Source organism: Oryza glaberrima, chromosome 4 (genome assembly GCF_000147395.1).
Source record: "Oryza glaberrima chromosome 4, OglaRS2, whole genome shotgun sequence".
NCBI lineage: Eukaryota > Viridiplantae > Streptophyta > Magnoliopsida > Poales > Poaceae > Oryza > Oryza glaberrima.
Genome location: NC_068329.1, coordinates 11,526,443 through 11,660,727, shown reverse-complemented (window position 1 = coordinate 11,660,727; position 134,285 = coordinate 11,526,443). Strand labels below are relative to the sequence as shown.

The window sequence follows — 134,285 nt, the reverse complement described above, 5'->3', positions numbered from 1 at the left end:
TGAGATTATTTTCTATGCTTGAAGACTGGAACAATCATTACTCCCCGTAAGGGCTATCAACCGAATACTTGCGCCAGTCGGGATTCAATTTTTATATCTATTTTGGAGTATCCCATAAGGGATAATCACTCGGATCAGAAGCTATTCATATGAGCTACACTTGGTCTATATCACCCGGAAGATTTATTATTCGGGAGCATGTTACATGCGTCATCCTTTAAAGGGTGTCGAAGGCATATTTTTTGGCCTAGGCCTAATATGTCTGCAGCCCATATTTTCAGGTGTGGCCTGTCACGTTCTTTTAGGGACTTAGGCACTTTTTGCTTAGGCCAAAGTGCGCGTGATCAAGTGCCCAATACTTTAAAATCCTTTTTATACCGCAGTTACTCAACCTTTTAGGAGTTGGTACAATGCATCTTAAAAGGTGTCAAACAGTAAAGCTTTATATAGCTGCCCCGCTGACTTTTTTATATAAGTCAAGGTGCTGTTTGGGTTTTTAAGCAATTGATTGGATACAATATCGTTGCTTTTTGCCACGTAAGTGTGCATTTTTATTGACCAGTATTATGGCTTAGGCTGATTATATATCTTAGTCATTTTCCAGGCGGTTGGTAAATCCTTTATGAGTTTATTTACTCGGATTTTACACCACATATGCCGTATATTTTTGGGTGTGGTGAAACCATGTGTCTTTTAGGGACTTAAGCACATCTGTTAAAGCAGTGGGCACATGGCGTATGCCCAATACTTTGGAAATTTCTTTATTCACAGCATTCAAGCTTTTTTATAGCTGTTTTGCTATGTGAATTTTCAATGATGTAGTCAACTTTAGGTTGCTCGCATCAATTTTTACAAAGCAGTCGGTATATCACTTGGATCATATTATTTGGGGGATTCACACCGCATATGCTATATATTGATATCAAGTCACTTGGTTGATTACAATTATCAAAACCACTCGGTTGGTTGGATTATTTTTTCCTTGACTATATGCTTAGTTTGTTCAGCTAACCACATAGTTGGGGGCTACACCTATTAGGTGCATCTAGTCGATTCACCTGACTTTATTTTTCAGCCCTCCACAGTCTTCATATTTGGTAAAAGTACTCAGGAGACTATGGCAAAGATGATTGAAGCACTTGGCTTTGTAGTAATCTGGTTCGAGAGAAGATTATCTTTTCAACTGTGAAGGTCTCAGGGGCTACTGTGGAGATTATGGGTACCCCATACCCACACGGCATGGTTATCCGACTGGTTATAGGGGATAACTTATATTTATGGGATATGTAACGGATCATGACTTGGGTATTACGTTTCCTTTATATTATGGAACGGCCTAAAGTCCTGATTTGATAATATTGTAAATTAGATTTAGGAAATCGATACCGTATTGGTTAAGGTTTCTATCTTGTAATCCTGCCCCCATCCTATATAAGGTGGGCAGGAGGCCCTCTAGGGGCATGAGACACAACTAGATCGTCAGATCTATAATACACTCGGTGGATTCAAATCCCCAAATAGGAGTAGGGTATTACCTCTCATTGAGAGGGCCTGAACCTGTCTAAATCATTGTCTCCGCATCCATCCACTTTTAAGTCTCGTGCGCTACCCCCTTTTATTATTGCCGAATTCATGTTTCGACAAAGATGCAAACAACAAAGATGATTTGAGCTCCTTGGGTACAGAGTGGACTTTGGTAGCAGTTTTGCCTGCTATGCAACTTTGTTACTACACTCAGGTTGTGCTGTTAGAGCTCCAAGTGCCATGCAATCCTGGTATCTTTCTTCTCAACAATTCCTTGATGGCTATTTGTGGCAGAATTTGTCACATCGACTTGGGGACAAGTCGAATTTTATGGAGAGAAGAATGTCATGTATCTGGTGGGGCTGCATGGGCTGCAGGAGGAATGGGCTTGGCCTAGTTCACATGCCAAATGAGCAAGCAACCAAGCAGTACAAATACTAACATTTGCAGTCAGAGAAGGGGATCGATGAATTGAACAAACAGAAGGCTGCAGCCTCCTTCTTCCTCCTCCAACCTCTTCCTCATGCTGATTTCTTCTCTATCCAGTTCTATTCTCTAATTTCCTAGTCCCCTGTTTCTCTTCTCAATCTACTTGCTTGTTCCCCTTAATTGTATCCAATACTTGAGCTTTACTCTCTGAATTGGTCATTGGTGTTTCTCCTTTTGGTGTTGATTTGTTGAGGATGATACGAGATCGTGACATTGCCATCTCTCATATTGTGCTTGAGCTTGTTTTTACCCGATCTACTTGTATGCTTAATTAATATAGTTGTTGACCTTATATCTTGTTTAGATACCTTGTTTGTCACCTTTTGATTCATATACATTTTATTTGTTTGAGCTACAAGTTCATAGCTAGTGTTTTATTCCGTTATCCGCCGAACTTTTCGGTTGAGACCGGAACTTCCAATCCCATACCGGAAGTTTCGATTTGAACCAAAAGTTCTCATCATTCTAACATGCTATGAAGTTGTGATAATTTTTAGGAACGCCTATTCACCCCCCCCCCCCTCCTCTAGGCGACATCAAGGTCCTTTCACAGACATTATTGCAACCAGATGTAGATGCCAAACACCGCCTTGTGCTCTAGATCCGAAACACTTGAACTTGCTCAATTTGCTAAACGGATGGCTCATTATGTGGTTTGGCATGATCATGCTTTGTCTTGTGTTTAGCAGATTTTGTGGCAAGATTAAATGTGATAGTGTTACTTAATCAATAAAGCTCTCTTTCCCTTCACAAAGGAAAGGGAAAGCAATTTTTGGTGGAGATTTGGTGACCTTATCAGTGCCGAGTGAACTCCCTCCGTCGACGAGATCCCTCTAAATGCTCCCAGGGGGTGTACAACTGCCATGCTCTTTCTCTTCTAGTAGTACACTGTAACACCTTGCATCATACCACTAAGGTTTGGCTCAGGAGATTCAAAATTTTTTCAGTTTTAGAGAGATGTGCTTGTCGTGGTAATTTTGGGTTTATTGTTTGCATATCTCGTTGCCGGTGAGCTCCACGGCATTAGGCTCCTTGTGTTGTCTTACTGTAGGGTTTTAGGTTTTGGTTGGCTCGAGGATTTCTTTTTACAATCTGGCCGCTATATCCACACAGATAGAGGAGTTAATAGACTCCAAGCCTTGAAACATAAGAACAAAATAACAAGAAAGACAGCTTGAATAAAAAACAATGCTAGAAGACTAAGCTTCAATCTTCTGCTAAATTTTTCCTTTAATTTGCTCTGTTATTGTGCAACCACTATCCCTCACATCATTCATCTATCCCTGTCACCTAGAAACTGCACTGAGTCGGTCTCAAAAAATCAAAATCACAAGCAAATACTTGGCACAACCCAAAGAATAAGGCACTCTTTCTTGAGAGCACCACGCATCGGATGTCCAATAAATAGTAAAGAATTAGACGCCTGCGCTTTTAGCCATTGCTAGCTTGCTCTCACTGCTAACTTCTCGGCCAAAAGTTGCTAGTTTGCTCTGCATGCTTGTTGATGCTCCTTAATGACCAAATTTGACCGTCAATTCCTGCATAAAACTTACTAATGTCTATCACCAAATCTAGCGGTAGGGGTTTATTACTAACCATTTCCACAAGTATTGGTGAATATTCGTATGCAAGTGATTACTTGTGCAAATTAAGAGAAAGCACAACTTCAACCAATTAGAGGAGAGTACAGGGATCAAATGGTCCACACTAGCAAGAGAACCGCCTCAACTTCGTCCAAACACCCCCAAACCGATTTGAGGGCCCACTAGGCAGTGACCCAAGCGAAAGGTGGTGCGAGGGGGCTCGACCATGGTTCAACCGAACCAAGGGTGGCTCTCCTCATGCCTAGCTTCCACTTGGCGACGGTTATCACAATCCTGAAGTCGGTGGTGCAAGGCTCAAGGCAGGAAACCGCCATCAAATGATGGTTTGAGGACAAGTAGAGGATTGAGAGGAGTTGGAGAGAGAATATTCTGTTAGCATCTCCACTATCTTAAGTCACCTCCACACTATAAATAGGCTTTCAATCCTTACTCTCAAGACACACCAGGATAGAAGACATATTCTAAAGGTGAAGCTCTACTTAGCTATTGCTTAGAGTAGGGATAGAGGGGAAGTCTGGATAAGTGCCGGGGCTGTCGACACTTATCCAAGCTTGTACCTCAACGGATGTTTGCCTTAATACAAGTAAGTTGCCGGGGCTGTCGACACTCTTATCCAAGCTTGTACCTCGATGGATGTTTGCCTTAATACAAGTAAGTGTTCGTGATTTCTTTATGGTATTTATTTTTCTTATTTAAGTAAGATACATTCTCATCGTTGCAGATTCATCGCTCTGCTTAGGTAGAGTATCTTGATCTTAAGAGTGGTACCAAGATTATGATAGTAATATATAACATAGACGTGGTGTCTAAGGTAGAAGTTACCTTTGTTGGGTGCTCCACGAGTTGTAGAGGTAGGCGGGAGGTGGTGACAGCCATGTCCGTCTTTCGTAATCCTCCATGCTCGGGTACATCATAGAGCTGTAGGCTGGAGTCTCCTTGGCAATCCAAGGGTAAGCCGGTGCCCGAACCAGTTAATAGAGTTTTACCTTAATTTTAACTAAGACAAGTAACCCATAGGAATTCCTCTCTACCCTCACCTACCATTTATCTTGTGTCCTTAGGCAACCTAGCTAAAAGACTTGTTCACACACGTTCCCTACGGATATGATACCCTGAAATACTCTTGGGTAACTGCTGCAACGATATTTGTGCGCTTACAGATAATTCTGTGTTCGTACTAAATACAGACAATGCTACAAGTTGCCAGTCCAAAGTGCTCACATGGCCTTTTTTTATTCTTAACTCATAGGTTACTTCTTTTGCTGGTAACACAAACATGTTAACATAACTTAAACTGATTTTTTTCTTGTAGTTGCTTATCCAATCTAGAATCCAATCATACATTTGCATCCATTGCAACTGAATCTTTACAGTAAGATCTTACACGATTATATTTGATGTCAAAATAAATATATGTCTAAAAAAATCGAACGTTGTTTCATCACTTATATAAAATTGTTTCCTCACTTGGTAAAAATATTTAAATCCATTTTATGAAATGTTTTAGAAATATGCAACATCCAAAAATTCTGACTGCAACACTAACAATCACTACACGAAACATTGAGTTCCAACTAGCAAAGCATCAAAATATCATATGAAACATATAATATACATTACAAAATACTTAATTTTACTTAAACATTTTTATATTATGCAGGAAACATAGAGTTGTAATTGTTAAAACATAAAAGAAATATTTGCTAAAACATAGAAAAATAACACGTGCAATATTGCAATGAATCAGTTAAACATCAAAAAGTTACTTGTTGAAACATCCCAATAATGTGGTGTGTAATGCTAAAACATAAAAAAAGAAGAGATGGAATATAGTCATGTGAGATCTTGTTAGAAAGATTTAGTTGTGATGAATCTAAGGATATAATTAGTTCATAGTTCGGATAAATAGTTATAAAAGAAAATTTTATTTGAATTTTAAATATATTTGAATTGGTTTGCATACATGTACTTGCGCTCAGTTAGGGCAATAGCAATGCGATACAACAATTTACCTTGCTTCACATGCCATCTAGACCAAGCTATATACCCCACAGTGCCTCACCTTATAGTGGGTCCCACCTCTCTCTCATCTCACTTTTCATCTCGCCTCTCTCTCTCCTCTCTTCGTTTCGCCTTGGCGGAGGAAACGAAGCGGCACGGTGGCGGTGTTGAGCAGAGCTGCGGCGGCGTTGAGCGGAGCAGTGACGGCTTGACCCAAGCGTCGGCGACGAGTAGAGCAGAGTGGTGGCGGCATGGCCCAAGCGGCGCCGAGCGGAGCTGCGGTGGATCGACCTCGGCAGGCGGCCTCGACCTTGAGCTCCTCTCTATCTGCATCGCCTGCCTTTTGTAAAATCAAAGGTGTTTTTGATTATTATTCTGTGATGAACTATTGGCATTGGAGATTATTGGTTTTGATATTTTGAATTTATTCACGAAGTGGTTTTGGAGATGATTGGATTTCACAGGTGATTTATAGGTACTGTGCTGGATTGGGTCCGGTCAGACCGGGCACAGGTTGCCGGTCAGACCGGCGTGTATCGCGCAGTAAGACCGGCGCAGCCCGCGGTCTGACCGTCCGACTCTGTGTGGGTTTCGGATTCGGGTTGTTTGTTTGGATATCCGTGATTGTTTCATGATTATGGCTTCTAGATGGATACTATACGTATGTAATACTATTGTTTGCTACTAATAAGTTAAGTTGGAGATAGCTTGGTCTCAGAATATGGTTTCTTTGTTTGTTTCATGTGTAAGTGACTCGATACCTCGCGAGAGTATTTGCGGTGATGGACCAGGAGTCGGCTTGGAGATAAGACGACGTCCGTGGTGGTTAGAGATCATGCGGGATACTTATGCTAGAGTTGATGCACGTGGTTGGTGAAGATTCCATATGGCATACAATGGAGGTATTGTGTGCGTATGGGATGCGGAGTCGAATTTGGAAGGAGTCCAAATTTGGTATGATTGATTATGTAAAGTTTGTTTCTTGTACTAGAGGGTTTCCTAAGGTGTTTAGGACTCCTAGTATGAGTTTGGTTCGTGGCTTTAGGCTGCCTACCTCATGTATAAATAGAGGGGGAGCGTGAGGCTTCCCGGTACTTTTTTGAGTGGTCAAGCATTCAAAAAACTACCGGACTCTTTTTTGTCCCATCCCATCCGGATTTTGCCTCCTCGCCTTGGGAAGCTAACTCCCGAGCCAGCAGCGACGACAAGGCGAAGGGGTACGGCTGCGTGGAGGTGGCGGGGCGAGGCAGTAAGGGCACGACGACGTGCCGTCGACAGAGGGCACGCTCGTGAAGTGCCGTCGGCGGGAGAAAGGTACTGGAAACAATGGTAGGGATAGGAGGAAGCGTGGTGCTGGTTGGGAGCAGCTGGTGGCGGTGGTAGGCCGACGCAGCGGCGCTAGGAGGCACGCCCGGCGGTGACGGGGCAGTGGTGGGAGAGGTCAATGTGGGCGGGCCGACGCAAAAGGCGTTAGGAGGTTGGCGTGCGCAACTGCAGGGAGGCCAGCCCAGCCGACAGCACGGGAGGTCTACACGGTGACAACAATGAGGCCGGTGATGCTGGTGTGTGCCACAAGGCATGCCGAGGCTGACTGACCGGGGCTGGAAGGGGGGGTCGGTATAGCATTGGCCACATGCCGATGGAGGATGGCTGGTGGTGGAGCAATGGAGTGATATCCGCAGATCGACAGGAAGTGTGTGGCAGGTGTAAAACCTAGCCCCGTCTTGCCAGCCGGCTGTGATGGCGTTTCGGACGTCGTTTTCCCTGTTGGGGTGCTGTCACTTTTCTCCTTGGAGACGTCGTCTAGGAGGCCCCCCTGCTGAAACCTCTCTCTGATAGCTTGCGTGTGCTCGCTCTATATGTTTATCCTCTTGCGGGCTTGCGGCAGCACCTAGCCAATGCAAGCTGACCATGTTGGTGGGCCTTGAGGGGGAGAGTGGTTCCCTCTCCCCTCCAATCCCTTTGATACGTATAGAGTTGAGTGTGTTGTTCGCTTTTTAGGTCTTGGTTTTGGGCAGTTTGGTGGTAACTTCTTTATTAGTCTAGCGGCGGCCAGTCCGCCGCTAACCTTTTCCTGGATCCTATATAGGCATCATCGGTGCGTGGTGGTGTTGTTTTTTTTCCTAGCTACTGCTTTCCAGGGTGCTAGCTTTTTATTTTTTTTTCCTATTGTATTTAATGAATCATCGCACTTTGTGGTATTGGTCGTTAAAATAAAACAAAATGTAGGAGACGTCAATTTTGAAGAGAGGAAAATTTAACCCAGCTCGATTTAAATAGAGGGGGAAAATTTAACCCAGCTCGATTTAACAAAATTCTGAATGGTCAAGCATTCCGGGCTCTTTTTTGTATCGTCACCAGTTACGGCTATGGCCGGACGGTGTGTCGTACTCGTATACGCACCATCACCGCCCGTCGTTGTTGCTGTCGCCATGACAACGTGCCGTCTACTGAGTATTGACACCGTATCCAGCGCCTTTCTGCTGGCAAAAATACTTTTATTTGATTTAGGAATTGAGTACGATTCGAAATAGTTCTAATTTTGTGGTCTCTTTTAGAATTGCTCTCGCTTCAACTAGGAAAATGCAATATACACCATCCGTTCCAAAATAAATACATTTATAGATTTCTGTATCGAACGTTTAACGGTTCGTTTTATTTATTACTATCTTCGTCCTCAAATATAATAATTTTTAGTTATAAATCTGGATATACAGTTGTCCAAATTCATAGGTAGAAATGTTTATAATTTAGAACAGAGAGAGTATTTTTTCAATGATTAGTATTTCTATTGTTACTAGATGATAAAATATTTTTCTTAATATTTTTTACAAATTTTTAAATAAGATAGACTGTTAAACGTTGGATATAAAGACCCACAAATAAATTTATAAATTTATTTTGGGAGGAATGGTGTATCTGCTTCGACAGGGCGGCAGAGCGTGGCGACCATCTCCTCCAGCGCCTTCCACGACGACCCGCCCTCGGCGACTGCTTCTCGCGCCTTCGCCGCCAGCGCGGCGACGTTCCTCGCCGCCTCGCCGCCGCCGCCCTTCCCCTCCCCGACCATCATCATCAGCTCCCTCGCCACGCGCGCGATCACCTCGCTTCCGACCAGCCCGCCGTGCCCGCCCGTCGCCGTCGCCGGCGCCGGCGGCACCCTGACCCCGACGCGCAGCTCGTCGACGACGAGCATCGCGTTGAGCGGCTGCTCGGCGCCCATCGGCCACGCCGCCAGCGGCACGCCGGCGGCGACGCCCTCCACCGCCGAGTTCCACCCGCAGTGGCTGAGGAAGCCCCTCACGCAGCCGTGCTGCAGGATCCGCCATTGGTCCACCCACTCCCGCACCACCATGCCTCTCCCCTCCACGCGCTCCTCGAAGCCGGCGCCGAGGTCGGCGTCGCTGGGGCGCACGGCCCACAGGAAGTCGACGCCCGCGGCCGCGGCGGCTTCCAGCCCGCCGGCGACCTCCCTGAGCTGCGCGTCCGGGATGGCCATGGCGGTGCCGAGCGCGACGTACAGCACGGCTCTCCCGGCGGCCGCCTTCTCGTCCAGCCACTTCATCCATGAGGGCTCGACGGCGCCGGTGCCGGTGCCGATGCCGCCATGGGCGAGGCAGAGCGGGCCTATGGGCCACGCCCTGTGGCCGGCGCGGTGGTCACGGTTCCAGTGCTCAACGTAGCGGCCTTCCATGGCGTCGAAGGTGTTGACGATGAGGCCGTTGCTGCCGGCGATGGCCTTCCCTAGCTTGGCGTTCAGCTCCATGATCGGACCCTCCGGGGACGGGTGGTTGAAGGGGACCGGGATGTCGGCGAGCGTGAGGTGGACGTGCGGGAACTCCGGCACGGCGAACGTCGCCGCCTCGGCGCCGCCGCCGCCAGACAGCAGCGCGGCGGCCGGGTTGTCGCGGAGGATCACGTCGCGCATGATCGTCGCGAACATGTTCCCGCCGAGGAACGCCACCGTCGGGACGCCGAGCGCGGCGGCGGAGGCGTGCGCCCAGTGCAGGAACGCGTCGGCGACGAGGAGGCCGACGCGGGGCCGAGCGGCGGCGAGCGACGCCTCCAGCCCCGGCCGGAGCGCCGACACCGCCTCGACGAACGCCGGAAGGGGGAACAGGGAGTCGAGGGCCTCGACGCCCTCCGCGGCGCCGCGGGCGACGACATGGTCCGGGAAGGGAAGCTCCACGACGGCCACGTCATCGTCGAGCTGTCCCCGGACGAACGGCGCGTTGCCCGGGGTGGTGAAGAAGGTGACGGCGGCGAGGCAGCGGCGGCGGAGAAGGCAGGCGAGGTGGGTCATCGGGACGGTGTGGCCCCTGGCCATGAACGGGAAGATGGCGACGTGGGGGAGCTGCCCGTCGTGACCAGCCGCCGCCATGACCGGCCTGGAGCACTGGAACTGGTTGCTGATAGCCTCAGAGTGTTCTTCTATATATATTCTAACTACGAAATGGCTGCTGCTAATCGCTCCACATGTGGTAATTAACGCAAGTGCTACTAATATATATACCACCTCCGTGGCTCCGTCCGATATAAGTAGAGTTGTGAGTTCCATATTCAACGTTTAACTGTCCGTCTCATGAGAAAAATTATAAAAATATTAAAAGAATAGTCACATGCTCTCTTCGGGCTGATAATATTTATCATTTCAAATAAGGGTGAGGTCAAACTTTAAAATCTTTTATTATGAAACATTTTTAAAATATTTGTCTTTCAAATATGATAATTACATGTATATATTAGTCTTATAAAATACTTTAATAAAATCATATATTTGTTAACACTTTTATACATATTATAATGAAAAATAATGGTCAAATTTGTTTTTTTTGGAGAACTTGCTTTTGTCCAAAACGACAAGTATTATCAACCCGGAGGGAGTATAAAATACTATTCATGTTTTCATCTAATAACAACAAAAATACTAATCAAATTTTTTCAAACAAAACGGACCGTCAAAACATTAGACATGGAAAAACATCCCAATATAAGTACAGTTGTGGATTTCCGTGTCCAACGTTTAACCGTCCGTCTTATTTAAAAAAATTTATGAAAAAACTAAAAAAGTCACACAGAAAATACTATTCATGCTTTATCATCTAATAACAACAAAAATATTAGTCATAATTTTTTTCAAATGAAACGGAGGGTTAAATGTTGGACACGACAATCCACAACCGCATTTATACTAAGACAGATGTAGTACTTATGTATTAAAACATTTTAGAACAGTTGGAGGGAATAATTTAATTGTGATCTAAGCAGCTTAACTAACACGTTAAATACTACTTCCGTATTAAAATATAGCAATTTAGTAGCAAATAAGACGCATTCTAATCCTAAATCTGCACAATCCCTATGTACTCCATCAAAAGGAAAGCCAACTTCTCAAAATGAATATATTGAAATATTTGTTCAGGACTACAGGTTCGTTTCTAGAATTTGATTTTTTTTTCCAAACGGAGGGTGTAGATTTGTAATACTATCTAAAGTTGTATTAGAATGAGTTCCCATCCTATATTAAGTTACAAAGATAAAATCCTACAGTAGTACTTAGGGGCAGTACTTATATACATACTCCGAACTTACTACTCCCTCAACTCTAAAATATAAAATATAAAGGATTTTATATGGAAGAGACAAATAAAATTTGTACATTGGTCTATCGAAATATTAATAGATATGACGGAGAGAGTAATAAATATGGACTCTTACTCCGTACTATGGTCTGTTGTCCGTCTTAAAAGGAATTAAAAGCGCTTCATCAGCAAGAGAGTGAGGGGTACTCGGTGCCGCATCTCTGTCCGTGTCATAAAGTAGCTCCTGATTGAGTTTTCTAACACAATTTAACAGTTATTTTTTATTTACTCCCTCAGTTTCAAATATATAGCTACCATCTCAATACTATACTCACTTCATCCTAGTATAAGATATAATATAGATGTGATATATTATAGTACTACGAAATTGAACATACTTGTTCAGATTTATAATACTAGGATGTATCACATAGAAAACTAACATAGTATCAGATGTAATATAGATACGATACATTCTAGTACTACAAAATTGAACATACTTGTTCAGATTTATAATAGTAGGATGCGTTATATTCGATATTATGTTGGTTTTTTATAAGACGGAGGGAGTATATGTTTCAGTACGTCCATGGACATGTTGTTAGATTGAAGGATGAATCTTGAAAAGATGACCCAACGTCCCATGCATACTACTCCATCTATTTTAAAATATAATGATTAGATTAATTATTAGAAGAGATAAAAATTGAGAAATGATATGATATCCATTATTAAATAAGGGATGGTTTGAGACAGAAGAATTGTCCGTGGTAAGAAAGAAGAAAATTTAATAGAAAGTGATTAATAGAACAAAGTACTAGTACATGAGTACTGCAAGTGCTTATATTTTAGTATAAAGGAGCTATCTGTTGCACATTCAAATTATTTAGGAGCTCATCTCAGTCAAAAAAAAAAAAGAAGAAGAGAAAATCCACTATGTACCCTTGAGAATTCATCCAATCCCTTATATACCTCTAAATTTTGCCTCATCCCTTATATATCCCCGAGTTTTCATTTTGATCTCCTCTGTGCCTATTCCGTTAGTTGACCGTTAAATGTTTTTAAAATTGACTATATTACCCCTCTCTTATACTATGTGCTAGTTTAATGATAAAAACACAATTCTTATATAAAAAAAAGATCTATTTGTAAATAAACAAAGGGAATATAATTATTTGACAACAAATTTTAAAAATAAATCAAAAATTTTTAAATTTTAAATTAACTTTTATGATATACATATATTGTTTTCATCAAAATTTGAACCCAACAAAAAAAATAATTCTGGTTCACAATTTCTAGCTAAAACTCTTATATGGATTTTGTCAAAAAAATAAATTTGTTCAACAATTTAAATTTTCTTTTCAATAAATAATTATGTCCCATTTGATTTTTATCATGAGTTACAATTTTTCACATTGTGAATTATGAAGTAGAGTAGATAGCATGTAACTGTAAGAATGGGAAATGGGCGATATGGTCATATTTTAGAAAAAAATCATGGTCAACTAATGGAATAGGGATAGAGGAGATCAAAATGAAAACTCAAGGGCATATAGGGGATGAGGCAAAATTCAGAGGTATAGAAGAGATTGCGAAACTTTTTAGGGGTATGTAGGGAATTTTCTCAAAAAAGATCCTTCTTAAGTATGATCAATGATCAATGGATTAGGAGGGTCCTAATACATTTTCTTTTTTAGCCAATGTTTTTAATATCAGTCCCTATAATGATGTTATTTTATTATCAAATCAATTAAAATACCCTTAACCTCCTGAAAGACTCATCTGTCAGCCACCGTCTCCTTTTCTCCCTCTCCTTCCCCTCTCTTTCCCTAAAACTCTCATTTTCTTCTCGCCTATGCCTCTCCTTGCACTATCGTCACCTCCTCTTCTCCTTCTCCAGCTGCAAGCTCCCCACAGGGCACATGTGACGCCTTCTCCACCCTTCTCCGGTTGTCGGAGACCACAAGCTCCACGTCATCGAGCTGCTTGTGCTACATCAATGGAGTTAGCCGCCTTTCCCTTCAATCTCTTCACCCGCGGTCCCTCCCCATGCCATGGCCATCACCATCAAGCTCACTGGATCAAGCCATGGGAGTGATGTGTCCGGCCTCAGAGGCGACAAATCTAGCCTCCAGCAAACGGAGTAGCAAGGGTTGGAGGCCCCATTGGTGATGATTACGTGGGGATCGTCTCGAGGTGGCAATAGCCACGGCGAGAAGATGAGGCCTAATTGGCGATGACCATGCATGTTGGGAAGAGCCGCTTGGGGGTGTGGCAGAGTAGCCTGTGGTGGTAGTGTAGATCGGGTGACCAGGAGGAGCTTGGCGGTGCATCTTGGGTAGTGACGAGGACCTCCTAGTATGCCCCTCTCAATCGCCTACCCCACTCTGGTTGCCACCTCTATCCTCTTAGACCAAATCACCAAACAAATCACATGAGGAGAATATAACTAATAAATCATTCGAGGGGAATACCACCTATAAATCGTGGAAAGAGAATGTCACCAACAAATCATGCAAAGGGAGGAGGAGCATAGCCTCTCCCACAGCACGGTTGCGACTGTGCCTTCAACGCCAAGTGGCCTCAGCCCCGCCGAGACACCCGCGCCCTTTGTTGGGCACAGGGATCTTGGCTAGGGCACTCAAAGGACCGACATGGCGCAGAATCACCAACATGGAGAGTCAAGGGCACTCCGCATGTCTCCACGTTGTTTATAGTCAAATTTGCTATTTTTTTTACTTGTATAAGTTGAATTTGAATTTGCATGTTTGTGAAGTGACATATCACATATTGATCTGTCCTAATAATTTTTTTCAATTTTTTAATGACTTTTTAAGTGACATGCAAAATGAGGGAATATCCCCTTAATGGATGATTTGAGTTTTCCATGAAATAAGAACGAACTTATCACCACCTATATAGTGGATATGAACCTACTCCATCTAAGCAACCCACTGCTTCATGCCCTCAAGCGTGCGCACGTCCTTGAACTGGCACCGATGGCAGAAGAGGAAGCTCGCAATGTGCAACTCCAATGTCGCGTCCGTCATTGCAGAGGATCCGAGGAAGGTCTGGAGGTCGCTGGGACATAGGGGAGGAACCGAGGCCACCTTAGGGCAAGTACTATAATGTCCCATATACTGCCCCTAATAGTGTCACATTGGATTGAGTGATGAGGTGGAGGAGAGAAATGAGGAGAGAGATGATGAGTCACCCCTAAATCAAGAGGCAATCTCTACACAAATTTCAAAAAGAGTGTTAGAGTATTACATATATTGGTATTTGTGTACTAGAGGTGATACATTATATGGGTAGTCACATCTACCATAGCATAGCACTTGCCCTTAGCCATCTTTGGGGTAGGATCCACTCGAGCAGGCTTCAGTTTTCCCAGCAGCTTCTCTCGCATACATCGGGCAACAGATCTGGCACAAACATGAGTCCCAGCATCGGGACTAAGAAGGCGAGACGGCGGCGGCTGCATCAGCAACGGCTCCGTTGGTTGCGTCAGCAGTGGCGACGCGTCCTCAAGGTAGCACGGCCGTGGCTGCCGCCGTCATGAAGCTCGATGGAGATGCCCACAACGATTGAGGGTGTGGCGCGGGAGGCGGGTGTATGGAGGGACCACCACGCTGCTTGGATCCGCTCGCCGCCCACTTCCTTCTTGGTCACTGTCTTGGCTGCTTCCATGATTGTCGAGAGAGGAAGAGCGCTCGTCATCACTGAGGGAGATACAGGGAGCAGAGAGAAGTGGTTGAGACTGGAGAGAGAAAGAGGAGGGAGGAGAGAAAAAGGAAAGAGAGAAGGAAACTGACAAGTGGGCCTTACATAATGACTTAGCAGGTTAGACCAGATCAATGTGCTATGTCAGCGAACAAGCCCACAAAATCACCGAGGGAGTTATTTTGCAGGGTCAAAATATCTGTATTGCGGTTGAGGGATAATAAAAATTCGGTTTTGCTAGAAATTTGTCGTCAAATTTTTTTCTTAATATTTGTCGATTTTTCTAACGGTGCAGCGCGCCGTTCGTACGTGATATTCTCGTTGGTGGCAGCGGTTCGCGACATGCATGTACGTGATACATACGTACGTACAGGGAAGTAGTGCATGTATGTGACCAAGTGATGTCTTGCACGTATCTTTTTTCTGTTTTTACTATAGAACAAAAGCGATTAAATGTTAACTCTACTTAGATACGGATGAGAGAAATCCCGTGACCTCCACTAAGCACGAGAAGCGTATAGTTACGTGCAAGTTACAATGTAATTACATATAATTATACTGTACTCACATTTGAAAACTAAAATATAAAATTACAGTCCTATATAACTAAAATTACATTTGTAAGTTTAGTTGATATGACATATAAGTATACTGTAATTACATTATAGTTACACTGTAATTACACTATAGTTACAGTATAGTTACAGTGTAACTACAGTGTAATTACACTGTAACTTTTAATAGATGAGTTGGTAATATTTTTTTCGAAGTAAAGATCTAATAAATAAAATATATGCAATATATATAATTAATATATGTTGATACATGTATAGACTCTTCTAATCAAGTGAACAAATGAGCCTAATCCAACTATCTAAAATCTGGGTGATTTGGACCCAAAAATCTGTCGCGTGATGGATAGCTAGTCCCATAAAAATTAGATTGGACATCTATTGAAGGAGCCAAGGTGCACTTATTCCAATCTGCCCATGAAAAAAATCTGTGGGCTTTGTAGAGAGCGGAAGACACAGCCCAAAAAATTAAAAACACGGGACCCACTCTCAGAGAGAACCAGGCCCAGCCCAAACAAGAGAGAACGCTCAGGAAGATGGCGTCTATCACTTTCTTCCTCCTGAACACGCCATTGATAGCAATAGAGCTTCAGATCCATAAAAACACAAACCTGCAGCGAAAATTTCACAGATCAAAAACGAAGAACGGATGAGAAAGGGGAACCCTAAACCCTATGTACCCTCTCTCTTGTCCATATAGATCAGCACTAGGATCAGAAAAGAACACAGGGTATAAGAACCAGTTGGACAAGCCCACTGATTTTATTTGGATTGTTTTTATTAGACTAATGTAGCAACGATTGAAGGTTTCCAGCAAAATTTTAATGTACGGGTCTATTCTGTGCCATATACATTCATTTTTGTATAGTTACGAATCTAAACATACACTTGTTTAGATTCATAGTTAAAAATTGTTATATATATATTCTCGGATAGAGAGTGTATTCGATACCCACAATAAGTTGTGTATCTTTTCTGACGTACTGCTTCAACGCAGCTTTGGGAAAAGATTCTTTTAGTGATGTTACCTCTGATTTGTGATTTGTTGGTGTAGTCTCCAGTTATTTCTAAAGTTGCTAATTAAGCACCCATTCCAACTACGAGTCTTGTACCAAATTCATGTTAACTTTGATAGTGCGAGTTGAAATTTCATCCAAACAGATCTTTTTGTATCAGATCTAGATATCTGAACAGTAGCTAACCACAGAAAAGTATGCAAAGAAAGAACTAGATATCTGAACATGGTTTTACCTCATGTTGCAGAATTGAACCTCTCTAAACTTGATAACTCAGAAGTTCATCTGTCCTTCCAATTATATAGACGCACTGGACCTCTTCATGTAGTTTCTCCCCAAATGTGCTTAATTTAATTGTATCACTGGATGAACAACGAAAGAAGAAGAATCGATAAGAACTCATGATACATCTTCACGTAGCCAAATCAAACCAATCACACCTATTCACATCAACTCCACCCTACACGTATCCTACGTTTTGTCATAGTTTTACACTACACCAGAATCGCCCACTTGTGACGGCTCACCAGTGATGGACCAAAGTGCTCGTCAACGGATTTCCTCACCTTTGATGGGTTTATCAAGAGGCCATGACAGGTGAGGCCTCTGGCCACGGCCCGTCGTAGGTATTAGGTCACATGTGATCGATGGGTCGGAACTGGCACCCGATAATTGTGTTTTTTTATCACTTTCATCAAAGAATCACAGTTCTGATATATACAGATTTCTTGTGGAATCTATATACTTCCATTGCAATTGTGATTGAGAGAAAAATTGATAGGGTGTATTATATGGGTTTATTGCCTTCGCTCATGGTATTATACTTGTGGCTACTGCATGAGCAAAAACATATAATAAGATAAATTGCGAAGCAATGTATTTTTTATGAACCGTGAGGTAGAATATTAATGGTTGGATATGCTTACTGTGTTTTGATACACAACTTATTTCATGTTAGCTAAGTACCAATACCTATATTAATTGGACATTATGTTGACGTTCTTATTATTACTCAAAAAGGTATGGCTGCTAAAATCGTATTACGATGATCGTAAATTGTATTGCAAGTTTGTGTTAAATAAAACATGCAAACGAAAATAGCATGGACTCTTTAATTTTGATTTTCCAAAAATTAATAATTGTAGAATTCAAAATTAATACTACGATGCTGTAACTATCATCGATTTTTAATTTAGTGTTGTATTAATTTAATTTTGAAAGTAGAATTTTGCAAGTTATGATTGATTTCGACTCTACTCTCAATTAGTCTGAGCTGGTATAATTCAACTTTTTTACGTACTCAAAATTACAATAATAATATCCCGTGCAATAGATAGGTTGGGACTAGTTCCTCTAATAGGAGATCATCAAATCTTTAAGTGTCATGAGACACTCCATGTTATCTTGCAAGGTGACCTAGGTCAAGTGAGGTGAATGAAAAACTCATCGGAAAGTTTAGGAGCAGGTCCCCAGTTGGCTGCATCCTAAGATCTCAAAAGTCTTGTCATGTACTCCCTCCATCCCATAATATAAGTCCATCCCATAATATAAGATATGGTCAAACTTGGCACAGTCTTCAAAACTAATCTTTGACATATAATTTCCCATATATTATAAAGTTTATTGCAACAAAATTATAACCATCTTAAAGCAGATTTAAATGTCAATATAACGATACTAATTTTAGCAAATAAAATTTAACTTATATTATAATAATTGTTGGTCCAATATTTTTAAAATTGAATCTTGAAATGTGTGCACGCCTTATATTATAGGATAGAGGGAGTATATAACTGTCCTCCTACTGTTCTGCCTGCTAGAGGTGATCTCTTCAACTTTTTGGCAGTTCAGCCCTAATGATCTCCAATACTCCTTGATCTTGTTCACCTATCTCTGCACCATCAAGTGAGTAATACACTTGATGACTTGGATGTCACAACACCCAAAGCTAATAATATTGCATCTCTAGTTGGCCTAGTTGCCTATCTTATCAACTTTCAATGGAGAAAAGGGTTCCTCCGCGTTTATAGTTTTGTACCCGACTTCATCTAGTATCAAGAGGAAACATTCTTCATCCAGGGCTTCCTTCAATCTCCTTTTTAGGGCATTTAGACACTTAAACTGAGGGTAACTGACGGCATGATTGCCCTGTAACTTGCTCAATCATATAAGTGAAAATGGTAAAATAAATACGATACCTTGGAATACTCCCGGGTGAAATGTTACAATGGTATATCCGTGCGTTTGCGGATCATATCTGTAACCATAATATACCAAGGTTATTTCTAGTGCTATTGCTGGGAATTATATTTCCAGTACTGTTGCTAAGAAATACCAACAGGCGGCTCCCTTGTTCACAAGTTTATGAGTGATAGGGGAAATCATCCATTCTATGGTGGATATGGCCCATCCGATGGCAGCTATCGTGACAGGATAAATCCTTGGAACTCTTTGCATGTATAAAAAATCGTTTATGTAGTTGTAAATTGAATTCCTATTGCGCATATGAAAGACGATTAAATCAAACATATATGATGAACTGGGGATGAACATATCTTTGGTGTGAACTCATTATCATCTAGCGAGTAATATCTATCGGCTATTGCTAGCTCATGCCTGCAAGGAAGTTTCTAAAGACGGACACGATTAAAGGTTGACAGATATGCTCGCCAGCTGCACATTAACCTAACATTTTTATCAGGAAAGCATTAACTTCAATTGATTCATTTGATATTTTTTGATTTGCAAAATAATTTCTTTCCACAACATGGCGATTGTTGCAATATGATCCCCCACTATAAATCCACCATATTCCCCTTTCTTTGATTTCACATCAATCTAACCATCTCTCATCAATCTACAGGTGCATTCTTGCTAGAAAGTGGTGAACTGCGAAGGACATGGCTTGCAAGAAGGTGAAGCTTCAGCGGATCGTCATTGATGTGAAGCGGCGGGTGACATTGATGAAGCGTCTCAAGGGCTTGACGAAGAAGGTTAGTGAGTTCGCAACACTATTCCTCATGGTGTACGGTGAAGTTGAGGTGCAAGCAACGAAGGTTTGGCCGTCGGTGTGGGAGGCGGCCAAAGTTCTTGAGCACTTCAAGGCCATGCCGCAACTGGACAGATACAAGAAGATGAGCAACCTAGAGGGCATCCTGAACGAGCAGGTCGACAAGCTCAAAGAGCAGTTGCACAAGGTGGGACGCGATGCTGATGAAAACGAGGCCAAGCTACTCCTCATTGAAGCTCTCAATGGTCGCCGCCCGAGCCTCAAGGGGCTCACCATCGAGCAGATTACCAGCCTCGGATGGATGGCAAATGCACGCCTCAAGATTGTCAACGACCGTCTCAAGAAGCTCTGTGAACAAGGCCTCATACCAGCATCCATGTCATTGTCGAGCACGGAGGTACTGCCTTACACCATGGTGGGCTACATAGCTGTGGATGAGGCACCAATCCAGAGGGAGGGATGGCTGATGGATGTTGCAAGGGGCATTAGCTCAATGGGGTACAGTCGGTTCGGAGGTAGTAACGGAAGCGGCACAGCTGAATCCAATGGTGACATGGTTTAGCCTTTCAAAAGTTTTGCAGGATTCTCATGGGCCAATCAAGAACTTTCAGTCCCACCCAAGTAATGCAAGACTCGTTATCATTTGCTTACCTACCAAACATGGCAAAGGTGGACTTTTTCTGAGATGATATTTTGCCAGAGAAACCATGGTCAACTATCAATTTTGGAGGGTGTCAATCACTCCTTTATTTACATCCCAAAATATCATTCCTTTCAATTTTGTATCCCATCATCCCATTTCCTTTTTTAATCATAATATCCCTTATCCTTTTTTTTAGATCCCTACAAACTAGTCTTGGTTCGTATATTTGTTGCAGCTGATTACTAGCTTAATGCTTATAAACAATGAAACTCCTATCTAGAAAATGAGCTACTAGAAAAACAAGATCTGAGTGGATAAATTAATAAAGATCTATATTCAACACAAGAAAAATCTTAATTGCAAGCAAAATTATTTTTTTTCGATTCAGCCTGCAGTACCATTTGAAATAGTTGAAGCAAGAAACTTAGTAAAATTTTAATTTTCCCACAGGATCTCATGCCAGAAGATGAATCTTTTCTCATGAAATTTGTTATCCTAACGAGGCAGACACGTATTTCCTATCTTTCTTTGCATCACGCTGGTTTCAGGTGACCAACAACATGTGCGCTATATTTGGAATGCAACCACCCATAACGGACCTGATTAGAGCATTTATGTGGTACAAGTGCTTCATATTGCCGATATATTTTGTGTTTTTTATGAAAGAACATATAGTTTGTTGGGACAAAATATTATCTCAGCGAACATGGCAAGTGCTCCCTCCATGGGAGACAAGGAGAGAGCTCAACCTTGAAGAACTGTAGGGAGGAGGTGGGAGCTTGAGGAAGGAAGAGGTGGTAGTGTGGAGAAGATGAGAATGGGTCTTCCACACCTTTTGCCCATTTGGGGGTTTAGGCTTTTTTCGAGGTGGTTTGCAGCCATAGAGTTTTGGGGCATTTTTGTCATTGCACATGTACATTTGGTGTCATGTTACATAATTTATATAATTCTAAAAATATTACCTAGGAATGAAATAATCCGCCAACACACTTAATCCTTGAATTCCATGCAGCTTGGGCCACATTATATTGATTACTTCCAATTAGCATTCTCCTTTCTCTTCTCTGTTTTTTTTTAAAATAATGTATTTCATATACCAAGCATTTTTTTTATTTTACAGATGTACCATGGATAGTCAATATGCCTTTGCCTTTTTTTTTTTGTAAAATCTCATAGATTTGAACCATTGTCCTTGGCCACGGTGTTGTGCTTCCCTCTTTACTATAATAGCTTCCAAGCTGTAACTAAACCACCCATCATCATTTCAAGACATTCGGTTGTACATATACTGCAATACCACCAACATAAAAGGGTGTATTCTACATAGAATGCAAATTATTATTAATTAAAATAATATTAATTCAAAGAAATATTTTCACTTCTATTGATTTTTCTTGAATGTTATTAGCACCATGTATGATGAATGTCCTCATCATATCATTTTTTTTACTAGAACTTGGTACAGGGAGGACCCACAGCCCCCATAATCATCAAATATCCATGGCTACGCAATTAATCCAATTAAAGTTTTTACCAGAACTTGATACAAGAGTTTGTCCATGTTCCCAGGTAACTTCTAACGAGGAGGATACAAAGTAGTGCCACATCAGCACCGGGGTGGCCAGATTAGCTTTCATTTTTTTTCTCTCCCTGCCAAGAACAACTCGCCTTGCAAATACAAATTCACTGCTTAGTAGTTTTGGGGCCCATTTTATCTACGCCCTCCCCTTCTTCTTCCATGGGTGGCCAGTGCTTGCCCTCTCCTAACTACCAAGCATCAGCCAAGCTCGAGCTCCACACACCAGCTGCCAGCGAGCGTTTAGTTGATGTAGAATTGCGTCACCACACACGTTATGTGCAACCCGCGGCGTGGCACCTAGAGGCCCGCCACTATAGGGAGCAGGTATATACTGCTGAACAAACACTCGGGAGGGATCCCTTCAAAGTGAACACACACCGATTTGTCCTAGACTCGGCATGCCAGCTAGGACGTCCTCTAACACCGTATAGATGAAAGACGACAAGTAATTGGAGGATTTGAGGAGAATAGACTTGGCATAGGTAAATAGAAGGAGGGAGATGTAGGATATAGGGGGTTGGGATATCTTAACTAATGAAAAGTGAAAGTCAAAATGAAACGAGGATGAGCCATGCACATCATTCAATAAATATTAGCCGTTGGATTCACTATAAGACAAAAGAGGATAAATGAATCTTGGTCGTTGGATTAGATGGATGGTAAACATAGTAACTCGATCAAGAGGTTTCTAGAGATGAAGCTACTATAAAACAAAAGAAAGAAAGAAAGAAGGAAACGCTAAAGAATTTATGCATAGGGAGGTATAAGGTTATGCACATAATTTATGATTTCCATCTATTGTAAAAACTATTTTACAAATAAACCCTCACCATAACCAAAGATTCACGGTCAAGATTGAGCTATTTAGAGCTTATACAAAATGTATATTCATTTGATTAATTTTATTCTAACAATTAATTTTAATATATTTCAAAAACAAATGCTACAGTGACATGCACAATCATGGTCGCCCGAATATAAGTTTAATGCTTTTCGTATGAATTTAAAATTAAATAAAACTCAATCCTTAAAAACCAACAAAATATTTGTAGCTATAAAGAGCACGTGCAAAAAAAACTTATAAAACTTTGACAATATTAATCTATTTATTGTATTATCATAATATTAGTCATTATCTTTTTAGAGTAATGAGAAACCCATAAAAACCGAGCCACTCCCACATACCACATAATAGGAGGCCTAGAGTCGCGTGAATACGCGACATCATAGGGTACTTAAATTGATTTTGACAATTTATTGGTTGTTATTTCAATCGGCCTTTGCTCCCTTATATTTATAGGAGTGGTGGACTTGCTTCCCCATATCTTTTTCATGTCCAATTAGATGTAAAAACCAATTAGAAATCTAAAATCTCATGTCTTAGCAAGAAGCCCTAAGAACCAATAAATCGAACTTGGAGTCGGGCCCTGCTAGTCTGACCGATCGCATGCCGCCGGTCAGACCAGCCCGATAGCTGCGGTCAGACCGGCCTAGCGTGGCAAGTCTGGGTTCTTTTTAAATTTAACTATAGTTTTCAATTCCATACTTTAGGAGCTAAATGTGCGTATTAACATGTCCAAGTGCTACAAATCCAGCGATAGCTGCCGGAGTGGCCGCCGAGCTGTAGATGGAGCTGACGTCGGTGCCGCAGCACCTTTTTCTCCACTCAATCATGTGTCCATTGTCCAGATCCATGTTTCTCGTTTCTTTAGTTCTTCCACTCTTTTCTTTTCTTAGCATGTGTCCCAAGCGCAAGCTCCGGCAGCTCGCAAACAGCAAATGGTCGCATCCCCTACACCTCCAATGTACTATGCGCCACAGCATGCAGAGGTTGTCTGGTAATTTTGATGCAGAACAACACATGGTTGTATATTTGACAGATCCAGGTAACTGTTAATTGAACTTAGCTAGTAATGTTCTTTTAGTTAAACAATTGCATGCTAATTCCAATTTTGTCAGATGCTAGTTCTGGCCCATCACAGGTAACCTAATACCTATGATGAGTCACGATGTTTCGGCCCGTCAGAGATGTGATTCACTTATCTCAAATAGGCTTTAGCCCTAACCCGTTTGAGGTGAGTTGCGGTCTATATATACTCCCAACCATCAACTGCTTTCCATTCTAACCTAGTGCACTGTTCACATTTTGGGTGAGAGAGAAAGGGGGTGAATTTTTCCTGTAAATTGGAGGTAAAATAAACTGTGGTAATTATTATTTTCTAATGTATACTACGTATTGTGTCTTACACTTGTTATGTTATTGATTCAGATGGATCGGAGTTGGATGTACCATATTCACCGTTCTACCCCCAGAGTATAGGGAGGGGTCACTGAATTTGTAAATTTTGCGGATAATGATAGGAAAAAAGAATAAACAAATATATGTTGTGTCCATGTGCGGATTGTAAATATGAGAAAATAATGTTCGAAGAGAGTTCATGGGTGTATTGTCATATGATTCGTAGAGGATTATGGACCACTACAGATGTTGCAGCAAGCATGGAGAGCAAGAAACACCATATGTTGCAGCTGATGAAGTACCGGATGTAGTGAACGACCCAACACTTCGAGATGGCATGTTTGTCCCATCTCCATGCGGCGGAGATACCATAGATTTGGACCCTAAAATTATGTCTGAAATGTTACGTCATATTGAAGACCCAGATCACAATGATAGAGAATTTAAGAAGTTCAATAAGTTACTGGCAAATTCTGAAACGCCGTTGTATGTTGGGTGTAAGCCAAAGCACACCAAGTTATCCTCTGTCTTGCAACTCATGAAACTTAAGACGAGCAATGGTTGGTCATACAAAGAGTTTTATAGAACTTCTCGAGTTGTTGAAAGACTTGTTGTCAAAGGGGAACAAAATCTCGCGGACGACATATGTAGCAAAACAAGTCTTATATGCCTAAAATATTAAAAGGTCTAAATATGAAGTGGTAAGTTTGGACTAAAATTAAGATGATCAGCAAGTTCTATAATGCATGGGGTGTTTAAAGCCACTTATGTATTTGCAAATTTTTAATATGCATATTTCATTTAAGAGCACTGTTAAAAGAACTTGTGCTCTACATGTGAAATTCCAGTTTAACTAGATGAATACCCCACCGCATTGTTGCAGGAAATTAATTTACATAATATATACAAATATGATGCAATATGATTATTAAAACTAAAACAAATTGATAATTATGAATTTTGAGCCTATAAATAATTGAGATTGCATGGTGTTAATTATGAGAGAAAAAAGAAGTGACAATTTGAACCATAGATCTATATGATCCAATGACTAGAAATAATTGGGATGATGTAGCTTAATGAGATAAGAGAAAAATCGCAATAACTACACTTAGTGGAGATGACCTATATATGTATATATAGGATTAGCGAGAGAGACAACTCAGTCTTAGGCCATGTTTGATTCAGCTTAGGATTATTATAATCTGGATTATTAGGAATAAGCTAAAACAAACAGATAGCTTATTAATTATGATAGATTATTATAATCTATAAACCAGATTACTATAATCTAGTAATCCACTCTAAAGGTGTTTATTTTAAATTATTGGGTAGCTAACAGCTAACAAACAGCTTATAATACAGAGAAACAAACATCACACATCTTATTTTATGTCAGCTTATTATAATTCAGTTTACAGTAATCTGGCTCAATAATTTAGATTACAACAATCTTAAATTGAAACAAACATGGCCTTAATTGACTTGCCACAGCAGCCGTCCAGATGCCTTTGAACCTGCACACCTCTCCACTCAATGCCACCGGAGTACGTCTCCCATATCCCCAAGACCCCAACACCGCATGCATCCATCCACTTCGGCGTTGTCGCAGCCTTCATTGCCTCGAAATCTGCCTCCGGGAGAACGTGCTTTGGCGTTCGGTTCTTTGGTGTGCTATCGTAACCGATTTCGTAACAAGAAGGAAGGTAAGGCCCCTATATATCGCAGCCATCTTTGCAGATCCACAGTTTACGACAACATGCATGCTCTAGAGGCCGTGAGGGAGGTGTGGACGGTGGAGTGGCTCCTCTCGTTTATTATGTAGGACACATATACGAATATGTACATACTTTCTCTGTTAAAAAAAAAGAAAAATCTAGAACTGGATGCGACACATCCTAATACATTAAATATATACACAGGTATATCTAGATTCATAGGCTATGTTTAGATCCAAAGTTTGGATCCAAACTTCGGTCCTTTTCCATCACATCAACCTATCATACACACACTACTTTTCAGTCACATCATCGCCAATTTCAATCAAAATCTAAACTTTGCGCTGAACTAAACACAGCCATAGTACTATGATGTGGTACATCTAGTATCAAGTTGACTTTTTAGGGACATAGGGAGAACATTGAGAGTGCTCTCTTTGCACAGAATGTTTAAATAGAACATGACATATGACACGTAAGAGTTGAAATATATCAAGAGTACTATATGGATATCACCAAATATTTCAGTACTCACCATGTCACAGTAATAATTTCAGTGGTACATACATCATGTTTAGTATTGTACGTTTTTTTAAAATATTATATTACTAATTAAGTTTCAAAACATAATTAAGGTCCCTTGTTCCAGTAGTAGCTTTCCTTGCGTTTGTAGTAGGCGTGATGCTGCAAAAGTTACTGGCCATCATGTCTGCAAACAAACAGATTATTGCACCTTCCAATGAGGGACATATCTGTGTAACTGTAAAGTTAACCCTTTCTTTTTTAACAAGAGCACAGTAATTAAAGTAACTTGCCATGCATGCATGCAACTTCTGAACATGAAAAGTAACTCTAGGAACTTAGTGGGCATAACTTATAGTAGTAAAGATGAGTAGAAAATTAACAAGTTCCGTACAGTGCTTAATTTGAAGGGCTAGCTAGCTAGAAACCATATATAGTATTAATTAATCAGAGAAAAACAACAAAAATTGAAGGGCTAGCTAGCTTAATTTGTGGGTATTTTGTGACTTAATTTAGCTAGTTTAACACAAATTACTAGCTAGTAACACAAACAAATAGCTAATCAGAGAAAAACTGAATATCAATCTTTTCAAATAATTAGTTACTTAATTTTCGTTTTTAAGCAAAAGGTAAGGAACTCTGACAGCTTTGATTAAACATTGAAGAAATATATACTAGTTACAAGAGCGAGATTTTACCGGTTTACGTAATTAAAGATTTGAAAACTCACTGTTTTTAACACTTGATCATGTGTTATTCATCTTCAACTCCTTTTTGACTCAATTCAATGTCAATACACACACGTGACTCACGGGGCGTACTCGATTCTCCAGGATCCTTTGAGCTTCTGGTAACTTGCTCACTTGACGTGCTTTCTCCACAGTTAAGCTGAAATCAATTAATCTAGATGGTGTAAATTGTGTATTTATATATCAATAATATTCTATGACATTTTTGTATGTTTCGAGTAGATCGAATAGAAACTTACCTTCTTGTGTAATTCTATGTTGCGTTGATGAGCAATGTTGAACTTCTGGCGAAGTTCACTGTTCTCCTTTTGAACAAGAGAACCCTACAATTAGAAGTATAGAGCGATATATATTCGTGTAATTTTACCTCAATCATGAACAGTGTATAGATGTAAGAACTGATACCAATTAAATCATGAGCTATTTCATCAAGTACAACCTTTTCATTGAGTTTTAGAATCTCCTCTGCCAAAAGTTGATCCTAGTAAAGAGACAATAGATATATCACCGTTTAATTAGGAAAATATTATTTATTTATTAGTCGAGAAAAGAGTATTATCAATATTATACCTTTTTATTTCTTATGGAATGCAGGCTCATCTCAACTTGGTTCTGGAGAAGCTGCAGATCTCTAACTGTGAAGTTGGAGATTTCCTCTCCCAAAAGTTGCCTATCAGTGTACGTCATATAAGAATGTGACTAGAATTGACAGCACGTAGAATCATGCATTAAAAGGTAATTTCACCTTTTATTTGAAACATGAATTTCCACATGGACCTTAAAAAAGATATCATTTTCACCTTCATATTGGTTGATCCTAATAAGGTAGTATGCACTCTTTTCGTTTAAATAGTTTAATTTGCAGACGAGTAAAAATATTAGTTAAGATTTGGGTAACAAAACTTGAGAAGAGGAGTGTGTAATTAGCTATGGTTTTGTATGTGTAATATATCATTGACATTGGACTTGATTTTACCTGTTGTTGTGGTGTAAGTTTTGCACTTGCTGCCTCAAAGTTGTAACCTCCCGCTGCCAAAACTGCCAATACATAAGTAGAAATGTCAGGATAATTGCAAATAATGACATTGGAATATATAGGAATTTTAGTTAAGAATTGGGAAAATGGAGTTTATGACGACAAAGTGCGGCAATTTAATCAACAACTTTTGTAGCTGTATGTAAAACCAGATGACCTCAAGAAATGAAGTTTTAATTTACCTCAAATTTGCTACCATTATATTAGAATGCATACCTTTGCCTCTGACATTGGGTTCAGCAACCGACAATGCTCCTCTCCTGCCTCCTGGTACCGCTCTATTATTGATTTCATGCTAACAAAAAGGAAGACTATACCATTATGATCCAATATATAGCACATGTTTTATGCATCTAGGGGAAATTAACCTAAACTTTCAGCTAAGAAACGAAGTAAATTAATATACAAATCAAAATAAATATATATCTAGAGATAATTTGTGAGTTATTTAACTTAGAAAAATCGTATACACCATTTCTAGAAATATATTCTCACATTCTGGCAGCCCCTTGCATACCAGCTCCTACTGCGCATCTCCTTCTCTTTCAGGAATAATGCTCCAGACTAAACAGAAGAGTCAATAGAAGCATACACAATTCATCAAATTAGTAGTGCATAGAGATTATTAAGATGGGAGAACGAGTGATCTAAATGGATGCATCGATTTTCTTTATTTTTTTCTTAAAAAAACAGAAGTCTTTCACCTTAAGATCATCCAAAGAATCAAAGAAAACCCTAAGCTAGAGTAAAGCAAAAGCTAGATAGCTGGACGCATCGAGATATATAGACAGAAATTTGAAGGATTGGGATATATTTCATGACCAAGCAGGTAGCAGCTATATACATATAGAACTATAGAAGGGGATCGACGATGATAATCACCAACCTTGAGCTGGAGAAGTCGTAGAGGCGGCCGGTGCAGGAGAAGACGATGAGGCCGACGTCGGCGTCGCAGAGGATGGCCAGCTCCCGGGCCTTCTTCATCAGCCCGCCGCGCCGCTTCGAGAAGGTCACCTGCCGGTTCGTCGTGTTGTCGATCCTCTTGATGGCAATCTTCCCTCTCCCCATCTTCAATCGATCGATCGACGACTACCTCGATCTAGCTTAATTCCCTCTTCTCCTTGCTGATCTCTCTCTCTCTCCGACAAGATTTGCAGAGCAAGATTGAGAAGAAGAGGAGGAGGAAGAGGAGGAGAAAGGAAGGAGAAGACTATCTAGCTTAGCAAGCTAGGGAAGATGCGTATAGCTGGAGACTAATGGAGAGATCGAGTAGATAATTAATATATGTATGACGGATCTATTGCTCCAAAATAGATGTCTAAGGTAGCTGCTGCTGGTTTAAGCAGCCAGGGCTTCTTGTTAGAGCTTAATTAGTGAAGTATAGTTTAGTTGGTCAGAAGTCTAAATGGTAACATCGGCAAGCTATCCGTTCTTTGTTTATACCTGTCATTGTACCGTTTTCTCTCTATTTGCAAAGGTGGTGGGCTGTCCTGATGACTGATGGTGCCATGGTGTTGTCATCCCTGACAGCACACTTGATAAATTAAGTAGAGAGAGCATTACTATAATGTGAGAACCAACAGTATTATTTTCCTCGACTTCTGCAACAAGTACATTGTTTTATTAAGCTATTCTATTATCTAAAGCTATTTGGCGGTATCTCGCATATGATATGGTACGAGGAGGGCAAGTTATAGATACCTTAATTTGTGTGCTGGTGATGTCCCTCCTATTGGTTTAGGACACGTTTCGCCACCATCCCGCAAAGTGTGGCTGGTTTCCGGTTTACTACTTTCCGGATGATAAACTGTGGGCGCTCTATTATTAAATAGAGAAAAATCTTTGTCTTTCCTTTGCAGTTCTCGCTCTATCTCTTCCATACTTTTGAGTTTTGTCTTATCCCTTACATAGCCCTAAGTTTTCTTTTGAGCTTTTCTGTATATACTCATTTTGTTAGTTCATCTCAATTGAGCTTTTCTAATGATTATATTGTCTCTCACTCATAGATACGAACATAATATATCTAGAAGAAAATCTTTAGTTATAAAACTTAAAGGGAGAAAGTTGAGTGACCCCGAATTTGAACAACAAAATTTAAATTTTTTAAATGAATTGCAATAAAATTTGATGAAATTACAAAAGGGAAAATTACACATATCATCACTGTTTCTATCTTAAACTAAAATTTGTATTTTAATTTAAAATCAACTTCAAACAAATTTGAACAAATTTCTATGAAGAGATACAAGTGAAATTATCATTGAAAACTTCATCAAACATAACTAGAATTAATTTCAAATTTTGAATTTTTGTTTTCAAATTAATTTGGGTGTCAAATAATTCTATCCCTTTCGATGTTAATTTTTGAGTTGAAATTGCTTTCAACACAAGACTTAGGCTTTTTAAGTTGACTGTTATATGTAGTCTAAGGAATGGCTATAAAGGTGATTGAAAACAAAAACTAAAGGGCATGAAAGGGATGAGTAAAAACTCAGGGGCACACAATTTTCTCTTAATAATATGCTAGCTTAGTAAGCGAGAAATGTAAATACACATTTTATTTTTCTATTTGGTGGTATCTCGCATATGACATGATATGAGGAGGGCAGGTTATAGGTACCTAAATTCGTGTGCTAGCTATGTGCTTCCCGTTGGTTTCATACACATTTTGCCACCATCCCACAAAATGTGTCTGGTTTCTGGTTTACTGCTTTCTGGATGACTATCTGTGGGCGCTACAATATTAAATGCTAGCTTATTAGGAGGCGGAAAATGTAAATTGGCAACCAGTTAATTATACATGTGTTTGTTAGCTCCATGGTTTGCTCTTCAGCTTTGCTGCAACCAAAATTTAAATATTTTAAACTTAATTTTAGAATTGATTTTGATGTTTATTCAACACAGTTTATTTTCAATATTGACTTTTAAGTCGTCAAGAACACATATGTAAAAGTTTTACTATAATTTTTTTTGTTGCTAATAAGCATTATGGCTTATAATTAGTTGTAGACGAAATGATGGACTGACACAGCATTTCAGGACGCCATCCTTTTGAGAACAGAGCTAGCATAGTATATATGCATGTGATTTGAATCCATTCTATATTTCAAGGGGTATTACACTTTATTAGGAACCATGCATGTGCAGGGATATTGTGTTATATGATATATGAATCTTTATGAAAGGCGATTAGTCATATAAATAAATTTTTCGAATGTAAGGTTACCATGTTGGTTTCTCAAGCTAAACATTTCTAGTTGCTTGCCAAACATAACTTCTGTGTAGCTATTGTTTTGTTTGCCACTATATATTGTTTTAAGAGATATAATTTACATAATCTTTGTTGAATATACATTAAAGATACATGCATTTATTAATGTTGATGTATTGTTCCTTTCTTTTCTGTTTTTAGGGAAAAAAAACAATCGCCACATGTATGTTTACAGCTCTATACACAAATTAAACTGCAGATACTGTATATATGTACACATGTGTGCATGTTAAATATGTGATTCGAATTTTTGGCCTGCAATATATTCGGATAAGTTTCATAATAGAACTTGACTATTAGGATTAGTTTCCTAATATGACTCTTAAGTATTTTTCCATTAGGACTCATATATTTCTCCTTTATATATCCCTTGAAAGTCGCATGGGTAGGGTGCGACAGCCCAATGTATCTCCTGCGTTTGTATCCAACTCCTCTATACTGATCATTGTCGGTTGGTGCCCGTGGTTTTTTTCTCGCAAGGGTTTTTACGTAAAATTCGTGTCTCCGTTGTGCATCTATTTTCATTACAGCACATATATATATATATATCTTCTCCCTCCTTTGTGTTGACACACTATGTATATGTTCTTGCTGATAATGCTCCATTCCTTCTCTAGGCTAGGTACATATTGTGGCTTAATTAGCCGCTTAGCCGGCAACACCATTTATCTTCTCTTTTCCCATCCATTGTTTTTCTAAATTCCAGGATATCATATCTGTACATATATACGCCCAACATCTTATCAAGCTCACACATGCATTGCCTAGACCAAGATAATTAAACTGGTGTGTGTATATGATCGATGCATGTGGTGCTTTTGCACTGTCACTTAAAAAAATGGGTTTTATATACTTGATTTTGCAAAGCCTCAAGAGCTAATTATGCTCACATGATACACATCTCGGCGCAGATGCTACAACCTGTATAAGCATGTGCTACTCCATGTGATGAGATCAACCATGACGGCTTTCTATGATCACTAGCTAGTTGCAGTACTTCCCTTCTCTATAGTATTTATATAGATTGTCCTAAACTTGACACTCTATCTCATGTTTACATATATAATAATTTCAAAGTTAAGAGTACACATATATACATGTATGTTGTATGTCATTTAGTGCATGGGCACGTCTGACACACGCCTGATCTAGGAGGATCTTTGGTTCCTTTGATAATTTGGGCATGTTTAGTTCGTGAAAAGAAATTTTTTGGTGTCACATCGGATGTTTGATCGGATGTCGGAAGGGTTTTCGGACATGAATGAAAAAACTAAATTCATAACTCTAGAAACCGCGAGACGAATCTTTTGAGCCTAGTTAATCCGTCATTAGTACATGTCGGTTACTGTAGCACTTATGGCTAATCATGGACTAATTAGACTCAAAATATTCGTCTCGTGATTTCCCCCCTAACTATGCAATTAGTTTTTTTAAACTATATTTAATGCTCTATGCATGTGTATAAAGATTCAATGGGATGTTTTTTGGAAATAAACTAAACCAGGCCTTTGTAAGCGTGGGTACATCGAGAACATCTATATGTGTATATGTTTGCTATGCCGCGTATGATGGTTTGTGTGCCCAATTAAGGCATCATTCGTTTAATCCCAATGAGAGAGGGAATGGAGGAGATTTATTCACAACTATTATGGTGTAGAATTATTCCCCTTCAATCCCCTTCAATCATCTTCAATGCCCTCCAAACCGAACAAGGCCTAAACGCAGCATTCCCACACTAAAAAGGGCGCACATGTACAAGCTTATTTTTACTTTTATGAGTAAATTTTATAAAATCCCAGTTTTAATTAGGGTATCCGTATTGTAATCCCTGTGAATTGCCACTTTTTTTCATGTAACCCTATGTTTGGGGGTAAAACGTTTAAAGAAACTCCATATTTATGTAAAATGCATGTATTTCATCATTATATATGGGAAAAAGTACGAATTAACCCCCGAACTATCGCGGTCATCTGAATTACCCCCCTGAACCATAAAACCGGATATTTTTCACCCCGAACGATACAAACTGGATGAATTACCCCCCTCGACCCAATCCGCGATGGTTTTGGTCTACGTGGCGTACGCGTGGCAGTCCAGTCAGCATTCTATATAAAAAATGTGGGGCCTACATGTCATACGCTCTTCTCTCTCTTCTCTCTCTCACTCTCCTCACTCTTCTCACTCTTCCTCTCTCTCTCTCACGGTCAGGCAGGCGGGGGCAGCGGCTGAGGGCGGCGGCCTCGGCGCAGAGGCGGCGGCGGCGGGCGCGGCTGGCGGCGAGCGGCGGTGCGCGGGGGCAGACAGGCAGCGCGAGTGCGCGGGGGCGGACGCGGAGGCGGCGGCGGCGAGCAGCGGCTCGCGCGGCTGGCGGCAAGCGGCGATGCGCGGGGGCGGACGGTCAGTGGGCCGCGGTGGTGGAGGTGGGGATGATGGAGACGGCGGCGCCCCCGCCTCTCTCTTCCCCTCTCTCTCTCTCACGGGCGGCGGCACGAGAGACTAAATACACATAGTAGACTAAATACACATCGCTCTCATAGTAGACTAAATACACATCGCTCTCATCTACTTCTTCACATCCTCATTTCCCTATTGCAAATATATTCAATACAATACCCCACTAATAATGACACATTAACGGGTTAATATACATAGAAATGATCGAACTGTCGACAACCAACATTTATTGAAAATACAAGTAATGTGCATATGTGCTGAAAAATATCTCATGCCTTTTTTTTTTACAGTTACTATGGATAAATATATTAGCCGAAGGAACAATATAAGTTTGTACCTATGGTTTTTTGAAACATATTACTCTCCAAAACCTAGAGTTTCATGAAACAAATGCTTTTTTAAAATATTTTACTCCAAAATCTAGAGTTTCATGAAACAAATGCTTTTTTTAAACATTTTACTCCAAAACCTAGAGTTTTATGAAACAAATGGTAATACCTCGGATTTTGATTTTACTTTACCGATGCCTCAAAACTTAGGATTTATTAAATTTACTCTATCTTTTATTTGGTGTATGGTGTGCTTTCATGGACAATGTGTCAGATCAACCTCGTATTGCTCTTGCATCAAAATCGAAGAAAAGGCATATTATTCAAAAGCTAATTCAATCAATAATCCAAGTGGTGCTTGGTGTTTAATTATTAAATCCTTCTAGCTCAGGAATCCATTGAAGATTTCCAGATGTAGTTGCACTATAGATTCGCAAAACAAAAGTTTCAAGATCGATTAATATATATATACTTCCTCCATTTCATATTATAAGACTTTCTAGCACTGCCCACATTCATATATATGTTAATGAATCTATATATATGTGTGTGTCTAGATTTATTAACATTTATATGAATATGGACAATGTTAAAAAATCTTATAACCTCAAACGGAGGTAGGATAGTATCTTTTTGTGCCAATGTTATGGTGTTAGTGAGTTCGTCTTTTGTTCCAAGAGAGCAGAGATCCACACATCAATTATTTCTTGCTATATAGTGGATTATACATGCAGCAAAGTGTTATCTAGCTTTTAGATCTTTTTCGTAGCATGCACGATTGCACGGTGTCTTTTAGGAGATGAGTGGAGAAAAAGAGAGATCTCATATGACCTGGGATTATTCACGAATCATTATTTTTCTTTGCCCTTTACGAAAAGTTTGTTCTCCCCAATGTGGTTAGTATTTCACCTCCTCATTTTGGTAAAGTTTTAGGTCGGCTCATTAGGACGAATAAAACAAAAAAAACCTTAGGTTTAATTTCTTTCTGGCATGCATGTTAATTGACCCAATTGACAAAGATTAAGAGCATCTTCAACAGCATATCTAAATCGGACTCTCCAAACACCCACATAGCCAACTTTCCATCTGATTTGGCTAGTCAAACTAGTTACTCGCTCTAACAGCCTCACCATCTACCCGCCCTATTTTAACTCTACGACACTGAGGTCCCACATGTCAGTTGTTGCTTCTTCTTCGCTCCTCTCCCCTTCTTCCTCGCTCCTCTCCTCTTCTTCCTCTTTCTCCCGCAGCTATCACCGAGTTTCTCTCTGGTGATGGCAAAGGCGGAACCGTGCGCCACGAGGCGGCAATGACGGCGATGAGGGGGAAGAAACTTACGGCAGCAAATCCGTGAGATGGGCTCGTGCGCGCGAGTCGATGGCGACAGCGGGGAGACAAGAAAAGAAGCCAGGCTGCGGCTGCAGTAGTACCCGAGCGGCGACGGCGTCCCTCCCTCGCCATCACGTCGTCTGTCCCTCCCTCGCCGCCGCCCCACCGCCGCGCTCTCCTTTCCTCGCCGTTGCATTGCCTCCTCTGGAGCAGCAGAAGTACCCGATCAGCTACGGCGTCCCTCCCTCGCCACCGCACTGTCTGTCCCTTCCTCGCCGCCGCCCCACCGCCACGCTCTCCCTTCCTCGCTGTCGCACCGCCGTCCATCCCTCCCTTCCTCGCCGTCGCACATGCGGGACGCAGGCGAGCGAGACAAGAGACAAGGGGAGAGAAATTGATAGGAATATGTGGGACCCACCATTTGGCCGGCCATCTCGGATGGCTAGATTTGGCCAATACAAGGAGCGATTTGGCTGGCTAGATGGCTTGCCCATCCCTATAGAAGTCTGTTGGAGCACATTTTTTCCCTGTATTTGCTAAATTTTGGCTTGGAGAGTCAAATAGCAACTCTTGGATATGCTCTAAGAGCCCCATAAGTTATCCTAATAAGCTAAAGTCAAAGCTAAAATTTAAATTTTCAAACTTAACTTTGAAGTTGATTTGAAGATATTTTTAAATAGTTTTTTATATTGGCTTTTAAGTAGCTAAGAGCACGTCTACACAAGCTTTAGCTATAAATTATTTTTTCTCTCTCTAATAAGTCGTTTTGGCTTATTAGAAAATATGGGCAACCGTTAGTCATACTGTATTACGCAGCCAGGCCACAATATATATATTAACTGTGACCTAAACATGCATCTCGACATTCATACATATATAGTATGAAGCAAAAGCTAAAGCCAATTAACCGCTGCTGCACCAAAATCGTCCAGCTAATTAACAGCGCAGCTCTAATTGTATTTAATTGTATTCTCAACATGATTTTTCGTTTTTGCCGGGTAACATGACATTATTAGGACTACTGAATTAATTCTCCACCATCTCGATCTGAAATTTAATTTGTCAGCACATTCAGAAAGCAGATGATTCATTATCTAAACACACAAGAAAAAATAATTCTATATGCTGTCTAAGAATAAATCGTGAAAACGAGGAAAAACATTAGTTATCCTTCCAAATTAATAGAATATACTCCCTCCGTACTCGTAAAGGAAATCGTTTTGTCCAGTGACACGGTTTCTAAAACACAACTTTGACTTCTTGTTTCTATAAAAATATTTATTGAAAAGTGATATATGTATACTTGGTGAGAAAATATAGATATAAGCTTTTCTTACTTGGTGAGAAAATTTGCCCCATATGTAGATGTTAAAGAATTTAAAATCATTGAGGATAAATCAGAGAATAGCTAGAATCACAAAAGGATAAATCGAAAATCAGAGCACACTAAAGTCATTGAGACTCTGTTAGTTTGTTTCAGAAGGTTGCCCTTTTTCTTAAGGCAAGCTACCTCGTATGATCAATCATTTGACGTGTTTTAATAAAAAATGTTTTGGGGTCCATCGACCAAGGTCACCATAAATAGCTAAGCACAAGTAAGTTTTTTTTTACAAACACTTAATAACTAAGCACTGGATTAATCTTGCTTCACCCAACAAGTAAATGGACATGTATGCAGCTCTTTAGTTCCATAAGGCATAAAAACGTTAGTTTGTGTACATCACAATATCATGAAATGGATTTTTTTAAGAGAATCTAGACAAGTCATTTTCACAAATCCAACATAGATATCCATACAGAGAGTTTGCCTGCTTTTAATCATTAAATGTCACTTACTTTTTGACTGGAGATATACTACTATATGTATGCAACTTGCTTCTCACAGACAACTTGCATATTGATTAGTTAAATTTAATTAGTTGCAAGACAAAATGTAAATGTTGATGCATGAGCTCAGTTGCAAGTTGGTTCATGTTAAATTAGAATAGTCGATTCATCGATCTCTGAACTACTTTGTGTAAAAGGGCAATCCCAGTATTGGCCTTCACTAACACAATTCATATAAAAAGTTGCAACTGAGTGCTGATTGTTTGTATTGTACGAGGTTTTGGAACCCTGCAATAGCACGGCCCTGTCTGGCTGTCTTCCTTTCAATAGGGTTCACAAGATTTTTACAAATACGAGCATATTGTCCGTGCGTTGCAACAAGATTTTAACTAAAGAAAATTATCAAATGCGTTATTATTATCATTTTCTTTATATATTATCTCCTAATCATTTTATATATATTTATTACTGATATGTAGACAATTTGGCCTACATTATCTTTTTTTTGTTCTTATAAAAGGTAGATAGTCTGTGGGATAGTTGATATATGGACCCTATAGCCCTACCTATTCATTTTTTTTCAAAAAGAAGTAGGCAGTTGGTAGTGGGGCGGTACGTAGAACCACCGTCACCAGTCCACCACTATTCTCTTTTTAAAGTACTATAAAATACTATAAATATATTTCCTCTATCCAAAGAGAATTCAATCCTTGGTTTGAATATAGATAGGATTAGGTTTTTTAGACAAAGAGTGTAGGTGAAAACTTTTATTCACATCATTTTGCAAGTTGTAGCACATTTTGTTGATACCTAACTGTCCTATTTTTACTAGAATGAATGTGTGCAGTCAATAATTTAAAACAATATTGCATACAATACATATGTGGAAGTATATACATTTAAAATTATATGATCTTGTTGACAGTCCTTAAGTATCAAATTTGACTGTCAACTTTTGCATAAAGTTCTAGCCCTACCATCCTCCTCAATCATCTCCTTTATCGTTGGCTCGCCTTTCAGCTCCAACTCTCTGAGGCCATCCAAGCCTCCCTAGTCGAACCCCTCATTGCATGGTGCACCACTCATACAAAGCGTCGTGCCACCATGATACCATAGAAGCCATGCTACCACGTCATTGCCAGCGCTATTACACCATCGAACTAAACAAAAGACCTCCCATTGCCATACCAGTCCAGGAACGCGAGATGAGGTGGAGGTGGTGAATGCGGCATCGGGGAGTCCAATATGATGTGAGATCGGTGAAGCACGAAGAAGTCATCGAGACAGTGGGTCCGGAGGAGTGTGGCGAGGACGGTGGTGTGTGCGGGCGAGGTGGGGTCCTAGTGCTACTAGAGGTGCATGATGCCTCCCGCTCTCTGTCCATGACGCCAACCTCGCACAGGCCAAGTAGAACCGCCGTGGCGCCCATGCCTGCCACAACTACAGTCGGGCCGCTGCCTCCTCCGTCCACGTTGCCGCGGATGACGCCCTCCATTCGCATCATTGCTCCGTCCACTAGGTGATGAGCCCAAAGGGACCACGACCTTGGTATCGAGGTGCTCGTCGTTGCCATTTATGGGTCCCACGCTATTTTCTACCTTGGGTTGCCATGGTGGTATACCACGTGGGCAAAAGTGGTAAATTGTTGAGTAACCACCTCTTTAGAAGGGAAAAAAAGGTAAATATAAAAATAATATTTGGATAATTGCGATACCTAATATTGAGAAATAGTTAAATTGATGGAATATAGTTGAATCATCTTCCCAATCATCATGGTGATGTATTTTCATATCTTGAGTAGACATCTGCTTGATTTTTATCTGCCACATAAATAGTTATGAAAAAGTTTTGAAATTTTTTTTGACAAGTTATATTAATATGAGGTGTATCACTTCACAAAATGCAAGGTAAAATTCGACTACAAGTTGCATTAAAAAGAAAATATTAAACTGAAACTAGACATTCCCAATCATATTTGTTATTATTTTTTTTATAACTTTTAGAAGTCAAATGATATATCTCATATTAATTTATCTTGTTATTTTAAAAGATAATAATAACTATTTAGATGACATGATTTTTTTTATTTTTTTATAACTATTTAAATGACATCAAAGAAACCAGAGAACGTCGTTTCAGAGAATGAAAACACTTTTCCAGTCATGTGCACCCTTGTAGTAGAAGCTAATTTTGAACTTGTTCACCGCGCTTCCTGTAAAAACACATGTGAGTATTCAGCAACAAATTCAAAATATCGACTACAAGTCCAACTATCACGACTGAATATCTCTCACCAGAAATGAAAATCATTGACAGTAACTGTCATCGGTGTTCAGTTGGTAAGGAGCGTCCACAAAACAAACCTAAAGAAAGATAAATTTACTATCGAAATCGGAAGATCTCGATGTACCTTAACACCCTTTTCTTTTGTTGCGTCTCTCCGTTCACTTTGGGGGTACTCCAATTAACCATGACCACATTATCTCTCCGTATCATAATAAACCAGCCCGACCTCACCGCCTTAATTAGTGAAAGAAAAACAATAAAAGGAGAAGGGATATATGCAATGGGCCAATTCTTGACCACCGGACCGAGCTACACCTAAGGCCTATCACGTGGGAACCATGATGAGCTTGTGATGGGCTTGTGATTTAACTTCTAAAAAGTCTAACTTAACTCCCCCAACTGTAGGTCAAATATGATTCCTACCCCACAACTGCCTCCTATTACTGAAACTATGCAAAATAACTCCCACGGCAGTATTTATAGTGGTTTCACTGATGTGGCATGTTTGACCCTGGTCAAACCGATTGAGTGTAGGACACGTGGCACCAAAAATAAAAATAAAAAGAAAAAATACAATGGACCCACATTTCAGTGGGATATCATTACCCTTCTTTTTTTTCATCTCTACCGGTGCTCTTTTCTCAAGATGAGCGACGAGTCGAGCCAGGCAGCTGTAGGGAGAGAGCGACGGTGGGGAGCGGCTGGAAGAAGGCACCTAGGACAACAGAGTCAAGGTGGTAGGGAGAGAGAACTTGGCCGCGGGAGGGGAAGAAGAGGTCCAGGGCACGCCGATGACGGAGCTCCGCCACATTGCCCATGACCTTAACCACGCTAACCAGATATGCACCCCCGCTGCCAAACAACCGTAAGCTTCTCCACACCACAACGCATCATACTGCTTTCATCTCCCCTACCGATGGCCGTCGCGTCGTGCTGCTCCTTGCCATTGGCTCACAACCTATGAGAGTAGCGGTGGGGAGCCGGAGGAGCGTCAAGACGGGGAGTGCATCATACGAAGTGTCATCCCCCGGTGGATGCCGCTTCGGTACGGAGCTATAAGCAAAGGTGAAGGTCAACGATAGAGGGGGATCGATGGGGTTCACCGGCTACTACCTCCCTTTCTCTGCGTCTGCCTCGATCTATTCGCTAAGAGTCACGGAGCTCACAGGCAGAAGTTAGTGACAGAGGCGTCTAGGTTTCGTTGGCCACTGCCTCCCTACCTCCATCGTCTGCCTCTGTCTCTTAGCCAGGAGCCACGGAATTTGGAGCACCCGAGCTCACTGATGGCCCGAAGAGGTCGAGGTTGCCAATGCATCCTCGTTACTGTGGAGAAGTGGGGATGGGAGAGAGCCAGCCAGTCAAACGCAAGAAAGGGGGAAGATGGAATAGGAGGAAGACACAGATAGGGAGGAGGAAGAAGCGAGGGAGAGAGAAGATGACATATGGGCCTCACACTATGGTTGACATATGGGCCATAGATTTTTTTAAAAAAAAATTGTCAATGATATGTAGGTCTTATTTAGTTTTTTTCTATGTGTGATTCCACGTAAGCGTCACGTCAGATGAAAACTATGTCAACATGCTACATATAATGTATTTGGTAATATCGCCTAATAATAGTCTTAAAGTGTATCGTGATTTGTGAAATGAGCGTAGCTAAATTAGTTAGGTTTCTTGTGCTAGAACCTAACCACCTAGGTTCAAATTCTAAACTTGGTATGGGTGCTCGCATTCACGGCTAATTATTTATAGGGTGAGTGCGCGCGCGTTTATATAAACACATGCATTTATATCATGTTAAAAAAATAATTTTATAGCAATTTTCTTTGTCGATATATATACAGCAAAAGCCGCGAACTACAACGATGTGGAACTAATTTTTGCTAAGAATCCAAATCTAGTTTTACCGTTGGAGGACCTATTTTGCAAAGGATCTGAATTCATGGAAGGCACTCATTTGGATAAGCATTCTCTACGTAGGTATCATCAATTACCATCGTGGTGGATCCACTCAATCTTCTGAGTAACGTACCTTCGTATCCAATGCTAGATGATGTAGTAATTGGATTTCTAGGTGTTAATTCAGTTTGTCATGGTCTTCAGACAAAAGAACCTACTGTTTCAAGAATCAGACATCTTTCTACATCGCATTATCTCTTCAATGATGTCGATAATTAATGGTAAGCTTAGGACATCCCAAGACCATTTTGAAACTTCTGAGAATTCTTATATATACTCTTGGAAATATTCAACTGATCAAACCTGTCTTGCAATTTCTTCAAAATTATAAACTTGCATAAATCACCAAAATTGATGCTCAGGTAGTTCGACTTTCAACACGGAATGTCTGACTTTCAACTTGAAAATATGGACTTTCAATACCAAATGGACAACATGGCGCTATATAGTTTTGCCATATTTTTTGAAACCCAATACATTTTTCTATTTTCATTGAAATAATGTTTTTTTTTGGAGCAGGTTTGTCATGAACAGGTCGGCCAAGAAAACTATTGTCCAACAATTTATCAGTCAGGAACCGATTTTTTTTTAGGGGAATCAGGAACCGATTTAAAGGAGATAATTTTCAAATTCTTGAGGCATGCAAACTAGCACGAGACCAATGCTCAAGGAGTAGTGCTCCAGTCCAATATAAGCCGCTGTCGCTGAACAGTGCTCTCCATTGTGTCTGTTCTAAGTGCCATAATAATTAGTATTTAACGAATGGTCTGCAAAAAGACTCTGTAGTGACAAAACTGCCAAAAAGCATGTCCATATCATCGTTGCAATCATAGGTGTCCATATTTTACATGGTTAAAAAAATGCAGACTTAAAATCAGTAATTTCATAAAAACTTATCATTAAAGTTAATTACCCTGAGGAATAATATAATAATTATGATTCCTTTAAAATGCGAGAAATTTCACAAAAATTGTAGTGAAAACAATCTATTTCAAGTAAAATTCTTGCAAAAAATTTTCCATACTCACCATCAATAAAGGTAATAAAAAATAATTCAAAGTTTGCAATGAGATCACTTTGTTTATACTTTCCAGTCCCCTAATTTTTCTATCAATCATCTAAATTTAATTTGATTTGCACAACAATACGAAATTGCAAGTTTTAGCATGCGATGTTTTATATTTTTCATAGGACCACATGTATATGCTTTTATGCTTATCTAGACTCTAGATTATAGATTTGTTCATTCTCGATTTGGCTCTAGCTAATTAGGTCATTATGTTGGGCTGTCCATGCATTAACAAGGGAAATCATTCCCCCGACAAGTTCTCTATCTGTGGCAAAGTCTGAAAGGAGATATTCTCAAATTTACAACTGTTTTCTAGTATACAAATTAAGGCTTGACAGTGAGCACAGCTCCAAGATACACGGCTTTCTTTGAACGTTGTACCCCCACTGTATCTATCTTATGTGTCGTTTAGTTACACTAAACGAATGGTCCATACAAGAGTCTGATCGCAAGATCTCCCAAAAACAAGTCCATCATGTACAACGACTGGTACCACATCTTTCAAGTGTACAACAATATGGTATCTACAAAACTAGAATCAATTCATTCAAAACTAATCATGAATTTCTCTTTTCATTCATTAAAAACTAATCATTAACTTCTCTTTCGAAGAAAAAAGGGTAATTATTAGATCAATTTTTGCTATCGACTTTGCTCCCTGACGGTCAAGGTGCCATTTTCAACCTCTAGCCATGGGAGAGGGAGAAGCGGGATACTGATGGTAGAACTCACCTGCGGCTTCTTCTAGCAACGATGCATAATTTCCTCTAGTGGTGATGCGACATTGGCAATGACTTACTCCAAAAAGCATGCTGAATTAGGTCAGCAGGGTTAAGAGCAGAGGCGGGAAGAGGGTTTGGGGTAGGGTGAAGCTATATGGCTTGAAATCCCTGCAATAGGAGGTGACCACGGTAGGTCACTGTGAGGTGGTTATGGCCCCGGCTCAGCCATGGGAGAAGAGAAGGTTGGTTTGTCAACGTTGGTCACATAGGAGAAATTTGTCTATGTGGTTAGGAGGTGGGGGCAAAGACAATAGATGGGAGACGAGGAAGAGAGGTGAGTTATGTAACTTATGGTGGCCTGATCTTCTGATGAGAGGAGATAACTATAATTTTGTGAAGAAAATGTTAACAATTCAATAACAAGCAAACAAGATGTTGTGTTGCACTGTAGCAATCGATATATCTATTCATAAAGTTGTTAATCTTGCAGACAGAAATTAACCTTATTATTGCCTACTTGCCAACAGTCAAAGAACAATCAAGAATGATATATAAAAGTGATCTAATTAAATTGCAGATAGGAATAAAGCACACGATAAGTTGGGATTGCGAGAACAAATATCAAGACATCCAACGGTCTAGCCAACGTACACGATTATACAACAAAGTAGCAGTAATACCCTAGCACTTCCACAATCAGGTTTGGCCTATGTGCGTATTCTAGTTCCAATTTTAGACCCATTAGGGCATCACCACTGTATATAGCTAAAGTGATCCATATAGATGGGACCTACACAAATGGACTTTAATATAGCAATCTCCACAATGTATGTGGATACAAGATAGCATTAGAAGATGAGAGAGAAATAGAGATAGATAATATTATTTATTCCATATGGGTAGTCCATATGCATATAGGTACCTTTTGTTATTTTCTCTATATGTACTAGTTGCACAATGTTAATAGGTGGCTGAATAAAATATTATATTCCCTATGGACTACTTTTGCGTCACATTGTGGATGCCCTTAGTCCCAACTGTTCGTTTGGTGAGAATAGTCTCGCATTGAAAGTTTAAATAGGTTAAGGCTAGCTTATACACCCATGTCACTCCAACCATAGTACCTCCGAATATGAGCCCACTCAACATGTGGAGCTAACCTAATACGATTATTGGAGGCTAGGGTATTATAGTTGGTACCAGAGCTTCAACCGAAGCTACATGGGTGTGTGTACATGTTGGCCTGTGGAGGGGACACAATGCATCACTGTAGAACCAAGGGGATATCCTAGGTAGTTGCTTCGTTGCACGGGTATGGTGTGTGTATGTGTTGGCCACATGGAGGGAACACACATAGTACCGTAGCACCGATGGGAGATATTGGGTACTCGTATGCCGATTAGTGATAAGCTACTAAGGGCATCGGCCTGTGAAGGGGTTGGGGGCAAGGGGGATGGGGAGTGTAATACCTTAGCTTGTTCGTAATCAAGTTCGGTCTATGTACGTGTTTTACACTACTAAAAGATGATTTTTCAGGACACTTGGGTTTTATTTTCACCGGAGGACTAAAAAGTCATGCTTGTAAAAATAACGAGAGGCCCTGAAATCCTAGCCCCTTCAGAAAAAATAGATTTTTATTGGTGGGGGTGCGGTTCTCTTAAGACCTCACTTATAAAAATCGATTTTTCCAAGTGGGGTCTAAGGAACACTACCTAAAAACTCGTAAAAGGCATAAAAAGATGCTTCCAAACCAAATCATGAAGTCTCTTTTCCCCTCCCTCTTTTAATCCTCAACTCTCACACCTCTCCTCTCAATCCATACCTCCCTCACCTGATCTCCTTCACTCGATTTGATGAGAAGGGTGGTGGTGGCGGCCAGCGACCGGTGGTGGCAAAGGGCAGGGTGGCGGAATGGGGACTGTGGTAGGGCTCGATTGTGGCAATGACGTAGGGGACGAGGCAGCTCAATCCAAATCAAGCGGCCTCAGTGACACACTACTAGAGAACTGATCTTTGCTTGGATGGCAAAAATCATATTTGCCCCGGTTCGAATAGGAATCAGGACTAAAGAATATCTTTAGCCCCGGTTCAAAAGCCCAACGGCACTTTTATGGTTTTTAGCCCCGGTTGGTAACTGAAGATCATTTTTAGCCACGGTTCAATAGTTATCAGGCCATGTCAGGCCCCCAACCGGGACTAAAGATCATTTTTAGCCACAGTTCAATAGCTATCAGACCGTGTCAGGCCCCTAACGATCTTTAGTCCTGATTAGTGTTAACAACCTGGATTAAAGATCATCACTTTAGTTCCGGTTGGTATTACTAACCTGGACTAAAGATGAGGGATCTTTAGTCCCGGTTAGTAATACCAACTCGGACTAAACATTGATCTTTAGTCCTGACTGGTAACACCAACCCGGACTAAAGATATTTTTAGTCATGTTTGGTGTTACCAATACGGACTAAAGATGCTTCCAGGGTTAGTTTAAAAAAGAAGCATATATATCCAAATCAGATGTGTGTAGTAGGTGGGATGGTAACGTGCGTGAGGATTGCGGTGAGAGATCTTAAGTTCGAATCCCACATCTAAAGATAGGCATCCCAGTTGCACAATTGGGCCGGACAGTGTTATTTCAATTGGGCATCCCAGATAGGCATCTGGCGGGCCTCGGAAGTAGTGGATTATTTTACTCAAAAATATTTTAGCTAATGGGTCTCTTTATACTACCACCAACGAAAATTGTTTTCCGCTAAAAAAATAATTTGCGCTAGCCGTTAGTGGTTGGCCTTTTTTTCTAAAGTTGTGCTTGTTCCAGTTTACACTCGTTAGACCCAAGTGAGTGTTTGTTTGACATTTTGACTCCAATCGGTAATGAAATTTGTATGATACAGTTTGTCCTGGAGATCGAACTTGTACCAGCAAGTTGCGATAAAAAAAAAAAGAAAAGAAGAAAAACTACACCAACGTGTGCAGCTTTCATTCATCCATCGACGGTACGGAGTACCACCAGATTGTTCTCTGTCGTCCCGTACTACGTCATCTCCAGTCATCTTCTCCCACACCTGCGCCGCGTTGATTTCGGTTAACCCCTCTCTTCACCGCCCACCTCGATCAGGCAGTCGGAGCCGGATTGAGTTACTAGATGACTTTGAGCTACTTATATGTGGGACCTCTTTACTATGAGCTCCACATATTAATGACTTAAAATCATCTGATTTAGGTTTTGTTTAGTTTAGGGGTGAAAAGTTTTAGCGTGTCACATCAGATACACGGATACATATTTAAAGTATTAAATGTAGTCTAATGATAAAATAAATTAAAGATTCCGCCTGTAAACTGCGAGACGAATTTATTAAATCTAATTAATATGTTACTTAGCAAATATTTACTGTAGCACCACCTAACCACATTATCAAATCAGGGTGTAATTAGGTTTAAAAGAATTACACCTAATTTGTGTAATCATTTTTTTTCTATATTTAATACTTCATATATGTGTCAAAATATTTGATGTGATGGGGTGAAAATTTTTTTGCGTGAAAACTAAACATGGCCTTTAATGTAGAGTATCTCAATCCGTCGGAGCTACCGTCGTGCTCACCCGCGTGGCCGCAGGCCCGCCCCAAAAAGATCGTCGTCGCCGCCCGTCGCCGTCACACCCCTCTCACCACCACCACCACCACCACCCGAGCAATAATTTCTGGGGGAGGGCCGCGGAGATGCCGTCACCGGCCGGGGGGCGAGGTGGCCGCGCCGCGGCCACAGAATCCCGGCGAGACGACCGTGAGTCGCTCGATCGCTCACGGGCTCGCGGATTGCATTATCCTCACCTGCCGCCGCTGCTGCTACGCCCGCCATTCTTTCTGTCGCCTACTTGCTTCCTCCTCTTCCTCTTCCTCTTCCCTCGTCTCCCCGGCGCCACCTGACTGATTGGATTGGTATCGATCCAAGCCTATCTGCCTAGCTAGTGACCTGAGTACTCTGCTGTCTGCTGCCTGAATCTGAATCGATCGATCACTCGCTCTCTGCCTGAAGAGAGGTTGCTGATTAATTTGTCTCTCTCTCGTCTTACTTCTCTTTTTATGTGGCTTCTCGTTGAGTTGGAAGAAGTGGTAGACCAGTAGCCCAGATAAGGAAGTGGATAGGGTAATGGAACAGTGAAGAGAGAGAGAGAGAGAGAGAGAGAGGGGTGTTTTGATTGGTGTACCATTCTTCTGTCAGGTTGCTGTTCTTTACATTTCTGAACTTGAACAGTGAAAAAAATGGATGGGTTTTTTTTATAGTACTCCCTAGATAAGCAAAAGAATCCTTCTGTTTAGGTATCTTTGCCTTTCTCGTGGTGTCCTAGATTTGTTGGAGCAAGGGTTGGTTGCATGGTTTTGTGATGATTAATTTGTTCCTTTTTGGGTGGATGTGAGTGTAATGTATGAATTTTCTGATTATTATTATTTTTTTTGGTGTTGTTTGCAGCAAGAATCGATGGTTGCACGGCCAAGATTGCTACACCTTCGCTGATAAATAGCCGAGGACAATCTCATCGGCATCCATGGCGGGCAGCAGCAGCTCGAAGGAGATAGTCGACGCGGTGGAGAAGTGGATGGCGTTCCCCACCTCCGGCGGCGGCGGCGCCACCGCCGGCTTGGAGATCGTCGCCGAGGATGCGCCTAGCGGAAGCAGCGGCGCCCACCAGCAGCAGGCGTGGCGTCCGGTGGCGCCGGCGACGGCGGGGCGCGACAGCGGCGGCACGGGGAGCGGCAAGTCGTCGGTGGACGGCGGCGTCGGGCGCGCGTCGCACGACTCCCTGCCGCGGGTGTCGCAGGAGCTCAAGGACGCGCTGTCGAGCCTGCAGCAGACGTTCGTGGTGTCCGACGCGACGCGCCCGGACTGCCCCATCATCTACGCCAGCGAGGGGTTCTTCACCATGACCGGCTACTCCCCCAGGGAGGTGGTCGGCCGCAACTGCCGCTTCCTCCAGGGCCCCGACACCGACGCCGCCGAGGTGGCCAAGATCCGCGACGCCGTCAAGCACGGCCGCAGCTTCTGCGGCCGCCTGCTCAACTACCGCAAGGACGGCGCCCCGTTCTGGAACCTCCTCACCGTCACCCCCATCCGCGACGACAACGGCAAGGTCATCAAGTTCATCGGGTAAGTAAGCGAAGCACTAGTCGTTCGTCGCCATTGATGAGATGAGATGAGCTTTGCATTCGAGTTCTGGCTGCGATTCTGATTCGGGTATGAGCGAACAGGATGCAGGTGGAGGTGAGCAAGTACACGGAGGGGCTCAGCGACAAGCGGATGCGGCCGAACGAGTTGCCGGTGTCGCTCATCCGCTACGACGGTGAGCACCGCCGCCGCCGCCGCGGAATCCTCTGTTTCCTCGATGTTTCTCTAATTCTCTTGTCTTACCAATGCCGCCATTGGCGTGTGTGGAGCGCAGAGAGGCAGAAGGACAAGGCGATGTCGTCGATGACGGAGGTGGTGCAGACGGTGAAGCAGCCGCGCGGGGCGCGCGCGCCGGCCGACGCGGCGCTGCTGACGCCGCCCAAGATGAGCGACGCGGACAAGATGGCCGCCATGTCGCCGGTCGTGGCACCCGGCACTCCCTCGGGCGGAGGAGGAGGAGCCGGGTCCTTCAAGTCGCCGCTCTGGGACCTGAAGAAGGAGGAGTCCCGCCTGAGCCGGCTCGCCAGCGGCCGCAAGTCCGGCCGCTCCTCCCTCATGGGGTCAGACTCTCGCACCCCACCTGTTCGACAGATTGCCGGGACGGCAGTGACACTGAGAGTTGTGTCTGTCCATGCTTTGGCAGGTTCAAGATCGGGAAGAGGAGCTCGGTGGGGAGCAGGGAGGCGCCGGCGGTGGTGGAGGAGCCGGCGCCGGCGCCACCGCCGGCGCCGGAGGTGGTGGAGAGGACGGACAGCTGGGAGCGGGCGGAGCGGGAGAAGGACATCCGGCAGGGGATCGACCTGGCCACCACGCTGGAGCGCATCGAGAAGAACTTCGTCATCACCGACCCCAGGATCCCGGACAACCCCATCGTAAGCAGCCACTTCGCCGCCGCCGGTCTCTTCTTCTCGCCGGTCGCCGGCGTGTTTGCGTGTGCTGGTGGTGACTGACAAAATGGGTGTGGTGTGGGGGGGTTGTGCAGATCTTCGCGTCGGATAGCTTCCTGGAGCTGACGGAGTACACGCGGGAAGAGATCCTGGGAAGGAATTGCAGGTCGGGAGTTCAAAACCCGCTTGCTCACATCTTTTTATTGTTTGTTAAGTGAATCAACTAGCGTTGTACGTAAAACGAGGTGATAATAACTTGTAGTTAATTGAGTTTTAATTATTATAAACTTAAGAAAATAAATTAATTTGATATTTTAGAATAACTTTCATATAGAAAATTTTCGCACGAATCACACATTTTAACAGTTTAAAAGCGTGCCACGAAAATCCAAAACTTTATCTCCCCTCTGTTGGGTTCTCGAATAGGGGCAAAGTATTGTCTCGAGGGATTAGAATCTATATCTATATTTATAATATATTTACATGCCTGCCTATGAGTTGGTTTATGTAATTTGTAAGGTTGTGTTTCTTTGGTGCACTCTATTCTCTCGTTTTTCACGCAAATGCTCTCAAACTACTAAACTGTATGTTTTTTTAAAAAAATATCTATAGAAAAGTGGTTTAAAAAATTATATTAATTATTTTTCAAAATTTTAGTTAATATTTAATAAATCATATGATAACGAGTCGTTGTGTATTGTGCGTGCGAAGGATAATTCCCATCCCTTTGAGCCAAACACACACAACCTAATTGTCGTGGTTAGGATAAAGAAAAAACTTGATGTTCGTCCGCCTATGTTTGGTTGATGGTGTAAATTGGTTTTCATAAATGTGCATTTTTTTTAAGCATGAGTAGATAAACTTAATGTTATATACTTTCTTTGTCCCCTAATATAAGGGATTTTGACATTTTACTTACACTGTTTGACCACTCGTCTTATTTAAAAAATTTGTGTAAATATAAAAACTTAAAATACTTTGGATAATAAAGTAAGTCAAAAATAAAATAAATAATAATTTCAAATTTTTTAAATAAGATGAATGGTCAAACAGTATAAGTAAAATATCACAATACCTTATATAGGGGACGGAGGGAGTATGGCATATGTTTTTTATTATAGATATCTTAACGTGAGGATTATGGATAATTCAAAAGTTTAAGCGGTGCCAAAATTCTTTTACAGTACTGTCGATGTTTGTTGTCGCGATTCCGGTATTTGCATAGTATGGGGATCGTTGGTATTAGAGTATACGCGAGACTGAAGTAAAAGAGATGGAGACAGGGATTTTTATACAAGTTCGGGCTATCACGTAATAACCTTACATCCTGTTGGCCGAAGCCGGTATTGCTCTTATTCATCATAATCACACCAGTATAATATTTGGGGTAGCCTATCTAACTGTTGTCGACATGGCGGTCTGAAGGTCTGACTCGTAGTCGACAACAGGGCAGTCTTCCTCCTCGAGTTCGTGTCCGGCGAGATCAGAGACAACGCTAGATCCCTACGGCCGGCCTATGTAGGAACCGGATAGGGTCGATCCAGGTATATCTCTGTTGTCGATATCTGGCGCTTGTCTTGGCGTATGTTGGCTTGTATGTTGTGGCTTCTGTTGTTCCGTGTATGTTGATTGTCTCCCCTCTCTTCCTAGGGGGCCTTGTATTTATACCCATAGGTGTCCCCTTGTCCATGTAGAACTAGGAAAACCAATATGGATACAACCCGAGTAGTCCTTGTCGTTTCCATGTAGAACTATATTCATCCTTCCTTATGCGGAACTCCTTCTATATCCGAAGGTTATTTCCGTATAAGACATGGTATGTGGTGGGTCCTGCCGAGATTTAGTCAACTACTATTAGGTATGTGGTATCCATAACCCTGACAAATACGATAGCATAATTCTCTAGATAAAAAATACTCTAGAAAGTTCCACCCTAGAGATTGTGCTGATTAAAAAAATGCATATTACCTTTCGTGAAAAATGTTATTTTTCTCTTTTGTGAAATTTAAGAAAATTCTATAGCATTTCTAAACTTATCGCCTAAATAAAAAAACAAAAAGGGTTTAAAAAATATTTATAGTAGTATAGTGACTGAAGTTAGACAGTGCAACTAAAAATCACGCTACAAAGGCAGGCAACATGTGACAGAAATTGGAATTGTGACCTACTAAACACGGTACTCGTGACATCTGATCTTGGGTCAGACTAGGCTCATATCCCAAGGCCCAAGCCCAAGCCCAAGCCCAGCCCAATCGCAACGGCGGAGCGGCTTTGCCCACCGCCGCCGCCGTCGCCGCCGTCGTCCGCGGCCTGCGTAAGCCTAGCCCCGACGGCGATCCGCCGCCGCATCCACCCCTCCTTGCCGCGGCTAACCTCGCATCCTCCCGTCGCGCGCGCTGGCGGCGGAGGAGGTTATCTCCGCGACCGTGCCCCCCATGGTGGTGTGGGCTACTAGCGTCGCGCGCACGCGCCGCCATGGCTGGTCGGCGGTCGTGCTATGTAACTCTCGACGTTTGTGCTTCTGTTCCCATGGCCTTGTTGCTTGGTGAATTTAATTGTTTCCTCTCCTCCGCATTTGAATTTATAGTTGCGGTCTTGCTGATTGTGGCAGATTCCTTCAAGGGCCGGAGACCGACCAGGGCACGGTGGACAAGATCAGGGAGGCCATCAGGGAGCAGAAGGAGATCACGGTCCAGCTAATCAACTACACCAAGAGCGGTAATGCTCCAAACTCTGGACACGAATCCCTCTCTTGAACTGGATAGATATTGAGATTTTAGATGATATACAGTAGTACTGTTGGATGATGTAGAAGCTCTGATGATTTTGTCTGATTTTGGATTGTTGTGTGATCAGGGAAGAAGTTCTGGAACTTGTTCCACCTTCAACCCATGCGCGACCAGAAGGTATCTGAAAAATCTGTGCCAAATGCTACTCCCAAGTATTTTGGAGCTTGCAATTTTTAACTAGTAGTGGGTATGATTACTACATGGTAGTGATTGCACATCTGTGAGTGCAGGGGGAGCTTCAATACTTCATTGGTGTGCAACTTGATGGAAGTGATCATGTTGAACCCCTCAGGAACCGCCTTTCAGAGAATACTGAGATACAGAGTGCCAAATTGGTAGGCCAGCTTACTGTATTAATTTCCATTTCGATGATCTCAAATATAAATTGGTGTATAATATTTTAATTTAGGAATAAGATGAGATGAATCTAGAGACTGGGTCAATCAGTTGGATAGCATTTGATTTGGTTACGTCTCAATCAGTTGGATACTGTTTAGTTGGTTCAGATCCATAACATGTTGTGTTTTTGGATGGCTTAGTTTCATACTTCAGTATACCAGTAAATTGTATAATAATTCCCTGTATATTATTGTTGCTTCAGATTCACATATACTGAAACTTGGAAACGCCGAGCAGACTTGTAGGTTGTAGCATTGCTTTAAGATTTGAAATATGCTAATTCATTTTCATACGGTGTCCAATTAGGTCAAAGCTACAGCAGAGAATGTGGATGATGCAGTCAGGGAGCTTCCTGATGCCAACTTGGTAAGGTACATCTGCTTTTTGTTGTTTCACTTTATTAGTAGTTAGTTCTTGATGGAAGTTGTCAGCAATGTGAAAATGTAGAACCAACTTTGCGCCCAAAAAAAAAATGTAGAACCAACAATAATTGCTCAGTTCAAAACAAGACATGAAAAATAGTATGGGCCCATACTAGACTATGCAATAATGGATTAAATCCTTAATGGTGACAAATAATTTGTACCATCATCAATCTTCATAAAGAACTGAAGATTATTTGGCGAAATGGAAACCTCATTCAATCTTAGTGATGAAATATTTAAGAAATACCAACAGGAGCACAATAACCACCAGGTCCTAGTAGCAACCTTAGAAACATTTTATAAGTGACTAATGTGAAAATTGATACGATGGCTTGCGGCCCTAAATAAAATTTTTCAACAGAGATATAGAACTTCAAACCGTGTGAACGCACGCTGACGTTCACACTTAAATGATTGTTTTGGTTTGCTCCTCGCATCTGTTTGCACTTGGCCATTGTGCAGCACACTGTAAACAACTAATATCTAAATTATAAAAGAGAAAAAATGGTAATGTACCTTATATGAATATTGTAGTTAGAGAAGTATTTTATTTAACTTTTCTCTGTTATGTTGGGGCATAACACAATCTATCTTTGTCTCAGAGACCAGAGGATTTGTGGGCAATTCACTCAATGCGTGTTTCTCCAAAACCTCACAAACGGAATAACCCTTCTTGGATAGCTATAGAAAAGGTACGTTAATTTTGTTGTTTGGTGCGCAAATTCTATTACTGCAGCAGCAATGAGTCAAACTGTACCAAATTAGATAATACTCTATAATATATAATGCTAGGCTTATAGCAAAAGAATTCCTCTGACTAGCTGAGTAAGTGAACTTGGAGGTTAACGCCAATAGTGTCTCATGTTATCCTTTTTAACCAGATTTCCTGGCAAGAATGCATTAATATTTGTTAAATAGAAAGCAAGGCAGAAAAGGGATGATGGTGTGTTGTCCAGCGCCTATATGTTTGTTACTATTATGCTGAAAGTAGGACTACTGTAGAACATGATGGAGGTAATTGAGAGCACATATTATGTATGATGCTGCATTTCACTCATTTTCAGGCAGTAACTTAGTTCATAACTAAGCTTATTGAAAGCGTACATGGTCTCATTATTTGCGATGTTTTGCCACCTAGTAAATCTAGATGTGAATAACGAGGATGTGTAGTGTGTATCTCATAACTAGATATGTACGTTTGCACTCTGTATAATATTAGTTTCACGATAGATCATGTAGTTTCTGTTTTTGCGATTTTTGTTTACATGTACAGATCATCCAGAAAGATGCTCAACATGCAAACGCTTTAGACATTTTATGCATTATATAGATAGGTCGCTAGCTCTGCCGGGATGAGGTCGGTTTCAGGTTTTGAGTTTGTTAAGGCCTAGGCCTGTGGGGTCTTGGTGAGGAGAGGGGTCCCTCCCCGTTCCTCCGTTTTCTCTTCTTCATAATGAAATGATACGCAACTCTTTTGCATATTCAAGAAAAAAGTTTATGCATTATATTATATATTGTCCGTCAAAAGCGCTAACCAGCACCCAGGTTAGTTTGAGCGTGCTGTCCGCATGACTATAAACATGTTCCAGTGAATTAGTACATGAATCCATGCAAAGTAATGACTGTAATCACACATGTTCCAAAGTAGCAAATGTGTACCCCTGGATTGTACTAAATGGCTGGACGCTGGTAGCACCCTAAGCTCTTAATAGTCTCTGATTTTTAAAAATATGATAATGTGCATCCTAAAATTGAATGGGAAACATATTAACTGAAACTCCCAAATTAAATTCTATGAAACCATAAATTTTTTATTATTATTTGGCATGCAGGCTACAAATTTAGGGGAGAAGATTGGCTTGAAACACTTCAAGCCTGTAAAACCTCTCGGCTGTGGTGACACTGGCAGGTACTAAGATGTCCTGAACAATCTTCTATACGATGTCTTTTTGCTAACTGATAGATGGTTGTTATATCTTCTGAAAGCATGCTGTCAGAAACAAAATGTTTACTTTGACTGCATCATAAAAAACTGGTAACGTCAGTCATAGTTTTGTCTAGTTTGGATTAATTAAAATGTTTTTTTAGTAAAAATAGTCACTACCATGACACTAAGTGGTTCGACGGGATCTTGAAATTCTTTAATGGCCTTAACAGGACAAACCAGAAATATTCTTTTATGTGGCTACAAGTTAGCAGGATTGGATACAACTAGTATAATATTAATGTTAGGTTTTTTCTAATTGGATAGAGTATATTTCTTAGGCTCCCTTGTTCTTTTCTGTATGGTGCATGTCTAGGTTATAGTGCCTCTATACCACCCTGTTTAAGTATCTCTATACCATCTCTTTGTTTTTGAATTCAGTGTGCACTTGGTTGAGCTACAAGGAAGTGGTGAATTATTTGCAATGAAGGCCATGGACAAGTCAGTGATGTTGAACCGCAACAAGGTAATTTTAATTCATGAACATGAGCATGCTGTTATGTTGTTATTGTATTTCCATCCATGCTGGATGTGATCAACCTTTTTCCTGCTGTTGCTAGTACGATAAGGTGCAAGAATTACTTCAACTCCCTCTCTCTTGCAGGTACATCGAGCTTGTATTGAAAGAGAAATATACGCACTATTGGATCATCCATTTCTCCCAACATTGTATACTTCATTTCAGGTTAGACTGACATTGTTATGACCAATGCTTTATCCCAGATATTTTGTATTGCTAGTTAAATAAAATAATTACTCATAGTTTCAGTTAAATATGGCTTCTGTAAGGTGTTCATCATTTCACAAACATCAGAGAGTAGTTTTTGTATTAACTTCCATACTAGTTTTTCATTATCCAGCTAATTTAAAAACCACAAGGTTCTTTACTAATGTTGTCTATTTTCAGACGCCAACACATGTTTGTCTCATAACAGACTTTTGTCCGGGAGGAGAACTCTTTGCAGTGCTTGATAGGCAACCCATGAAAATTTTCAGGGAAGAATGTGCAAGGTACCTGTTCCAATTTCCTGCATCTGGGTCAGTTCATACATACCACTATTTGAAAATCATGATGTTTTCAAAATTTACCTTTTCTTTCATTCTTGAAGTGTATCTCTTACATAATTTCCCAAGTATGGAATATAGTTTTTTTTACAAATAATATTTGTTCCTGTAATAGGTTTGGCCACCTAAAGATGTGTCATCAAAAGTACTTACATCTTACATATTATTACATTTTTTAATCTATTTTACTAGCTTATGATAAATAAAACTGTGGAAACTGATTTGGGGAACTACTGCATTGCTTTTACTGCCATGTAAACCCCATGGGCAGACATACAAGTAAATATGAACTACTTGATTGAACTTGGATCTGCCAGCCAGATTATTCCTTCCCCCAAATTTGATACAAACAATTATGTTCTGTTGTAGAAACTATCCAAGTATGTAGTTTTCCCATAATGATGATAAAGTTGCTTTTTTCTTAATAAATTATGCTGGGTTTGCATGGATTGCAATGTTTGAAGCTTTTGCTAACTTGTGAATGATTATTTGCAAACAGCTGTTGAGTTCAGTTGTTGTGATATACTGTTTCTGAGGCTCAATAGAATGAAATTGTTTCTAGTAAATAATTTTGTCACATACATGTAGTGTAGGATTGAAGAACTACATGTATGAAAAAAAAAAGAAGAAAGAAATGTAACAGAATACTACCAGTAGTCTTTTTCTCGAACACCCACCAGAAGTCTTCGATATCCATTCTTTTCAGTCTTCTCTTTTGACTAGTTATGTGAGGCAGACTCACCACCACCCCCACAAGGAACATTTAAAGGAGTAAAGAAATATAAAAATAAGATAATTGAGATTCTTGCCATGAATCCTTATCATCTTATGTTAACTATATCATTCGACTCACCTACTCTCTCTTTTATTATATAACATTATTTTGATCCGTTCTGTAGGTTTTATGCTGCAGAGGTTGTAATTGGTCTCGAGTACCTTCATTGCCTAGGTATAGATGTGTTTACATAATTTAGTGCTCCTATCTTTTGAACAGATTCATTGAGTGAAACCAAGTATTAATAATGTTTACTGTTAACAATCGGCGATCTATTTCTATTTCATTAAAGATACTTATTTGCCATTGGACTTATTATGAGATCAAAGATTGCTAATCTGCATGTGTTATTCCTGCTGTAGGTATTATATACCGTGATCTGAAGCCAGAAAACATTTTGCTCCAAGCAGATGGGCACATTGTACTGACTGATTTTGATCTTTCATTTTTGACGACTTCAAAACCCCATGTAAGTTGAGGGAATAAACTTTCAGGCTTGCTGCAGTTTTTATAGAATATTTGCTAATTCCATTTACCTTCATTTTTTTTGGTCATTTATAGTCTGTATACTAGAATGTGTGATCGCAAACTTTAAAACAAAAATATACTTCATTCCTGAGTAATGAGCTTTGAGTTTTCCACTTGCATAGTATTCAAAGTCAGTAATGGTGTCAAGAACATGTTTATATTGAGTACTTGTTGGTGGTTTCCAGCATGTGTTTTTGTTGTTCATAAGAAACTATCGCACTTAAAACACTTGATATTGCCCTGATGTTGGTTAAATCTCCTGCAGGTGATAAAAAATTCCACATCATTAAAACGAAGAAGGTCACAAGAATTTCTCCCCCCAACATTTGTCTCAGAACCTTCCACTCCATCAAATTCATTTGTTGGTACTGAAGAGTATATCGCTCCAGTAAGAATGATCCTTGTGTTTTCTTTATGCTTATTGTTGGAGTAATTGTTTTAATTTCAACTTGATATGCATTATCATAAGACCCAGGTGTAGCCTTTTTATCTTTTAGTTAATTTTACATGTATGCTTTTCATTTTTCAGTTCATCTTATGAAACCGCTTGTTGTCAATGTTGGTCTTTGATTCTTTCTCAGCAAGTAGCATGATTGTTGTCTAACTTTTGCATCGTTTTAGGAGGTTATAACGGGTGCAGGGCATACAAGTGCAATTGATTGGTGGGCTCTCGGTAAGCAATAACCTAATATATTTTTTTGGGTCATCTTATGAACTAGTTGATTACAAGAATTGCACAGAATGGATTAAAAGAGTTAGTTTTATTTATTCGATCTTCTTGGTAGTTGGTATAGTCTTATAGCAATCACCTAAAAGATGTTTGAGGTTCAACTAAAATCTCATCAAATTATTCATAATAATCCATGTGCCACTCAAACAAGATTTTGAACATGGGTTTCCACCCAGAGAATAGTCCATATTACCACTTTGACTAAATAATTAGCGGTTAAGTTAATTGTTTTGTGCTACACTGCTATGCATAATTAAACAAAACTCATGTCACAAGTTGCACTGCAGCAAACTTTTGCCTGCTATAACTGATCTATATCACACTTTTTTAATTTACATCACATTAAGTAGGTTAGTCAGTTTAACTAGATAACAGGGATCAAAACAAACATAAAATTGAATGGTGTAATATCCCTTCTAAAAATCCTCTCATGCCTAGCCCTTCCATGGAAGTGGCCTCCGTGTAAAAGGTACCGGTAGGTGCTATGATTAGAACATGTGGGTTTATGTGCTGACTCCAACCTATCCAAATTCTCCATGTGTCAATTGAACCATGCTGCTTAGATGTCAAATGCCTAGAAGCACCCGAAGGTACACTGCCCTCCGTATGTGTTTATTTCTGAGATCTGTATATGTATCTACCACACCAATACATCCCTAGTCTCTCTAGATAATTATAAGATGTGTAAGTACTAGATATGTGTTTTCAGGTACACCTAAGTACCTAACCATGAGAACTTGTTTGATATGGCATTATTATATTGTTTGATATGCATTATGCTAATAATAAGATGACATCCAGCTAACATCAATTCCCATGCTATAGGAATTCTATTGTATGAGATGCTGTACGGGCGTACACCTTTCCGAGGAAAGAACAGGAAAAAGACATTTTATAACATACTGCACAAAGACCTTACATTTCCCAGTAGCATTCCGGTAAGAACTTCTTTTTAGAGAACTGGCCAGTGAAGTTTCCTGTCATGCAGGCCAATATTTTTTGCATACTGTATTCAATTTGCAACTACAAAGGTTGAGTCCAATTTACAATCTGTCCAGCAAGCCTGTAAGATATCATGTTAAGGGTATGTGTTAGCATGTGTTAGATAAGAAAATGTTTATGCCTATCTTACACTTCGTTATTGTATTTTAGTTTTCATTTGTTCTCATTTATTAATATCACTATGATTCTCCAGGTTAGTCTTGCAGCAAAGCAATTAATCCATGGATTACTTCAGAGAGATCCTTCAAATCGTATAGGTTCAAATGCTGGTGCAAATGACATCAAGCAACATTCCTTTTTTCAAGACATCAATTGGCCACTCATACGTTGCATGGTACTTTGAATGTTTCGAGCATCAAGACATTTCGACAAAGATAGTTTGTTTAGTGCATCACTGATTATCTAAATAACTATATGTGCAGAGCCCCCCTGAACTAGATGTTCCTCTGAAACTAATTGGCAAGGAAACTCAACCAAAAGCGAAGCCTGACGAAGATGTTCCCCTAAATCTTGATACATTTTAAGGTGAGGCAACTTTGAAGTGTTCTAGTCCATATAGGGGGAGAGCTTATTACCATTTTATTTAGATAGAACAAGGTCGTCCTATTTAGGGGTGAAAACGGTCGAAAACGATCGGAATCGGTAGCATCTCTTCAGAAACGGTGCTCGATCGGCCGGTAATTGACCATATTTATCATTTTAACTACTCAATATTGATATTAATACGATGCAGAAAGAAATTAGAAAAAAAATTTAAAGATAGCCAAAAACGGTACGGTCAGAAACGGTACCCCTTATACGGAAACGGTCGATCGGGAATTTCTATGACCGTTTTCTCTCCTGTTCCTTCCTTCCTTTCTTTGCAGACGTTATGTTTTAACTATGTTTGTTGGCAATTGGTAGACTGATTGTATTGATTTTTGCAGGGTAGATCAAACTGGAGCAGTTCTTTTTCCTGTATAGTAATAAGAGGCTTCATGTGATGTTAGCATTGTTGAGTGTTTTCAGTCTGAGCTGCCTCAAAATCGTGTACATGATTATTCTTTTGGTTAGGTAAAGATCTTAGTACTTCACATAAATAGGATATATTCTTGTAAAGCTTATACTCTTTTCTTGGAGATGATTCAATAAAGTAGTAGTGTTTATAATATATTTTAGAAAGTTTTGATGGTTCTTTGTCTTCTTTTTTTTTTGCAATAAAGCTAAATATGCGGAGTTATGAGAAAATCAATGCTTGTTTGTACCTTTTTTTTTTGACAAATTTTGCTACAGGATACTCAAAGTTTGTGTAATTTGTTGGTAGACATCGAAAAATGTATAACAATTGGAGAACACTGTAAAAAGCTAATAATTTGTAGAGGACCCATTCAGCCTAATTGGCTAGAGATTATTCAAAAAGACGAGAATGTCCTTCGAGCCAAAAGCTTCTAACCTGACTTTGGTGATGGAATATGATGTATGCAAGCAATGTACTTTGGGTGATGGAAGATTTAGAGTTGCATAATTTTTAAATTTTCAAATAGAAGCTAAGCTTATATTTTAAAGATTTTCTCTCTTTAATTGGCCGAAAGTATTCTATAACAAATTACCACATTTTGAGTGTGTCCTCTAATCGTATCATGTTTTTACGATATCTACCAGCAAACTACATAAACTTTGAATGTTCTTAGCAAAATTTGTTTTTTTTAAGGATGTTTGTTAGTTCTAGAGGTTAACTCTTCGTAATATTTGGGATGATTGCATACCACCACTAATGGCAAGGGCAACCTGTCATAACTATAGCAACTCCAAACTAAAGGGGTGTACCGTGTGGCACCAAAAAATCGAGAATACTCAAATTGTTGTTACCTTATGGGTTGCTCTTCCATCTGTGCACCTACCACCACATATGAATATTTTTTTTATTTAGACACTTCTAAGAATTTATTTAAAAAAAATTATTTCTAAGAAATGGATAACCTCAAGCACAAAAGCATGACACTGCACACTAAACGTTGGCCTTGTACATTTCAAATGGGATTTAAGGCCATTCCTAACCCAATAACTAGGATGGTGTCCATAGCATTAAATAAGCTGCCACCTAGGATTAAAAAAAATGATGTAGCAAGTGAATAAATGAGAAAAAGAAGGAAACCAGGTCTTGCATGAGACATGGTTTCTACACAACATTCAAGACATCATGTAAGATAAGTAACATCAAATTTAAATATGGAAAAGTGGTGTTTGAATTGAAAGAGTGGTGTCTAGTACTAATTTCTTGATGATGTGGAGTTTATGAAAACTATATCTAGTGTCTTGGGTTGGGACTGGCCTAAGCCTTCGTAGGCCCAACTTTTAGTGTAGAGCATAGGTATCAATCTTTACTAACGTGGGTTCCAGCTCATCTTTTTAGCGGCACGCAAATTGAGAAGGGTCATTAATGCATGATTAATTAAGTGTCAGCTATTATAAACTTAAAAAATATTTGATTTTTAAATAAACTTCTATATCAAAGATTTTTGCCAAAAGTTCATCATTTAGCAGTTCAAAAAATGTATGCTAAGAAAAAGAGGGAGTAGCTAACTCCTAAAGGTATATACGAACTTAGGCCTTGTTTGATTCAGCTTAGGATTATTATAATCTGGATTATTATGAGTAAGCTGAAACAAACAAGTAGATTATTATGATCTATAAGCTAGATTACTATAATCTAATAATCTCCTCTGGAGGAGCTTTTTTCAGATTATTGGGTGGCTAAAGACCCACTATCTTTAGATGCCTCCAATAATCTAGAGAAACAAACAACTCGCAGCTTATTCTATGTCAACTTATTATAATCCAGCTTAGAGTAATCTGGTTTAATAATCTAGATTACAGTAATCTTAACCTGAAACAAACAGGGCCTTAGTCTAAGGGTTCCTTTGGAACAAAAGAAAAATAGCTTTTGAAGGATTGAAATCCCATAGAAAAGTTTTCTAGGTGCTCTTTTACAACAAAGGAATGGGCATTTGTAATTCCTATAATATTACTTTGGAATGAATTAATTCATGATATTTTGGAAGGATATTTAATTAAGATGAGGTTGAGGGCTTCTTTTGGAACCTAAGAATTGATGAATATCATGCTCTTGTCAAATTGGATGCCAAACACACAAGACTACTATAACTAGTGTCAACATGGAATCTTGAAAGAAGTTTGTTTGGGTAAGAGAGAGAAAGGAAAAGAGTGCATGGGACTTCTCAAAGAAAAACAAAACATGAGCTATGAGCTCATTCTTATTTTCATTTGGAATGAGACATATGAAACAAAATCCATATGGCTTTTAAAGTTAAAATCCTTCTATCCAAAAGAGGCCTATACCTTATGGGAAACTTTTCTGGTTTCTATCTCTCTCCGGAAATCCTATATCTAAAAGTCCTCTTCTACTAAGCATCCAAACAATAACGAAAATGCTATCCACCTAGCTCGGAATGGGAATGCTTAGCCCACACCCCGCATGATACCATTCTTTCGTAAAAAGAGAAACTCACATGGTTTGAGGAAGGAGGTGAGATGAAGAGTGGGTGGCGCTGCTACCATTGTGTGCTCCCTCCCTTCCCCTTACTCCACAACCTCGCCCTTTTCTCTTCCCTTTCCTCCACGGCCTCGTTCGGCACTACCTCGACATTGACGATGAGGAAGAGGAGGCGTTACTACTAGTTGGTACCACTTACGGCCTCCACAAACCTCGTTCGGCGCCGCCTCAATGCCGACGATAAGGGAAAGGAGGCGTTACTGTTGGTCGGCAGTCGGCACTACTCTTGGCCTCCACAACCTCATTCAGTGCTGCCTCGATGCCAACGATGAGGGAGAGGAGGCGTTACTGCTGGTCAGCACCACTTGCAGCAGTGACAACATGGAAGTAAGCCTACGAGGTCGGTGAAGGCATGGAGGTGTTATCTTTCATCCACAGGTTCATAGATCTAACCACAAACTATTTTTCTCTTTATTTCTTGTTCTTCACTTTCTTAGAGGAGGAGGGGGAAGAGGATAAATTTGGGGATGAATTGTTTGGTGGTGAATTGAAGTGGAGAAAGAGAGAAGTAGAGGTATAGTACTGCGTGATATCTAAGAATTGATCTTATATCAGATTTGATACTAGATGGTGCGAGACTTGATACCAACAGATATCGGCCGATATATATGTTGTTTCATCTGTTCCCGTCAAGTATCACCTAATACCTTGTATGTACCATGATCATTCGACAAAATCCCATAGTATAACAACCCCTTTTCCTTCTGTCCAGCGGTTTGGATTTCGGCATTCGAAAACAGACCTAAAAAGTTAGAGGTGGAGGTCCTCTCATCTCCCATGAGAGGAAATGATGCCATGATGGATCATCATATCTATGGGACCCCATGCATCGATTGCTCTGCAGAAAATGAGTAAGGCCTTGTTTAGATCCCACCCAAAAATTTTTCACCCGTCACATCGAACATTTGAACATCTATATTAAATATATGCTAAAAAATAACTAATTACACATATTGCGACTAATATGCGAGACAAATCTTTTAAGCCTAATTGCTCAATGATTTGACAATGTGATGATACAGTAAACATTTACTAATGACGGATTAATTAGGCTTAATAAATTCATCTCGCGGTTTACTGACGGATTCTGTAATTTGTTTTGTTATTATACTACGTTTAATACTTTAAATATGTGTCCGTATATCCGATTTAACATGCCCAAAATTTTTCACCCCTGGATCTCTAAACACAGCCTAAAGCAAGGTGACCATCGGCCCATGGGCCATGATGGGCCTTTTTGGCAGTTCGTAACGGGGCTCTTAGGTTAGATCCCACACAGACACAGTACGAGATTTGCTCTGCTCGCTCGTCGGCGATTCTACGCCGCCGCCGCCGCCGCCGCCGTGTTCTTGATTTTTGTCTGCCGCGCAAGGTGAAGTTCCAGCTTCCAAGGCTCGGCTCGATCCGGAAGCCGCCATGCTGCGCCACCTGAAGTCGGCCGCGGCGAGGAGCCCCATGCGCTCGCCGCCGCCGCATCCTCCCTCCGCACCGGCGCCGAGGGACGAGGGGTTCGAGGAGGAGGAGGAGGAGGAGGAGAGCGCGAGGGCCATCGCCGTCTCCGACCAGAGGACCATCTACCTGGTCCGCCCCCCCTTCACTCGCCCCCTCCCCCCCTCTCCGATCTCCACGGTCGATCTCATCTGGTGGTGCTCCACCTTCGGGGTGAGCAAACGATTTTGGTCTTTTGGCGTCTCTGACTGCGTGTGTGTGTGTGTGTCTCTCTCCGCATTGCAGGTGAACATGTTCATAGCGAACACGGTGGAGTTCCTCAACTCGTTCGCGGCGCAATGCAATGACAAGCTTTCCCTCCTCCACAGGTAAAATAAAAAATAAAAAATCCCAAATCTTTTGTGTATTCCTAGATATCGCTATAGCTGCTTGTGTGTTACAGTTGTGCTAAGATATGGGTAATTAGGGACATTTAACTTTTTACCACTTTTAAGATGTGCTAATTAAGGATTTGCTACTCGTTGTCTATGACATGTGGACCCTCATATATCTATGACATGTGGGTCTAGTGGTAAATCCTTTATCACCACTCGTAAGAGTGGCAAATAGTTAATTACCCAGGGTAATTATATACGTCGGCACATGAAAAGAAGTCAGTATATGTGTACAATACAGGGAAGCGGACATTGCCTCTAGAGTTCAATGATTCAGGATCACAATCTCATAGCATTATGGGAAATTATTTCTTACCGGAATCATGTGTTGTTTCTGAATAGTATCTTGGAAAATGTTTAAGCTATTTTGATGCAATATCGTGTGGAACTCACAACTCACCGGAATTATGGGAACGAGTTGGTTTTTACAAAATTATTGACCTGCAAGACTCTAAAAGGGATACAACGTTCAATCCTTGTATTTTTCAGAAGGGCAGTTTTACTTGGTAGCATCGCAAAAAAGTACAATAGTATTTTTCAACTTGCACTTTTTTGTGATGGTACCTATCTATTTTTTTCTAGGAGGGCTAGTACCATCACAAAAAAGTGTGAATTGGAAAATATCTTTGTAGGAGGCTTGCACATTTTTGCACTATTAATTTCTTATGAATCCATTTAGTTCTCTATTGGAGTAAAATTTGATAATAGCCTGTTCAGGATTTCCTCGTGTTTGTGGAATAAGTGTTGTATTGGAGAATGACATGCTTAACTGGATTGCATAAATCTTCTTTAAGATTTTTTACAAGTCAATTCATGCTGAGCATTAAGGATATCTCTTGTCATTGTTTGCTAAGTGCGAGGAACGTGCTTTCACAACCTATGCCTCTAAACTTATGAATTGGTGTACGACACTAGAGAAAATTGTGTTGTAGAAGTTGTTATTTTTTGTATTGATTACTTTGAAATTTGTACTTCTGTCTTTCTTTTTGCAAATCAATGAGAGAAGGATATGAGAAGCTATTGTTGGCGATTTGGCAATTAGCACAGATTTAGCATATACTCCCTCCGTACTCATAAAGGAAGTCGTTTTGGACAGCGACACGGTCTCCAAAACACAACTTTGACTTCTTGTTTCTATAAAAATATTTATTGAAAAGTGATATATGTATACTTTTATGAAAGTATTTTCAAGACAAATCTATTCATATAATTTTTACATTTTCAAACTCAACAACTTGAGAGTTATTCATGATTTATATTCCCAAGGTTTGACTTAAACATTGTCCTAAATGACTTCCTTTACGAGTACGGAGGGAGTATAAAAGATGAATCATGCTGTTTTTGAGAGAAGTTAATGGCTTTCCCATTGCTGTAGAAAATCTAATGCTTGACTAAGCTTTTGCTTGCTTATTACTAAAAGTAGGTCAGCATAAATACTTCTGAATTACATCTTGTACCTATCTGATGAAACTATGGACTAATAGACTATCCATTTCTAGGAAAATAGTGAAACTAGACTCATCTCTCAACCTTCTGGAAGCAAAACTACGCAGTATTGATGACACTAATGCATTTGGACATTCAACAAACCAAAAGGCACATGGATTATTCACACAAGATGGAAGATTTGAACCTACAAATTTATTGGGTGAATCCTCTAGGTGAGTCTGTCTTATTGCTATTCATAGTTTCATACAGTAATATATCATTCTATAGCCACATATTGGCATATTTTAATTGGCCTGATAGTGCCTATTCAATTGTTTTTTGTTACATTTGTGACAGTAGTGCACGCTAAATATTGTGAGTAGCATGAGGCCTTGGAAACTACAAATATGTAGTTAGCCATGTCATATTATTCTGATAGTCAATGATATAATTTCCTCTTTGGAATTGTCATTCAATTTTGACAAATAGACCTCTGTTTAATTTTTATAGTATATCCACGGTCATAGTCTTTCAAAGATGTTTAGCTTCCTGATGTATATGGATGGGGATTTCTCATTCAAATAGTGCATTTCACAATTAATCATGCCACAACAATAAATATCTGATGAAGTAATTGTTCAGCTCCCCCATTCCATGTTGTTTTTATTCCTTACTAGGTAGGTGCCCGTGCGTTGCAACGGGTAAAAAATATACACCAATTTAAAATCACACAGTAAAATGATGTTGAATAATTAAATTTATTATGATGAAAACCTTATTATGGCACGAACAATAATTTCATCACATCCTTATAAGTTTTCACAGGTTACAAACAGCCAAAAAATTCATGAATATAATGGCACAATAGGTCTCTTAGTACCTAATGGCCCTCTTCCATAGATCCTGTACGCACAAATAAATGAAGAATAACTGTGCACTAATGTAGGAACTAAATTAAGCTGAATCAAGTTGTATAGATGAAATAGGTTAATTTAAACCATCAAGATTAATATTTGTAGCATCATGGCTGCATGATCTTCCAAATTAAACCTGTAGCTTCGATCGAAACCAAACCTGTACAAATGGTCTTCCCAGTTAAAGAAATTTCAGGCTGTGCTACTTATTTCAAACTGAAAATTTCCATGCTCCTCGGATTCCGAATTTTTTGCTTTCTTCGAGGGTCAGGTTGTAATCATATCAGCATGAATGGCGTCTTGATTGACCTGAGTACCACATGAGATTAAGCAAGGATATCTATATTGCACATGGAGATTATATATAACACTGGAAAAAAGCACGTCGGCAGGGAGGTCAATATTAGTGTAGCATTAGTTGGTACAATGCTTTATTTTGCTCGATCATAGCTATCAATTATTTTTTTTCTTGGTGAATCATGCCACACAGAGTATTGTATATTCGTAAAATGAGCTGATGGCCAGGTTGATTTTATGCTGAGTTATGTTGTTAAGAGTTATTGTATAAAACCATAAAAATCTATTTGTTCTAATTAAAAACTACTCCCTCCTTCCCAAATTGATCATAATATAAGTTTATGTACCAAGACCAAGGACAATTTAAATCACATCAATCAAGACACCATGCACGCATTCTCCCACAATGCATGCATCGATTAAAACCCTATGCCAATTACATCATAGCATGCACACATTCTCTCATACTGCATTAATTGTATTTAGATGAAATCTGTGTTCATGCAGTAATATGATGATCAATTTGAGAAATTTTGGATTCTATTACATGATTATCAATTTGGGAAGGAGGGAGTAATATTTAATTAATCATGCGTTAATGAGTCCCTCAGTTTTGCGAGTGCGAGAGATGAGTTCCTCATATAAGTAAAGAAGCAAGCCTGAGAACTGCGCACAAGCTAGTGTAGGAGTATATATTAATGCAATTGATATATTATAAGTAATAATTTTATAATATAATAGTGGATGGCTAGCTAGGTGCTTCAATTAATAATTAATTAACGTACAGTGCCTTGCATTAATCTACAGTACCATGCATTAACATTACCTAGCTAAGTAACCCAAATCGCAATACAGCGCACACATATATATCGATAGTTTTCATGGACTAATTAAGCTAGGTGCTTAACTTACCGGATCGATATCTGTGCTGACAATGCTTGGCGCCGAAGATGACGGCAAGGGCGGTGGCAGCACGGACGGCGGTCGCGGAGCCGGCGACGACGGGAGTGGCGGCGGCGGAGTCGTTGACAACGATAGTGGCGGTGGAGTCGGCAGCTGTGGCGGAGTCGGCGAGGGCGGAATTGACGGTGATGCATCCATCGTGTGGTGGCCGCGTAGATTGGTTTCGGTGGATTTGGCGGCAGCGGTGGCGCTTGTTTACGAGCCTTAGTATTCGGCGAGTTGTGCGGCAGCGATATGACGAGCAGATCAAACTGAATATCACGACAACGCTTCAGCAAGGAAACAGGGCAAGAAGGGAGATCCGGCGCTGGCGGGGATGTGCGGAGATGGCGCCGAGAGAAACGGTCGAGAGGGAGGGGAGCGGCGATGAATCTGGCGTTGCGGCGCGATGGAGCGGGAGGGGATGGAGCGGCGGCGGCGCATCGTGGTGCGACAGCGAGGCGCGACGAGGGGATGGAGCGGCGGCGGCGGCGGCGGTTGGACGGAGACGGTTGGATCGGGAGAGCGACGTGGGTTTGGGTTGCGGGCGGAGGGGGGAAGCACAAGCACATGGGGATAACTGATAACTGGGAGCGTTGGATATGGCGATCCAACGGCTCATATTCCGCGTGTCTTCCAGGGTTGGAGTCACCGCCACCACTACGGGATTTTAAAGTAGTAGAGATTTTTCAACTGTAAGTTCCTCAAATACGTGAGCGTGTCAAATTACCATATTTTCCTCTTAAAAGAATACCATATATGTGTGATGTGGTTTGCACTATCTGCAGTATGTACTTACGCAACACAGTCACTGCTCATTTTTGTCTATCGGAGGACATGGAGTTGATCAGATCTGTATCAAAATGTGAAGTTTCCATGTTTCACTTTTACATTTGACACTTAGACCAACAACTCTGAATATTGTAAACTATAGAGTTTTCTGACATAAGTTACCACAAGTTTTTATTTTCCATTTATTTTTAAATACTATCGTGACTTGAAATACATGATATACCATTTTCCTTGAAATACATGCCAAAGGCTGCTTGTTTCTTCCTTTTATAGATTTTTACCTTTTCGTTTTGCTTTAAAAGAAGGCCTCAAACAGCAGAAAGAAACACTTGACCTTTCATTGTTTCTTCTGAACATGAACCAGATCCTGAATGATGTTTTGTTTAACTTTGCATTGATCTTATGTTATGTTTAGGAGACTGTACTGGGGTGATGTGGGTGCATTCATTACATTTTTCCAGGCATTCTATTTTCCACCTTGTGCTCCATTTAATCAGCTTTGCCTTTGTCTGCCCTGGGTTGATGATGATTGTCAAGTGATTTGAACTTTTGCTATTTCTGTGAATCAGTCCTGGCAAACTGTTTGTAAAATAATGTGCTTTGCTGTCAACGGTTCTTAATTATGTTCACCATGAAAAAATCGTGTTACACTGATTGCTTTGTGAATTATGTTCACCGTGAAAAAAAATCGTGTTACACTGATTGCTTTGTGTTATGATGGTGTGCATTATGTAGGTCTGGTGATGCTTGATTATGCTACACTGGAAGGCAGGCAGCGTGAGGAATAGCCTACCTGCTGAAGGACATAAGGGAGCTGACATGAAAAGCATGGAAAAAGATGGCCATCTGTGTTGGATCTTTTGGAGCAACAGGTAATACACATGAATTCACTGCACCTACGTTTGGGACCATTCAACATGTGTATGATGTTGCTAGATGTCCTGTGTTCTGCAGTATGTCTATTTACTGGATTGAATGCTCTTAATATGATGGTTCTCATATATCAAATGTTTATGCAGATAATTTTATGCACAAAGAAGCTTACTGGTTTGGTTTGGACAAGTCATGTTCACCTTCAGTCTGTAACCATGCATAAGCTTATCCGGGAATTTTGAGATGCTGCATTGCTCTGTCCTATTTTATCGTCCTGGGAAGGTTTGCCCAAAGGTAGTGAAATTGAAGGGAAGAGTCCAAGAACAATTTACAGGCATTTTGCCTCCCTGAGAGAGACTGATACCAAAAGTTTGAGATGCAACATACTAAGTTTATACTGTACTAACTAGTTTTTGACTACGGCATGTAAAAAACATTTTAGCTGGACAGAAGTCATCAAATTGCTTTAGTTTTGCCCTCGTTACAGAGGTAGAATAGAGTTCTTAAACTGCAGTATTTCTGAAGCACAAAGAGTACGGAATTCAGAACTGATGTTGCCCTTTCAATGAGTATACTCTCTCCGTACTCATAAAGGAAGTCGTTTAGGACAATGTTTAAGTTAAACCTTAGATATATAAATCATTAATAATTTGAAAATATAAAAATTACATGAATAGTTTTGTCTTGAAAAATACTTTCATAAAAATATACATATATCACTTTTCAATAAATATTTTTATAGAAACAAGAAGTCAAAGTTGTGTTTTGGAGACCGTATCGCTGTCTAAAACGATTTCCTTAATGAGTACGGGGAGTACGAATTAATTATCTTCTTCGGTCGAATGAAACAAAATATTACAACTGTTTTTTAATAAATAATGTCATTGATTTTTGGTATAACATTATAACATGTAACCATTCATCTTATTCAAAGGTCACTTCTTATTCAAATTTCTTGATATTATACTTTCAACCACACGTCATTTACAAAAAGGGTAGCATAGCCTTTCCTCTTGAAACTTAATCTCCGCTTAACTGGCCCTGTATAATTTAGATTATCGACTAGATTATTCTTACAAATTATCTACTTAATACACGATATATTAAATATCCTAAGAAATAAACTTAACCAATAGCTGAAACCAAAACTTTTTTGAGAAAACCTAAATTTAATAGGGTGTAGCAAATATTTGAATAATCTGGTGAAGTAAATGAAACAGAATGGTTTCTTTTTTATGCAGTGAGTAGTCCGTACTAAGAATTTTTAGGGATGGACAATAGGTAAATGGAGAAAAAAAAGTGGTTGTGAATATGTAATTAAAGGGTTAATTGGAACCATACCATCATAAATTTCCAGGCCATATACTACTATTTACCCCTTCACTAAATTTTTCAAGTTTTTATGACTAAATTGCCCACTCTTCTTCTTTCCCCTCTCCCCTCTAGGCCTCTAGGATGAAGGGAGTAACTTACAATAATAATGTTATTACTAGTACCAATGTGTTGAAAAGTCAATGGCTAAAAGTATTTATCTTCTATTGAGTACCGCCGCTTCCTTCTTATCCCCCCTTACCTCCTCTTTCTTTTTTATTTTCTAGATTTCTGAGGAATACAATAATGATTTACAAAGGGAGGGGAGGCTTTCCATAGCCGGGCCATATAAATCGCCTTCCTCTGGATCGGGAAATGGTTATTTTGCAGGCAACACCCCACCCGCATTTTGCAGATGGTAGGCAGTTATCTTCTGATGATAAATTGTCTTAGAGGAGAATGAGAAGGGGCTGCCTGTGAAATTGTCATGGTGTAACCCTCTCATTGTCTGCCACAAAAACAAAATCCTAAGGGGATTTATGTGTCCCGCCCTACTTTAAAAGAACATACGCGACTACGCGTCGGTCGTCCGACGGGGAGCGAGGGAAATCGGGCGCTGACGTCAGCCCGATTTACGTGCAAAACTATTTTAAACCGATTTTTCTTTTAAATTACTTATCCAAATCATGATCCGGTTACACTATTAATTCGTTATAATTAAATCTTCAAAATAAGACCACACATGGATATATTCTGACAAAAAAAATTTAGCTTATTATTGAATTATTTTTAAATGTTACACGATGTTCCACCAGGTATATCGGAATTGTTTCACTAGATCGAAAATGTTTCACTCGTTTAAATCGGGTGTTGTTTCACCTTATATAAAAACAATGTTTCAGCAAATAGCGAAAGAATATTTCGATTCACTGCAACATTAGATCTATACATAGTGAAACATTATGAGTACGCTAGGTGAAATATTTTTCGGTGGAAAAAAAATAAACCAAATTCACTTAATAGGGGGTTTCTAAAATATGTGGGTTTTTTTTGCAATGGAATGTTTCGTTTACTGCAACATTAGATCTATACATAGTGAAACATTATGAGTACGCTAGGTGAAATATTTTTCGGTGGAAAAAAAATAAACCAAATTCACTTAATAGGGGGTTTCTAAAATATGTGGGTTTTTTTTGCAATGGAATGTTTCGTTTACTGCAACATTAGATCTATACATAGTGAAACATTGTAAGTACACTAGATGAAACATTTTTTTTAAAAAAATCAAATTCCGTTAATAGAGAGTTTCCAAAATATGTGGTTTTTTTTGCAAAAAAATATTTTAATTCACTATAACATTATAGATCTATAAATAGTGAAACATTGAAAATACACTAGGTGAAATATCTTTTGTAGAAAAAGAGGAGAGAGAAGTGGGTGGGCCCAATAGGTACGCACGTGGGAGGGGCGCGCAGGGGTAGCCCAGCAGTGAGCATTTTCGTATTTTTTTTAAAAAAAATATAAAAACTTTTGCTTGAGCTAGGACAATGCGAGCTTAATGGGCCCTCACGTTCGCGGGCCTTCGTGAGCCGTGACGACGGGTCGATCGATCTCGACTCCGTCACACCTGCTGCCGTGCCGACTGCGAAGAGCAGCGGCGCCGCCGTCGTCCTGCTGCTTCCGCCGCCGCGTCTTCTCGCCCTCGACTCCGCTCTCCTGCGCTGCCCGATTTCCATCCATCCCGCTTCCGCCTCCGGTGAGTGACCACCCTTTCTTTCCAATTCGCCCTAACCTTATCTTTCTCTTCTACTAGATCTGGATGGAAGCTAAGGCTTTTTCTGTCTCTCTCTTAAACCCTAATACTAATAGCAGTTCCTTTCCCCCCCAAATCTGGGGGGTTTCAACTGTACCCCCCGCATGCTCCAGGTTACAACTCCGTCACTCTTTTCTTGGGGGAAAAGATGAGCAAACTCGCGAATATGTTCTCTGTTCTTAATCTGGATGCTGAGGACGATAGAGAGGAAGGTGCGGAACCACCAACATCCAGCAAGGCCGAAGCTGCTGCTGTTACTAGCAGCACGGAGACTGGTAAGAAGAGCGCTCTATTGCTGTTCCATCCTTTGCATTGTTGAATTGAATTGATGCTCTCTGTTTGTACCAATGTTGATCCCGTCGTGGTGGCGGTGTATTTCGGTGCTGGGTCAATGAAGTGATGTGCTGCTAAATGTTGATCCCGTGGTGGTGGCGGTGTATTTCGGTGCTGGGTCAATGAAGTGATGTGCTGCTGTCAACCATGATGTTTCATAGTGAAATAATCTACTGGTTCTCATGATATCGATTCATCATAACCAGATATGATATTATGTTGCCAGTTTTAGATTGGATTGAAAAAAAAATTGAAACATGAATGTCTGATCTCATAGATCAATAGTCCTAAATCCTGAAATATTGTTTGTCAAAGCATAAAATCAGAGGCTTTTATTCCGTTCACCGGTTTGTGAAGCTTTCTAAATAGTTATGCAGTCTTATTCAATGTATAGTGGGTGGCTTATTGAAAACTAAAGTCAATTCTTCCAATGCATTTTTTGTTATAGAAGTCCAAATTACACTGTATCAGAAAGCAATAATGTATTGTTAGGGGACTTGATCTAATCTCCTAGGTCAGTGATAGAATCACGAAAGTCCATAAAAATCTATCCTCTAACAATAGATCAATGACCTATGCATTAACATGCTAACTTGATTTCTGCAGTGACGAATAAATATTTTATTTTAGTTGTTTTGTCTTGTAGGCATAGCACCAATCCTTAATTGCTGTCTCCTCAGTATGAGATTTAAAATTACTTTTACTTTGCAGATAAAATCAGGCTGAATCACACAATGATTGTAAACCACGATGGAGAAAACCTTGCTTCATCATCAAGTGATTATGATAAGCCATTAGTGTGGATAGACTTGGAAATGACTGGTTAGTCTTCTTTTCATAAGCTGTATGTTTCTTTTGAGTTCATTAGATTTTTTTAAATATGCTTAATAAAACTTATTCCTCAACCATGAGAGCTATATTTCCATTATTTATATATAAAGCCTTAACTGTGTTATCTCCAGTTTTCTACACAATATTGATCAAATTGGTTATTAAGCGTTTGAGTTTGCAATGAAATATTTATCATGCTATATCTCTATCAATAAATTATGGCCATGATTTACAACTGATAAATTTTTTCACTCTTTGTAAAGATACATACTACTACATTTCTAAAGTTGATCTGAATTCTGGTGTCATGCACACATAATGGTGGGTTGTATGCTTTGTACTGTTGCTAAACAATATACAGGTCATTACTGATTCACTCGATATTCCTAATTTGTTAAAAAGGAACTTTTCCCATGTTATTTCAGTCTTCCATTCTGAACTGTGGTTTCTTGATTTCACTCTCATTTTTGTTATTGTTCTCTTCTATGTTAAATTTGTAGATGTGTTAAACCAAAACTATACAGTGTACTAATTGGGAGCCTGCTGGTTTTTAATTGTTTAGGTTTGGATATCACCAAAGATCGCATACTGGAGATTGCTTGTATTATAACAGACGGTAAACTTACCAAACGAATAGAGGTGTCTATTGAAACTAAGTGTTTCTGCAATTCTGATTGCTCTATATTAATAGTTTTCTTTGCTCAGAAATACCTAACTTGTAGTGCACCATTGACTTTTGAATTTAGGAAGTGAACAGTTTCTTATAATAATATGTTTCATTGGTATTTACGATGCTCCTTAACAGTTTATTTTTGTATGGGTGTGCAATATGTGACTCTTAATCACTATGCAATGATTGCTCGTAGTAGCATATACTGAAACTGGTCTATCCAAGCTCATGGTCTATAAAGATGTTAAAAACTGCTAAATAAGGCTACAAATCCATCAGGACTATCGGAATGTTGAGTTATTTTGTTTTTAGTACTAATTAGCTCGATATGTCTCAATGTAAATCTAAGAATAGAAACAAATATATTCTGAATCAAGATGTTGTTATGTTACGAATATTAGGGTATAGGAAAGATGCAAGGAGATATGCCATAAGATTCCGATAAGTTGGGGTTTAGTCTATGTCTTATTTTTCCAATTCTATTAATCCCATTATGATCCTGGATAACCATGTTGTTTGGCAAATTTAACTTTGTATATCAAGTTTCTAATCTATATCAGTTGATCAATACTGCAATTTGATCACAACTGGGATAGGCAATCTGATTACCTTATTGGGTAGTGATGGTATCTCAAATCCAGAGATATTGCTAAACATAGCTAGTCACTTCTTTGCAGGGTCCTGACTTGGTTATAAGACAGAGCAAGGAATGTGTAAATGACATGAATGAATGGTGCAAAGTTCATCACAGCGCTAGCGGTAAACAGCTTATCTTCCTCAAAATGATATACTTGTGAGCAAAAATCTGTTACTCATGAAACCAATTCAGGGCTGAAGGAAAAGGTGCTGCAGAGCGACATTTCTGAGAATGATGCTGAGAAACAAGTATGCTCTTCTCTTTTAGTACATCTGAATCTCTGAAGGTGCCCTTATAGTTAAGCAGAATTTTGTCCGATAGAAAGAGGCGCCTACTGGCCAATGTATTGTATCGAACTCCTGTACCAGTGTTCAATGGCGTTATCCACCACATATCGCGGTTCAAGATGAGTAGATGACTAGGTGGAACTTTGTTGTGTTGCTAGACAGCAACTACAATCATGAGTTTTGCAAATGAGGATACTGTATACGTGCAGTGTACATGTGACTACAGTGTACAATCATCTTGATATACTAGCCTAGCCTGTGCGTTGCAACGGAAAACAAATTGAATTTCTAGCTTATTAAATCAATTAATAAGCACTTATTTAGTATAAGTAATACCATGATTTTTCTTATTGAACAAGTAGGTGATTTTGAAATTTGGGGGGAGCCAATAGTAGACTTGTTGAAAAGTGGTATAACAGTATAGATTGTGGGGCCCAGATGTTAGTGATAGCGGTGGTGTGGAAATGGACACCACCACTACTAACATTTTAAGTAGTATAGCTTTAGTGAAATCATGTTCTATTGTTGTGCTGCTCTGTGTAAACTAGGTCTCTTTCAGTCTTTTGATAGTTAATGTATTTTGCCAACATATGTAAGATGAACGATATTTATGATATCTGTTGTGATTTTGTTGCTTGCAAACAATAATACATTATATTACTGCACCATTTGCCATTTATGTTTACCTTTTTTTCTCCTCGATTGCAGTTTCTATGGAAACCTTACCAAGTTGTGTGTGTAGAACTACCTTTGTGCATGTGTGTCTCTGTCTGTGTTGTTACTGTTGCATACAAGCGTTCTTTCTATTTCTATTTTTTGGTCAATTGTACATTTCTGACAAATGTTCAATGCATGTTTTCATATTCTGAATGTTTCTCTTTCCAATGTAAAATTTCCTAATGAAGGTTTCCTTTTGTCAATTATTTTCAGGTGCTAGATTTTATTAGGAAGTATATAGGCTCAGCCACTCCACTGATAGCTGGGAATTCTGTCTATATGGATTTACTATTTTTGAAGGTTAGTAAGAGAAAGCATACACTTAACCTCAGTTAAAAGTGAAATGGTTAGGCAAATGGCCAGGCTGTAATTTTGAAATGCCTTTACGTTGGATTTTATTATGTCCTTATTTGGCCTTATTGAACTGGTTAAATCTGGAGTGAGGCAGGCCAGTGTGCGATTTTGATTTAGTTTATCCTAGATTTATTGGTAAAGAATGAGATCAGAATATATTATCTGTGCTGTTAAGTTGGAAAGCGTTTTTTTTTTAATATTGCAGAACTCAAGTTAATGCAACACTTTGCAGACTTTACCTTATCTGCATACCAATTGCACTGCAGTGTTATTTGTGCATAGAGCATATATTGCTCAAATAAAACTTACGGACTTTCCTTAAGCCGCCTTCCATATGCAACTTTGTTATCTTCTTTTGGTATATGAAAAATTGTATTCTGATACAATATTCAATGTCCCTTCTATCAGTAATTGCATCTGAGTTTTTGTATATTTACATAACTTTTTTTATTATCGTGTTGAAAATATTCAGTTTAGGTAATATTGAATTTGTATCTAGCAAGCAAAGGTCACCTCTGTCCAACTGACATCACTATAGTAGCCAAATGATTTCACCTTCAGCATTATATAAATAAATTATGTAACCTCAAAGAATGTTGTGAAAAGTATTCCAATATCCTTATGAGCTAGCATAGGATAGTTAGCATTATGAATTTTGTTTTGAAACACTTTTTGAATGACAATTTTCTGTGTTGTTTTGTTTTATAGAAGTACATGCCACATCTGGCAGCCATTTTCTCTCATGTGATAGTTGATGTAAGCAGTATATCGGCTTTGTGCTCCCGATGGTTCCCCAAAGGTAAAATTACTCCGGTATTTATAAATGTAATGTTAATTCTTGCTTTCAGTCTTGTGCTGTGCTTGTAGTCCTCTGCTTCAACAGTTTAATATCTGATTGCTACACTTTTGGGTGTGTGCGATGTGATTTTCCCCCGTGAATTAACAAATTCTGCACTTGACCAAGCTGCTGGCTGACTTATTCTTTAACAACTGAATTCCCACACATTATTGTGGAATTGAAAAATAGAATCACGTTCTAATTGAGGAAAAAATTATCGTCGATGTATATCAATCCATATACATCGTAGGTAGCTGTTTTAAAAAGTCGAAGTTGATTGAAATCAACTTATTTTCTCCATAGCAGTTTTAATTTCCTTTATTTACAGACCAAAAAGTTACAGAATCTCCACAAAACATAACCTTGCTTTGTTTTGTTTACTGTCCGCAGAAAGGAAACATGCTCCAAGGAAGGAGAAGAACCACAGGGCGATGGATGACATTAGAGAAAGCATTAAGGAGCTACAATACTACAAGGAAAACATATTCAAATCACGGAAATCAAAGTAGCAGCTATGTTGATGTAGTATATATGTGCATCTTCAATTTACCATATGGCATTAGATCGATGGGTAATCCAAGTTTTACTGCATTTGTAAGAGAAACTAGTCAGTTCATGAGTTTCCGATCTCATTGTTCCTCAAAATTTATGATGAATACATGTGAAGCAACTGTCAACCAGTTTATATGGACACTTAAGGCGCTAAAATCGTTTCGGCTTATGGTAATCTCTATCAGGGTTTACAAAACCGCACGGTTACCTCAGTTACCATGCACGGTAACCTTTTCAGTTTTTGAAACCACGGTATGTCTCGCGGCTACCGCTCGGTTTTAGTGGACCGTGGTAACCACCTTACCGTGGGGGTGCGGTAACCGCGCCAAAAACGGTAAGGGAAACCTTGATCTCTATGACATCGAGATATGCTCAAAAAAATGTTTAGAAATCACAACATTTGCATACATCATAGAACTTGCTGAGGAAAACAGGCCGAAAGGCGACCGGAATATCCACTATATAGTGGCTAATATCCACTATATAGTGGCTAATGGGTTGTGTTTACTGTTTGTTTAGAGTAATTTGGCAGCAGTGCACATGGATCCTTAAGAGCAGAAATCACCTTATCAAAGTACCACATAACTTCCTTACAAAGTTAATCACATTTCGAATTCTCATGATCAAATTATAAATCAATCTCTAATTGAAGTAAAATGTTCCAGCTTTGACATCAGAAAGCTACAAAATTGTGAACGACCTCCATAAAGCCTCAGAAACCATCTTGCTCTAAGATTTTTACTCATACCATATGATTATTTTCAGTAAGGTACACAATATGGATACCAAAGAAGAAAAAAAAAAGCTTCTTGAAAGAGACTTATGACACTCTTGCACCCTGCAAAGTTTTGCAGAAAACCACACCCGCTGAGGTACGCATCGGGTGCTCGCCAAGAAATGCTGTGCAGTTTTCTGATGTCCTAAGATGAGGCTGAACTGATTCCCAAATCTTCTTTTTTTGAACCTAAAAGAACACAACAATCCAATTAACTGCGATGCTGAAAAATACTTTAGTTTGGGATGTGTATAGTATAAAACTGTAGCATAGTTTATCAATACATATACAGGTGAGGTCTGTTAACTAAAATATTTTTCTTAAATTCTACATTAAACTATATCAATTTTCTTGAATTTCATAAGAAATGCAATTGTTAAAACAACAATGTGTTAATCTAAGTCTAAACTACCCAAAGTGTTACCTGATTTGGTGAAGCAGCTTCTGATTGGCGATCCTTTCCATCTTCAGTACCAAACCATACCCTTTCACCTGGAACAGATCCTTCAGGAGGGGTAAGCAATTCGACATTTTCATGAGAAGCATCAGATGCAGCCATAAGCATGCCGTTTGACTTTATCCCCCGCATGTTCCTCGGTTTGAGGTTCGCAAGAACAATCACATTGCTGTCCTGCATGTGTCACAAACAATAGCAGTTGTCATCAGTAGTACGAAAAGAAATAACCAAAAGGACCTACACATTATTTGACTAGCATAGTTTTCGTTCCCGAACTCTGTTAACACTAGGGCTGTACATGCGCGGCCAGATTTGGTGCGAATTGAATCTTGACCAAAATAGAGTGCTAACTTTGCAGAGTAAAGCATCGGGATTTTGGGCCAGGTTAATCCAATCCATGCATTTCCTGATAAATTAAAAATGATTATAACCGATTATCTTGCTCCGCTCTCTGATGCATACCCTCCAGCATACATCTTGGTCCATATACCGATATACGACACTTGGAAGGCACATATTGCTGTTCTGAAATGCACAATCATGCGATCCATGCCAAGCTAAAACATAATTTTGCTCTTACATGAATTTTCTGTAATGCTGAATTGAAATGAGAAATTTTGGATGGATTGAAATGAGAGGTTTCTTTTTATCCATGTAAATGTGAAAACATAATTACGCCGCAGCTGAGTGTTTACTCTCAAAGAATTTCTGTAATGCTGAACTGAAACGAGAAATCTTGGATGGATTGTAGTGAAGAAATTTTGCGATCCATGTAGTGCGTAAGCTTTTGGATATATGTTTTTGTCAAACTTTTGTGCTTGGGAGATGTTTCTAGTTGTTTCTTTCTTTTTTGGTTGTGTGCATTTTATGCAGAGGCCGGGGTTGACTCAGTTCGATTGATCATCTCGATGTAATTAACCGAGTCTAAATAAAGCTTCTTAATTACGCCACAGTGAGTGTTTTCTCTCAAATAATTTTCTGTAATGCTAAATTGAAATGAGAAATCTTGGATGGATTGAAATGAGACATTTTTGTGATCCATATGCTATGCGAAAGCATAAATACGCCGCGGTGAGTGCTTACTCTTACATTGAATTATCTCTAATGTTGAATTGAAATGATAAGAAATCTTGGATGGATTGTGTGTATGGTTAGACCTGGAGCTGGTCGATTGGGAGGTAGTTGACGAGGCCGCTGCAGATGGTGCGCGGCTGCTCCTCGCCGACGTCGACCTCCTCCACGTACAGCGTGTCCGCCTCCGGGTGCCGCCACGCCTTCACCACCCGCCCCACCCGGATGTCCAGCAGCGCCGCCACCTCCTCCACGGGGGGAACCTCCGCCTTCTTCTCCCCCTCCTCCCCTTCCCCCTCCGCGGCCGCCGCCTGCGGGGCCGGCGCGACGGTGGCGTCGGAGCAGTAGCAGAGGACGGAGGCGGATCTCGCCGCCGCCAAGAACGAGACGGGATGCTTGCCGCTGGCGGCGACGCTGCCCCGGGTTCTTGGCAGGGCGGGGAGGGATGACGACGAGGAGGGGGCGAGGAGGCGGCCGCATGAGGCGAACGCCATTCTCGCTGCCGCGGCCATCATCGTCGTGTTCGTGGTGGTGCCGTGGTGGTGGTCTCAGCTCGGGCTCCGGCCGCGCGCCGCCGCCGCCGACGACGAGAGAGGGGTGGGGGGTATTATCGGATGAGGCGGATTGGGGAAAGGAAGGGAAGGGCCCAAAGTATTCCACGTAGCGAGTTCGCACAGCCCGGTGGCCCACGAGAAAATGGACGTTTAGCCATCTTCCAAATACGGTTTCGCTAGAATGCAATCTTCAAAACGTGATTCGATAAAATTCCAATATCAAGGTGGCGCAACTCGCCGGATTACCATTTTCTCATTTTCTCTTAATTCCGAAATCATTTTGCCTCTTCTTTGTGGTGATTAGACGGAAATGCCCTTGGGACCAATGGCAGGTCCATCTCTTCTCTTTCTTTCTCTCCTTCTTCGTTTTGTGCTGCCGGTGGAGATGGTCGAGCGCGGCGAGGTGGTCGTCATCGTTGCTGACGAGGGCGTCGACCTGTCGGGGATGCGGCGGAACGAGTTGGCGACGACGGTGTGGGACAGGGCGAGGCCGAGCAAAGGCCATGGGGCTTAGTTGATGGCAGCGATGAATAAAACGTCTCAGCGGCGGCTCTGAGCTCCGGCGAGACGACGCCAACTCATTCCATTCGATGTGAAGCCATGCATGTGCATCCATGAGGTTGGTTAGGTCCCAGGGATGGTGCATGCGCAAAGAATCGACGAGGAGGTCACCGGAGCGGAGGGAATCGAAGATTGACGCTGGCGGCCGAAGTTGGAGGAGACGATGTCGATCTCCCTCCTCGATGCTCCATTCTTCTCGGTTCTTGAGGGGTTTTGAAGAGGACCTCAAGGAGGAGTTGATGGCGCGGTGGCTTGCTCCGGGATGGATGAGGATGGCCGGACGTCGACGATGCCGAAGCGGCGGTGCTCCGGAGCGCGCTCCAGGACGACGATGGCGCGGCGGTGTTCCCGTTGCTACAATGGATCAAACGCGATGGCGTCAAAAGAAAGTTTGTTCGGCAAGATGAGTTGAGTATGAAACGCAAAAGGGACAAGGACGACCGTGGCTTGGTGATGAATATGATCATCGTCTTCATCTCCGCTGGCGATGGGATTGAGACCAAAGAGGCAGCCCATGCTTGTTCTCTCGATGTGGTCAGTAGTAGGGTGGAGAGTGAGATGGGGCGACCGAGTTGGGAGAAGACAATAGCTGCCGCCGCTGCCGCTACTCAATATGCCGGCGAGGCCATGGCGTTTTGTCCCCTGCTCGCCACGCTCACCAGGAAGGGCAATTTCGTCTCATCATCTGGTGGAGGAGAGAAAATGATTTCGAAAATGCACCAAACGGCTAAAATGGCAAAGTGGCGGTGAGTGCGCGTTTCATATTGGCATTTTAGTGAAACGTGTTTTCAGAATGGCATTCTAGCGAAACCATATTTTGAAAGTGGCTAAATGTCCATTTTCTCGTGGCCCACGTGGGATCAGATCCAGTCAAGTACACATAAATCCGAAGGTTAACATATGTCAGTGATAAAGGCACGGTGCAGTTACTGCAGAGTATCTTAATCTGTCTATGTGTGTGAAATAATTCTGAAATTCTACTGTTCTTTTCTTTTTCTTGGCTGTGTAATTTTCTACATTTCCACTAGTTATCGTATATATGGGGGTGTTTCGGGAGAACGTATGCACACCGACTAGTGAATCTCACGGAAAATTATATAAAATATCAAACACCTATTTCCCATAGTATTATGCATATGTGTGAAATTTTATCTTCAAATTCATTATATTTTAGCCGTAACAAAAACAAAATTCTGATAGATTTTTACTCTTAAAACTGTTTACTTTTTTTAATTTTTGTTATGGCTAAAATATGATGAATTTGAATATGAGACTTTGAATATATGTACAATACTATTAAGAGCACATATGCAGTTTTTTTATTGATTTTTTCGTGATATTTGCTAGTTGGTGTGTACTGCACGGGAAAATTTTTTAAAGCTTGCGTACATATTCCCGTGTTTGAGAAAAAGATAATATTGAGAAGATACGCAAAATGAAATGAACTATTAGCTCATGATTAATTAAGTATTAATTATATTAAATTTGAAAAATAAATTAATATGGTTTTTAAAACAACTTTTTTATAATTGTTTTTTCAAAAGACGCATCGTTTAGCATTTCAAAAAATGTACGTGCGGAGAACTAGACAAATCTTCACTCTTAAAATCATACTACTAAATTCTTGCATGTGGTTTCATCACCAGGGTTAGCAAATGTGATGATGCATTGGAGAATTCTATAATATATATATATATATATATATATATATATATATATAGAGAGAGAGAGAGAGATAAAGATAATGCAGCAGGGTTGGTTATCTAATTGGCTAGTCAAATATGAGGTGGTTCATAGATCTTTGGGCTTCGATCATCGAGGAATAGAGACTTTGCAAATAAAAGCAGAGGATTGGGATTCCATTGCTGTCATTTTATATGTATATGGTTACAATTATTTACGTTCCCAATGTGCTTATGACGTTGCACCCGGTGGATCTTTAGCTAGCGTGTATCATCTTACAAGAATACAGTATGGTATAGATAACCCAGAAGAAGTATGCATAAAAGTCTTTGCCCAAAAGGATAATCCTAGAATCCCATCTGTCTTCTGAATTTGGAGAATATATATATATATATATATATATATATATATATATATATATATATATATATATATATTGAAGTTGAAAAATGTGAAAAAAGTTCATATTGAAATTGAAGTCTGCCGTGCGCTCGCTGCTCCTGTTGCCACTCTGGTTGGTCGTCCACTTGTCTGGATCCGAGCCCGGTGACGGTAGGTGGGACTAGAAATATTTTATTTACCCATGGGACCCACTTATCTGTAACTATCCCTATAAACATATAGGATCTGCCACAACTAATGTCATTTATTGTGGGACCCAACTATGTGGAGATTATGGATATCCCATATCTATATGGCAGTTATAGTTTAGTTGAGTACACGATACCAAATATAGATAGAATATCTTTATGAGGACTCGGGTTAGTTTCTAAACTTGTATGTCAAGGAAATACCCGGGATCTTAGTCGGTTACGATTATATTTTATCTGCAATCATATATTCCGTTAGGGATATGGACTATATTTTGTAATACGGACCCCTTCCCCTATATAAGGAGGGGTCCGGGTTCCTCTCGGGACACTTCTTTTTCCCCAGATCATACGATCAATATATACTCGGCGGAATCATCCCCGGACAGGAGTAGGGTAATACTTCTTGAATAAGAAGGCCTGAACCTGTATAAAATTCCTTGTCTTCAAACCCATCCACTTTTCTAGCTTGATAGCCACCCCCTTTAAGTATTGCCGAAATCTTGTTTTGACAGTTGGCGCGCTAGATAGGGGTAGCGTCAAGTTCTTCGCCGATTAGTGCGATGGGTTCCGTCTCCGGCATCGACGACCTCGTCTTCTCTCCCTGGCAGGCGTTTCGGTTCAGCAGCCTCGACTTTATCACCAACGACTTCGGTAAGATCTTTCTCCTTGACTCGGATTCAATCCAGTCAGGGAAGGACCAGGTCTCAGCCCCATTCGGTGTTCCGAACTCGGCCAAGATTTACTCCAAGCTTATCTCAATCGAGTCGGCTTCAAACCACTCGGATGAGATCCCATCTATTCCAACACCACCAGATCAAGATGATGGGGCCTACCCGCCAATCCTGATGAAACTCCCCGACAACTTGGCTGCCATCTTCACTACAATGGCGTCTTCTCCCCGTAGGCCTAGGCGGAAGTCGGCTTCAACACCGACCCTGCCTAGCTCCAGGGAAGTCGGCGTCATACTCCGTCCACTCGGCACGGTTTCGACAGATCAACTGGAAGGCTACTTCGGCTCCCCCGGCGTCGACTCACGACCAACAGAGATCGTGGAGTACGACGAATTCGGCTACCGCTACGACAACCGCGACCTCGACGACTTCGACGAAAGCTTTGAAGACAATTACACCCCTCTCTACTTCGGCGTCTTCATGGCTGACAATGAGACAGAAGAACAATGCCAAGCCCGAGAAACAGAGGCACAACGCGCACAGCAGGAAGCCGAGCGACGCCGACTGGAAGAGGAGCGCCAAGCACAAGAGCAAGAACGGCTACGGCGAGAGCAACAAGAACGCGAACGGGCTGCAAAGGAGGCCGAGGACCAACGACAACGAGCCTTGGACGTAGGGCGACGAGCGCGAGATCTCATCGGGCAGCAAGACGTCGAGGGAACAGCGGTCTTCCGCACCCCTCAACAGAACGCTGTCGCTGCGATCATCCTTCTCGACACCCTCCTCAAGGAAGACGCACTCAATCAAGCTGATCACGTCGTCAACATCTTGAACCAGACCAAGACCATGATCGCCGCTTCGGTCCCGGTTAACTCTGGAAGCGTCTGCACGCCGACTGGCAGCCGGGCTCCCCATCTCCGATCTCATGATTATCACCAGCCAAGCCTCAGCATCACCGGCACAGGATCCAATCGCAGGAGCTGGGGCCACGACGAGCGATCTGTTCACTTGCCTCCTGAGCGACACAGGGAGCGCCGAGTTGAACGGCCTCACTCCCCACCTCGCCAGCGTCCTGTCGATATTCGCGATACAATCAACCAGCGCCGTGCAGCACGAGGTCACCGCCATTCACCAGATCGCTACGACGACGACGTGGATGGAGTAACTGCCTTTACTAACGACCTGCGTCGAGTGGATTGGCCAGCCGGCTTCAAGCCGACTGGAATCGAGAAGTATGACGGCACCACTAATCCGGAGTGTTGGCTTACCGTCTACGGTCTCGCAATCCGCACAACAGGAGGAGACAGCAAGGCCATGGCAAACTACTTACCTGTGGCCCTAGTGGATTCTGCCCGGTCCTGGCTCCATGGATTACCCCGTGGCACGATTGGATCATGGGCGGAACTTCATGACCACTTCATCACTAACTTCTAGGGCACCTTTGAACACCCCGGCACACAGTTTGATCTCTACAACGTCATTCAGAAGTCTGGAGAATCCCTTCGAGATTACATCCGACGCTTCTCTGAACAGCGCAACAAGATCTCCGACATTACCGACGACGTCATCATCGCCGCTTTCACCAAAGGAATTCGCCACGAAGACCTAGTTGGCAAGTTCGGGCGCAAGCCTCCCAAGACAGTCAAACAGATGTTTGAAAAAGCCAACGAGTATGCCAAAGCCGAAGATGCCATTATCGCATCCAAGCAGTCGGGTCCTACTTGGAAGTCAAAGAAAGATGTGCCGACTACGGGAGGGGGTGGAAGTAACAATTACAAGGACCGCAAGCGTAAGCCCGAGGAACTCGTCGCGACTACTACACACTCCTCCCGACAACGTTCGCGCGTCAACACTTTTGACAAGATCATGAACTCCCAATGTCCGCATCATCCCAACTCCAACCACGCAGCTAAGGATTGCTTCGTCTACAAGCAGTTTGCAGAGCAATATGCCAAGAATGCACGGAAGACCCCTGACGGAGAACAAAGTACGTCGAAAAAGAAGGATGATGATGATGATCCCCCGACAGGTTTTCAAGATCACCGTAAGGAGCTCAACCACATCTTTGGCGGCACTCTGGCTTACGAGTCTAAAAGAAAGCAAAAGCTGACTGAAAGGGAGATCAATGCTGTCCAGCCCGATACGCCCCAATATCTTCGGTGGTCGGAGATAACAATCAAGTTTGACCGCTCGGATCACCCTGACCGAGTGGTCCACCTGGGGCGGTACCCCCTGGTACTAGACCCAGTGGTTCGCAACGTCAAGCTTCGCAGATCTCTCATCGATGGTGGCAGCGCACTCAATATCCTCTTCGCTAAAACCCTGGACGACATGTAGATCCCTCGCACCGAGTTAAACCCGAGTAATGCACCCTTCCACAGAGTCATCCTAGGGCTATCGGCAACACTACTCAGCCAGATCACTCTTCCGGTCACTTTTGGTACTCGGGAGAACTTCCGCATAGAGAACGTCTGCTTCGAAGTCGCTGATTTCAGGACAGCGTATCACGCCATACTCGGACGCCCGGTGTTAGCCAAGTTCATGGCCGTCCCGTACTATACCTACATGATGATGAAGATGCCCGGTCCTCGAGGAGTCATATGCCTACGGAGCGACATCAAGCAAGCTGTCACATGTGACAAGGAAAGTTGCGAGATGGCTCAAACCCGCGAGATCGCGATTGCTCGAGAAGACATCCGACTAGTTGCAACCACGGCAAGCGAAGGAGAAGTGCCTACGGCCAAGATCTCAAAGAGTGGAGAAAGCAAAGCCAAGACCAAGAAAATTCCCCTAGATCCTTCTGACCCTACTAAAACTACTGTAATAGGCGCCGAGTTAGATTATAAATAGGAAAGCGCGCTCATCACCTTTCTTCAAAACAATAAAGATATCTTTGCGTGGAAACCATCTGATATGCCTAGTATTCCTAGAGAGGTGATTGAGCACTCTTTGCATGTTAAGGAAGACGCTAAACCCATCAAACAACGACTCCGCCACTTTGCACAAGACAAGAAGGACGCGATCAAGGAGGAATTGACCAAGCTGTTAGCAGCAGGCTTCATCAAAGAAGTCCTTCATCCCGACTGGCTGGCTAACCCAGTCCTAGTTCGGAAGAAGACTGGGCAATGGCGCATGTGTGTCGATTACACCGACCTCAACAAATCTTGCCCCAAAGATCCTTTCGGGCTGCCTCGCATTGACCAGGTAGTCGACTCGTCCGCCGGCTGGGAGCTGCTCAGTTTTTTGGATTGCTACTCGGGATATCATCAGATCCGATTGAAGGAATCCGACTGCTTGAAGACTTCGTTCATTACGCCCTTCGGGGCCTACTGCTACATCACCATGCCTTTCGGACTAAAGAACGCTGGAGAAACTTATCAACGCATGATCCAGAGATGTTTCTCGACTCAAATTGGTCACAATGTTGAAGCCTATGTGGATGATGTAGTCGTCAAGACCAAGCAGAAGGATGATTTGATTACGGATCTGGAAGAAACCTTTGCGAGCATCCGTGCTTTCAGGATAAAACTAAACCCAAAAAAATGCACCTTCGGAGTACCGGCAGGGAAGCTGCTTGGATTTATGGTGTCTCACAGAGGCATACAGGCCAACCCGGAGAAAGTCAACGCCATCCTCAACATGAAGCCGCCGTGTTCCCAGAAAGACGTTCAAAAGCTGACTGGATGCATGGCGGCGCTCAGCCGGTTTGTCTCACGACTCGGCGAGCGGGGGATGCCCTTCTTCAAACTGTTAAAGAAAACAGACAATTTCCAGTGGGGACCCGAAGCACAGAAAACCTTTGAAGATTTCAAGAAACTTCTCACTACTCCACCAGTTTTGGCCTTACCACACCCACAAGAGCCGCTATTACTATACGTATCGGCCACTTCTCAGGTTGTGAGCGCGGTCCTGGTTGTCGAGCGTGAAGAAGAATGCCATGTTCAGAAAGTCCAGCGACCGATCTACTTCGTTAGCGAGGTGTTGGCCGATTCCAAGATGAGATATCCTCAAGTTCAGAAGCTGTTGTACGGTGTTCTAATCACCGTCAGGAAATTATCCCACTACTTCCAAGGCCACTCGGTCACGGTGGTTACATCGTTTCTACTCAGTGATATCCTCTATAATCGCGAAGCAAATGGGCGAATCGCAAAATGGGCCTTAGAACTGATGTCCTTGGATATATCGTTCAAACCGCGAACTTCGATCAAATCCCAAGCTTTAGCCGACTTTGTCGCCGAGTGGACCGAGTGCCAAGAGGACACGCCCAAGGAAAAGATGGAGTATTGGACTATGCACTTTGACGGGTCAAAGAGACTTTCAGGCACTAGGGCCGGAGTTGTTTTAATTTCCTCGACTGGAGAAAGACTGAGCTATGTGCTATGGATACATTTTCCCGCATCTCACAACGTGGCAGAATACGAGGCGCTCCTTCACGGAATACGGATCACAATCTCTTTGGGAATCAGGCGTCTGATAGTTCGTGGAGATTCACAGTTAGTTGTTAACCAAGTTATGAAAGAGTGGTCCTACCTCGACGACAATATGATCGCTTATCGACAAGAGGTACGAAAGTTGGAGGATAAGTTTGATGGACTCGAACTCACTCATGTTCTTCGGCACAATAATGAAGCAGCCGACAGACTAGCGAATTTTGGATCCAAACGCGAAGCGGCCCCTTCTGATGTGTTCGTCGAATATCTTTATGAGCCAACCGTACCCAAGAGAGAAACAGCTGAAGCCGCGGACACTCAAGACATAGCTATGGTCGAAACCGACTAGAGAGAGCCTCTTATATGATTTCTGAACTCCCTCAAGATAAAGACGAAGCCGAGCTGATTTCCAGGCGCAGTAGGCTTTATATTATTCATGAGACCGAGCTGTACAGGAAAAGTCCATCAGGAATTCTGCAACGCTGTGTATCCTTAGAAGAAGGGAGATAATTGCTGAAGGACATACATTCTGGTATCTGTGGCAACCATGCTGCTGCACGCACCATTGTCGGCAAGGCTTACTGGCAAGGTTTTTTCTAGCCCACCGTTGTGTCCGATGCCGACAAGATCGTGCGGACATGTGAAGGTTGTCAATTTTTCGCCAGATAAACTCATTTGCCAGCCCAAGAGTTGCAAACCATCCCGCTGTCCTGGCCGTTTGCGGTTTAGGGGCTTGACATGGTCGGCCCGTTCAAAAAGGCAGTCGGCGGTTACACACATCTCTTTGTGGCTATTGATAAATTCTCCAAGTGGATTGAAGCTAAACCGGTCATCACAATCACGGCAGATAAAGCTAGAGATTTTTTCATCAACATTGTGCATCGGTTTGGGGTACCTAATCGATCATCACTGATAATGGTACTCAATTCACCGGTGGAGTATTTAAAGATTTTTGTGAAGACTTCGGCATTAAGATTTGTTATGCCTCCGTAGCGTATCCTATGAGCAATCGGCAAGTCGAGCGAGCCAACGGCATGGTACTCCAAGGAATAAAGGCACGAGTTTTTGACCGACTGAATCCTTATGTGTCACACCCTAAAAATCTCAAATATATAAATTGTTGTTTAAATTGGAATTATTAGAAATGATTTTAAAAGCCTAGAAGAGAAGATCTAGTTTTAAATAATAAATTCCAATATAAAATGGGGCCAGATAAATTTCATTAAATACTTTGCTTCATTCTATAATTCCTAGATTTTTCTGGGATTTATTTGAGCTAAGGAAGTATTTTTAATAAATGGAATTGCATTTCATGAATAATTTAAATGGAAAAAGGTTTTTGAAAGTCTCTTTTGGCTTTGGGCCAAAAGTCGGCCCAAAAACCCTCTCCCTCTCTCTCTCTCCCCAGCCCAAGCCGGCCCAGTCCGCCCGCAGCCGCCGCGTGCGCACGTCCGCCCGCTGACAGGTGGGGCCCGCCTATCAGGCCTGTCGTCTACCTCCGGCCGCCCGCCGCCCGAACCCTAGCGCCGCGCCGCCGCCGTCTCCTTCCAAATTCGGCCGCCCCTTTCCTTTTCCGGTGAAATAAATAGAGGGGAAATGATCCCCGGGATCCTCTCTATCTTTTCTCTTATGGAATCGTCGGCTAATTTCGTTTGGAAATCCATGGATTCGATCTCGAATCTGATTCATCTCTCTCCCCGAACCCTAGACCTTCCTTCGTCGTCGCCGGTCGCCGTGGGCCTTCGCCGCCGCCTCCTTGCCCCTATAAAAGGACCCCCAAGCCCGCCGCTACCCGTCGCCACCCTTGCGTTCGTCTCTCGTCGTCCGTAGCGCCCTAGCGCCGTGAGCCCTCGCGCCGCCATCGTCGCCGCCGCTCCAGCCGTGCGCCGCCGTCGCTCCAGTCGTCGCCGTCGCTCGGGGAGGTCACCATCGTGGTCGCCGTCGCGTCACCGTCCTCGTCCGCTCCTTCGCCGTCGCTGTCAACCGCCGGAGCACCGTCGCCGTCGTCAAGTCGAAGAGTGCCGCCACCTTTTCCTCGTTGCCGACGTCGTCCGGTCATCGTCCGCCGTCGTTTTGGTCACCGGTGAGTTCGCCGCGTCGCCCTCTACGTGTTGGTGTCCTCTATTCGCGTCGTCGCGCCGTCGTTCGCTGGCGAGCATGCGCACCCGAGCCGCCGCCGGTGGTGACGTCATCGCCGACGTCATCGTTGCCGTCCGTCGTGGTCCGGTCGTGGACCGATGGATCTTGGCCGTCCGTTTTGGATGAATCGATCTCGGCCGTTCATTTCCGTGAGCCGCCGCTGTGCACCCGGTCCACCGCGAACCCTAGCCGCTGACGCAATAAACCCCTTTTCCTTTTCAAAAATAATTCATTATTGCGTCATAATTCAATTAAAATCCATATAAATGATTTAATCCGATTTAATCTTTAAAAATTCATAACTAATTCATCTTAGCTCGGATTTAGTTGGTTCAAGTCTCTAAATTTTTCTAAAATTGAGATCTACATGTTAAAAATATCCACATGTACTGTTCATGCTTGTTTATGTGCTGTTTTGGTGTTTTTGCTCTTTTCTGTTTAGATTCCGACGTTTCCGGAGAGTTCGTTTTCGCAGGAGAAGAATTTGAAGAGTCCCAAAGCCAGCAAGGCAAGTCACACAGATCCCAAACAACCCTTTGAGCATGTTGATCCCGTTTAAAGCTATCGTTTCTATTCAACTATTGCATTTATTTTCGAATGTCATTGGGTGGAATTAACCTATTGTTTGTTATAGCCCTTTTGTTCTTGATTACTTTATTCCTTGATACCTTGGGTTATTATAACTTGACTAGTTGGGCTTTATATATTGGTTCAGCTAGATATTAGATATGATTGCTTAGCCATGCTTAGAAACATTAGCACACTATTGGGACAACTTATGACTCACTATTATTTAATGATGGCTTAATGATAGCTCACGATGGTCGATCGTGATTGGTTAATTAATTAATGTGCTTACTAAAACTTGATAATGGTGGGTTGTGAGCACATGGTTTTGATGGTCGTGCTCATGACAATTAAGGACCGGTTCACGAGTTTCGGTTGTGAAACATTAACCGTGCCAACCACAAGCCAGCGTGGGCAACGGCTTTACCCTTTTATATAGCATGGTTCATTGCGGGGCACCAGACTGAGAAGTGGCGGAGATAAGCCCATGGGGGTCGCTGGGGAGTCCATACTTGTTTATAAGGGGGTGATTATGATCCAGGAACGGTGCGCTGTGGTGGATTGTGTTGTGCGAGGGGTACTGTCACAGCTCCTTTCTGAGGTACCGTGGTGGTATCGAGACGCATGGTGACATGTCGTGGGGTTGTGTCTTGTGGGTACAGTGGTACACCTCTGGCCAGAGTAAAACTATTCGAATAGCCGTGCCCGCGGTTATGGGCGGGTCTAACAATGTCTTTCGTGATTAGTTTCACACTTCTCATCATAATAAAAGATGCTATAACTGGTAATAATTTGATTAGCTCCTGGTTTGGAATGGTATATTCCTGGTTTGGAGATAGAACTGTGCAGCCGGGATGGTTGTTCAGAATGGTTGGGCCTATGCAACAGGGTATGTTGTATAGCGTTGGATTAATATTGTTTAATTACTACTTAACTGTTTTTATTAAATTCTGAAATGTTTATTAAATGTTGTTTATGCAAATGAAACCCTACTATGCCATCCTTTGTATCCTGTGCACTTGCATATTTGCTGCGTGGCTTGCTGAGTATGTCATATACTCACCTTGCAATCATTCATCAGAGGAGGAGTTCTACAGTGATGCTGATGGTGTGGAGGATTAGGTGTAGCCCTGGTCAAGCTGCCTGTGGAGTGGAGTCGTCTGCGCCGTTTATCTTATTTTCCGCTGCTTAGATCTTTATTGATTGAGAGGAACTATCTACCTCTGTAATGACATTTTATTCGCTTATTAATTAGAGTAATAATTGTACTATATTATCAATTTGTTATTGTGTGCCTCGACTGATTCCTGGACGAGGGTTCACACACATGTAAGCGTTTGGAATTTTGGATAGAAATTCCAAGTGTGACATTATGCCGGCAAATGGGTGGAACAACTGCCATCTGTACTTTGGTCCTTGCGCACCACCCCCAGTCAGGCTACGGGCCAGTCGCCATTCTACCTAGTTTTTGGAGCAGAAGCAATGTTGCCTAGTGAAGTAGAATTTGAATCATTGCGTTTTCACAATTTTTGCGAAGAGCGCTACGGGGAAGACCGAGTGGATGACCTACACCGACTGGAAAAGGCCCGTGAAGCAGCCTTAATTCAGTCAGCCCGATACTTTCAAGGGTTGCGTCGTTCACAATCATAACGTCCGATCGCGTGCTTTCTTAGTCGGCGACCTGGTTTTGAGGAAAATTCAAACTACACAGGATCAGCACAAGTTATCTCCTTTATGGGAAGGGCCATTTATAATCTCTGAAGTCACTCGGCCAGGTTCCTATTGACTCAAGCGTGAAGACGGTACACCTATCGACAACTCTGGAATATCGAACATCTTCGTCGTTTTTATGCTTAAGTTTGCTTCTGTATCTCCCTATGTTGACTGACAACATCAAGCTTCCCCTTGAAGTTATCAGTCGGGGGCTATTGTCATAATAATGGAGTGTGATTTTTATCAGTCCAATTTGCTTACTCGATTTATCATTACCTTGCTTAATTTTTTGGCTTAGTCCATGAGGACTGAAAGTTTTTAAATAGCTTTTGCGGGTTTTAGGCTCAATAAGGCTTGACAAAAACTTTTAAGAAATCAGAAGCTAAGTATGAAACATTGGGCACAACATAAATTCATCAGTATTGTACAAATTGTGCCTCCATCATCATCATCATCAGAATCATTGTCATTACATTACATCAATCAGTATCAGTTTTCTCATCATCAGAGTCATCAAGACCAGTCGGTCGAAGATCGGTGTCCTGGAATCTCTCCACTACATCAACTGCTATCTTGTCAGCAACCTTCTGTGCATCATTGATAAGATCGAGAGCAGCTTCTTCGCTTGTCCTGTCTGCAAAGCCGTCAATGGCATCAATGTCGATTTTTGGGTAAAGGGACTTGGTCATTGCTAACGCCAGACTCGCTCCCATACTTCCAGCTTCTTTGATGTTCTTGAAATATGTATCCGGAGCAACTCTCAGCTTGTCAAAAATTTCGGAAGCATCAAGTGTACTCGGGCCATTGTTATTGATGAACATCGCTTGGACGAGTGGGGTAGCAACATTAGCAACTTCATCCCTGGCCCCTTCAAGTCTTCTGATTTTGCCAACCAGGACGTCGAATTGAGCTTGCGACTTGATCTTGCGGTCTGCACCAACAGATTCATATTAATGAGTCAGCATACAGAAGGCAATGGCTTTCGGAGTATCAATTGATGGTACCTTCAACATCCTTCAAAGCCGAGTCCCTCTGTCTTGCCAGCTCTGCTTTGTCGCTTTCTAGAGCCTGAATCTGCTTTCCAATTGAGATATCTTGGCGGCTTGCACTACATTAACTCCGGTTAATTGAAGCTACAAAGATGACAGCACAAGTTAGTCGGACGGATTTTGTGTGTACCTTTTGATGAACCACTTAGTTCGAAGTTAGACTCCTGGAGCTCAGCGATCCGATCCCTTAGATCGTGCTCGGTTTTCTTGGCAAGCTCTTTTGCTTCGTGCAATTGATCTCTGACAGCTTCAAGGGTTCCAAGATGAGGAACTAATTTCTCTAGGGTTGTGGTCTTCGCCTCGCTCCTAAGGTGAATCCTCTGCAAAACAGTTTTATCAGTGCTCGAGCTAGATGGCAAACAAGATGGCTGAGGTCAGGTGTCAAGGAACTTACGTTTACAATGCGAGTCGCTTGGCCGAGCGCCTTTTTTAGTAGGCATACCTCTTCGTCTTCTTTTTGCCAGTTTATTACAATTCCTTGAGGTTGCAAGTCATCATCCCACCACTTGACCAGAATGGAAGGGCGCGAGTCTTCAGCCGCACGTATCCGGAGAACTTCCTCTTCATCACCAATCATTGGTCCTAATGTATCCATGGATAAAGATCAGATGATCAATTAAAGTCGGTTGGATTAACACGGTTTCAGGCAAGGTGTTTACCCGTGATGATTCCCGGGCGAGGACGAGTCGGCTCTTGTGTCTTAGCAGGAGATCCAAGCCTCGGGTCGTTGCTGGCATCATGTCCGCGAGGGCTATCAGCCTGAGCTTCAACTTCTGGAATCTCTTGGCTTGGCCCTGTGTCCGACTAGTTTCCAGTCGGGGGCTCCTGATTAACTCCGGCTTCAGCTTCGGCCGATTGGTTTCCAGTCGGGGGTTGATCACCGGATTCTACATTGTCAATTGCTGGCTGATTGTCACTCGGATGATCCTTAGCAGTCGGCCCGGTTTCCTTGGAAGAACTCGTCTCCATGTTAGTCGGATCAGAGTCCTTCTCAGAAGGGTCTATATCAGATGGTTTCCTACGAGTTTGAGTTGTACTGTCAGCGTTGTTTTCATGATAAGTGAGCATCAGTACAAGGAAGAATGTTATATGATTTATACCTGGAAAACTTCCTGATCTTCGGCATAGGATGACTGGATGTTTTCTTCTTTGGAATGGCTTGCTTCGGGAGTTTTCTGGTTGTTTCTCTATCTCCAGGCTTTTCAGCGTTGTCGCCTTCGTCGTCACTCAGCACTAACTTCCTCTTACGGGAATCTGACTGGCCGGCTGGATTAGAAGTGTTGGGCTGGGCTTCGGATCGGATCTTTGGTCCCCCGCTCCCCTGACCAGTCTGACGGCGAGGTGATCGGCGCTGAGCGATTGGGGGATTCGACTTCATCAGAGCAAATTCCTAGACATAATATCTTCCACTGTCAATTGATTTAACAAAAAGACGAGATCATATTTTGAGGAAGGCTGAAGTGTTTGCGTACATACCGGTGGAGGAGGGTTGAATGCATTGTATGGCACAACTGGCAACAGATGTGAATAGCCGATAACAATGGCATTTGAGAAGATCTTGTACATTCTTTCCTTCATGACCTTAAAGTCAAGAGAGTCTGGATCTTCACGATTTGGATCATACTTGCCGTCAAACTCAAAAGCCGTGCGGGACCTTTCTTTGATTGGAGCTAACCGACTTTTGATGAAGTGCTGAGTGATTTGTTCTCCCTGCAAACCCTGTTCCTTCAGCTTTAGCATGCGTTCCATCAATTCCACTGCCTGAGCAGCTTCATCTCCCATAGGCAATGAATTCCATGTGTCCTGGTAAATCGGAGGAAGACAGGAGTACTCGGGGAGTGCGGGTTCAGGATTTTGAACGTAAAACCAGTTTGCGTGCCAGCCTTTGTTTGAGGTCTTGAAGGGCATGGAGAAATACTTTTGGCTTAGTGTTCCTCTGAGTTGGAAGCCGGCGCCCCCAACCACGCATGGTTTGCTCTTGTTCGGTTAGGGCTTAAGGAAGAAGATTCAGCGGAATAAGGCGAAATGAGGCCTAATGCCCAGAAAAGCTTCGCAGGCATGAATGAAATTGGCAATGTGCACTATGGAGTTTGGATTCAGGTGATGCAGGCTAATTCCATAGAAGCTCAGAATTCCTCGGAAGAATCTTGAAGTTGGAAGAGAAATCCACCATAAAAGAAGTGAGAAAATACCACGACCTCGTGTGTATCGGGGGTTGGGAACGCTTCGCCAAACGCTGGCCGCCACCCGATGATCTCCTTTGCCGGAAGAACGTCGTGCGCCACCATTTCCTTCAGATTCTCCTCAGTCACGTCGGAGGGCGCCCACTGACTCTCGAAACTTTCTCTCTCTTCCGTCATGGATGCGAGTCGAACGGTCTGATTCGGTTTGAAAAGTTGCTGGAGGGGAGTGGGGAATCGGTGCGGTGGACGCGTGGAGAAGTTTCGTGGATTTTTGAGAATGGATTGGGGCGGATTGATGAACCCTAGCTTCGTCGGCGCAGCTTTGTACTGTAACAAGGAGTGGGGAAATGGCGAGAGTTTCAGCGGGGAAGACGAAGCGTCGCTTGGACTTCGGTGTTTTGTTAGGGTATCGGGAGTGCTAATGGGCCTATGCCTGTACAGTACTTCAGCCCAATATTATTACCAGCGTGGCCCGTTGTGATCCCTAGGGACTTATGCGCTTTTTGCTTTGGCAATTTGTGCTCACAATGATGTGACCTGATGCTGTTAAATCCTTTTTAACGCAGTTTGATAATTCTTTGGAATTACCATGATGCAAATAAAAAGGTGTCCGACAGAAAGGTGTTATACTATTTTTGTAAGCTTTATTAGGCTGCAAAAGCTGTTTGGGTTGATTCGAGATGACTAGTTTATTAAGAGTCATTCTCTTGGCATGTTATATGCTTATTTTGATTATGGTGAAGGTTATAGCCTAGGCTATTAAACTTCTTAATTATCATGATTTTTATCATATTTGGTAGATCATTTTAAGAGTTTCTTACTCGGATTCTTGTCAAATATGTCTTTTTGTGGACATTTTGAGTGTTTATCACTCGGGCCCTTTTCATATTTTATTCTTGATATATTCAAGTTGAGAAGCAGTCGGCTGGGTATTTTACTGAATACCATGCGTGCTTTGCTATATGATGTTTGGTTGTAAAACCACTCGGTTCTTGACTACACGTTTAGTTTTTCAACTAACCACATAGTCGGGGGTTATACCTAATTAGGTGCATCTACTCGATGCACCATGTTTTATTTTCGCCTTTCACAGTCTTTGATTTTAGTACTCGGCAGGCCAGAGCAAGAGGAATTGAAGTACTCGGATTATTGCTTTTTGTTTTGAAAAAGCTATTTCGTCGACTGCAAAGGTCTCGGGGGCTACTGTGGAGATTATGGATATCCCATATCTACATGGCAGTTATAGTTTAGTTGGGTACACGATACCAAATATAGATAGAATATCTTTATGAGGACTCGGGTTAGTTTCTAAACTTGTATGTCAAGGAAATACCCGGGATCTTAGTCGGTTACGATTGTATTTTATCTGTAATCATATATTCCGTTAGGGATATGGACTGTATTTTGTAATACGAACCCCTTCCCCTATATAAGGAGGGGTCCGGGTTCCTCTCGGGACACTTCTTTTTCCCCAGATCATACGATCAATATATACTCGGCGGAATCATCCCCGGATAGGAGTAGGGTATTACTTCTTGAATAAGAAGGCCTGAACCTGTATAAAATTTCTTGTCTTCAAACCCATCCACTTTTCTAACTTGATAGCCACCCCCTTGAAATATTGTTTCGACAATCTATATATACTACTTGGTTCCTCTACATTACTCGTGGCCTTAAGACACTCACAGGACAAGGTACTCCTAACGTGCCTCTAGCCCATTTATCCACGAAATTGGCCCGGAATCATCCATAGGCCATGCATCCCCACAGTGCTTGCGACCTCTTTTAAATGGCTTAACTGGATTAAGTTATTAGTGAGGTAACACAGCCCACAAATACATACCTAGCCGGTGCCCCAGCCGAATGGGCCACAGATAATCTCCCCCATCTGCCCCTTCCTTCTCGTGACGCATCGACTCCAATCCGCGTTCCTATCCTCAGCGCCGCTCGCTTCTGCCTTCCGCCGCGCCGCTCCACTTTTCCTCCCCACTCGTGCGCATCGTTTCTCCTCCACATCCACGGCGCCGCTTCTCCTCCCCATCCGCCACGTCGATCCGCTCTCCCATCCTGCCACGCTTCTTATCCTCCCATCCCTCAGCGGCGCGCCACCGTTAACCATGCAGGGCTAGGGTTTGCTTACCTCTTGCAGACAACGACGGCGAGGGAGAGCTCGAGCAAGGGTTTTTCTGGAGGGGAAGGTGAGGATTGCATGGGAACAACTCTGTCGGTGGCGCGAGCGGCTATGGCGAGTTGGCCGTGAATTGGAGAGGGCGAGGCGTGAGGGACTCCCACCCACGGAGCCGAGCAACCATGTGAGCGTGGGAGCAACGAAATCTTGCGCGGGAGGAAGAAATAGGTGGGGGCGGGAGGGCAATTTTGGGATTCTTCTCCCAGGCGGCGCGAGGGGAACGCGCGCGACAGAGCCACACCCTCCACAGCGCACACGAGAAGCTCTTTCTCCGCCGCGCGTGGACTCTAGGAGGGGAAGAATAGCGTATCTCAGCGTGGGAACGAGGGACTCTAGTGGGGTGCACTCCCGGTTGACAGGTGGCGATTTTCCTAGCTAGCAGTGCGAAGAAACTCGCTACGTCCCCGCACTATAAAAGCCCTTTATAATGTTGTTATTGTCAGTGCGTGTAACATTTTTTTCAACTATACGGGCATCTTCAGTGTGCCATCAATTTTGCTGTGCAAAATCAGTAGCGTGTCTGAGGTTCGAACTTCACAGTGTAAACACCGGTTTGCGGCTCCCACCACTCATTCTGAGCAAAGAGAAAGCCAACTAAACTACTTCCTCCGTTTCAAAATATTTGACGCGTTTGATTTTTTTAATATGTTTAACCATTCGTCTTATTAAAAAAATTTAAATAATTATTAATTTTTTTCTATCATTTGATTTATTGTTAAATATACCTATATGTATACATATAGTTTTACATATTTCACAAAGTTTTTTTTTACATATTTCACAAAAGTTATTGAATAAGACGAACAGTTAAATATGTGCTAAAAAGTTAACGGTGTCAAATATTTAGAAACAGAGGGAGTATTATTTTTCTTTCCACGCATCAGTATGTATGTGCTCACCATGCAATGGTGCATTTTTTTTATTTGGCTTGGTTCGAGTCTTCTGACATATACAGTTCGACTCTCCCCAATGTGTTCGGTTCGTTTTGTGGCGCGACGGTTTGATTTATTCATACACTCGAGATGCTCTAACGTTGTAGACAACATAAGTTTGTCCAAATTATAGCAATGATCTTGCTAGTCTTTCTCATTTTTCCAGATTTTCCTAAATTCCATTCAATTTTCTAAATGTTCTTACATTTATTCTGTTGTTTTACACAGGTTGGTTTTTGGCTCAAACTGATCGGTTTTCTCCATAAGCCGTTTGAAATCCATTTTTAGTTTGCTCGAACTGTCCGCTAGGATTCAGATTTTGGTTTACAAATTATACAGTCGCATTTTTGAATCTCGTTAATTCGCCAGGAACTAACATTTCAACCTTCAAATGGTTTTGTAAACCACGCCGGTCATCAAAGTATGAGAAATAATCATTGTTGGTGCAACAAATTATGTCCTTTAGTGGGTTAACCTTCATATTTTATGTTACTGTTGCAATTTGGTTAAGAAAAAGCAACCATCCAAACACATACAGACAAAGAAAATGTTAAGTGCTTTCATCGAGACATTACCTACATATTTGTTAGGCTAAAATACCTACATATTTTGTGTCCTGACTCCTGAATAGGGCACATAATTCTTCCAGGCAGGATCACAAATTGCAGGATTCATTTACAAATGTAAGATCCTGCATAATTCTGTCAGATGATTCTTTTGAAAGAAAATCTACGTCTTCGGTGAGGCCTCTGGGCTCCGGACAAATTTTGGAAAATGTTCAACCCTGCCGATTCAGTGCTCAGAGGAGTTGCTTGCTGGGATACAGCCGGAATTGCCCTGCCATGTTGCATCCTTCCCCTGCAAATACTTAGGTCTACCCCTTTCCATCTTCAGGTTGAAGAAAGAAGACTTTCAGCCATTCGTTGACAGCATAGCCCGGCGGCTTCCAGCTTGGAAATCCAACCAAATGTCGTTGATAGGTCATGTAACAATGGTTCAGTTTGTACTCATTGCAATCCCAATCTACCTGCTGATTACTATCGATGCACCCAAGTGGGTGATCAAAGGAATCGACAAGATCCGACGCGGGATTCTCTGGCAGGCAAGGCGCAAGCTAATGGAGGTTGCTGCCGGGTCGCTTGGTCGAGGGCCTGTGCTCCTAAGAACTATGGCGGTTTAGACTTGCCAAATCTGGAGTTGATGGGTATTGCACTTCGCTCCAGATAGACTTGGCTACAACGGACTTCACTAAGTAAACCATGGCAAGGCCTAGACATCCCGGGGTCGCAAAAGGAGAAGAGCTTCGTGGCTGCATCCACAGTCTGTCAGCTGGGAGATGGACAAACGATCCTCTTCTGGGAGGATAGTTGGCTGCAAGAGGGCTGCATCCGATCCATTGCCCCTAACATCTACGATCGCGTTTCGCCTCACATGCACCAGCGCCGGACGGTGGCGAGGCACTAACGGATCGTTGATGGATCGGGACATCGCTGGGGCACTTGGGATTCAAGCCATCCTGGAGAATCTGAAGCTTTGGTCGCTAGTCCAATCGGTGACCTGTAACCCTACCACTCCTGATTCTTTCAGCTGGAAATGGGAAAGCTCGGGTCAGTACAGCTCAATATCTTCTTATAAGGCTCTGTTCTTTGGTCGGATCTCCTTCCTCTCGACCCCGATCTGGAAATCGTTCGCTCCACCTCGATGCCGCTTCTTCCTGTGGTTGGTAGCAATGAACAGATGTTGGACCGCTGATCATCTACGGAGCCGGGGGTTGCCTCACCCAGACCGTTGTGTTCTTTGCGATCAACAGGAGGAGAGCATCGACCACATTCTGGTAGGCTGCCCTGAGTCGAGGTAGCTTTGGTGTTGGACATTAAGAGCGATAGGCAATCCGGAGTGTCTACTCACCTCTGGCTCTGTGAAAGCCGGATGAAGTTGAGAGAGCAGCATCGCTGGGAATTTGACACTATTGCAACGCTGGTGGCCTGGTCGATTTGGAAGGAGCGAAACAACCGGATCTTCAATCAACAGAGCAAGTCTTGGATCGAATTGGCGAAAGCGATGGCGGAAGAAGCCGTGCTTTGGAAGTCGGCAAATGTAGGGGTCCCTTCAGTTTTACCTCTGCGAGGTCGTGGTAGCCAAATCTAGCGCCAGATATCCCCATTAGATCCCTAGCCTCCAGTACCGGTCCCGTGCTTGTTTTTCATTTCACATTGTAAATAATGGAAAAAAATGTGCTCCTTGCGTATTCCAAAAAAAAAGAAAATCTAAAATGTATGAATACTTCTGTATTGTAAAGTTATTTTTTTTTGAAAACCGAGCCAGCATTGTTGGTGTTATATTAAGTAGGGGAGAAACTATTTACATGATCACCGAATGGTGAAGGAGAAAAGGAAAAAGAAAACTAAAAGAAAAGAAAAATAAAAGAAAAGAAAAATAAAAGAAGAAATAAAAAGAAAGAAGAAAAACACTAATCAATCAAAAGGTCTTAGGCCGATAATCTCGCAATGTTTGTTGCTCCACATATTCTCCATAGCTTGACTTCATCATGAATCTTGTCTAGTAGCTGCTGTAGGGTTTTTTCTTGATTTTGAAATACTCTTCTGTTCCGCTCACACCATATTTCCCATGCTACCAACATGTAGATTGATTTTTTTGCCTTGGCTTTTTCCTTCCCACCTTGAGATGTTCTCCTAATCCACCAGTTCAACAGCGATTCATTTTCATCATGTGTCAGGTCAATTTCATTGCAGTTCAGCCTCCCTAGGACCCTCTCCCAAACCTGCCGCACAAAAGGACAATCCTTGAAGAGATGTTGAGTTGTTTCTAGGTTCCTGTATCATAGTTGACAGAAATAGTTGTTTGGCTATTGTCTGATCTGTAGCCGATCCGTTGTCCAAATCCTATTTTGTAGCAACAGCCAGGCAAAGTGTTTGCATTTGGAGGGAGCCCATTGCTTCCAGATTAGTTTTGCTGCAGCTGAGCTTATCCTTCCGTTGAATTGTGCTATATAGGCTGATCTCGCATTATATTTCCCATTGCTCGTCCATCTCCAAGTTATGGTATCATCAACACCTTCCATTTATTGTAAAGTTATACTTCTGAAACCCCTTTTAATTATAAAAACATGCAGTAGAAATTTTATTCTTTACCTATGAAAAAAAACCCCTTACATGGACAGATGAAAGAGTGAAATTTTGTAATAAATGGACATGTACATGTAGTTATTTTTAATATATAAACCACTAGAGTCTGTACAAGCAGTCAGGATCGAATGGAAACTTTGAACAAGATCCCACAATCATATTGATGTGATACTGTGATCATACCAACTGGAAAAATCTACAGATGAACTGATCCTTACAACCAATTTATGATCTGGAACGCGTGAATTGGAAATTAAACAATACAGTTCGTCAGTTCCCGTGTTTCCTTACCAGCCTTACTACCGTACCAATACCTGCTCTTGAATTGCCTTCTTTATATGCAAGGACAATGCCTCAATTGTTTTTACTGAAAGGGACAACGCCTGAATTGAATTGTTAATGTTGATGATATCAGCAATTTGGTACATGGAAACAACTACCATTTGTCGGCACGGCTAATTATTGACCCCCCCCCCCCCTCCCCCCCCAAAGAGAAATGGTCAAGTCAATCTGTCTTCACAGACAAACCAAAACCATAATAATCTAGCCCAGCTTGGTGTGAAGTGTGAACTTACTGAGAGATCAAGAAGACAAGTAGCTGACCACTGCAGACTCCAGAGTCCGGTGACCTTGGCGATGGTGAGACCATTTTGCCGGTCACCGCATCAGCTCCACCATTGCCATGCTGACATCAGGTGAGAACTGACAACATCTTCTCTCATCTCTGGCAGAAATGCCCCAAGTTTCTTGCTTAATTGGTTCTTCATCGCATTCTCAGTTCACATCCAAGCACCATGCTTCCGGCCAACTTCTTCTTCTTCATCCTCGTCATCGTCATCATCGCACTCGCAACCATAGCACCGCCGGTCTCTGCGGAGCGGTACGACTATTCCACTGCCAACCTCTCGACGCGGTGGGTGAACAATGCCGCGGCGCTCCAACACAGCGTCGGCTACTCCGACGGGTCGGCCGTGCGCGCCATCGTCCTCCGTTCACCGAAGACCTTCTACGGCCCCTCCTACGCCGCGGGCTTCTTCTGCTCTCCCCCCTGCGACGCGTTCCTCTTCGCCGTCTACATCGTCTACACCAACAGCGGCGCCGGGATCACGATGACGACCACCGGGATCCCGCAGGTGGTCTGGTCGGCCAACCGGGCTCGCCCCGTCCGGGAGAATGCCACCCTCGAGCTCACTTACAATGGCAACCTGGTCCTCAGTGATGCTGATGGTAGCCTCGTCTGGTCAAGCGGCAGCTCGGGCCGGTCTGTGGCTGGCATGGAGATCACTGACACCGGCAATCTTGTGCTGTTTGATCAGAGGAATGTGACGGTGTGGCAGTCATTTGATCATCCGACTGACACACTCCTTCCTGGGCAGTCACTGATGGAAGGCATGAAGCTCAGAGCAAACAGCACTACAACAAATTCGACTGAGAATCGGGTGTATATGGCTGTTCAACCAGATGGATTGTTTGCTTATGTTGAATCCACACCACCACAGCTCTACTATTCTCATTCAGTGAACACAAACAAGAGTGGAAAAGATCCAACCAAGGTTACCTTCACCAATGGCAGCCTTAGCATATTTGTGCAGTCCACTCAGCCAAGCAATATCTCACTGCCACAAGCCAGCTCCACCCAGTATATGAGGTTAGAGTTTGATGGGCACTTGAGGCTGTATGAATGGTCTAATACAGGAGCAAAGTGGACAGTCGTGTCTGATGTAATCAAGGTATTCCCTGATGATTGTGCTTTCCCAATGGCGTGCGGAAAATACGGGATATGCACAGGTGGGCAATGTACCTGTCCCCTTCAGAGTAATTCTAGTTTAAGCTACTTCAAGCCGGTCGACGAGCGAAAGGCAAATCTTGGTTGCTCACCACTGACACCAATCTCTTGTCAAGAAATGCGAAGCCATCAGCTCTTGGCCCTTACTGATGCTTCATACTTCGATGTCAGCCACACCATCCTGAATGCAACAAACAGAGATGACTGTAAGCAATCCTGCTTGAAGAATTGCTCCTGCAGGGCCGTTATGTTCAGGTATGGCCAGAATGATTCTGATGGCACATGCTTCTCGGTATCGGAGGTCTTCTCGTTGCAAACGATACAACCTGAAGCCCTTCATTACAACTCCTCTGCTTACCTCAAGGTGCAGCTTAGTCCTTCTGCTTCTGCTTCCACAGCAAACAAAACAAAGGCAATTTTAGGTGCAACAATTTCAGCAATTCTTATCCTTGTACTGGCTATCACAGTTATCACCCTTTATGTGCAAAGGAGGAAGTATCAAGAGATAGATGAAGAAATTGATTTTGAGCCATTGCCTGGAATGCCAGTGAGGTTTTCATATGAAAAGTTGAGAGAATGCACCAAAGATTTCAGTAAAAAGCTCGGTGAAGGTGGATTTGGATCAGTCTTTGAAGGAGAAATAGGTGAGGAGAGAGTTGCAGTTAAACGACTAGAAAGTGCTAAACAAGGAAAGAAAGAATTCTTGGCAGAGGTTGAGACTATTGGCAGCATTGAGCACATCAATCTTGTCAGGCTGATAGGATTTTGTGCAGAGAAGTCAAATCGGCTTCTTGTATATGAATATATGCCAAGAGGGTCACTTGATAGGTGGATATATTACCGCTACAACAATGATCCTCTTGATTGGTGCACAAGGTGTAGGATCATTATGGATATTGCCAAGGGTTTATGTTATCTTCATGAGGAATGCAGGCGAAAAATTGCTCATTTGGATATCAAACCACAAAACATTCTCTTAGACGAGAAATTCAATGCCAAACTGGCTGATTTTGGACTTTCCAAGCTAATAGACAGGGATCAAAGTAAAGTAGTGACTGTGATGAGAGGCACGCCTGGATATTTGGCACCTGAATGGCTAACATCACAGATCACTGAAAAAGTTGACGTCTACAGCTTTGGAGTTGTTCTCCTGGAAATAATATGCGGAAGGAAAAATATCGATATTTCGCAGCCAGAGGAAAGCGTTCAGCTCATCAATTTATTGCGAGAGAAGGCTAAAGACAATGTATTGATCGATATAATTGATAAGAAAAGTACTGATATGGTCTCACACCACCAGGAGGAAGTGATTAAAATGTTGAAGCTCGCAATGTGGTGCTTGCAAAATGAGAGCAGCAGAAGGCCTTCGATGTCGATGGTTGTCAAGGTATTGGAAGGCGCAGTGAGCGTGGAAAATTGCCTAGATTACAGCTTTGCCAATGCAAATTCAGTGATATCTGCTCAAGACAACCCATCCACATATTCAGCTCCACCCTCTGCATCGATTCTATCTGGTCCAAGATGAAATAGGTGGGATACTGAGCACAAGAAAATCCATCGCAATCTATGCACATCATATTTTGTAACTACTTTGGTAATCTATCATAGTTCTTCTTGTGAGAAGTATGTTTCACAATGCACTGGAACAATAATGTACTAATAATATTATCTTTAAACTGCAAATATGTACTAGCTATCTGAACTGCATATCAATATTATCACTAAATCTGAGCAATAGTACATATGTTGGATTTTTCGGGTGATGTTTTTCAATATGGCGGAAAATATCACTAGATAGCAGAGGAGGCTTGCCTGGTGGTAGGTATGGACTGTGGATCTCGCGGCCGGCGACGGCGCCCAGAACCGAACGAGATGGATTTGGTGATACCTTGGGTTTTTGCCAGGGTGGGGATTTGACGCCGAGGAGGAGACGTTGAGTGGAAGTAGGTCGCCGGAGACGAACGCCGTTCTCGCTGCGGCCATCATCGTGGTGGTGCTTTCGATCGCGGCTCGGCTGCCGGCCGCTGCCGCCGCGGCGAAAGGGTGAATGGAAATTGGGAAGGGCCCAACTGTTCCACGCACCGCCACGGATATCCGGTGACTTTGCCCATCGACTGTTTAGATATATACGTGGAGTATTAAATATAAAAAAACTACTTAAATAGATTACGTGTAAATTGTGAGATAAATCTTTTAAGCCTAATTGCTTCATGATTTGACAATATCGTGCTACTGTAAACATTTGCTAATGACGGATTAATTAGGCTTAATAAATTCGTCTCGCAGTTTACAGACGGATTCTATAATTTGTTTTGTTATTAGTCTACGTCTAATGTGCACGTATATCCGATGTGATGCACCAAAACTTTTCACCCGTAGATTTAAACACAACCTTTGTGCAGTTTGCAGTTGTACTACACAAAGTCAGAGGAGTCTCATCCCAGCGCGTGTTGATGTAAAAACACGAGGCCTGGGAGATCTGCTTAACTCCAATGCAGGTCCAAAAGCTTGCCTTTAGGTGTATGAGCGTGCCAGTTGATTTGATCCTGCAATCAACAAGAAACAAAGACAGTAACCACGGTTAAATCCATAAACGATAGCCGATCGGCTAATTACCAATGACATATCATTTATATCTGAGCCGATGTCATATGTGAATCGATCGGCAAATGTTAATAAGTACGGAAGAACTAAATCTACTCGATCGGCTGTAGATATTAATAATATATAGTCCTTATGTCGATATATATTTAAATCAAGTGATTGGGATAGATCGGTCGCCATGCCGAGACAGTATAAATCACTTAGATCGAAATATATATTAACAACAAGACTATATATATTCATAGCATAACCGATCAGATAGATCTAGCACGTATCGGCTAATACTCCGATACTACTCGATATTAAAGCAAGTAAAATACATTAAACAGAAGCCTAACATATTTTATTGTAATGATATCCTAACATAATGAAATATAAAGCTAAATCAGGTAAAATCGGCTGAAACCCCGATACTACCCTAATTGGCAACAAAAAGCAGGCTAGAGATTGAGATTCTAATCACGACTTATAAGATCAAACCTAACTGATGCAGCTATAAGTATAAAAAGAAGGACAATTTCTAGACAATCAAGCCGTTGGATGTTTCATAGAGTAGTAGATATCTTATATAATCTAAGTCAACATCAGTATTTAACCTAATCGGCTGCCTTCTAGTACCAGACGTTAGCCGATTGACGGTTAGATAGGGATGTTGCCGGAAATTATGTAAGATATATGATAACTCGACAAATTACATAAATAAGATTAGAGTATCATAAAGATGGAAGCACTAATCCTGAGAACGCAAGCCACCATAACAAGTTTTACCTCTTGTTGAAGATCGAAACCGATGCAGCTCAACCCGAAAGCAAGAACTCGTTGAAACAAAACAAAAGTTAAAAGGGTGGCGATGCGCCGAGATTGTATTGAACGTGTGTTAGTTTGATTACATGGGGCTCGGGGTCTATTTATACCCGAGATTACAAAATATGTCCATATCGGACACGACTCTTATCTCTAACAAACTCTAAGATATCATAAGTCTTTGTGGCAGACTTTTGCCTAAACATATCTCTAAGGAAATTACATAAAATATCCTAATTAATAGATACAATTGCCTTCTCAGGACTCTATCCATGCACGACAATCCTCATGAAGCTCGTTAACCTAACCCGACAACGTATATCGTGCCACATTGTCAGATTCAACTCAATCGGCTAACCCTATCCAACTCGGACTGCCGATCCTGATCGCAGCCGATTCGGATTTCAGCCGACTTTACTCTGTTTCTGGGACGATCTCCATCTCGAACTCCGTTTCGATTCCTTCTTCATCTCCGATACTTAGATTACCAAATTTGGTCGTTAACAGCGCGACACGAGAAAATGGACATTTGGTCATTCTCGAAACGCGGTTTCACTAAAATGCCATCCCAAAAACACGATTCGTTAAAATGCCAATATGGACCACGCGACCACATCTACTTTGCCATTTTCTCCATTTTTGATTTCATTTTCGCTGAAATGTGCCTTGATGAGATGATATTGCCCCTTCGGTTGGATGTTGAAAACCGTTGTGCATCGAGCTGGTTGAGCCATTTCAGCTAGTTGCTGGCTTCTCTGCCCGTCGGTAAGCGCCGCCACCACCATCACCTGCATCGCTGGTCCATTGTTGTGTGAAATACTGTAGTACTGAAATGTGCATGCACGGGTACACTAGCCACAAGAACACTAACACGCATCAGAGCTGAAGATAGAAGTAGGAGAAGTTTTTCATTGTTCATCTACTAAAAGATGTTTAAATAGTAAGAATTGAACGGAGCAAGACAATGATGTGCGCTACGAGCAAATACAAAGTTCATGGCGAAGATGGAACAAATTAGCAGGGAAATCACCCAAAAAAAATGCAAGGGAAGAACAAACAACAGAAAAAAAAATAAATAGAAAGAGAGGAGGAGGAAAAACAAAATGGCAGCATTAACATCTCTCTGCCCTTGTTCAATCTCCAAGAACTCAACGTTACATACACCAACCCATCGAAGCCGAAGCCTGCGTGATTGATCTTCTCAGCAATGTCCTTCTTGGCTGCAGTATTGTCGATGGCTCTTGCTCCAGCTAGGTAGCAGCTAAACCTTGTCCGTGCAGCAATGGCGACGCAGCCGGGAAGAACAAGCTTGGGTGGCAGCCACCGCACCGGCTCCGGCATGTCGGCGGCGACGACCCTGGCCGGATTAGCCTTCGTCGCCCCGCCACCACCACCGCCACTGCCGATTCCCAGCTGGAGTAGTACGCCTCATCCGCTACCGCACCGCCGCTGTCGCCTGTCGCCGCCCCTCTTGCTCGCCGAACTGCACGCCCCTGCAAACACAACAGTACGCGAGCCACAAACCTGGAATGCGAAGAAACCAACATCGAGTTTCTCGCACCGGTGTGGTGACCATACCGAGTGAAGTTGAGAGGAGAAAGACGAGGAGGATGAGGAGCGGCAAGGCGGCGACGGGACTCTCCGTCGGCGGCTGCGGCGCGTCGAGCCATGGCCAGTAGCTCGCGAGATCTCGATCCCCTTTTAGCCGGCGAGCAGGGGCAAAATCGTCTCATCAAGCTCTACTCTAGCGAAAATGAAATTGAAAATGGAGAAAAGAGAGAAAATGGAGAAAATAGCAAAGTGGCTGTGGTCGCGCGGTCCATATTGGCATTTTAACAAATCGCGTTTTTGAGATGGTATTCCAGCGAAACCGTGTTTTGAGGATGGCAAAATATCCATTTTCTCGCGTGACACTGGCCAGTGTGGGCCCCATGATTTAATTCCCATTTTTCCCATTGCTCTGTGTGTGTATATTTTTTTTTTCTCATCTGCGTAACTCCACAAATTTCCACTTGTTTCCAAATGAGTTTTTTCTAATGACGCGCATATGGAACAAATGGATATATCTATTTCGAATGAAACTTTTGCACGTATCCGCGTGTCCAATGTATCGTATATTGCCATGATGATACGTACAACTCACACTTTCACTGGTGGAGAAACCATCTTTCATCGGTCGGCCGAATTCCACAATAGTCCCGGATGCAATAAAAACCGGGGCTAAAGATCAAATATGCCCGTTACCCTTTTTAACCGGGACTAAAGATGATCATCTTTAGTCCCGGTTCAAATGTTGTCAGGGCCTGTCAGGCCCCCCCGGGATCTTTAGTCCCGATTGGTAGATCATCTTTAGTCCCGGTTCAAATGCTGTCAGGGCCTGTCAGGCCCCCCAGGATCTTTAGTCCCGGTTGGTACTAAAGTCCCACCCCTATATATATGTCTTCTTCCTCCTCCAGCTGCCCGAGCAAGCTTCAAAATTTCTTAAAAAAGATGGGAGGTCATGCCAAAATTTCTAGTGAATTAATTTTGGTGATTACATACAAATCGGAGGTGCCTAAAAGGTTTGCAAGTTCATCCTCCAATGTTTTTTTGTCATATTACATTTGGAGCTATGTTTTACACACTTTTTTGTCTCCAAAATTTAGTTGTAAGTTGATGAGAGAGAAAATTTGTGTGGGGAAGAAAAAATATATAGAAATTTAGTTGATTTGCTAAAGAAGGTTTTATAAAATAGTTGAGAAGGAAAATATAGTGAAAGTTAATCTTAAATAATAGAAAACAAACTAAAATGAAAACTAAAAGAAGTAAAACACATTAATATTAGTTTAAAACATTAGAAATAGTAAATAAGAATTATTTGGTGTAATATTTTATGATTTTTAAATGAATAATGATATGTCATTATTGTATGACTGTTGAAAGAGTTTGTAATTATTTTATAATTATTGTATGACTATCATTATTGTAAGAATAATTATTTGTGTACGACTTTTTTTCATGTCATGTAGATGGATCGGCAATGGATGTACCCTGACCGGCGGTCCAAAGAGTTTATTGACGGCGTGCATTATTTTTTGAGAGTGGCCGAAGCTAACAGGCATAAGGGTTTTATTTGTTGTCCATGCAATAAGTGTAAGAATCAGAAGGAGTATTCTGCATCCAGGACTATTCATTTCCACTTGTTTGAGTCGGGGTTCATGCCAAGCTATAATTGTTGGACATCCCACGGAGAGCAAGGTGTTGAAATGGAAGAAGATGAAGTGGAAGACGACAATATTCCGGACTTTGCTCAGTACGTTGGATTTGAAGGAAATCAAACGGGCGAGGAGGAAAGGGATGTTGATGGTAACGACGTTGCGGATGATCTTGGTCAGATGTTGCAGGACGCCAAGGAGGACTGCAAAAGTGAAAAGGGGGCCCATAAATTGGACAAGATGTTAGAGGACCACAGAACGTTGTTGTACCCAGGTTGCGAGCATGGGCACAAAAAGTTGGATACAACTCTGGAGTTCTTGCAATGGAAGGCAAAAAATGGTGTTAGTGACAAGGCATTTGGCGATTTATTGAAACTCGTCAAGAACATTCTTCCGGAGGGAAACAAATTGCCCGAGACAACATACGAGGCTAAGAAGATAGTCTGCCCTCTAGGACTGGAAGTTCAGAAGATTCACGCATGTCCGAATGATTGTATCCTATATCGCGGTGAGGAGTACTAGAACCTAGAAGCATGCCCTGTTTGCAAAGCACTATGATACAAGATTAGATGAGACGATCCAGGAGAAGTTGACGGGCAGCTAACAAAGAAGAGAATTCCTGCTAAGGTGATGTGGTATTTCCCTATAATACCACGGCTAAGGCGTTTGTTCAGGAACAAGGGGAATGCTAGAATGATGCGATGGCACGCTGAAGAGCGTCAACAGGACGGGATGCTGAGACACCCCGCCGATGGTTCGCAGTGGCGAAACATCGATAGAAAATTTAAAGAATTTGGAAAGGACGCACGAAACATACGGTTTGGTTTGAGTACGGATGGCATGAATCCTTTTGGAGAGATGAGCAGCGGCCATAGCACTTGGCCCGTTACGATGTGTATCTACAACCTCCCCCCTGGCTATGCATGAAGAGGAAGTACATAATGATGCCGATTATTATTCAAGACCCCAACCTGGTAACGACATCGATGTGTACCTAAGACCACTGGTCGAAGATCTTAAACTGTTGTGGAAGAAGGAAGGTGTCCCCGTGTGGGACGAGGACAAATAGGAGGAGTTTAACCTACGAGCGCTGCTGTTCGTAACCATCAACGATTGGCCTGCACTTAGCAACCTATCCGGACAGTCCAACAAGGGGTACAAGTCTTGCACTCACTGTATGGATAAAACAGAAAGTACGTATCTTAAGCACTGTAGGAAGGTTGTATACATGGGTCATCGTCGATTCCTTGCAGCAAACCACCTGGTACGGAAGAAAGGCAAGTACTTTGAACATAAGGCGGACCACCGTACGAAGCCTAAACATCGCAGCGGGAAAACAGTGTTTGCTATGGTTAAAGATCTTAAATTAGTGTTCGGAAAGGGGCCTGGAAGCCAGCCTATAGAGAGCGAAGATGGTCAAGCGCGATGTGGAAAAAGAACTCTATATTTTGGGAGTTACCCTATTGGGAATTCTTGGACGTCCGCCACGCAATCGACGTGATGCACCTCACTAAGAATCTTTGTGTAAACCTTCTTGGCTTCCTAGGTGTGTACGGAAAGTCGAAAGATACACTGGAAGCACATAATGATCTGAAGCATATGGAACAACGCGGCAACCTTCACCTGGAACTAAAGGAGAAAGGAAGCCATTACTTGAATCCAGCCAGCTACACTCTTAGCAAGGCAGAGAAGGAAAATATGTTTGAATGCTTGGAGAGCATAAAGGTACCGTCTGGATACTACACGAATATCAAGCAAATAATAAGCACGAAGGAGAAGAAGTTCACAAACCTAAAGTCTCATGACTGTCACGTGTTGATGACATAACTGCTACTAGTTGTAATAAGGGGTATCCTTCCAAACAATGTCCGGGCAACAATAACAAAGCTATGTGCATTCATGAATGCAATTTTGCAGAAGGTCATCGATTCGGATAGATTAGAAGCCCTTCAGAATGATGTGGTGCAATGTCTTGTCAGTTTTGAGTTGATATTTCCACCTTCATTTTTCAATATAATGACGCATCTGCTTTGTCACCTTGTCAAAGAGATCAATATTCTCGGGCCTGTGTACCTACGCAACATGTTTCCTTTCGAGAGGTACATGGGCGTTCTGAAGAAGTATGTTCGGAACCGTGCTCGTCCAGAGGGAAGTATCGCCAAGGGGTATGGAATAGAGGAGGTCATCGAATTTTGCTAGAATTTATTGAATACTTTCGCCCAATCGGGGTACCTGAATCACGCCATGAAGGGAGACTATGAGGAAAGGGAACTCTCGGAAGGAAAGCAATAATGACGGTAGACAACAATTTATTCCGTAAAGCCCATTTCACGGTTCTGCAACAATCTTCAGTGGTAGCTCTTTACATCGAGGAGCACTTGGCTCTAGTTCGTGCCAGAAACATCGGTAAGTTCGATGCATGGATTACACGGCATCACATTGATACTTTCCCCGCGTGGCTACGACAACATCTCATGGGTAACGAGACGATCAACCAACAAATTGCCTTCCTGGCGAGGGGACCGTCTGGGTCGATCGCGACATTCCAGGGATATGAGATCAATGGGTACATATTCTACACGAGAGCCCAAGACATGAAGAGCACGAACCAAAACAGCGCTGTTCGTATCGATGCCATGGGACACGATGGAACAATTGGCATGTATTACGGTGCCATCGAGGACATATGGGAACTTGACTACGGTCCTCTCAAGGTCCCTCTGTTCCGGTGCCAATGGGTTAGGTTGACTGGTGGAGGCGTAATGATTGATGACAGTGGGATGACAACGGTTGACCTTAACAAGGTTGGATACTCGGACGAACCTTTTGTCCTTGCCAATGATGTAACGCAAGTCTTTTACGTGAAGGACATGTCTAGCAAAGGAAAGAAGGGCAGAGGGCCTGACGAGCCTAAGCGTCACGTGGTTCTCCCAGGCAAAAGAAAAATCGTCGGAGTTGAGGACAAGACTGACGAGGATTACGATCAGTTGGATGGGCAACCCCCTTTCACGGTGACGATTGACCCTAGCATCCTCCTATCAAATGAAGACACCCCTTACTCACGTAGCGATCATAAGGAGGGAACAATAGTGAGGAGAAAGTACGTGCGGTCAACCGTCACCGCCGATGTATTGCCGTAATTATTGTGTACACGATATAAACTATTTTGGATGTACTGATTATCCATATAAATCAATTTTTGTATGGCATATGTTAATTACGCACGATTATTAGAGGTTTTAACAATTTTTAAAAGTTTTAAATCATGCATGTGGCATTTACATATGTTAATTAGAGTTTTTAACAATTAATTTAATATCATTCATATGCTAATTATATATGAGTATTAGAATTTTTATTAATTTTAAATCATGCATGTCGTATGTATTTACATATGTTAATTAGAGTTTTTAACAATTAATTTAATATCATTCATATGCTAATTATATATGATTATTAGAATTTTTATTAATTTTAAATTATGCATGTTGTATGTATTTACATATGTTAATTAGAGTTTGTAACAATTAATTTAATATCATTCATATGCTAATTATATATGATTATTATAATTTTTATTAATTTTAAATCATGCATGTCATATGTATTTACATATGTTAATTAGAGTTTGTAACAATTAATTTAATATCATTCATATGCTAATTATATAAGATTATTAGAATTTTTATTAATTTTAAATCATGCATGTCGTATGTATTTACATATGTTAATTAGAGTTTTTAACAATTAATTTAATATCATTCATATGCTAATTATATAAGATTATTAGAATTTTTATTAATTTTAAATCATATATTTGCTTACTACGTTTTATCCACTTAATTTACTACAGACAACAATAATTTTTTGAAGTAATTGTCATTAATTTTTCGACTTTAAATAATTTAATGCATTATTTTCTATTTTAGAAACACATATGTAATGGAAATTAATATTCAGTGCGCTTATCAGTAGTCCCGGTTCTTAACCCTAACCGGGTTTAAAAAGAATTTCGAAATAGTGGGAAAATATCTTTAGTCCCGGTTGATGAGAACAACCGGGAGTAAAGATATCTTTGCTCCCGGTTGTCAACCGGGAGCAAAGATATCTTTACTCCCGGTTGTTCTCATCAACCGGGACTAAAGATCTAGGGGTATATATATTTTCCCGATGCGTGCCCTCGTCTTCTCCACCAACACTTAGAAGTTTTTGCCCCGATCGATCTCTCTCGGCTTCTCCTTTGCCGCCACTGCCAAGGGCATTCCCGCGCCGACGCCGCCATCGTATCTCGCCGTCGTCTCGCGCGCGTCGTCGTCGCCGCCTCCGCCTCCTCCACCGCCGCCGCATCTCTGGGGTGAGAGCCGCCGCCGCCTCCCTCTTTAGCTCTCTCTCTCCGATCTTGATCTCTCTCTCTCTCTCGGTTGCCGCCGGCCACCTCGTTGCTGACGCCGACGTTGTTACGGCCGAACATGACTCCGCCGCACCACGACGCCGCGGTGGCGCGACACGCCGGGACGCCACGACGCCGCCGCGGCACGGCACACCGCCGCGCCGCCACGCCGCCGCCGCACCGCGCGCAACGCCGCCGCCGCGCCGCGCGCGTCGCCGCCACCAGGCCGCGCGCCACGCCGCCACCGCGCCGCGCGCCACGCCGATGCCGCGCCAAGCCGCAGCCGCGCCGCCCCGCCGCCGCTCCGCTGCCGCCACACCGCCTCTCCAATAGCTGCCGCCACGTGAACGAACGAACGTGAACGTGAACGTGAATGTGAACGAGAACGTGAACGAGCGAACGAACGTGAACGAACGAAACGTATGTGAACGAGAATTGAACGTGAACGAACGAACGAACGTTAACGAACGTGAATGTGAATGAACGTGAACGAACGAACGTGAACGAATGTTAACAAACATGAACATGAACGAACGTGAACTTAACGTTGTATTTGAACGTACGTAAACGAACGAACGTGCGTGAACGAACCTTACTTAACGTACGTTAATGTGGACGCACGTGAACGAACGAACGTAGGTGAATGAAACGTGACCTTAACGAGAACGCGAACGTGAACGATCGTGAACGAAACGTGAACGTGAAATGCAATATATGTTACTTCGCGTTTATCCTAATACATCTTTTTGTATGTTGCAGAAAAGACGTTGTCGTCGTCGTCCCTCAAGCCGGAGTGGTAGCTAGCCCTCAAAGGAATTCGCGCAGACAAGTGACGTAAATATATATATGATTGTTAAATTTTTAATGCAATTAGGACTATTAGATTTAATATACGACACTTAGACTTAGCATTATAGTTAGAGTTTTAATACAATATTATTTGAGTTTTAATATAAGATTATTATAGTTTTAATATAAGATTATTAGATTTGTAATTAGACTTAGCATATAAGATTGTGTAGGGTTCTAATATACGACAATTAGACTTAGCATATATAATCACTATTTGAGTTTTAGTATAAGATTATTTGAGTTTTAATATAAGATTATTATATTTGTAATTAGACTTAGTATATAATTATTGACTAGCTAGGGTCCTAATATACGTCACCTAGACTTAGCATATATGGCTATTTGAGTTTTAGTATAAGATTATTTGAGTTTTAATATAAGATTATTATATTTGTAATTAGACTTAGTATATAATTATTGACTAGCTAGGGTCCTAATATACATCACCTAGACTTAGCATATGTGACTATTTGAGTTTTAATATAAGATTATTATAGTTTTAATATACGATTATTAGATTTGTAATTAGACTTAGCATATATGACTTCGCATATACGACAGTTAGACGTAGCATATATGACTTAGCATATATGATTGTTAGCATATAAGATTGTTAAAGCAAAAATGTCTCATGACTTAGCAACTGTTTCCTGTATGAACAGATGGCTGATTGCAATGAGGAACAGATATTGTACGATACAATCGCGGAGGGAAGCAGCCAATACTGGAACGAAGAAGAGGGGAACGAGGATCCATACCAGTATTTGAACGAGGAAGGGAACGTGGAGAGGGATGCGGAGGGGAACCAGGAGGGGCACGTGGAGAGAGATGTGGAGGGGAACCAGGAGGAGGAGGCTAGTGGAAGTCAACCCTCCACTGGACAGAAGAGGGCACGCGGGCAACGAGGTGCCGCGAAGAAGCTTGAGGGTCGGCACATCATAACGGAAGTGGACAAAGATGGCCGACCCAGTGCCCCGGCGGAAGCCGCCAAGAACTACGTACGTCACAACGGTTGGGTTGTGCGGGATAACGTGCCTGTCAGTACGGTGTACTGGCGCAGAACAAGGGCACGCGGAGATCATGAGAGCTTTGTCCCAGATTTAGAGAAAGAGATGCTGTGGACCACAATGCTCGAGACATTCACCCTTCCCATGGGTACAGAGGACAAAGTGAAAAGGTGGACTCTGAAGAAAATGGCAGAATAGTTTCAGAAATACATCCTGAAGGGGCAGACACCGAACTTCGACACATTCCCAAAGCTAAGGGATCACTGGGACGAGTTCGTTGCATATAAGACAGGTCAACAAGGGCAGGCGATGATGGAAAGAAACAAAGAAAATACCACCAAGAAGAAGTACCATCACCACTTGGGGTCAGGCGGCTATAGCGTCGCGATGCCGAAGTGGGAGGAGATGGAGGCTAGCTTGCTTGAGAAGGGTATCGAACCGGTCACCGCTAATTGGCCGGAACGATCGAAGTTCTGGTACTATGCTCACGGTGGAACGCTCAACCCAGCTGATGGCTCCCTGGTCTTCGGCGATCAGATACGTGAGGCTGCGCGTTGACTAACGGACGCAGTGGAAGCCTCTTCTCAGGGCACGTTCCGACCCGACAGAGAGCAGGACGAGCTATCACTCGCCATGCAGACTCCAGAGCATCCAGGACGAACACGAGGGAAAGAGGTGATTCCTTGGAAGATTGGGTTCAAGGAGGACATCCACACGTACAGGAGTCGGATGAGGAGCAAGAGAGATACCGAGGCGAAGATTGCAGATCTTGAGTTCAGGGTATCGAGCTACGAGCTCAGCATGCAAGAGGAGGTGACAAGGAAGGTTGATGAACGCATGGCCGCACATCGGTCCCATGACCCCCAGCTGACCATTCCTCCTACAATGGTGAGCCCTTCAGGAAATCGTAGCAGCTGCGCCTCAACGGGGCAGGTAGGATCACAGAGCATGGACGCCATGCAAACCCAGGACGAAACCACCTGCCCCATTGATGACATCACTCAGCGGACACCATGTGAGCTGCATATTCCCTTCAAGAACTTATCAATAAAGGTAAGCTCGTAGTTTATAGATTTTAGATTTGGCCATTCCGCTAGTTGCTGCTTATATATGTTGATTACTAATAAATAACCTCTCACCACGTGAAGGTGGTGTCGGGCATGGCCATCCCAACGGACCCTTTAGGTACTTACCACTGCAGGCCGATTCCAGCAGGATACTCCAAGGTCGAAGTTGAGTTGGTCGAAGGCGCGTACGAGGACCTCGAGCTGGATTACCCTGGAGGAGATGGTGAGACGCATCTACGAGACACAAGCCACGCCATTATTCTATGGCGCAAGCGGTACATCATCCTCCTTGGGCGACAAGCGGCGTCTCGTGCACCATCTCCTCCGGCTCCACCATCTCCTCCTCAGGCTCCTGCACCGTCTCCTCCTCATGCTCCAGCACCATCTCCACCTCAGGCTCCTGCACCGACTCCTCCTCAGGCTCCTACACCGACTCCTCCGCAATCTCCTTGTCCGGCACCTTCCAAGTCAAGGGCCCCCCAAGCTCCACCGTCTGCCCCCACAAGGGCAACGAAGAAGGCGAAAGTTGACGCCGCCAAGAACAAGGACCCGGGGTACGATTGCACGCAAGAGGAGCTTGACGCTTATGTGGCATCAGAAGTCAGGAGACAATTGAAGCCTCGAAGTCCAGAAAAGAAGATTCCTATAGACCCGAGTGTCAAGAACTTCTTCAGGGGTATGTCTGCACCTGCCAAGGAGGCCATAGAGCTATCGGACTATGAGCGAACACTCAAGAGAGCATCTTCTAGAAAGTCCAAACCAGTCCCTCAGCTTAGAGATCAACCAAACCAGGAGATCGAGCCGTTGGTGACCGGTGAAGATTTTGGAATACAAGACTTTATTAATGACACCGGGCTAACTACGGATCAATTGCTACGAGGCGCACCAATCGGAAAGGCGGAAGTGAAATACATGTACGAACTCGGTAAACCGCTTGTCAAGCCTGAGCAGCTGCAGTCCCTACCCACACAAATGTACAAGTTCCATCAACTGTACATGGAGATGAGAGCCACCGGTAGAGAGATGATCGGAGCGAGGATCAAGGACACGGACTTCTTGCAAGGAGATGACATTCTCTGGATCAATTTCAAGGGTATCTACGAACTATACCAGCTGGACGCCCTCGATGCTTCTATTATGAGTTGCTGGATTTTGTAAGTATCGTTCAGTTAGATTTCTTATTACGTTTCCTTTAATTAATTAGGTCCTTGTATATAAGTAGACTATATATAATATATACTTCCTTTTATTGTTGTAGAATGGAGATTCAAAGGGCCCGACGGCGGGGGGTTTTCGATACTGGATTCATCGACGCTCGAAAAGTAAACGTCGCAATGCTCGACCGGTATCCGCAAGAAACAGAGGACGATCTCGTCCATCTCCTGAAGGAGCAGCATTATAAGACGCTCATACTGTTGCCGTACAACACAGAGTTAGTTTAATTTTACTGTCTTCCTATACCAAATTTCATTCCCGTACGAACATGCTAACTGTTTCATATGTAATGCATCCCACAAACATTGCAGATTCCACTGGGTGCTTTTACTCTTCGACCTGGAGGCCTGCACCGTCAACGTATATGAATCAATGGATAAAAAAGAGTCTACGTTTGACAAGGTTTTCGAACTTATAGATAGGTACTGTCATAAGTTCCTATGTTAATTAAGAATCTTGTTATAATTAATTGCTACTACGAATCATATCTTTAAACTCCATGTAGGGCTTGGTATCGGTTCCGTCATTTGGTTCGCGGCAAATGGAGAGAAAGACTTAGGCCGAAGTTCAATTTTCCTGTGAGTACACATGCTCTACATTTATATTGAATCTCCGATTCAAATACATACAAGTGTATATTAATTACATCTCTCGCCGTTTGTCATTTATTTATAGTGCGCAAAGCAAAGGCACGGAACTAACTTGTGCGGCTACTATGTGTGCGAGTATTGCCACTGCCTTGCAGACCAAATCATCACCACAAGAGAGCTCGATGTACGTACAAATAAATTCAAAATTTCATTACGTATCGATCTGTTGTTTAATTACTAATTAATTTTATACATTCATATAGTTTATTCGCATGAGGGATAACCTGATCACACACAAGGAATTTATCGCGGCGGTTCAAGAACAACTCATGGGATTCATCAACGAACAAATCCTTGATCCCAAGGGTGAATTCTACTACGACAGAAATACAATTCATAGGTCCTTAGCTTCTGAGATAACGACTACTACTACGTCGAAATCGTAGCTAGCTAGGACATAATGGATTGTAATTAATACATGTCTATTTTTCTATATGCATGTGTACACATTTTCTTTAATGTAAATATATATTTTGGTCATATATATATATATATATATATATATATATATATATATATATATATATATATACATATGCATTTGCATAACATATATATGTATAAATACATATATATTATGCATATATATTTACATATATAATATAATATATATATAATATATATATATATATAATATGCATATATATGTATTGAAATATATATATGCATGGTTTACTCATATGGGGCACCATGGTGCCCGGGCACCATTGTATCAAATGCATAAAATCACTCAAAATTTTCAAAATTTTCAAATTGTGAGTATATACCTAGTTATAATAATTCGATTCATACCTATACCTATCAACAAAACAACTCAAATTTAACTTTATTTCACAATCCATAATTACATACCTAACTAATTATATGTATGGATACTATATACCTAGAATCAAAATCTAACAAAAACAAGTTCAAATTCAGTTCAAACTTACTTTGAACTAGTTAGTAAAGTAGTTAATGTTAATATCTAAGTAATTGAAAAAGTTTCATACTCATTTGAATTGGGTATATACTCAATTTCAACAATGGTGCCCGAGCACCATGGAGCACCAAACAAATTTAATATATATATATATATATATATATATATATATATATATATATATATATATATATATATATATATATATATATATATATATATATATATATACCATGCATCAACAGGGCCATGCAAAAAAAAAAGGTCAGCTCAAACACCAACCGGGACTAAAGATCGATCTTTAGTCCCGGATTGGTAGTACCGGTTTGGAAACCGGGACTAAAGGGGGGTTATAAACCGGGACTACAAACGCTTTCTCCACCAGTGTTTGTTGGGTGCGAAGGAAATAGTCAAATTATTGCATTGCATATACACATGTGACATAGTGCAGTTTTGTATGGAATGTATATAGATTATTGCATGGCATATACTGATATACACATGTGACATGGTGCAGTTTTGTATATATGCAAGTTATACATTCGATGTTATCTTTGAGAAGTTGTAATGTGGCTTTATTTTCACCCATAAAGTAATGGAGTTGGATATCATGTTTTGTATATGATGTTGTACTCTCGTATTTAAATCATTGTCTAACGAACTGGCAGTTGAAATAGCTTGTTAAAGCAGTTTATTTACTGAAATTTATTCACACATCCTTACATATACTTGCAGTAAAGAGATGAGAGTAGCAATACTTCTATACATCATCACGGAGGAAAATGTGATGGATATTTCCCGCTTGGCTGTCCAACTCGAAGCATACATAAATGAAAATTAAATGAACACCCAATACTGTCAGTGTCCGAATCTGAATCCGCTAAAAAATTCGAGTACAATGGTTCATTCTTTTTCTGGCAATGCTTGTAGTTTGTCCCCGTTAACAGGAAGAAGCCCTCGTGATCACCAACCTGCACTTGTCTTAACTCTTACTCTGCCAATCACTTTCACAAATTGGTTCAGTGACCTCACCATTCTAACCTTTAGGTCCTTTCGATTTATACGAAAAATATAGAAATTTTGGAGAATTTCAATTCTACGAAAAAGAATCCTATGAAAACATTTGAAACAAAGGATTGAATCATATCCCATCTTTTAAAATTCATATGGAATGGATAATCCTATAGAGATTTTAGAGAAAAATTAGTAAGAGGTCCAATATCTTGAAAAAATTCCTTCGAGTCTATCTCTTTCATCCGATTCTTACGTTTTTGCTGTGGTTCAATCAAACGATCATTTCTGTATTTTTTCTATGTTTTCCCTACACTTGTATTTCTATTAGAATCCCATGTTTTTTCTACTCCTCTGTTTTTTCTATTTCTGCTATTTAAGAGGACCCATGTTTTTTCTATTTCTCTGTTTTTTCCCTTCCTAATATTTAAAAGGGCCCTTACTTGCAGAATGCACTTGTTATTCACTGGCTGGATGACAGAGGAGAAAATATTGTCTTCAGATATACAAGCATTTACTCGCAAACAGGATCCTCCACAAAGGAAATTATGACAGCTAGAGGAACTCAATAGACGCTAGCAAAAATTTCGAACGTCGGAGACTAGTCTCTTTAGGTAATTAAATTCTCTTTACTCGTTGCAATGCATGTACATTTTACTAATCTGAATAATAATAATAATAATAATAATAATAAGCACTCATGTATATAGGAGAGCTTACGCATGAAGGGAGTACATATTGAAGTATAAGCAAATTATCCGTCCCTCTCCGAACATGTAAATTTTACATTAACCAATATTATTCAGGTGTTTTCTAACTGATCTTACCTCATTAGCTAGCTACTATTTGTCATGCTCTCCCAGAACGAAAATGGCACAAGGGAATCAGGGAATGCCGTGGCAATGCTTAATTATGAAGCTTCTTACTACCATGCCTACCATGCCAATATCTACTCTGACAATGCTTGAAAATAATCTTTTTTCGACTAAGAATGCTTGAATATAATCGGCACGACTTCTCTTTTTTTTCTTTTTAGGATGAAAAATCGACGAGACAGCACAAAGGAAACTTGTTCGATATTGACATTGACACGCAAAATCGATCACATGGCAATGTCGGCAATGCCAAGTATTAGCCTTTTTGAAGTGGTCAAGCCAATCCATCTTCCCAAGAGAACCTAAACCAAATTAAAGCACCAGGAAAACTGGTAGTCTTTTGGCTTGTATTCAGACAGAGAGAGAGAAGACTTAGTAGTTGACCACTTCGGAATCCGGCCACCCTCTGCCTGCGACGACGAGGCCATCTTTCCGGAGAGCACATCAGTTCATAGATTCAGTATCATCAGGATTCAGGTCGGACATCTTTGCCAGCTTCTCCAATGTCCACAGCTCCTTGCTGCCTGGCTTCTTGTATGTAACCAAATTAAGAAGAGATTCTTCTTGCAGTCCCCTCTGCAATTCAAGCACCATACGTCCAGCAAATCTCTTTTGCTTAGACGTGACGACGATGGCAGTGGTTGCAGTGGTACTTGCAACTGCAGCACCGTCCGTCTCCGGGCAGCGCCCTGACTATCCCACGGCCAACCTCTCGACGCGGTAGGTCAACAACGCCGCGGTGCTCCCGCACAGTATCACCTACACCGACGGGTCAGCCGTGCGCGCAATCATCCTCCGGTCAACACAAACTTTATATGGCCCCTCCTTTGCCGCAGGGTTCTTCTGCGCTCCACCCTGCCAAGCATTCCTCTTCGCTGTCTTCATCGCCAACTTCAATAGTAGTTATGGCTTACCCTTAGAGGAAAACAATATGGCACGGGTTATCTGGTCGGCCAACCGGGCAAGTCCTTTGGGAGAGAATGCTATCCTTGAGTTAACTGGAGATGGCGATCTTGTCCTCCGTGAAATCGACGGGAGACTCGTCTGGTCGAGCAACACTTCAGGCCAATCCGTGGCAGGCATGCAGATCACTGAGCATGGCAATCTGGTGCTGTTTGATCAGAGGAATGCGACAGTGTGGCAGTCATTTGATCATCCAACCGATGTATTGGTCCCTGGGCAGTCATTGCTGCAGGGCATGAAGCTCAGAGCAAATACATCTACCACAAATTGGACTGAGAGTAAGTTGTATATGACTGTTCTCCCAGATGGTTTATATGGCTATGTTGGATCCAAACCACCACAGCTATGCTATAAATATTTGGTGGACACAAACAAGAGCAGAAAAGACCCAACGAGGGTTACCTTTACGAATGGAAGCCTCAGCATCTTTCTGCAGTCGACACAGGCAGGAAAGCCAGATAAAAGAATTGCACTGCCAGAAGCTAAATCCACCCAGTACATAAGGTTAGAGTATGATGGCCATTTGAGGTTGTATGAGTGGTCTGGATTTGAGTGGACCATGGTATCTGATGTAATCCACATGGATGATGTAATCGACGTGGATAACTGTGCTTTCCCCACAGTATGCGGGGAGTACGTGATATGCACAGGTGGGCAATGCATCTGTCCTCTTCAGACTAATTCTAGTTCAAGCTACTTCCAGCCAGTTGACGAGCGGAAGGCTAATCTTGGTTGTGCACCAGTGACTCCAATATCTTGTCAAGAAATGAAAAACCATCAATTCTTAACTCTTACTGATGTTTATTACTTTGATGGCAGCATTATTACCAATGCAAAAAGTAGAGATGACTGCAAGCAAGCCTGCTTAAAGAATTGCTCCTGCAGGGCTGTACTCTTCAGGTATTACCATAATGATTCTGATGGATAAGTCTTTGTGGTCCTTGTTTGTGATTCTTTCTTTTGCTTTTGGGTAGTTTCACCTTTTCAGGACAGCATCTACTCCTTTAGGCTAGGACAGCTGCGGTTAGTAGGACAGCAGCGGTTAGCATCTCCTTTATGCCCCCCTTTATGCTTTATTCAGTTGGGATGCCCTCTAGGACAGCATCCCTTTCAAATTTCGAATTTTTAGACTAGAAGAGTGCAGCAATAGGCTTGCAGCCAGCTATGGCTGTATATATATGTATCCAACCTTCCTCGGGAAGGTATGGCTTTGTGTTTGTGAATGAGAGAAAACCAGAAAATTGCCCCATCTCTTGTGCCATCCTCTTCTAATGAGAGTAACCATTGAGGTTCTAACATCTGGTATCAGAGCCACACTTTCCTGTAGGCTAAACATCTCCTGTTCCACCCCTTCCCAAGCCCAGTTGAGCTCTCAGCCAACAGCAGCAGCAGCAGCACCGGCTGCTCCTTCCCCTCTCCCTTCCCCCTCTCCACGCAGCAGCCTCCCGGAGGCACGCCATGTCCGACGTTCGGGTCTCGGCGTTCGGTCGCCTCGAGCACTCGGCGTCAGCAGGACGCCGAGCTCGCCGCAGCAGAAGAGCGCAGGCGAGCAACGGCTCAGACCGCTGCAGCAGCAGCGAGGGCGGCCAGACTGGCGGCAGCGGAGTTGGCAGCAGCCAGGGCGGAGGCGGAAGCAGAGGCAGCGGAAGATGCGGCACGTGCGGCGGAGGTAGAGGTTGAGACCTTGCGCAGCAGCATCAACGGCTCCATCGCCGGCGACATCACCGCCGACAGGGAGCTTGAGGAGCTGGCAAGAGGAAGGGCGCGGGAGCGGGCAGAGCGGTGGGCAGCAGCCCACCCCCATGGCGGCGGCGGCGGTCCAAGGGACCGCGCACCCGCCGACGGGAACCTAGACGGGCGCTGGCATGCCGGCGGCAGCCCGGAGCCCGCGCGCGGCCCTCGTAGGCAGCGCGGCTCTCCCTCCCCTGACCGGCGGCATGGTCACCACGGCGTCCAGACGGTGGTCAGGGACTTTGGTCCCGGCGGTGGGTGGCCTACCCTCACCAAAACCAACTACATCGAGTGGGCCGCGGTGATGAGGGTGAGGCTCCAGGTGCGGCACATGTGGGAGGCAGTCCGGTACGGCGACGTCGACTACGATGAGGATCGGCGGGCACTGGATGCCCTCATCGCTGCAGTCTCGCCCGAGATGCAGTTCTCGCTTTCCCAGAAGCGGACTGCCAAGGAGGCCTGGGACGCCATCGCTGCGGCACGCATCGGCAGCGACCGCGCCCGCAAGTCCACACTGCACGCACTCCGCAAGGAGTGGGAGAACCTGGCCTTCAAGCCGGGTGAGGATGTTGATGACTTTGCCCCCCGTCTCAACACTCTTTTGCAGAAGATGGTGCAGTACGGCGACGACACCTACGACGAGGAGAGAGCTGTCGAGAAGCTCTTTCGCTGCGTCCCAGAGAAGTACAGGCAGATCGCTCGCTCGATCGAGTCTCTGCTGGACCTCTCCACGATGTCGATAGAGGAGGCGTTAGGTCGCCTCAAGGTCGTCGATGGTGATGAGCCACAGCCTCTCTCGGGGCCTATCACCATCGGCGGGAAGCTCCATCTCACTCAAGAACAGTGGGAGGCCTCTCAGAGCGACGGGAGGAAGGGGGAGTCTTCTCCCTCGACAGGCGGCCGCAAGCCGCGCAAGGGGCGCGGAGGTGTGCAGTTGCGGTGGGCGCGAAGACGCGCCGAGGGTGGTGCTCGCAGAGGCGCCCAAGGCAGCGCCGCCGGCAACCACAAGCCGGCACGAGACGACGCCTACCGCAACTGTGGCAAGCTTGGCCATTGGGCCAAAGACTGTCGCCAGCCACGACGCGGCCAGGCCCACGTTGCACGGGTGGAGGAGGAAGAACCGGCTCTGCTCCTGGCTCACGCAAGCATCAAGCTACCTCTAGCGGCACCGGCCGCAACGGCTTTTCTCCACCTTGATGAGCCGAAGGTACTCGTCTCCCTCTGCAACGGCTCTAGCAACGACAAGGCTGATGGGTGGTACCTCGACACCGGCGCCACCCATCGCATGACCGGCCGACGGGAGTTCTTCACCGAGTTCGACTCCAGCGTCCGAGGCTCTGTCAAGTTTGGGGACGCCTCCGGCGTGGAGATCAAGGGCGTTGGCTCCGTCACCTTCACCGCCAAGTCCGGTGAGCACAGGCTGCTCACCGGAGTCTACTACATCCCCGCGTTGAGGAATTCTATCATCAGCGTGGGACAGCTGGATGAGAACGGCTCACGCGTGTTGGTCGAGGACGGACTCATGAGGATTTGGGATCGCCGTCGTCGCCTTCTTGCCAAGGTAACCAGAGGCACTAATCGACTCTACATCCTCAGCGCGCAGGTCACACAACCAGTTTGCCTCGCTGCTCGTCGGGACGACGAGGCGTGGCAGTGGCACGAGCGCTTCGGGCACCTCCACTTCGAGGCCCTGAAGCAGCTCAGTGCCAAGGAGATGGTGCGAGGCATGCCGTGCCTTGACCACGTGGAGCAGCTCTGCGACGTCTGCGTGGTGACGAAGCAGCGGCGGCTCCCCTTTCCCCAGCAGACGAGCTTCCGAGCCAAGGAGCGGCTCGAGCTCGTGCACGGGGACTTGTGTGGCCCAGTGACACCGGCCACACCAGGAGGACGACGTTACTTCCTGCTGCTCGTCGACGACCTCTCCCGCTACATGTGGGTGATGGTCCTCGGCAGCAAGGGAGAGGCTGCAGACGCCATCAGGCACACGCAGGCTGCTGCAGAGGCGGAGTGTGGCCGCAAGCTGCGCGTGCTGCGCACCGACAACGGCGGCGAATTCACGGCGGCTGAATTCGCGTCGTACTGCGCTGATGAGGGCATTCAGCGCCACTACACCGCGCCGTACAGCCCGCAGCAGAACGGCGTTGTCGAGCGGCGCAACCAGACGGTTGTGGGGATGGCTCGAGCTCTCCTCAAGCAGAGGGGGATGCCGGCCATCTTCTAGGGGGAGGCGGTGGTGACGGCCGTCTACATCCTCAACCGCTCGCCTACCAAGGCCCTCGATGGCAGGACACCGTACGAGGCTTGGCATGGGCGCAAGCCGGCGGTCTCCCACCTACGGGTCTTCGGCTGCCTCGCGTTCGCCAAGGAGCTTGGCCACATCGGTAAGCTCGACGACAGGAGCACCCCAGGGGTGTTCATCGGCTACGTGGAGGGCTCGAAGGCCTACCGCATCCTCGACCCAGAGACACAGCGTGTGCGCACAGCGCGCGACATAGTGTTCGACGAAGGGCGAGGGTGGGTATGGGACAAGGCGGTGAACGATGGTTCGACTCCGACGTACGACGACTTCACCATCGAGTACGTCCACTTCGAGGGAGCTGGGGGAGTAGGCAGCTCTTCTTCACCGAGCGTGTCTGCCCCAGTCCCTGAGCCTCCACCGACTCCGACTCCAACACACTCTCGGGCCACGACTTCGACCACGACGAGCTCTTCGCCGACACCACCACAGCCGGTGACCCCACGCGCTCCAGCACCAACAGCCACTCCTCCGGGCACGTCTACTCCGACGCCAGCTCGTGTTGAGCGCAGCCCGGTGGAATTCGCTACTCCGCTCTCCCACGACGGGGAGCGCATCGACGCGTACCACGACGGCGAGCAGCTACGGTACCGTACGATGGAGGATCTTCTCGGCGACCAGCCGGTGCCGGGACAGGTGCCTCGCGACCTGGAGGCGCAGTTGCACCTTGCGTGCGACGACGGTGAGCCTCGGTCTTTCGCAGAGGCCGAGAAACACGCGGCATGGCGTGCCACGATGCAGTCGGAGATGGACGCGGTTCAGGAGAACCGCACCTGGGAGCTTGCTGACCTCCCTCGTGGTCACCGCGCGATTACCCTTAAGTGGGTGTTCAAGCTGAAGAGGGATGAAGCCGGAGCCATCGTCAAGCACAAGGCTCGCTTGGTGGCACGCGGTTTCGTGCAGCAGGAGGGGATCGACTACGACGATGCCTTCGCTCCCGTGGCACGGATGGAGTCTGTGCGACTCCTCCTTGCGCTGGCTGCTCAGGAAGGCTGGGGTGTCCATCACATGGATGTCAAGTCAGCGTTTCTGAACGGCGACTTGAAGGAGGAGGTCTACGTGCACCAGCCTCCAGGATTCGTGCTCCCCGGCAAGAAGGGCAAGGTGCTACGCCTGCACAAGGGCCTCTACGGCTTGCGGCAGGCACCGAGGGCGTGGAATGCCAAGTTGGATTCCACACTCAAGGGGATGGGCTTCGAGCAAAGCCCACACGAGGCGGCCATCTACCGGCGGGGCAATGGAGGAAATGCCTTGCTGGTGGGTGTCTACGTCGACGACTTGGTGATCACCGGCACCAAGGATGTGGAGGTGGCGGCGTTCAAGGAGGAGATGAAGGCCACCTTCCAGATGAGTGATCTGGGGCCTCTCTCCTTCTACCTGGGGATCGAAGTGCACCAGGACGACTCCGGGATCACGCTTCGACAGACCGCCTACGCCAAGCGCGTCGTTGAGCTAGCTGGGCTCACCGATTGCAACCCAGCTCTCACTCCGATGGAGGAGAGACTGAAGCTGAGCCGCGATAGCACGACGGAGGAGGTGGATGCTACACAGTACCGGCGTCTTGTGGGGAGTCTTCGCTACCTCACCCACACACGGCCGGACTTGGCCTTCTCCGTCGGCTACGTCAGTCGGTTCATGCAGCGACCGACGACGGAGCACCAGCAAGCTGTGAAGAGGATCATCCGCTACGTTGCGGGGACTCTCGACCACGGTCTCTACTACCCGAGGTGTCCTGGCAAGGCACACTTCGTTGGGTACAGCGACAGCGACCACGCCGGCGACATCGACACCAGCAAGAGCACGAGCGGGATTCTCTTCTTCCTCGGCGAGTGCCTCGTTAGCTGGCAGTCGATCAAGCAGCAGGTGGTGGCCCTGTCCAGCTGCGAGGCCGAGTACATGGCGGCATCCGCCGCTTCGACCCAGGCGCTCTGGCTTGCTCGACTGCTTGGTGATCTCCTCGGCAGAGACATTGGAGCGGTAGAGCTCAGGGTGGACAGCAAGTCCGCTCTGGCCCTGGCAAAGAACCCCGTTTTTCACGAACGGAGCAAGCACATCCGGGTGAGGTACCACTTCATCCGAAGCTACTTGGAGGAAGGGAGCATCAAGGCGAGCTACATCAACACCAAGGACCAGCTTGCGGACTTGCTCACCAAGCCTCTTGGGAGGATCAAGTTCCTCGAGCTCTGATCCAGGATTGGGATGGCCCAACTTCCCCACAAGACGACGCACAAGACTTAGGGGGAGAATGATGGATAAGTCTTTGTGGTCCTTGTTTGTGATTCTTTCTTTTGCTTTTGGGTAGTTTCACCTTTTCAGGACAGCATCTACTCCTTTAGGCTAGGACAGCTGCGGTTAGTAGGACAGCAGCGGTTAGCATCTCCTTTATGCCCCCCTTTATGCTTTATTCAGTTGGGATGCCCTCTAGGACAGCATCCCTTTCAAATTTCGAATTTTAGACTAGAAGAGTGCAGCAATAGGCTTGCAGCCAGCTATGGCTATATATATATGTATCCAACCTTCCTTGGGAAGGTATGGCTTTGTGTTTGTGAATGAGAGAAAACCAGAAAATTGCCCCATCTCTTGTGCCATCCTCTTCTCAATGAGAGTAACCATTGAGGTTCTAACAGATTCCGATGGAGAATGTAAGTCTGTGACAGAGGTCTTCTCCTTGCAATCAATACAACCTGAAAAGCTCCATTACAACTCTTCTGTTTACCTCAAAGTGCAACTTCCTCCCTCCGCTTCTGCCCCTACACAAAAACGTATCAAGGTAAGTTTAGGGGCTACACTTGCAGCAATTAGTAGCCTTGTTTTAGTTATTATTGTTGGCATTTATGTACGAAGGAGGAGGAAGTATCAAAAACTAGATGAAGAATTAGATTTCGATATATTGCCTGGAATGCCAATGCGGTTTTCATTTGAAAAGTTAAGAGAATGCACTGAAGATTTCAGTAAAAAGCTCGGCGAAGGTGGATTTGGATCAGTCTTTGAAGGAAAAATAGGTGAAAAGAGAGTTGCAGTGAAACGTCTGGAAGGTGCCAGACAGGGAAAGAAGGAATTCTTGGCAGAGGTTGAGACAATTGGCAGCATTGAGCACATCAATCTTGTCAAAGTGATTGGATTTTGTGCCGAGAAGTCAAATAGGCTTCTGGTATACGAATATATGCCGAGAGGGTCACTCGATAGGTGGATCTATTACCGCCATAACAATGCTCCTCTTGATTGGTGCACAAGGTGTAGAATCATTGTGGATATTGCCAAGGGTTTATGTTATCTTCATGAGAAATGCAGGCGAAAAATTGCTCATTTGGATATCAAACCACAAAATATTCTCTTAGACGAGAAATTCAATGCCAAACTGGCTGATTTTGGACTTTCCAAACTAATAGACAGGGATCAAAGTAAAGTAGTGACCGTGATGAGAGGCACACCTGGATATCTGGCACCTGAATGGCTAACATCACAGATCACTGAAAAAGTTGACGTCTACAGCTTTGGAGTTGTTCTCTTGGAAATAATATGTGGAAGGAAAAATATCGATATTTCACAGCCAGAGGAAAGCGTTCAGCTCATCAATTTATTGCGAGAGAAGGCTAAAGACAATGAATTGAATGATATAATTGATAAGAAAAGTACTGATATGGTCTCACACCACCAGGAGGAAGTGATTAAAATGTTGAAGCTCGCAATGTGGTGCTTGCAAAATGAGAGCAGCAGAAGGCCTTCGATGTCGATGGTTGTCAAGGTATTGGAAGGCGCAGTGAGCGTGGAAAATTGCCTGGATTACAGCTTTGTCAATGCATATTCAGTGATATCTACTCAAGACAACTCATCCACATATTCAGCTCCACCTTCTGCATCGATTCTATCTGGTCCAAGATGAAATAGGCGGCTACTGAGCACAAGAAAATCCACCGATCTATGCACATCATATTTTGTAACTACTTTGGTAATCTATCATATTTCTTCTTGTGAGAAGTATGTTTCACAATGCACTGGAAGAATAATTTACTAATAACATTTTCTTTAAACTGCAAATATGTTTCATGTTTGAATTGCCTATCCTGGAAAACAAACTACTACTAGCTATCTGAACTGCATATCAATATTATCACTAAACCTGAACAATACATATGTTGGATTTTTTGGATGATGTTTTTCTATATGCCGAAAAAATCACTAGATATCAGAGGAAGCTTGCCGGGTGTAGGTATGGACTGTGGATCTCGCGGCCGACGACGGCGCCCAGAACTGAACGAGATGGATTTGATGATACCTTGGGTTTTTGCCAGGGTGAGGATTGACGCCGAGGAGGAGACAGTGAGTAGAAGTAGGTCGCCGGAGGCGAACGCCGTTCTCGATGCGGCCATCATCGTGGTGATGCTTTCGATCGGCTCGGCCGCCGGTCGCCGTCGTTCCGCCGCCGCCGCCGCCGCGAACGGTGTATCGATATTGACACGGATGGGGATGGAAATTGGGCCAACTGTTCCACGCAGCGCCACATGGGCCAGCGTGGGCCATGTATGAACATGGGCCTGTGTGGGCCATCTGTGAACTTAGGCCATTGCTCCGGTTTTTTTAAAAAAAACAATTAGGTCCGTGCCATGGTATATGCAGCTATTTAGATGAATGTCACTGGACTTTTATAAAATTGGGACAGTGCCACTCCTGTCACGTTTTCTATCAATCTCCTCCTTTTTCCGTCTTCTTCCTTCTCTCTCCCCCAATAACGGTGGCGCCAACCGCACCTGCCGCTGTAACAGTAGGTGCGAAGGTGGCGGCGGCGGGTGCGGGATCAAGAGACCACCTTGAAGCGGCAGGACTAGAAGCCGCTGCCGTGCACATGGCTGTCGTCGCCGATGACAGCAACAACACAAAGCATCACGCCGTTCATGACGAATTTCTCCCTCCACCCCTCCCTGGTGAGCTTCGACGGAACGGCTATGGCGATTGCCGAACGAGATTCCACACGAGGAACTCACGGGTGTTGTAGTTGAAGATGAGAAGATGTTGTGGTGGCAACCGAGGAGGCTTGCGACGTGGTCGCCGTTGAGCGGCAGGGCGAAATGGTTGAGCGAGATAAGATCTCGCGATCGAGGACGGATCTGAAGATGGGGTAGCAGAGCTCGTTCTTGAAAACGCCGAGGAGGAAAGAATCCCGGTGGTGGGCTCAGAAGCGGCGAAGGAATCCGGGAGACGAGGCGGCGCAACTGCTTGCAGACGAGGGAGGCGCGAGGGCCGAATGGACGACAGCTGTGAGGGGAGGTGGAGGAGGATCTCCTGGATGAGGTTGTCGTCGTCCGGCGGAGGCAAGGGCGGCCACACCGGTGGGGATGTCTGCCGCTGCCGTCACAACAGGTGCGGGTGGTGCCATTTCTTGAGGAAGAGAGAAGGAAGAAGACGGAAAATAAGAGAGATAGATGGAATACATGACAGAAGTGGTATGGTGCTAATCTATCTATCTATACCTATACTAATAGTACTTTTTAATTATGAGTTCTCACGTTTTTCACTTCTAATCTATCTATCTATACATCTATACCCGGTTGTATAGATGTACGTATGTCAGGCGTGGCTAGGATGTAAGCTAAGTGGAAACAAAATAGAAAGAGAATCTATTCCTATACTTCTAATATACATAGTATACATACATCCTAGTTATCTGACATACTAGCTAATTCCCTATATCCGATACCCTCCTGGTACTTCGAGAAGCCACCCTTGACTGTCGAGTTCCTTACGACAGCCCGTCATGACCATACAACCGGGGCTAAATATGAAGGAGTACCCTCCCCAGGAAATTAACTTAGGACTATGTACACGCGCGGAGGAATACCCGTAATGAGCTGTCACCATCAGCATCCCACCTGTCATCCGCAGCATATAACCCCAAATAATGATATCCCGTAATATAGACACTACGCCTAAACTACCAGATACTACTCTAATATCATCGTCATGATATAGAGTAATTGCATAAGCAAACACTATACCCGTACCAATGCATCTCCCAGATAAGCTAGCGGTATAATCAGTATGACATGAACATAATGTAAAGTTGGCATCCATATACTCGGAAAGTATTTCAATACCATAAATGTATATAGAAGAGTATTTTAATAAAATTACAAAGCTTACAAAAGAGAAGAGAAGAGCTACTAGAGCCATACCCGAACAC

The 134,285-nt window shown here is 42.7% G+C and overlaps 10 protein-coding genes across 11 annotated transcripts; 6 read left to right on the top strand and 4 right to left on the bottom strand.

The window, feature by feature from the left end:
* Positions 1-7,635: 7,635 nt before the first annotated feature.
* On the bottom strand, positions 7,636-10,083 carry LOC127770076 (UDP-glycosyltransferase 90A2-like). Its single transcript, XM_052295747.1, has one exon. The coding sequence runs from the start codon at positions 9,997-9,999 to the stop codon at positions 8,515-8,517; it is 1,485 nt and encodes a 494-aa protein (XP_052151707.1). The 5' UTR covers positions 10,000-10,083; the 3' UTR covers positions 7,636-8,514.
* A 9,331-nt stretch (positions 10,084-19,414) lies between these two features.
* On the top strand, positions 19,415-20,086 carry LOC127769338 (agamous-like MADS-box protein AGL80). Its single transcript, XM_052294890.1, has one exon. It carries the CDS (start codon positions 19,415-19,417, stop codon positions 20,084-20,086), a length of 672 nt encoding a protein of 223 aa, XP_052150850.1.
* Positions 20,087-26,050: 5,964 nt separating this feature from the next.
* LOC127771324 (MADS-box transcription factor 25) lies at positions 26,051-29,356 on the bottom strand. Its single transcript, XM_052297214.1, has 8 exons — positions 28,897-29,356; positions 28,227-28,305; positions 27,951-28,012; positions 27,545-27,644; positions 27,414-27,455; positions 27,214-27,297; positions 26,956-27,113; positions 26,051-26,412 (listed from the first exon to the last, which is right to left on the bottom strand). The coding sequence occupies exons 1-7, from the start codon at positions 29,076-29,078 to the stop codon at positions 26,979-26,981; spliced, it is 684 nt and encodes a 227-aa protein (XP_052153174.1). The 5' UTR covers positions 29,079-29,356; the 3' UTR covers positions 26,051-26,412; positions 26,956-26,978.
* Positions 29,357-46,979: 17,623 nt separating this feature from the next.
* On the top strand, positions 46,980-60,153 carry LOC127770529 (phototropin-2). Of its 2 annotated transcripts, none has more exons than XM_052296282.1 (23): positions 46,980-47,295; positions 47,727-48,401; positions 48,503-48,594; positions 48,694-48,979; positions 49,063-49,291; positions 49,402-49,472; positions 51,918-52,024; positions 52,163-52,212; positions 52,326-52,430; positions 52,801-52,860; positions 53,522-53,611; positions 54,752-54,828; positions 55,285-55,369; positions 55,508-55,588; positions 55,811-55,914; positions 56,868-56,917; positions 57,106-57,212; positions 57,537-57,659; positions 57,893-57,944; positions 58,827-58,939; positions 59,197-59,337; positions 59,426-59,528; positions 59,935-60,153. In XM_052296282.1, the coding sequence occupies exons 2-22, from the start codon at positions 47,803-47,805 to the stop codon at positions 59,525-59,527; spliced, it is 2,724 nt and encodes a 907-aa protein (XP_052152242.1). In that variant the 5' UTR covers positions 46,980-47,295; positions 47,727-47,802; the 3' UTR covers position 59,528; positions 59,935-60,153. The 2 variants fall into 2 exon arrangements, with proteins under 2 accessions (XP_052152242.1, XP_052152240.1); XM_052296280.1 differs by having other exon boundaries at positions 59,930-60,153.
* A 3,643-nt stretch (positions 60,154-63,796) lies between these two features.
* LOC127769689 (uncharacterized) lies at positions 63,797-70,297 on the top strand. Its single transcript, XM_052295306.1, has 5 exons — positions 63,797-64,137; positions 64,291-64,373; positions 65,939-66,100; positions 69,548-69,684; positions 69,832-70,297. The coding sequence occupies exons 1-4, from the start codon at positions 63,973-63,975 to the stop codon at positions 69,561-69,563; spliced, it is 426 nt and encodes a 141-aa protein (XP_052151266.1). The 5' UTR covers positions 63,797-63,972; the 3' UTR covers positions 69,564-69,684; positions 69,832-70,297.
* Positions 70,298-72,562: 2,265 nt separating this feature from the next.
* On the top strand, positions 72,563-78,167 carry LOC127769450 (oligoribonuclease-like). Its single transcript, XM_052295034.1, has 9 exons — positions 72,563-72,752; positions 72,923-73,084; positions 73,854-73,964; positions 74,536-74,612; positions 75,321-75,402; positions 75,473-75,528; positions 76,498-76,584; positions 77,347-77,437; positions 77,867-78,167. The coding sequence occupies exons 2-9, from the start codon at positions 72,958-72,960 to the stop codon at positions 77,983-77,985; spliced, it is 750 nt and encodes a 249-aa protein (XP_052150994.1). The 5' UTR covers positions 72,563-72,752; positions 72,923-72,957; the 3' UTR covers positions 77,986-78,167.
* Positions 78,168-78,635: 468 nt separating this feature from the next.
* On the bottom strand, positions 78,636-80,974 carry LOC127771798 (uncharacterized). The gene is made up of 3 exons (XM_052297734.1): positions 80,418-80,974; positions 79,228-79,434; positions 78,636-78,992 (listed from the first exon to the last, which is right to left on the bottom strand). The coding sequence occupies exons 1-3, from the start codon at positions 80,844-80,846 to the stop codon at positions 78,849-78,851; spliced, it is 780 nt and encodes a 259-aa protein (XP_052153694.1). The 5' UTR covers positions 80,847-80,974; the 3' UTR covers positions 78,636-78,848.
* A 12,709-nt stretch (positions 80,975-93,683) lies between these two features.
* LOC127771797 (uncharacterized) lies at positions 93,684-98,326 on the bottom strand. The gene is made up of 7 exons (XM_052297733.1): positions 95,768-98,326; positions 95,392-95,681; positions 94,951-95,309; positions 94,686-94,873; positions 94,422-94,611; positions 94,247-94,350; positions 93,684-94,173 (listed from the first exon to the last, which is right to left on the bottom strand). Exons 1-3 carry the CDS (start codon positions 96,197-96,199, stop codon positions 95,096-95,098), a joined length of 936 nt encoding a protein of 311 aa, XP_052153693.1. The 5' UTR covers positions 96,200-98,326; the 3' UTR covers positions 93,684-94,173; positions 94,247-94,350; positions 94,422-94,611; positions 94,686-94,873; positions 94,951-95,095.
* A 5,027-nt stretch (positions 98,327-103,353) lies between these two features.
* On the top strand, positions 103,354-106,384 carry LOC127769851 (G-type lectin S-receptor-like serine/threonine-protein kinase SD2-5). The gene is made up of 2 exons (XM_052295510.1): positions 103,354-103,435; positions 103,519-106,384. The coding sequence occupies exons 1-2, from the start codon at positions 103,377-103,379 to the stop codon at positions 106,049-106,051; spliced, it is 2,592 nt and encodes an 863-aa protein (XP_052151470.1). The 5' UTR covers positions 103,354-103,376; the 3' UTR covers positions 106,052-106,384.
* Positions 106,385-123,806: 17,422 nt separating this feature from the next.
* Positions 123,807-131,990, top strand: LOC127770767 (G-type lectin S-receptor-like serine/threonine-protein kinase SD2-5). Its single transcript, XM_052296573.1, has 2 exons — positions 123,807-124,980; positions 130,712-131,990. Exons 1-2 carry the CDS (start codon positions 124,049-124,051, stop codon positions 131,988-131,990), a joined length of 2,211 nt encoding a protein of 736 aa, XP_052152533.1. The 5' UTR covers positions 123,807-124,048.
* Positions 131,991-134,285: the final 2,295 nt, after the last annotated feature.

Excerpts from the sequence above, each read along its gene's own strand:
- LOC127770767 (XM_052296573.1), top strand. The coding sequence starts at position 124,049 with ATGGCACGGGTTATCTGGTCGGCCAACCGGGCAAGTCCTTTGGGAGAG. Across the intron at positions 124,981-130,711 it reads TGCAGGGCTGTACTCTTCAG|AGTAACCATTGAGGTTCTAA; the intron begins GTATTACCATAA and ends CTTCTCAATGAG.
- LOC127770529 (XM_052296282.1), top strand. The coding sequence starts at position 47,803 with ATGGCGGGCAGCAGCAGCTCGAAGGAGATAGTCGACGCGGTGGAGAAG. Across the intron at positions 56,918-57,105 it reads CGAGTACCTTCATTGCCTAG|GTATTATATACCGTGATCTG; the intron begins GTATAGATGTGT and ends TTCCTGCTGTAG. Across the intron at positions 57,660-57,892 it reads CTGAAGAGTATATCGCTCCA|GAGGTTATAACGGGTGCAGG; the intron begins GTAAGAATGATC and ends GCATCGTTTTAG.
- LOC127770076 (XM_052295747.1), bottom strand. The coding sequence starts at position 9,999 with ATGGCGGCGGCTGGTCACGACGGGCAGCTCCCCCACGTCGCCATCTTC.
- LOC127769450 (XM_052295034.1), top strand. The coding sequence starts at position 72,958 with ATGAGCAAACTCGCGAATATGTTCTCTGTTCTTAATCTGGATGCTGAG. Across the intron at positions 73,965-74,535 it reads GATAGACTTGGAAATGACTG|GTTTGGATATCACCAAAGAT; the intron begins GTTAGTCTTCTT and ends TTAATTGTTTAG. Across the intron at positions 74,613-75,320 it reads AACTTACCAAACGAATAGAG|GGTCCTGACTTGGTTATAAG; the intron begins GTGTCTATTGAA and ends ACTTCTTTGCAG.
- LOC127769689 (XM_052295306.1), top strand. The coding sequence starts at position 63,973 with ATGCTGCGCCACCTGAAGTCGGCCGCGGCGAGGAGCCCCATGCGCTCG. Across the intron at positions 64,138-64,290 it reads ACCAGAGGACCATCTACCTG|GTGAACATGTTCATAGCGAA; the intron begins GTCCGCCCCCCC and ends TCCGCATTGCAG. Across the intron at positions 64,374-65,938 it reads AAGCTTTCCCTCCTCCACAG|GAAAATAGTGAAACTAGACT; the intron begins GTAAAATAAAAA and ends ATCCATTTCTAG.
- LOC127769338 (XM_052294890.1), top strand. The coding sequence starts at position 19,415 with ATGGCTTGCAAGAAGGTGAAGCTTCAGCGGATCGTCATTGATGTGAAG.
- LOC127769851 (XM_052295510.1), top strand. The coding sequence starts at position 103,377 with ATGGTGAGACCATTTTGCCGGTCACCGCATCAGCTCCACCATTGCCAT. Across the intron at positions 103,436-103,518 it reads CATTGCCATGCTGACATCAG|TTCACATCCAAGCACCATGC; the intron begins GTGAGAACTGAC and ends TCGCATTCTCAG.
- LOC127771798 (XM_052297734.1), bottom strand. The coding sequence starts at position 80,846 with ATGATGGCCGCGGCAGCGAGAATGGCGTTCGCCTCATGCGGCCGCCTC. Across the intron at positions 79,435-80,417 it reads TCCCAATCGACCAGCTCCAG|GACAGCAATGTGATTGTTCT; the intron begins GTCTAACCATAC and ends TGACACATGCAG. Across the intron at positions 78,993-79,227 it reads AAGCTGCTTCACCAAATCAG|GTTCAAAAAAAGAAGATTTG; the intron begins GTAACACTTTGG and ends GTGTTCTTTTAG.
- LOC127771324 (XM_052297214.1), bottom strand. The coding sequence starts at position 29,078 with ATGGGGAGAGGGAAGATTGCCATCAAGAGGATCGACAACACGACGAAC. Across the intron at positions 28,306-28,896 it reads TACGACTTCTCCAGCTCAAG|CATGAAATCAATAATAGAGC; the intron begins GTTGGTGATTAT and ends CCTTTTTGTTAG. Across the intron at positions 27,645-27,950 it reads AACTTACACCACAACAACAG|GCAACTTTTGGGAGAGGAAA; the intron begins GTAAAATCAAGT and ends GTACACTGATAG.
- LOC127771797 (XM_052297733.1), bottom strand. The coding sequence starts at position 96,199 with ATGCCCTTCAAGACCTCAAACAAAGGCTGGCACGCAAACTGGTTTTAC. Across the intron at positions 95,682-95,767 it reads CATTCAACCCTCCTCCACCG|GAATTTGCTCTGATGAAGTC; the intron begins GTATGTACGCAA and ends TATTATGTCTAG. Across the intron at positions 95,310-95,391 it reads AAGATCAGGAAGTTTTCCAG|GAAACCATCTGATATAGACC; the intron begins GTATAAATCATA and ends TCAAACTCGTAG.